Raw genomic sequence first — 144,179 nt, forward strand, 5'->3', positions numbered from 1 at the left:
CTCTTCTCTCCTTCCACGATAATTATTTGGTATGAGGTGTACATCATATTGCATGCACTTAGTTGATGTCTTCCTTAGCACCCATGGATGGGAGTCCAATGAATTGCTCTTACATGCTGTACGTACCTTTAGATTTATGGGATAGGGGTTGGTGTTGCTAAACATCAAGTCCAGAGCAAAGCTAGAGACTGTCCAGGGCCATATTCTACTGCTGCTGCTGGGTACATCATGGCTGAGATAAAGTGTCCTGCCTTGAAGTGAATCAGTGCAGAGTATGCCTCAGGTTTCCTTTTGAATAATAAATGACTCATCCAAAACATTTAGATCTGTGAGCTGATCTCCACCCACGGTTTAAACTGATGCATGAAACCATAAGTAAAATCAGAACATCAGACATGCATGTTTGTATTTTATGGGCTCTGTGTATGCTTGGTGACCAAATCTCCAGCACATATTGTAGGTTCAACCTTTAGCCTTGCTGGCATAAATGTTTCTGCCTTCAACACTGGAAGTCTGATAATGAAAAGCTCGCAGAAAAAATTAGACAACTGTGAACTGGGTAAGTAGAGTTTTTGCCTGTGAGTATTTGAGATAAGGAATGCAATAATAAAATTTGTCTGAATGTACTAAGTACACTGCTGCAGTTTGTGCCTAATCATATATTTAGCAACATTTGCAAACAAGATCAGCAATTACACAGCTAAATGAAAGCAGTGCGTGTGTCTGGCTATGCCATAGGGGTTATACTTAAAAGAAACACAAGCTAAGATTTTTAGATTCAACTGAAGTGCAGTAAGAAAGAGAATGCAAGAAAGGACTATTCTTATCAAAATACCACCAAAACAGTGAGACCATCCACCTTGTTGATTGATAAATTATTTGTACGAATTTCATAGTAACCACACAGATTTTCTGGTAAAGAAACTTTAATCTTGGCAGGTGCACAGTAGTCTTATTGTCCTGGAAGCTGAAATGTTCAAAGCAAAATTCATAGCTGAAGCAAACACTTCTTGTTTTTTAGAATCCAGAAGATGATCCCCTAATGCAGTAGTCATCAGCCCCAAAAGACAAATATAGCAGACTGGCAAGTGTAGATTACTGTATGAATACATTGGAAATTACACAACAGTTGTTTAAAAAAAAAAAATAAAAAAAAAAAAAAAAGAAACGTGGAAGTTTCTTCCTCCTGTAAGCCCCTCTAGGTCAGCTTTATGAGAGCACAGGCAGCTCTGCTTTGAATATATACAGATATGCTTGTACTGAAAACTTTCATTAAACTTAAATTGATAAAGATTGGCTCCAATGGGAACGATATTTGGTTTTTCAAGGCACAAAACCTGTTTCAAATAAACATTCAGACTGTATTTTCCCTCCTTGTTGAACTTCTCTTCTAGTAGAATGTTCATTTGTGTTATCAAAAAGAAAACCAAAACCCAGAGCATTTTTTCTAATCCCACATCAGAGAACGACCAAAGGCTGATTGACATTCTTAGCAGAATGGCAGCCTTTCAGCTCCAGACTCTGCAGACATTCCCTAACTCCTCAGAGCCCCTGCCCTAGAGGCGCTTGGCTGTCTTATTTATTTGATTGTGGTCAGATAGGAAGACTGAACTTTGATAGACAGCTGTTCTGCTAGATACTAACAGATTTGATCTGGCTTGTTTGCCTGTAGTTTTTTATCATCTTTATTATGTATTCAATCTTTTATTTTTTTATTTTATTTTATTTAAAAATATTGCTTCTATCATAAATGATTGTTAAGTGCTTGGAAAATGCTGTTACCCATGAGATGGGAAAGGGCATTTCAATTTTCCAATGAATTTTAGAAGTTAAAAGGTGAAAATTTGGAATTCATTTGAGGGATACACAACTTTCAGTGATGTCAGTAAGCAGAACTTGATACCAGATATAAAGAAAATATTTGATTCTTAAAAATTTTTACCACCATGTGAAGACCTGAGCTCCCACTGTTGTGTTTATTTGGGGTTTTTTTGTGGTTTTTTTTTTTTTAGCACAGGATTCGGTCTGAGGTCAGTGACATTGAGGATGTTTATTTCAATCTGAAGATGGCTTCTACCATTATGTGCTGTTCTTAGCACCTTGTTGTGAGACCAGAACCTTGTGTGAGCCTTGGTGGTGCTTGCATGGAAAGGTGGAGAAAGGTGGATGTTTCTTCCTTGTACTCCATTTCTAAAAAAAGATGGCTTAGTGGAAGCCAGTGGAGACTCTAGTAGAGAACTAAGGTGAGCAATGGCATGTTCAGTTTCTCTGTATCAGGAATAAACTTTGTGGATTTTACAGTAAGGGAATTTTTCTGTGGATAGCATGATATTTTCAATATAGTAACGAAGATCTAATTCTGCAGATTCAGTAAGTTAAGTTTTTGTCCAGCTCACTGGGACCTTGATTTGAAAAGCACAGTGAACTGTAATGTGGCTGTGCGACGACACGGCTGCATCAGAGGAAATCCTGTGGGGACCGAGGTAAGGGGTGACCCTTGTTTTTTGTCTGTGCTGCTTCATCAGCACAGAGGTTTCTCAGCTCATAACAGCTTTTTTTTTTTTTTTTTTTAATAACTTATTAATAATCGGCACCAGTAAGGGCATGTGCATAATCTGAAGTGACATTACGATCAAGTACCATTATTTTCAAAATGTGCGTCTAATTCTCCTCTTAGGCTTGAATAAATCAATCGTAACCTTTCTGCAAAGTTGAGAGAGCTACAGGTGTGACAGCATAAGAAGGGCAGAGAACAGTGCTTATGCCAGTTTGATACTTTATCCTCTGCAGACCTACTCTTGATGTCTTTGCGTGCCAGCTGTTGAACTTGCTAACCAAGGCAAAATGTCCTTACTAAATCCTGTTTCATTTTTCACTGTCATTACCAACACAAGAAGAGCACGAAGGTTTTTGTGTTTCCTTGCTGACTATCAGCAACACTACAGTTCCTTTTCCTTGTGTTCCTAAAGATGCAGAAGTAGAGTGTATATTAAAGGATAATACTAGGAAAGAAATTATACTAGAATTCACCCTCTCAAGATTAGTGCTATAGATCTGACCTTCCTTTCCTACATTTGCCATCCTCCTAGTCAAATGATAAAACCTCAGCCAGAGTAAATGAAGAGTAAAATGAAGGAAGGAGATCAGATTTCACTCTCTTCCTCCTCTTTGCAGCTCTTTTACAGTCTTTTTCCTGCCCACCTGACTTTCGGGGGGCAGAGTAGCAAAAGTCCATTTATTTCTGCATGAGCGAGGAATATTATTTACACTGTCTCAAGGGAGTTCTTCAAGTCACTGCATAAGCCATAGCGTGCACAGATGAATCCTGAATTGCCCATCACTCTCAAATACTATGAGGATGATCTATAAAAGTGCAGATAAATCAAAGGATCGAAATTCCCCAGGCTCCATACTCTGTGGGCCAGTCCTTGTAGTACAACAAAATTCCTGTGTCAAATATATCCGTCTCTGAGGTACAGTTGAAACTTTAAAGCATTAACATTCTAGTAGAATACAGGTATGAGGAGACAGACATGAGTACAGACGGATAACCCTCTGGAATAAGATGACTTTTTTTTTCTGAAATAAAATGCTGCAGAGATAATATATGGAGGAGGGGAAGCTCAGGTCATTTCTTCAGAAAATATTTTTCTTCTTTTGTGTGCTGAAATGTATTTATTTACACAAAAAAATCATCCTTTAATAGGACTCAGAAAAGCCTCTTGGCACACTGAGACCAATCTCTTTTTTATTAATTTTACACCAAAAGGTCAAAACTATATCTATTAAGTATATTTATACAGGAAAGTGCTAGACACACTCGGTTACATAATGAGATTGACATCCGTGTCTTGTAAGATAATGATCTGTGTAGCTCTGGTGTAGCTCTGATCAAGTTAATAGAATTGACTTTGGACCCTTTTGTTTTCTCCCAGCTCTTAATCCAAAATGAATTGGGTTAATCTTTCAAGAAAACTATCTTAATTTTGGATATTTTATTCAAGATTGTTGTGTCTGAGTTTCCTTTTGTCTAGCAATAGGAATTGCTTAGGCTTGTGCTTTGCTAAAACCTAGCTGTAAAATCTGCGTGGTTTTTAGGAGGGTTTTTTTGTTTGTTTGTCTGTTTGTTTTTTTTTTTTTTTTGTAGAAGACAGTTTTCTGTGGCTTGAAAATATTCCAGGCAAGAAAAAAAGGGTAACTGGAAGAAAGCAGAGGTCTTTCTTCAGGTCTGAAATGAAACAATAAAATAATCTAAAGGAAGGGTTGCACCTGAAGGTTTCCTTGTACTATCTAACCTTGCTATTGGTCATGATAGAAGATAACACTTCTATCTACAACCATGTGTAGACTCACAAGTATCCAAACTGTTATCTGACAGACAAGAAAAAACTCCTTTATTCTGAAGTCCACCAGAACTGATACACCACAACCCAGTTTTACGAATGGTACCAACCCTTGTTTAAACTTTTTGCAATGAGTAGGCATTCAAATGGTTTGTAACTTCACCACACCTATGTCACCTGAGTTGATATGTGACTTTTTAGGGCCACTGAATTATTGCATTTTCACTATTTATCACAATTACAGAAACACCTCTGCTTAACAAACTCTATCATCTGCTAGAAATTCAGTTCTTAATTGGCTTCAAAATGTTGTCTTTATGTACAGGGAAAAAAAAAAAAAAAAGAAAAGCAAAAAACACAATAGTGTTTCATTTATTAAATATGCAATTTCCTTTTTGGCTGAAGCTTTTTCAGTTTCCATACTAAGGCTGAAGAACTAACCTGAATTAAACAAGAATGTGTTAGAGCTTCCATCTCACCTAAATTTGTCTATATAAGAGTAGCAAGTTTAATATTATCTTATTTAGTCAGTAACCTAAGCTTTCTCTGAGGACAAAGGAGGCAATATAGCATCTTCACAGGGTGATACATCTCATGCTAAGGTAAGATAGGGTGAATCATCGTGTGGAGGTGCTGATTTCTCTCCACTGGATGAACATAAAGGGAGTCTCCCTGTTTGCTTAAGATGAGGCAAAAAAATGTTTTAGAAGGCAAAAGTTAAATGTTATGAACACCAATCCAAGATAAAGAGCTTAACAATTAAGGGTAAGATACTTAAACATCCCAAGATTTAAAGGTTGTAACAGACATACTTTCTTGGGGATTTGTGCCTCTAAATCCCCATTCCCTTTGAAAGCCACGCCCCGCACACATTCAGCTGGACATCCAAATCCATATGTACAGATGTTGAAGTTCAGTTCTGAGAATTTAAGAGCTCACTTTCAGTGGGAGTTAAGGATGTAACCCTTGTATGACCTCCTTAGATTTCGCTTTCTTGCTATTTTGAATGCTTCACAGAAAGAAACGCACTCAACCAAGTGCCAGATTTTGGGAAATTTGGCCTCCTGGGCCACAGAACTGCAGCCGGGACATGGGACTTGGTTTAATGAGGTCCTCTGTTAATCTTGTGTAGATGCAACTGTGCTGTGGATTTACTCAGAGATGAAGGTGCCTGGAAGATGCCTGAGAAATTTTGTACTATGAAGACTTCTGTATCGGTTTCAGTTGACAAAGGACACAAACAATGTAGAGCATCTGAGAGTTCACATCTAAGTCATTGACTTGCAAGCAAAAGGAAAAACGCTAAAAGGCTGTTTTCATAAAACAAAGGAAGCGCGCTAAATGTTTTCTGCATGTAATTGAAAAATTGTCTCAGCAATAAAAGATACAGAACAGGGAGCAATGGCATGTAAATAACCAATCAACTTGAGACCTGGTATATCTTTGTCCAACAATAATACCTGGACTGTTAAATCTCTGTCACAGGTGCTTTATGTTCCTTTACAGCACTGCAGTGTGTTTTGCGTTCTGTATCTTCCACTGAAAATACATCTTTTCCTTCTGGTAAAATGATGATGTTTACTGGATTTCATACTAGTATGGAAAAAAGAAATAAAACAGTAATAATATCACATAAGTGGGAAGGATTGCACAGTACCAGGCCATTCATCTGGATTTGTAAATATAAATTATAAATACTCTAGTATGAAATGAGATATATAACCAGAACTGCAATGTTTTTTGTAATAATAAATACTAGATAGATAGATAGACAGATAGATAGATAGGTAGGTAGGTAGGTAGATAGATAGATAGATAGATAGATAGATACATACATACATACATACATAAAGGCCTGATCCTTATCACTGCTAAGATACACAGATCAGATGCTAGGAGACACACTGGGATACCTGAGTTTCTATTCATTTCTGCTTTAGCCTGCAAATAATTGAATATTCACGACACAAAGTGTTATTACCTGCATGTAAGGCTAACTCCAGCTGGCCAAATTCAGCTCATATTAGCTGATGGCATGATTTTTGAACATTACTAACAATATTCAGTGTTGTTCATAAATTTATAAATGGATTTTGAAGTTATTAATCTCTTCAGAGAAGACCTGTGGTCAAATTTCCTGAAGAGGAAAATGTTATGTTATCCCAGGTAACATGATGATGAAGGTCTAGCATAAAAACAGTGTTCTGGGCTTCCATTATTGCCAGTGGAGGGAAGGATACATTAACAGTGTGATACAGGTCATTCCAGAAGTAATCCCATTTTATGAGACTTCTAGCTCTTTAGAATCATTTCCAAGATTAATAGATAACACTGTTAATTTATGCAGTTTACTCAGGAACCTAAGACTAGACAAAAGGATATTGGACTCGAAGTACAGCAAATATGCAGAACACTTTTGCATATTGGGGTGTTTGGGATGGGTACTGGAAGGACGCAGTTCAATCCTCTTCCCACCGAAATCAGAAAATGGCACTCACCATCTCCTAGTATAATGGTTAATAGAGATATACTTTATCCCATTAAAGGACAAATACAGAGGACTAATACAATTTTAGAACTCTTGAATTCCTTTTAAACTTTTATTTTTAAACCAAGAGCATGCTATTTTAAAATTACAGCTTGTCTGGAAACAGAAACACTGAGTTTTATCAATGAAAATTTTGAAACCTTCTTTCGAACAATTGGAAAAACTTTTTTTAAAATAAACAAGGTTTTCTTCTGTGAAAAAGTCTATTTTTCTCATATGAACTCTTTATATGTACAAAGAAAAAATGTCAGAAAATTCACAAGCAATATTTCTCTGTCCCTTTCCAAGTTTTGCCTTGCATTTGCAATCAATGATCTGAAATCTAAAATGACTGTTATTTTTCCTTCAAATGATTCTTTTGTTTAACTGTAACCTGCTATGCATACACCTCTAAATCTCTTCTTCAGATCCCTGATCTTATCCTACATTGCTTCGTTTCTTTCTCTTACCTTATGCCTCTAAACTTATCTTTAAAGCCCACTCTCTATCATCTGTTCTAAAAACTAACCTCTGTAACTGTTTGCACACTTGTTTTCCAGATGCTGCTGCCAACGAATTATTCCCCGGTGATTTAAGCTTGAATTTCACCCATTACTGTTTGGCTCATAGGACACATTCCTTGAACTCAGAAGACTTTTAACTTCACTTTGTTTTCCTCCTCTCAGGAAATTCAAAGCAAAATAGTAATTTTCACCCCAAAGTAACCAACACATCATAGGAAAGGTTGAAATACAACAAGCAGTTTCTAAATAAACAATTAAATTCAACAACCCACTGTGCCATTTGGTCATACTATCTAAAAGGTTGCAATGCTTAATAAAACAAAAATCTCCCCAAAAAGTTCAAGCTTGCTATAAAAGCAGCACCACGTTAATTATACTGGATTTGATATTAAAATAAAGCATTCTTAATGTGTTCCATTAGCTGAAAAGGTGAGTTTTTTACACATCCCAGTTTTCTACTGATATCCCTTATTTCCACCATAAGAAAGGTGACTGGTGAAACTCTAGACTAAATCTCATTTATTCCTGCCTGAGTAATTAAATCAGTACAAAATTGTGAGCATATCAGAGCTCACGAAACTTCTACCTGTCGAAAACAGAATGCTGTTAAAGCTTTTTCCAGCTACTGCCCAGTCCGTTAAGATCCTAGTTCCCAAAAGTTCATGACTGCGTTGGAGGTGGCTTAAATTTGGTTGAATCACAGTTGGCTTCTCCATTGTTTGCCCCTGTTCTCCAGGGCAGCACTTGGTTGTTTGGGGTTTTTTTGATCAACAGTATCTTATTGACTACTACTGTTCATTAGATGAAGTAAACTTAGGACAGAAATAAAGTGCAGTGCACAAATAGTTAATATTATTTCAGGGATCTATGTGTAAAAAATCAATTTTAGTTATTCACAACCTTTTTTCTTCTTTCCTCACTCAATTACCTTATTGACCAGTAAATTCATGCACTTATTTCTAAAGTAAAAAAGACACATATTCTCCCTGTCAGTTTCATAAACGAAACAAAAAATGGCCTTATTTAATCTTGATGTTGGTGGAATTCTACTGAGGGAAAATTTGGCTCAAATATTTCTGCAGAAAGTCACTAAATGAAAATAGATTTTACTTTTGCTTAGTAAAATTCAATTCACCTCTTTTTATTTTTTATATATATGTATTTACACATAATATCAGCATATGCAGATGTCCGGTAATAACTGTAAAAAATCAACTAAATTATTATTTCATAAGTGCCAAATTATTATTATTAATAATAATACTTAACATAGATACAAAATTTTATCTCCTCATTTCTTATGAGAAGCAGGGATGAAACTCAGCAGGCAGACAGAATCCCTGCTGCAGAGAACTCCCTGTCCTCTCTCCGCCCAACTGAATGTGGTGATTTGAAGGATGAGGGGCAATGGCAAAAAATGCCTACCTGCACAAGGGGCTTAGCAGGCGTGTCTACCCAGTGACTACCCCACCTTCCCAGGTGCCCTTGCATGACAGGTATGATCTTCTGCAAGAAGAATGAAATAATAACAAAGAGGACAACTTGCCCAGCTTAGAGATGTCCCTGAGGCTAAGATGCAGTACGTCTCCCATTGTAAGATCTAATAACAAGAAAGAAAGACAGGTCCTTGTTGTAGGGGACTCAATTCTGAAGGGAGTGGAAGGCCCAATGTGCAGGCCAGACCCCTTATGTAGGGAAGTCTGCTGCCTACTTGGGGCCCAGGTTAAGGATGTGAAGATGAAGCCTCCTTCACTGGAACATCCCTCAGTTTACTGTCCTCTTTTGATTTTCCAGGTAGGCAGTGATGAGGTTGTGAGAAGAAGCTCTAGGGCAACAAAGAAAGGGCCTTGGGACACCTGATCAAGGGATCCGGAGCGCGGGTCATGTTCTCCTCTATTCCTCCAGTTGTGGGGAACGATGAGGTACTAAAAAGGAAGAACCAGCAGACGAATGCCTGGCTCCGAGACCGGTACCACCGTCAGGACTTTGGGTTCTTTGATCATGGACTGACCTTCAGGACACCAGGCCTGCTGTCAGCAGGTAGGAGAAACTTTTCTCATAGGGGGAAGAGGGTTCTGGGACACAAGTTGGTAGGGCTCATTGGGAGAGCTTTAAACTAGATTCAAAGGGGGATAGGGATGTATCTGGACCTGACACAGAGGTGCCTGGGGATAGTAGCTTAGTACTAGTGCTAGTGGGGCAAAGTACTAGTATTTCTGAGTACCAAAAGACCTACCACCCCTCGAGAGTGAATTCCGTATGCTTAGCTCCCTTCCTGAAATGATTATACACCAATGCACGCAGCATGGGGAACAAGCAGGAAGGGCTGGAGGTCTGTGTGCAGTCACAGGGCCATGATCTCACTGGGATTACTGAGACACAGTGGGACAGCTCACATGATTGGAATGCTGTCACCGACCCCTACGTACTCTCCAGGAAAGATAGGCCACCTAGGTGAGGTGGGGGAGTTGCTTTTTATGTGAGAAAGCACCTGGAGTGTATTGAGCTCTGCCTAGGGGGGGATGAGGAGCGAGCTGAGAGCTTATGGGTAAAAATTAGGGGACAGGCTAAGATGAGAGACATTGTGGTGGCGTTTACTATAGGCCGCCTGATCACGATGAGGAAGCAGATGAAGCAGCAGACAGTTGGAAGCAGCCTCACAATCACAGGTCCTGGTCCTCATGGGTGACTTCAACCACCTTGATATTTGCTGGAAAAAGAACACAGCCAATCAACCACAGTCCAAGAGGTTCCTGAAAAACATTGGTGATAACTTCTTGACTTAGATGGTGGAGGAACCAAGAGGAGATGTGTGCTGCTGGACCTCATAGTAACAAACAAAGAAGGACTAGTCGGGGATGTGAAGGCTGGGGGCAGCCTTGGCTGTAGTGACCACGAGATGGTGGAGTTCAGGATTCTGCACGGAAGAAGCAGGGCAATCAGTGGGATTGCAACCCTGGGCTTCAAGAGATCTCACTTCAGCAACTTCAGAGACCTACTTGGAGGGATCCCATGGACTCGGATTCTAGAAGGTAGGGGGGCCAAGAGAGCTGGTTGCTATTCAAGCACCATTTCCTCCAAGCCCAAAACCAATGCATCCCTATGAGGAAGAAATCGTGCAAAGGAGGCAGAAGACCTGCTTGGATGAGTAAGGAGCTCCTGAAAACACACAAAAGGAAGAAGGAAGTTTACAACATGTGGAAAAAGGGACTGGTCACTTAGGAGGAATACAGGAATATTGTCAGAGTATACAGGGATGCAATGAAGAAGGCTAAGGTCCATTTGGAATTTAGCCTGGCTAGGGACATCAAAGACAATGAGAAGGGATTCTTCAAATACATCAGTAGCAAAAGGAAGACCAGGGAAAATGTGGGCCCCTTGCTGAACAAGGCAAGTGCCCTGGTGACCGAGGATACGGAGAAGGCAGTTACCGAATGCTGCCTTCACCTCAGTCTTTACTGTTAAGGCTGGTGCTCAGGAATGCATACCTTGGGAGTAGGAGAGGAAGTCTGGAGGAAGTAAGAGAGCTCCTTGGCAGGCAAACTAGACACCCACAAATCCATGGGCCCCGATGGGATGCACCCACAAGTGCTGAGTGAGCTGGCAGATAGTGCTAAGCCGCTCTCCATCGTCTTTGACAGGTCATGGAGGACAGGAGAGGTGTCTGAGGACTGAAGGAAAGCGAATGTCACTCCTGTCTTTAAAAAGGGCAAGAAGAAGGATCAGGGGAGCTACAGACCAGTCAGTCTTACCTCCATGCCTGGAAAGGTGATGGAACAGCTCATTCTGGATGTTATCTCCAAGTATATGGAGGAAAAGAAATAGGAAGGAAAGAAGATTTTCAGGAGTAGTCAGCATGGATTCACCAAGGGGAAATCATGCCTGACCAACCTGATAGCCTTCTATGATGGCATGACTGGCTGGGTGGATGAGGGGAAAGTAGTGGATGTTGTCTACTTCGACTTTAGCAAAGCTTTTGACACTGTCTCCCACCACATCCTCATAGATAAGCTTCAGAAGTGAGGCAGATCAACGACTGGCTGAAGGACAGAGCTCAGAGACTTGTGATCAGTGGTGCTGAGTCTAGTTGGAGGCCTGTGACTAGTCGTGTTCTCCAGTGGTTAGTACTGGGTCCAGTCTTTTTCAATATTATCATCAGTGACCTGGATGAAGGGACAGAGTGCACCCTCAGCCAGTTTGCTGATAACACTAAACTGGGAGGAGTGGCTGACAGGCCAGACAGCTGTGCTGCCATTCAGTGAGACCTGGACAGGCTGGAGAGCTGGACAGAGAGGAACCTGATGAGGATCAATAAGGGCAAGTGTAGCGTCCTGCACTTGGGGAGGAATAAGTCAATGCACCAGTACAGGCTGGGGGTCAATCTGCTGGAGAGCAGCTCTGCAGAGAAGGACATGGGAGTCCTGCTGAACAGAAAGTTGGCCATGAGCCAGCAATGGGCGCTTGTGGCCAAGAAGGCCACTGGCATACTAGGGTGCATCAAGAAGAGTGTGTCCAGCTGGTCAAGGGAGGTTCTCCTCCCCTGATACTCTGCCCTCGAAAGGCCACATCTGGAGTGCTGGGTCTAGTTCTGGGCCCCCCATTTCCAGAGGGACAGGGAACTACTGGAGAGAGTACAGCGGAGGGCTATGAAGATGGTGTGGGCACTGGAACACCTCTCTTTTGAGGAAAGGTTGAGAGACCTGAGCCTCTTTAGCCTGGAGAAGAGAAGACTGAGAGGGGACCTTATCAAAGCTTATAAATATCTAAAGGGTAGGTGTCAAGAGGATGGGGCCAGGCTCTTCTCAGTGCTGCCCAGTGACAGGACAAGGGGCAATGGGTACAAACTGGAGCACAGGAAATTCTGCCTGAAAGTGAGGAAAAACTTCTTTACATTAAGGATGAAGGAGCACTGGAACAGGATGGAGTCTCCTTCTCTGAAAACATTAAAAACCTGCCTGGACACCATCCTGTAAACTGCTGTAGGTGAACCTGCTTTAGATGATGTCCAGAGTACTAGATGATCTCCAGAGTAGTCTCTTCCAACCCCTGCCTTTCTCTGATTCTGTGATTCTGTGGGATGGGGAAAGTCTACCTTTAACTAATGTACTTGAAAATTAAATAAATAGGTAAAGCAAACATTTTGAAAAGTTGATCCTAGCAAATAAAGTGGGTAGGTTTCATAACTGCTAAACAATGTTACCTGATACTGAATTCCACTGCAGAGAGCAGATTAACAGCTGTTGTCAGAAAATGTTGGTGTAATGGAATTATTTATGGTGTCATCTGTTTAATTCTTGTGGGAAATGTTCACACAGTCTGTCAATGAAGTGCATGAATACAGCTAAAGCATGGTTTATTTACTATTCCAGATTATTTCATTTTATGTGTGGTGAAACAGACAAATTTGAAAATGTTAACCTTAGCTGCCTTCTCTGAGTTTAGCTAGTCAATATTAGAGCTGATTTAAAACACGTTTCTCCCTTGTTCTACTTCCAACCAGACTTCTTTGGTATTGCTGTCTGGTTTGTCCAGAAGTTCACATTTAATAAATACAATAAAATATTTTTGTTACAAAGAATGCTACCTTGTAAAGATTGATGGAGATTAATTCTAGCCCGCTAATTCTCATCTGAAGCTTTAATAAAACGTTTTGGATAAAACTGTGTATCTGTGTGTGTTCTTACTTCCCATTTCTCTGCGCTTCTGCCATTGTCTTTCTTGGCTGGGGCTAGAAGCAGAACTGCAGAAATGCCACCAGAAAGGCTGTGCTACTGGGGAATAGATGAGGCATGTTGTTTCAGATTTAATTAGAAAAGTTTTGTACAGATTTGCTCTGTAGGCCACATTTCAACATTAAAGTTGAGGGCAGCTGATGCCATCTGCTCCATTTAATGCAAATTCAATGCAGCCCTTCGGCTCTTGGCAACTTACCAATACGGTCCTCAAAGTATTTGGGCAGAGTATGACCACCCCTGCTGTACTGAGTGCCCCTGCTTTCTCTCCCCCCTTTACTATATCATCCCTTTCGAAAAGCAAAACCCCTTTCAGCTTATGGGGGTCACCCCTTTCTGCTTGTGCCTCAATGCCTAAGCAGTGGTGGATTTTTTGTACTCCTGTGGCTGGTCTTGTATGATTCAAAGAAAAAAAGCTAGTTTCTATCAATCAAACAACAACACTCATCGTTAGTCTTCTGGGACACATGCTGCAAACCCTTAGGACCAGCTTTTCGAAGGAGGAGAATATTGTTTCTGATGTGAAGTTGATGGATGTTTCGTGTACTGTGTGTGACAATGACACAAGAATTTCCAAGAGCAGAGGATCCTCCCAAACCTGTCTTAGCTGCTTTATGTGATCCAAGCTTTAAAGAACATCTATGCCTCACTTCTTAATGGGTGCCAATACTGAAAAATACAAAAAGATGCCCAGGAGAAAAATTTGTTGTTAGAAAATAATTATTTGTCATGTTAGCTGTCCAATTCGGAAGGGAACTGCCAGAGAGTAGGGGTCTGGCTTTCTTGTGTCTCAGTAAAGCACTACATACAACTATAGAAGAGTGGAAATTCACAATGAAGTAAAAAAGGATAATTAATCACTATTATCCTTTTTTATTTTTAAGCTCTAGCTAACTTTACGAAATGTCATAAAAATTTTTTTGAGAATAGAGGTTTCTAACATTCTTTTTAACAAATCAACCTATATTGAAAGAAAGTCAAGCAAACAAAATCATACTTAACACAAAACTATTTTTATCAATGTGTTTAACCTTATAGTTTCCTTAGTAGGTGAAACTGATTATTCTTATATTATAGAGGGGGACAGGAGACAAAGGGAATTCAGCTGATTTTCCTAAGATCATCTGGAAAATCTATTACACACAAAGGAAACATATCTATGTGTCCCACTGCTGAGCTAACACCAAACCTACTGACTAATGTGTGTTGGTCATGGAAATACACTATAAACAAAAAAGATATTTGATGTGCCATAGTTGTAATACTTCTCAAGGGTAATTGCACACTTGATACTTAAGAAAGGAGGAAACAAATGTATTAAAAAAAGGAAATGGAAGGAGGAAGAGGGGGCGGGAGAGAGAGAACAGAGTGCAGTGAGTCTGCTACCTGTGATGCTTCTTGCAACCTGCTCTTGTGTCTTGAGATCTGTATTCCTTTGTATTGGTAGAAATTCAATATGCACTCCAGCAGGGGCAAAACTGTAGCAGCTACAGCTGCTAAAGTTGAGTAAAAAAGATGACAAAGCCAAAATCTTTCTTTTGGGAAAAGTTAAATAAGGAATAAAAATCACAAGAGCCAAATTTATCTATCTTTCTATTTGTTTATTTATTTAGTTGGTTACTTGCTTGTTTGCTGGGGGTGAAGGGGAGGCTGGACATTTGGAAAACCTGCATCATCAGGAGAACAGAAATCTACTGGGCTGGGTTATCCAGAGAGGTTTCTTACTCTCCGTCCTTGAAGGTTTTCATCATTCACCTAGAAAATGCCATGTACGACCTCAACTAGTGATGGCAAAAATCCCACAACGAGCAGAAGGTTCAATGAGGGACCTCCAGAGGTATCTCTCAGCTTACATTTCTATAGTTTTATAATTCTTGAATAGCTTCTTCTTGGGACCCCATTCTCTCTTGGAAACTCCAGATATTATGTTGGAATCTCTGGGGTCAGAAAAATATTAAATTTATCAACTTCAAAGGGTTTCATGCAACTAAAGTAGAATTTTCCAGTTTAGCTACCTCTGAGAATGTCACTTAAGGTTATATTTATATTCCATGAACATTAATAGACACTTTTGAAGCACAATTTAGAGGCTTTTGAGACATAATTTAGATTGCCACTTTAAGATAAGATGAGTCATGTGATAGAAGAATGTCTTTCTCTTCTTTGACCAGAGAGAAATCATAAGATGGTAAAGATAAAGATCTCTACTCTAGTGCTACCCACATTTGAGTAGAAGAACGAGAGTCTTCCTGCAACCAACATCTTTTTTATAGTCATATGGATGTTTCCTTTTGGCAGAACAAATGGATTCGTTTCTATGTTTTGAGTAGTTTATTTCTAATGCACATTAAAAATCTATTTTAATTGAATGCCACATTTAAATTTTAGTAGATATTCAGTATTTCATAAATATATTGCTTCAATATTATCAATATGTCATTATTGCAATTAAAACCGTAAATATTATTACTCCTTTTAGTTCACATGGACAAAAAATTAAGAGTACTTCAACTATTCTCAGCTCATGTTTTTCCCTCCTGTGAAACTCATGAGAGTGCCTGACTTTTTTTTTTGTAACACTAAACTGATTTTACTTTTGGACTTGGTCGTTGCTAGAGATTGATAATGTATTTGTGTTTGACTTGGTTTCATAAAATGAATCTTGCTATTGGAAAGATCCTTAATACCATTCATTTTTAAATTCAGATCCAGTTAATAACAAGGCTTAGGGCTTGCTTTCCCATTTAGCAAACTGTAAATATGTGTGTTTATGTTTATATGTAAACATACGCTGTCTTTCAAACTTGTTTGAAAAGCGGTAGGATGCCTAGAACAATGACTTGCCAAGAATGTATCAATTTCATTATTTATCCATTTAACATCATTGGAATAGGTAGAAAAACTTTATATCTAAATGAAATTTTTAACTCTCCTGGCTGCCTGTGAGTCTACTGTTAGAATATTGCGTATTTCTCAGAATATACTTGAGAGGTAGAGATGCATTTCTTTCCTTATTTTACAGGAAGGCAGAGACAGAGAGGAGACCCAGAAATTTATTTCGCTACCTGTCTCCATCTGGCTGAAGAGAGAATTAGAGCCAGATATCAGGACATGTTCTTAAATGACTTATCTCACCACTCCAGACCGACAAAATGCTGAAATATTAATAAATTACACAGTGAATGGATTAAGAACAGAAGAACTTAACAGTAGCAACCATCAATAAGTAAACACTGGTGAATGCACATAGGTAGACTCTCCATAGGTTCATATTTTCACAAACATGACCTTAAACAGATGACTTTGAAGAGCATGTATGAAGGTTCAGCTGAACAGCTGTAGCAAAGAGAAAGAAACTCTCAGCTTAAGCCAGAGATGATAGAGATTTCTCTGACCTGGTAAGCTATCCAAGAAGTAGATTTCTAAAATCAAGACAGGACAGAAAGGGTCAAGTTGAAGAACAGTTGTTCTACCAACCTTCAAATTGAAGACTGTAAAATAAAGATTTGGAGATATCACAGATTTTCATAATTACTGTGTAAATATGAGAGAAAATGAGGCACGCAAGATTACCTGAATCACACAAAATTTGTACCTAATTAAACAGTGAGTGCTTTAGTATAAGAAGATATAAAGTTTATGAATATAGATCAAACATTAAAAAAAGGGATGTTTCCAGTAAAACAGTGGCAGTGGTTACAACAGACAGACATAACATCAGCTCTTTTCACAGGGTTTTGGATGCACGAAAAGGAGAAAGGGTAGGAAGAAGAAGATGATTTCTCTGTATACGTATTAGTCTTAGGTAATATATTGGTACTATTCTTGATTACACTGAGCTTTGGATGAGGGCCTAATTCAAAATGCTGCTCTTTGGAAAGATTGCTGAAGAAACAAGCATCATTAGGGATGATACACTAGGTAAGGGAGATGGGGAATTTAGTTGATTGTTTCAGCTGTGTGGTTACCTAGAAATATAGTACGTTATGGGGTTGCTCTTTCTGCTTTGATATATTGTGTTTGTCAGTAGTGCCTGCCACACTCAGATAGGCACCTCTTCTTGTTTTGCAAATGTAACTGTCTCAATAAAGGTAATTAAATAAAGCCCCTGAGGTCCCATGTACCACAGTTTCCTTTCTTTCTTTCTGTTCTAGCCCAGGAAGTAGCAGGGGTATACTATCTGCTCACCACCTCTCAGTTTCTATTTGGGAGGTCTGTTGCTGTGTCCATGCAATGCACTACACTCTGGTCCCAACGGTCAAATCCAAAACTCTCCAAGATAGTGGTCATCTTATGGACTCATTATTTTGCCTAGCACATGGGGCAAGTGAAAGGCCTTTGCTTTGGGCAGCTCTCTGGAAGGCATTTGAACTATCATTGCACCATTTTCCAATAATTAAATCATTCTCATTTCTGAAGGCTGAACACAACCTCGGAACTGCATATCAGGAGCCACAGTATGTTTGAAACTAAACAAATCAAAGCCTGTAACAAAAGGAGAAAAAATTTGTTTCTGGAAAGACTTTTCTAAAACAACCTTTCCCAATTTCCTACCCCTGAAACACCAAACAAGGCAATCAAAGATATAGCATGCACATCACTGTCTTCTGTGTGCTAATTGCTTGTTTCAGCACAAAAATGTTAAGAGACTGTACTGAAAATCTAAAAAAAAAAAAAAAAAAAATTAAAAAAATGATGCCCTGACTGAATGTAAGTCACCTGGGATGATCAGTATGGTAAATTTTTAATAAGAAGATGAAGCATTGAGTGATTTACTGCTAATCCCGTTGCGTGAGCTGGAGGAGGCTAAAGAACAAAGGTTTACGGTCCCTTTGGAGATTTGTTTCATCTGCACATCAGACTACAATTAATGGCCATTTAACTGTTGTTCTCCTGCTGGACATTGGTGGATTGATTCAGTAAATAAAAGTGACAGAGCAGTGTCCCATGGCAGTATAATAGAAACTGGCTGCACCTGTTATTTGCGAATCATTGCTTGCCAGGGCATTGACCTTTTCTAGTCTAGCTAAAACTAATAGGAGAAATTATGGGACTGATTACTTACATTTCATTATAAGAACTTCTATGACAGAATCTCAGTTTCTTGAAATTCACTGCAAACCACCGTACCATGTCAGTATTACCAACTTTTCCTAACTAGTCATTATCTGGTCGTAATGACCATTTGGTTAGTTAACACTCATCAAAACTAAAAGTGGTGATTACCTGCTCTAAGGCTTATTGGGAGGAAAAGACTACTGTGTAATGAACAGTATGTAACATCAAAGTCTTCTCTCGTTTTCCCTTTCCTGGGAATAATAGAAGAAAGGAGAATTGTGCTGAGAGAAGGGAAAAAATACCCCAAATTAAAACTCAAAAAACTAATGTAGTTCCTCCAAGCATCTGTGCTCTGCATCCCAATCCAGTTAGAAAACAGCTGTCATCAGATAACTGAGCATTTACAAATATTTAATGACAGATTTGTCCTCTATTTCAGGTGCCAGAGATATGAAGGGAGGGGTGGGAATAGAGAGGGGAGGGAAAGGCGAGGCAGAGTGATTTAATTTTTTTATCCCTGCTGCTGTTACTGAAGTTAGTAGAGAAAGGAGATGGCGCTCTGAGTCTTACAGTTGGCCTAATACTCACATTTGCTCTGTTTCTCCTTTGGGGCTGCAGCTGCTGTCTTGAAACAAGCTGGATACAGGGATGGATCCGAAGTTGGTCAGGAGTCCGAAGGAGCAGCATGTGTCAGTAGGGAATTTAACAGGGTTTGCACAGCATGTGCAAAACAGGAATCAGGACTACAGGAACTGAATAGAATTGTTTTCACAGCAGAATTTGCCAGCAGTGGCTGGGGATGTTTTCAGAGTGCATCTTGAAGTTTATTCAATAATATCTTGATGAAAACAAAAGGAGAAACCAGTAGGCTTTCTTTCCTTATTCAAATTTAAATGTGTAAAAGGAAGGAATAGTAATGAGGGAAAATCTCTTTGCAAAGGTTGTCCGTAAAAGTGCAAAACATACCTACCCATGGAAAGTGTGTAGGGAATTAAAGGGCTGTGGGTGGACTGAACCTAACCCCAAAAACACTGGTATGGTATTATTTTATAGTTCATTTCTGTCTTTGTGTTCACTCCACACAGTTGAAATATTGCATCTATCTTCAGAGCATCTTCTTCACCCCAACATATCCCTGAGGAGAAGAGGAAAAAAGACACGACTCACTTACATGGTAGGGTATCCAAAGGAAGTACAGGCACTGCATGAGCTGCCGCCCTATGTAGCTAAGCTGCAGAAGCGAGGCAAAGACAGAAAAGCACGCTTATTAAAGCTTCATTGATTAAGGCTAATGAAATTGTGACATCCTTCATGCCAGCATTTGGCTGACTACACTCACAGTGTTCTTTAAAACCAGGAAAACACAGTGTGCAGGTAGGCTGATACAGGACACCAGCAGAAATGGGCACAGAATTGGGCTGAGGTGGGAAGCACAGCATGTATTCTCAGCCCTTCTGAGCCTCCTGGCAGGAAACAGTGAGAGAACTGAATAAAAATGTCGCTGGACTCACTGCACAGCTCAGGCCCTCTGTAGAAAGCCAGACACGTAAGCATGTGGCTAACAATCCTAAAATTAACGTGCCGTCTTCAAATGGACTTTGAACAGTTTGATTCCATTCTGCCAGCATTTGCTTCTCTGAAAACAGAGGGGAAACAAAGGGCAGAAGAGGGAGAAAATAAGGATGAAAGTAAAGGACTAATAAAAGCCAAATGTAGCAGAGTGTGTCAGACATCTTGAGAGGTCTCCGAGAGTCTGCCAGCAAGTGCCAGAGCATGTCAAAGAGTCTAAGGTGTCAGTGGTGCTGGAAATCGTCACAGTGATGACTTGCAGATTCAGAAGTGACCTGGGTAATGCAAAAACAGTTCCTGAGGAATGTGAGCTAGGTGGGACTACCAGAAAAAAAATATATCAGGTTGCTACCCTTGTATCTTTGAAAATTACATCAGTTTTTGGAAAGCTTGGCCACCTTAACTTTGTTTCTGACTGGTCTACTGTTGTTTGGATGTGGAGCAGAAGATGCAGTTCTCATCTTGTCTCCTTCTAGCATCAGTTGTGCTGCCATGAACCAAATGCTACTGTGCATGTAACCCTGGAAAGCAGAAAAGTCTGAGAATCATGAAACAGTAACTCACTACACTCCTCAAGCAAGAAAAGGGCCCCTTAGTGCAACATGGCAATGTACACAGAGACATCATAAGGGAGAATCTGAGTAAAGAAGGAGATGGCTGGTGAAAAGAGAAAGCACAGAAAGAGGAAAAGACTTAACCAAAGTCATGCAGCAGGACAGTAGCGATGCCAGGAATAATTCACAGGTCTTGATTTACTTCAAGATGTATCCACTAAATTAATGTTTCCTGGAAAGGCTTCTCCGCTGTGAATTGGAGCAGATCCTCATGTGAACAGACCATCAAATTCTGCCCAGTGTCTGAACCTATGGAAAAAGCTGGGGTTTGATATGTTGAAATTATGCTGGAGGTACAGCAATTAACAATGACATTTTGACTACTGATCCAGACATTTCTTGCTAAGTTTTTTTTGTTTTCCACCTTCTGTGTTTCTCTGTAATTGCACATCTGCTCAAATACAGGACACTTGTGTTCCACAGCAGATTATTCAAAACCACCTCCAAAACATAGGAAAATTGTTCTGCATTTTGTGTTCATCAGCTGTTCCTATTACTACTTCAAAAAAACTTTTATTCCTCATGTTAGACACAGTGGCCCTTGGGTGAGTCAAGGCTAGCGATCTTTAATTAAATTAATCAAAGCCAGGGACAAAAACTGTGGGGAATATTGGGAAAGCCTTTATGTTAATTAATCAGACAGAGACAAGTAGTTTAGTCACAAAACTTAGTTGTTGTGCTTTCTTAAAAGATGAGCTGATATGAATAGAAATATTTTCAGTTGTTTTTAAAGGGCAGTGAAAAAAGGTGTCATTCAGCCCTTCAGCTATTATGACGTCATAGATGATTTGTCCTAGTAGAGGCAAAATACTTTTCATTTTAGCCCTAGCCTCTCTGCTCATTGTTCCTCAACTCCAATTTCCTGTTCTTGTTCTTTTTTCTTCTTCTGTGTTTTAAGTACAAATTTACTACTCATGAAAACAAGTAACTAATTACCCTGTGATGAAACCACGCAAGGTGGTAAAAATTACATCTTCATCTTTTGCTCCTGTGAAATGACAGAAATTGCACGTTTCTGTCATTGTAAATAATCTGCTAATGTGCCCCAGGACCCAAAATCAGTTAAGGGCAAACTATAATGGACAGCTCTACAACAGAGACATTGGCGGTCTTTCTTGACCGTGCAAAGGCAATAAGGCCAATGAAACTATCATACTTGCATACAAAAAGCATCAGATGGGATGTCAGCCAGCCTTTTGTGGAACCAATGAAGGGAATTGACAGGATTTGCTGGTAGCTCCTTTTGGATGGGTCTTTGCATTGTCTCTCAACAATCTTTCTTGTTGCTGTTCTTGCACCAATCACTGTTTTACTTCATAACTAGAGACATGGTCTAGGAAGCCATTTTTTCCAACTCAGTATTTTAGACAAATGTCCACAAGAATCTTAGGTGGAAGTCTGATTTTATTTTTCACACGACTATGTCCAGGTCTTGGACATCCCAGAAGAATGCAATAGCTCCGGCAACACAGTTTAACACCAAGACACGGAAAGATGTTCCCCGAATTTTCACAGGGCTCCTATTTTCTTTACATTAATTTTCTACTGTAATCTTTTCAGTCCTGTCTCCTCTGTCTGATGTTTTATATTTTGCATATGCCTCTTTCTTGCCCTTGATTGCTTTTTGCCCGTTCATATTCATTCAAATTAGCCTTTTTTACTTCCAGCATATTTATTGCTAGTTGGCATGAATAACCCTTGGGTATAAATTAATTTATATTTGAATACTTTCAATTTCCACTCTAATTCATATGTTTCAGTTAAGCCGCTGATGTCAAAAAGCCTCTCTAGGGAAGAGTGGATAGCTCAGGGGATAGGTAATAAGCTCCCTTGTCTTTTCCCTGTAGAGCACTGGTTCAACTTGGCCTACAGAGAGTTGGTAATAGCTGACAGTCCTTATTCTTCACTGTTTTTATAGACTGTTGAGTTACACAGGCTCCAGTGCCTTCATATCCTCATTAAAACTGGACAAAGAATGAAAATGTTTTTCCTTTACATGTATTTGGTCAAACATAATTTTAAACAAGATTTCATTCAGATTATACTTACATACTTCCTCCTAGTAGTTCCCAGAATATATCAATTTTGGGATATTTTTTATATAAATATATATAAAATATTAAAAATACAGATCATTTTATATATATAAAACATTTTTGTTTATGTGTATTTACTTAAGAACTAGGAGGAGCTTTTGTATATGAATCAGAGCATATTGGTGAGAGGCAAACAAGCACAACTGCAGAGGAACCAGCCTATCTGTTGTTTTTATTTTTAGTTTGTCACTAAACCAGCTAGAAATTTCAGCTGAGGTCAGGATCCTTTCATGCAAGGTGGGGTACATGTGCATGGTAAGAGGGAAGATAGGTCCCAAAAGAGCACAGTGTCTGCATAATGAGTGGGAACAAAATGTCTCCCAACAGCACTGCCTACACATGTGATTGCTTCAGAGGAATATGACAGGTAAGAACTGGATGCAAAGGATGATAAAGAAATATCTATCTCTTTCTGTCAAGTGAGGAAGGAACAGAACTCTTTTTACAGGCCAAATCTATGTGTCTAGGCAAATACACTGATCTTTCCTGTGCAAATAGACATTTTAAAATGTTCTAAAATCCCTACACCAATTTATCTTGTCCTCCCTTTCCCCACAGATGCAAAGCCTCTGTGATTTGTTCAGTTTTCCCTGCTATTTATAACACTGGGGTCAACCAATTAGGCAACAAGCAGGGGAAGGAAAAAATATTAAAAAAAAAAAAGGTGGCAGAGGTGACCAATCATATGGCATAGGCAGTGAATCAGGATTAGTGGACATTCATAGCCAGCAGCTTGCAAGAAATCTATAGGCGCAAAGTTGTTCACACAAACTGCTCAATGAGCAAGTGCAAAGACACTAATCCATAAAGGTCACATTCTACTCTTACAGATTCCTCAAGCAGAAAAATAAAGGGGGGGGTGGGGGGTGGGGGGTGGTGGTGTTAAATTAGTTGCATAAATTATTTGCAATGAATATTCTGAGAAGCTCTAGTTGTGTTTGTTTGTCACTTCCTACCCTAATGTCAATTACTCAGGGCCAGATGTTAGCACATGACAACACTCCCTCCAGGTCCTGTGGCAGAAAGTAATGAGTGAAGGTGGCAGATCTATGCTAAAAGAGTCTATAATAAACTAAGGTCCAGGTTTTCACATGGATTTAAGTATCTAAATCCCTTTGGAGACCTCAGCTGTGGAATTCTGTACACAATTCAGTGAATGCATCAAGGCGCTCTGGCAGTTACTTTTTTTTCTCTGGTTTTGCTTCTGGCCGTCTGTCTGTTTGACAGAGAAAGACAGGGTTGAAAAGGCCCTGAAAATATGAAATAAAATGAAAAAAAAAAAAAAATGCCGGTCTGCACTGATGACAGGAATAGAATGGGTTCAGTGCCATCAAAAATACCTAAAACTGCCCATAGTTTTTGAAAATACTTTATTTTCTTATGATTTGCTGTAAAAAAAAAAAAAAAAAAAAAAAAAAGTTAAATCCGTCTTGCTTCTTTGTAGTTTCTGTAAAAAGAAATATTGAAGTAACTTTTCCTATTGTGTTTGGGCTTTTCCTGTCATTTCTCATGTATTGATTTTACCTTAGAATTGTAGAGTTTCTCATACTGGTTGACTGAACCATATCACAAACAGAGGCTACATGATCTTGGCTTCAGCTTATACTATATTATGTGAAACATATTACTATAAGGCATCATGAAGGAGACAGTCCGGTAAGGAAGCATGCTTTATATGGAGGATTGAGGGCATTTGGCACTCAAATTCCGGTTCCCATAAGGCACCACAGTACTGTAACCAGATGCAGTTTACTATTGAACTGACTCCAAATGAAACATTCACATTTAATTTAACACAGCAAAATTAAATATTTTGATCTAGGAATCTGGAAGCATTTTGTTTTGACTGAAAATGTCAAAATAAAAAATTCCAGCATTTCTGAGTACTTTTTTTTTTTCTTCTCCAAAACTTTTCTTATAGAGAAAAAGACATTTTGACATTTTTGTCTGAGTTCAAGATAATGACATAGAAACATAGCAGTGGAGGGGATCTAAAGAGGTCATCTAGTCTATTGTCTTGCCTAAGGAAGATCAGGTATTCTAATGTCATTCCCAACCAAAGTGTATCCAGTATATTCTCCAAATATTCCACAGACAGAGATTTTCCAACCATTTACCACGGTCCTGGTATTTCACCATCCTGACAATTATCTTTTCCTACTGATGAACCTAAATTGCTGCAGTTTCACTTCTACCACCTGTCATGCTGTTCCTTTATTTTTACAAAAGTTGTCTGTTTATTTAATGAAGATTATCAAGGTGAGTTTCAGTTTGTAGATTAAGATACACAAGCTCCTGTGTCTTCTTCTCGGCTATGTATGTAAGATCCATGATAATCATAAATGTTCAATTCAGTTTGTTTAAATATAGATTCTTTTACCACTCAGGGTAGTGTAAAGTGTCTGCGGTGTCCACATGGGACAGGCAGGTATGGCACTGAGCCTTTGGGAGACTTCCTCTCCGTGAAGGAGCAGATAGAAGCAAAGATATGTACAATAGGGCTTTACAAGTGGCACTAGGTATTTGTCATTAGGCAACTGAGCTGGGTTTTGGAGACTGGTAAAATACAATCACTATAGTCTAAAATAACCTAAAGTGCAAGTGAGCTGTCTATATACTTTTCTTTCATGAAAACATCCACATGTATATGTCTACATACAGGTGATTTCATCTGCAATTTGACTCTGATCTTTAATGACCATTACCTTCACCACTATTCTGTCTTCTTTTCTTTAAGCTAAAAATCACTGATTCCTTCAATAGTTGTGGTATTATTTTCTAAATTTCAGTTATTCTCATTGTACTCCTCTGTCTCTTTATAATTAATTGTATAATTAGTTCTTTTTCAGAAGAGCTTTTTGCCTGAATCCTCTTCATTCTTATAATGACTTCCTACACAAAATCATAGAATCATTAAGGTTAGAAAAGACCTCTAAGATCGTCAAGTCCAACCATTGACCTAGTAGAACCATGCCCACAACACCGTGTCTACAAGTGCCACATCAACATATGTTATGAACACCTCCAGGGATGGTGACTCCACCACTACACTGGGCAGCCTGTTCCAATGTTTGACAACTCTTTCAGTAAAGAAATTTTTCCTAATGTCCAGTCTAAACTTCCCCTGGCACAACTTGAGGCCATTTCCTCTCATCCTATCACTTGTTACCTGGGAGAACAGACTGACCCCACCTCACTACAGCCATCTTTCAGGCAGTTGCAGAAAGTGATAAGGTCTCCCCTCATCCTCCTTTTCTCCAGGCTGAACACCCTCAGTTCCCTCAGCCGCTCCTCACCAAACCTGTTCTCCAGACCCCTCACCAGCTTCGTTGCCCTTCTCTGGACACACTCCAGCACCTCAATGTCCTTCTTGCAACGAGAGGTCCAAAGCTGCACACAGGATTCGAGGGGTGGCCTCACCAGTGCCGAGTACAGGGCCACAATCACCTCCCTACTCCTGCTGGCCACACTATGGCTGATACAGGCCAGGATGGCCTTCTTGGCCACCTGGGCACACTGCTGGCTCATGTCCAGCCGGCTGTCGTCCAGCACCCCCAGGGCCTTTCCCACCGGGCAGCTCTCCAGCTGCTCCTCCCCAGCCTGTAGCGCTGCTGGGGGTTGTGGTGACTCAAGGGCAGGACCCGGCACTCAGCCTTGTTGAACCTCATAGCATTGGCCTCAGCCCATCAATCCAGCCTGTCCAGGTCCCTCTGCAGAGTCTTCCTAACCTCCAACAGATCAACACTTCCACCCAGTTTGTTGGAATTGGTACATAATCCTCTCCACTAATTTTCAGAGTTGTTGGAATCTGTCTTAAAGTCAGTCTTTGCTTTTTGCCTTTTCTTGCTCTTTCTTCTTTCTTAAGGATTATGCATGTTTCCATTTCATGACTGCTTTATCATAAGTTCACTACTTATTTCACATTCCCAGATAGCTCATTTGGTTAGAAGAATTTCCAGAAGACCTTTTTTCTTGTCTTTTTCTTCCATTTCTTAAAAAAAAAAAAAAAACAACAACCTAATCAATGCACTTTTAAAAGTCGCATTACACCATGAGGTGTCTCCAGCATGTGTTTCCAACAGAATATGATGCCAAAATAAGTGTTTTGGAAGAGAAAATTATTCCTCTTTCATATTTATTACAAAATATGTTTTGATATATAAACCAAAGATGGTAGTAAGAATGAAGTACACTTCAGTCCTTATTCAGCAACTTAAGCTTACATATTTTGCAGTCCAATTGGCTTCAGCTAGATTATTCATCTTCTTAAATCACATGATTGAGAACCTCATTGAGTTAAGTGCTTGATGAACATTTCAATATGCATGCACATCACGGCTTGCTACAGGATCAAGTCAGATACATACAACTTTGCATCATAAATTCTGTTGTTTCATCAGACTAGTTCTCACTCTCTTGCAAAGCAGACTATGTTGCTGCTGTTGTTAGAATAGTCTTTGATATGTTCTAACTGTGAGGTTCCACTTTCAGTGGCTTGCAAAAGAACAGTCAACTCAATATATATAGCGCTAATATTCTTCTGAGTCAGAAATGTTGGGAAAGTGAATTAAATTTCTTATTTTGACATTATGCAATTCCCATTCATTCTTTAAAATGTATAAATCACCCCCATCCATTCTTTCCTCTAGTCCTTTCTAGAATCCAAAACAAGGGCAAAAAACTGCATCACTGAATACTACCTAAAATCGTTTATATAAAATTACACTATTTAGGGCCAGAAATCTGGCAACACATGCAACCAGACGATCCTCCTCCCTCCAAGATTTTCTGATTCTAACTCTCAAAATAAGGACACTGACAAGTATTTTTAACACATTGCTACTGATACTGCATAAATCCAGAAGCATTTATATGCTAATCAAATCAAAATAGACGTGATTAGTGAGTGGAGAGTGTCAAGATGGCTGTCCTTTTGCCATCAACCCATGATAACAGCACTGACGCTGCATTAAACCGCTGAATATTGTATAAGCCAAGAAAGGTTATAGGACATGACAGACTTAGATAATAGTAAACCCTGAGAAATCATGCCTTGCCTATTACATATTTATTATACATTACAAATTGTAAATATTTAAAAAAATAAAAAAACCTAAAGATACAGTGTGGGTAAATTCTTAATGCTTAATGAAATTATTCATGATATACAAAAAGCAGCCTAACTCAACAAATAAGATGAAGGTTAATGCATGCGGATGAATATAAAAGAGAACCCAGCCCTGACGACTAATATGCGGTGTCCTTCCCCTGGTTGATCCCAGAATGAAATTAATGCCACCTCATTTTCATTGTTAAGAACTATCCCTAGAGCTGAGGTGCAGAAGACCAGATAGGATGCAAACTCCAGACACTTTCCTTCCTGCTATTTCTCAGAAGCTTTCACAGCTGAGTAGTTTTGAAGATGTATAGTTAGATACATACATTAAAAAAAAGTACATTCTGTATTCATCCTCCCCCCAATCTACATATTTAATTCATAGCTCTTCAGCAGTTTGCTTTATTCATTTTCTAACTCAAAAGACCATTCACAGGTTGAAGAGGCCTGTGATATGTAATGATAGCTGAAAACAGTAGGAAATTCAAGAAAAGGTAAACAAAAGGAGCAGGCATAATAAGCCCATAGGGGATTTCTTTCTCTTTCAAGGATTTCTCATGTTCTTATTTATAATGATCATAGATCACAATGCATCATGTCTACAATTTCACTTCCCCTTCATTTGTAGCTGCAACAGTCTGGTGACTGTAGACTGAAAATGAATCAGAAGCCATTTGTGGTTTTTAGAGATTCTCCAGCACTTTTGTCGGTCTATAGATGTCATCCTGTGTCCTGTCCAGAGAGTAAATGACATATTTACCTTCTATCCTTTCCTAAATGATTTCAGCAGTTTGCCTAGGCATTTTACACATTCCCATTCCCTGAGTTAAGTTATGGGGTAGCGCTGCTAAGCAGTGTTAAACAAGCTGTGCCTCAAAACTCAGGAGAAAAGACCACCCACATACTGCAGAAGAGGAAAAGGGAATATTTCAACTTCCTCCTCAGTATCATAGACTTGAAAGAATAGGCACTGCACTTGGAACTACAGCTCTCCACTGTTAATCTCCCCCACTTCATGACTACCTACAGCAACTCTTAACTCTGTTCACAATTCTCTGTGTTCGGCCATCCAACCAGTTTTTAACCCAGTGTAGAGTGCACCCAGGTCATGGCCCAGGCAGGTGCAAACTAAGCTGGGTTAAAAAACTATCTGGAAGGCTGAGCACAGAGAGTGGTGGTGAATGGAGGTAAAGACAGCTGGTGGCCGGTCACAAGCAGTGTCCTGCAGGGCTCAGTGTTGGGGCCAGTCTTGTTTAATATCTTTATTGATGACCTGGATGAGGGGATGGAGTGCACCCCCAGTAAGTCTGCAGACGACACTAAATTGGGTGGGAGTGTTGGGCTCCTCGAGGGTAGGAAGGCTCTGCAGAGGGATCTGGACAGGCTGGATTGATGGGCTGAGGCCAATGCTATGAGGGTCAATAAGGCCAAATCAGTCACCACAACCCCAGCAGCACTACAGGTTGGGGAGGAGTGGCTGGAGAGCTGCCTGGCAGAAAAGGACCTGGGGGTGTTGGTCGACAGCCGGCTGGACATGAGCCAGCAGTGTGCCCAGGTGGCCAAGAAGGCCAACAGCATCCTGGCCTATGTCAGCCATGGTATGGCCAGCAGGAGCAGGGAGGTGATCCTGCCCCTGTACTGGGCACTGCTGAGGCCGCCCCTCGAATGGTGGCTGCAATTTTGGGCCCCTCACTGCAAGAAGGACATCGAGGTGCTGGAGCGTGTCCAGAGAAGGGCAACGAAGCTGGTGAAGGGTCTGGAGAACAGGTCTGGTGAGGAGCGGCTGAGCGAACTGGGGTTGTTCAGCCTGGAGAAGAGGAGGCTGAGGGGAGACCTTATCGCTCTCTGCAACTACCTGAAAGGAGGTTGTAGTGAGGCTGGTGTTGGTCTGTTCTCCCAGGTAACTAGTGATAGGACAAGAGGAAATGGCCTCAAGTTGTGCCAGGGGAAGTTTAGACTGGACGCGAGAAAAAATTCCTTCACTGAAAGGGTTGTCAAACATTGGAACAGGCTGTCCAGTGTAGTGGTGGAGTCATCATCCCTGGAGATGTTCAAAAAACTTGTTGATGTGGCACTTACAGACGTGGTGTAGTGGCCATAGTTTTATTAGGTCAATGGTTGGACTTGATGATCTTAAGAGATCTACTCCAACCTAATGATTCTATGTTTGTAGAACTTTCTTCCTCATTAAAGCTTCACAAATTTGTTTAGTTCTGCCTCATCACACCACTGTTTCCCATATCCCATTATTTGCAACTAGAATCCTGGACTATAAAAAGAGAGGTTTGTTCTATGAGCTCCTCTATCTCTTGATACCTGCTGTTTGGAGTCGACAATGTTGCTCATTTACGGTGTGGTCTGTAGGAAAGCATTCCTCCCACTGTGGTTTCACAGCCCCAGCTGCCATGAACTGGTTGTCCAGGGCTTCACATCTGAACTTCTATGCTATAGGGCCAATATTGGTCCCATCCCACTTCTAATGCTTAACTGAGGAAACTTCAGAAGGCTTTTTACCTTGAGGTCCATTCTCAAGTCACTCAGTGATGAAGATGTCCTTAGAATTGCTGCTTCTGTCTCTCCCTTCACCAACTTTAAAAGAAGGCAAAAGACACTGGTCCTTAGCTGAGCTACCTCGGTCCAGTCCCTAAAGTTACTTAAGGTGTAAGAAGATGAGTCAGAGCACTTTGAGCATCAGCTGCTGAAAGCGCATTGCTGGCCACCTCTGCCTTGTACAAGGGTTGTGGAAAGATGAAGCCATGGAGCCTGATTTGTGACCTACATTTTCTTCACATGTGTAAGAAGGGTGTAGAAGGGCATGTGTGAACCTTCACAGTGTTTTCACGTGATTCTGGCTGTCTATTCTGCAATATAAATAAAAGGATTGTACTTGCTTTTGTTTCCTGAAATCTTCCTCAATAGCCTTCTAATAAAGACAAATGGCTGATTTACTAGTGTATCTGGAAAATCAAGAAATCTAAGATCTGGCATATCCACGAGGGATTGAATGCTGGAAGTGAGGATAACTCACAGGGGATGTTTTTCCCCTGGTAATACTTGTGAATATTTGACTTGTAGCCTCTGCTGATTCCACCTAACCAAATCAAAGGGAGAGACCTAACTCGGCTAATTGTGTCCTAAACACAAGAGACCATAGAGTAAATCAGGACAAGAACAGCAAAGAGACAACAAAATTAAGATGATTCTTTTTCTTTCTTTCTTTTTTGTTGCAATACCCACTGTCTACAAATCTCTGGTGCAATAAAATTCTTCTCATCCTTCCTTGAAGGAGTCTTCCACTTCCCCAGGCATATCATATGTCACCAGGACAGAAAACCACTATAGTATCTGTATGCTCCAAGCAATACACTGGGACTTCTCTCAGCTCAGACTTGTAATAAAAACCCCCACAGAAACCCCTTGATGCCTAGCTGCCCTTTGGTTCTGTGGGTAATATCCTGGTAACTTCTGTATAGACGAGAAATTCCACAGGAGATTTAGAAGCTGAAAATGCATCACCATTGATCAGAAGGGGAAAAAAAAAAAGTCCTATTTATTATATCTGTTCCCTCCTCTCAAATCAGAAACTTAGTCTTATTTAATTAAGTTGTAAAGGTTTCCCTTGTAAATAATCACTTTATCATAATTTCCTGAAACTATCTAATGGGAGTTGGATGTAAATCAGAGCATTTATCATACTTCCTACTGTCGGTATCATCACATCTTGAACCTCTGGATCTTTCTGAGTAATTGATACATCCTTACATTCCCTCCCTCCCTGCCTCTCCTTCTCTTCTTCCCCCCTTCCTCCCCACTGCCTCTGGTTGGGCAAAGCAGTGCTGACACCGTGAAGAACAGTCTCAGCAGTGGAATGTCATTAAAATTATAAAATACTGATGGAAGTAAAGAACAGAAATAAATAATGAGTAATTTAGGGACTAAAAACAGTGACATAAGGTGTAGAATAATGGAATATGAAAAAAAATATGATGATGCCTTGTTGACAGATTGTTGTCATTCAACTCTCAGGGGCTTTGTCACAACCTTCCAGTAGGAATGCAGTCTTGAACATCTGGCCGGTAACTGGTGCAGAACCTCCGGGCCGTGCAGGGAGGGAGCAGGAGGCCCAGGGAGGAAGGCAGGGAGCCCCGCTCTGCCTCCAGCCACCACCATCATGTACTTACTTTCTGTGATTCCTTTGGAGCAGCACGGCTGTTGGGACAGGCTAACCCTCTCAGCAAAATCTTGAATTACATTAAACCAGCCTTAAAATTTGCTGCCAGTGTTTTAGCATTCAGAGGTGGTTTTGTCTTCTTTTCACCATGGCACTTGAAGATTCATGTAAACCTCAAAGGGAGTAACGGGGACTTGGATGCACATGTCTGCAGGAGGGTCAGACCTCACCACTTTGTGCTTAAGCCAGCCTGTCACTGTGCAAATTAAAATACGGTTCCTTCCTGGCCTTCCTGCAGCCCTTCATAGGGACAGCGAAGTGCATCTGGAGTGGGACGCTAAACTGAACACAGCAGAAAAAAAACCCTGTCAGGCTGAGCCTATTTTCATTTGCAAAAAAGAAGTTGCAGTGAATCAGTACTACAACCCTAGGTAAAAGAGGTGAGATGATCCTTTGAGTTAATATTTCAGAAGTGAGAAATTACTGAGCTAGCCAAACCCTGAAATTTTGTGGTTCGAAAACTGCAGTGGCTTTCATTTCATTTTGTTTTTTTTTTTCCTTGTGCAACTTCAAAGTGAATTTTCTTAGATGGAAAATGAGGCTTTCCGGAACTTTTACTATATAAACCACAGGACAAAAGGCACCATCTTAGAATAGCAAACAGTTTAGAAGTTTGGAAAACACCACTATAGAAAACCAGGCATCACAGACAGAGGAATAAGGATATTCCTGTTGAGGACTGTCTAAGTCATTAGGTTATAGAAAAGTCTAGAGGGATTTCTGGTTTCACACAAATACTCCAGGGTCAATTTGGTATGAAATGTTTTCAAAATTCTCTCTGGCTAGAAATTTCATCTTGGATTCAAGGCATTCTTCATATAAAATTTAATTAAAACTTTAATTTGCGTTCCCGCAGGTGTGTGTGTAGTGTGTGTATATGTGTGTGTTCACACAAATATTTTTTCCATAAAAAGGTTTATATTTTCAGAAGAAAGTTTGCAGTAAGTTTGGGAGTTACAGTACTTATATGGATTACTAGCATAACTCTCTTTCTCAAAAGAGTGTTATTGTTGTTGTTTTTTTTTCCCTTAGGCAAAATAATTCCATTTCTAATCTAATCTAAACAAAAATAAACTTGTGTTCGTTTCTAGGTCTCAATACACTTTTCAAGGGAGGTTAATATCTTTGTAGAAAAAGGCCATGAAGCAGAGAGGGAGAGTCTGATATACCACACTTCTTGAAACTTTTACCATTATAATAACCTTTATAGCCGGAAAATTTACATCCGTACTAAATGGGAATGATGATTTAACTGTGCTGTTACAGTCAAGGTGCAAAAAAGTACATGTCTGAAGCACTGAACTTTTCTGAAGAGAGTTGAGTGCAGCTCTCAGGCCTCCTGCATGACTGTCTACTGGGGTCAGTGTTTCAGCTCTCATTCCCTGGGAGAGGAGGTTGCCCTGTCTTCATAAACTGGGACATGTAAAATTGCAGTGGTTGTTTTCAATCAAAAGATATTGAGATGGGCACCGGAATTGCTAGGTGAATTTTATGGTTTTTGTTAAAGGAAAGGAGTATGAGATTAGACTATAATTGTTCCTTCCAGCCTTGCAAACCCATAAATATTTCTATTGAATTAATAATGGTGATGGGCTGATTTCTGCTGATCTTACCTCTGCTGGTTTTACATTCTTAACTGAATAATGTGAGCAGATCTGGGCTCAATAGCTTAACATTATGACAGTAATCACTAAACTATATAAATGTCTGTCGTGGGTTTTAAAATTGTTGCATCAGGTAATTATTAGTTGCCTTGATCTTAACAGCTATGGGAAAATGTTTAATTGCATTACATTACATTTTATTTATTTAAACAGTGCTTTTGTTTGATCTAAAGCACCAGGGAAGGATGGGAGAACATCATAAATTAATACTATCTGACAGGCCAGAAGTGTGGTCTGATCTATTGTGTAGCACATCCATCTAAAGGGAACCAAAAAAAGTGGTTAGAAATATGACACAATCCAGCATTACAGGTAGAAAATGTTGTGAGACTTATTATTAAATCTATTAGATGATAGATTGCTTTGGAAGCAACCATATGAAACGATGGATAGGTGGATTAATTTATCTACTCATCCACCAGTCTTTGACAGTTGACAGTATCTAAGTCCTAGATTCATAGTGGATATGAGGCGATACTTTGCTGAGAGTGCAATTGCTGTTAGTTATCTTTTTTTTCTTGGAAGCAGGATTTTCAGTTACAATTGAAGTACCTAAATCTCACCTTCAGTAAGGTTCAGACAATCAAGTCCCTTTGGAAATCTGAGCCAAAGTATCTAGCCTGGTAATTTGCTGAACAACAGAAGTTTTTGGTTTTCTTTTTTCCTGGACTTCTTCAAAGATTAGCTTTTTGGTTTAAGGAAAATCATAAGTAATAATGTCAGCAGGGACTCAACTAGCAGTCAGAAGACTTGATCTTCCTGGATATCTAGCAATCTTTTGTGTAAAACTAATCAAGCAACTTTCATAGTGTATACTAACATTTCTTCTCTTACCTTTTATGTCTCCTGCTGAGTTTAGGATAATTGAGTTTTTATACACAGGTATTTAATAGCATGGGATACTGACTGTGATCAGAAGACTTGTTTATGACTAATTTAGCCACAAACTAAACTTCAAGAAAAGTTCAAGAGGTTGTGGACATAAAGACCTAGACATAATACACATTTACGTATATTCAGTGCTTCCAAAGACTGAAATCTACAATCAGATGGCCTTTATGACTCTATCTTCCCTGATGACCATTATAGTCAGTGTGATGTTGTCCCTGATATTCACTCCTTTCATCTTTAAAAATTATGTCTAACTAGGGCTTATGAAAACTTCATTAAAAAATAATTACAACTGTCTTCTCAGAATTTCTCTAAGCAGTAGCTATTGTTCTTATTTTAGGAATTTTTTTTTGACTAGGCTGATCACACAGGGAAAAAATCTTTTTCAAACCCCCTTTTGTGTTTTAATTTTACTTTTGTAAATCTCACTTAGTTCCTCACTTTGGTACCTCAGTTGTTCTTTTTAATTAGAAAGAATAAATCCACGTGTTAAAGTTTGCCTTGACAACGCAGAAAAAGTGTAAGAAAAAGGACAGGTACTATACCCCAGTTCTCAGGCAATACCCAATTCTCAGTTGTTCTGACGATCCATTTCAGACCCAGAAATCTTATTTTCACTTTCCCCTAATACAACTCACTCAATTCTGCATTGATTTATTATGCTTCTGTGCTGTAAATCTTACTATCTGTGTGTGCATGTTTCTTTTATAAATACAACGGTGCCAGAAGTTTGTCCTCATCATAGTTAGACACTATGTGAGCTTAGTGGATAAAGATAGGATGAAAATTAAGCAGATTGACAGAAAGAAATAGAACTCAAACATGCTAAATGTAAGAATAGAGGTCTAAATTAAAATGTACTTGCACCTATTTTAAAGGTGTTGCCATCCATTTTCTTTTTTTTTTTTTTTTTTCCCAAAATCTTTGGGAACTTGAGTAAAGAGATGTCAAAGACTCATTCTTTTCTTTATTTATGTCTCAGATTATTTTGGAATTGATGTGGATTAACTAAATGTTCACATTTCACCTGATCTACAACACATTTGAGATTTGCTTGTTGTGATGGGACTGCCTGAATTCACAAAGTAGTAGAGTGACAAAGAGGGACTAACTCAAACCGTACGTAAACTAGACTTGTAAACATATTTTGTACATTTACAAATTCCTCTCTGGCTTTATTTCAGGACAGATGCAACTGTAAACGTTACGCAAAGAAACTGAATCTTTACCAAGATACTTCTATAAGTAAAACCTTTTCAAATAAAGCCTATGTTATTTCTCTTGCCTATTCCTGGATTATTTTCACAGTGTGTACTAAAGAGCAGTATCCAAAAACTAAAGGCTGATTTTCCTTGTTGCTTGCACAGAGGAAATCAGAATATCCTGGGAACTTAGAAGACACTCTGCCTTAGACTAATTCTGAGGACCAGTATCTGAGCTGCTTTCTCCCAGCCTAGTGTCTCATTTTCCTTTGCACTTTCAGAACAAGTCCCACAGCTCTTTCTTGCACATTTGTTCTGAAACATTATCTGTTCTTGATTATTTAGAGATTAAGAGATGGCTTTTGAGTCAGGTGACTTAGAGACCAGTTCAGGCACAGCTTGCCTTCTGAGGCTGCTCCTGGGAAGAAGCAGCGCTGTGCTACTTGAAAAGTTACCAAGTTTAACAAATACCTGGATGTGGAAAGAAGTTTTCTGGCTTGACTTGTTAAGGCTGATCTCACCAAGGAACACCACTCAGTCTCTACCTGCAAGATGTGCTAGGACTCTTGTGCAATTGTCATCTTCTCCTTAAATCCTGCACGGATCATTCCTGGAGTAAACTTTGCCTCCATTCTTCCAAGGTCCAAGACAGTGCTTTATAGTCCTTGACCATATGATGGTTCTGATAGGCAGTTTGTAAGGAAGGTACATTTCACTTGCCCTAAATGAGGTTTCAAACTATCTGGGTTAGCTTTCCAACCGTGTTTCAGAAACCTTCTCTCACCTTGTATCAACCATGAAGCTTCCTGTTTCCTACTTCTGAAAAATGGCTTCTAACACCTCTCAACCTCAAAAGTGTTTTGTCCACATAAGCATTAGAAATTGCACAATGTTAGGTCAAACAAACCATAGAAACACCAAAATCAAATTTAACTTTGAGGTGTTTCAAAGGAAAGCATCCTAAAATCACAAGGTCTTACTATTACAGCTCTTGTTTCTTCCTCTGATACATTCAGTATTGGTCTCTGTCACAAGCAATTGGTACAACACAGGAGTGGATGGACCATTGGTCAGTATTGTTAAGCCAGATCTTAATCGTTTAATGTTCTGGTACAGATTTTTGCAACAGCATTGATGCTTAATCTAATTTTTGGAAGGAGAAGATGTCAGGCTGCCTTTTCCATTAGCTCACACAGTCTATTTAGTTTTCCTAGGTTGTTTGGAAGCTTGATGGGGTTTAATTGAAAATGTCAGAAGGGAACATTTTAATTTGACTGCATTTGATATTGTGGCTGATGCATTCAGCAATTCATTGTAATTCAAAGCACTCTTCACATTCCACAACTGGCATTGCTATTATTTTAAAAGGTGAGATCTTTCATTGTTAATCAACATGGGGTACTTAGAGTAGTTTATACTGTGTGTTAATTTTCTTTTTTTTATATTTATGTGCTAAACCTTTACAAGGGCAACAACAAATGAATATTTTATGGACTTATAAATACCCCCCCTCAAACTTCAAGTTCCAAAAGATCACAAAATAACTCAGTTCTCTGTACTGGCTTTTTTTTTTTTTTTTTTTTTTTTTTTTTTTTTTTTTTTTCATCCAGAAAGAGAGCAAATAAAAAAAGAGTATATACTAGGGATAGCAAATATTACTTTTTATTAGAACATTCACATAGGATATGAGAACATAAGGGTCAAGTCCCAGTTTCCAGTTCTTATTTAACCAGTTGTATAAAGACGTCTCATGAAAGTCTGAAAGAATTGCAATACAGACTCCATAATTCCTGTAAGTTTAGAGACTGGTCCTGAAATACAGGTTCCTGAACTCAGTATGATTTTCAAAAATGTTTCCCACCTTCAGATGAACACCAGGGGCCCCAGTTGTCAGACATAACAGAGCACAATGAGCCTGCCTAAAAGCTTATACTTGTCTGTCTTAGAGGACTTGATCCAGGAGACGTAACCAAAAATACATATTTGGACAAGTCTGGGGCAAGATTTTTCTCCAATTCAAGTTTTTCCATACTTTAAATTATAGTTTATTGCTCCCAGACTAGAGGCCTGGAGCTATGACAACTCTATTCCTCATAGTGATGGCTGGGGACTATTCTCCAGCCCCTCCTATGGTATAGCAATCAGCTTCTTTTTACATTCATCCGCAAAGATACAACACAGAATCAAGTTTGGGTCATTTTCTTTCCCTGGGAAGACTTCTGCCCTAGACAATTTTGGCTACCCTTATGATTTCAGGAAACACTTCTGTTTCGAGAATCCTGAAGAGGATTGTATATAAATTGCCACAATTAGTAGCTTGGGATTTTCATATATAGATGATTTTTTGCCTATATATTTGTGGGCATCTTGAACCATGTAAGATTTTTACTAGAAAAAATATATCATGATAAGATATTACGCAAATAAGAACTTCACTGAATGCTGAGACATTTCAGAACCTCAGCTCTTTGTTGCTTCAGCTCTGTTTTAATAGTGAGCTGAAGTGTACATTAATGTAAAGTCACTCTTGTTTAGAAACATTAGAACACATTGGCATTAACTAGCAAGCCTGAAGTGAAAAATACAAAAAGCAAAAAACGAAAAAGAAAAAAACCCACAATTATTGATCTTTTGAAAAGTTTGATCTATTTTCTTATCTCATACCAGTGTTTAGTTTAGTGTTGAAATACGAAGTCTGCATAATCAAGTTGTGATTGCTCTGTCATTTAGTTTCCTTGAACAACAACTAGCTATCTACATGAAACATTAAAAACATAATGAAAAAGGAGATATTCCAAAGAGTCTTGTTCAGTAGCTGGGATCATGGTAAAGCTTCCTCTGTCTTCCATGGAAAATAAGGCCTATTTCCCTAGTATTTCAGTCACTGAAGCTTTGTGCTTCTTCTTTCTCTACACTAATGCGCTGTTGGGTGCCATTTCATCCATTCTAATGTGTTTTTGACCAGTGTTAGTTGTTCATAATCTTGAAGTCAAAACAAGATTTGTAAAACTTGGCCAGTAAGCACAATTGACAAAGAATGGGAACTCCCTTCTCAGTCCCTACCAGACACACACATCTTTTATAGACATTGTCAAAACCCCTTTTTTTTCCCCTCATGATCCAAGTCCAAATATCCCATATATTTCAAAGCAGCTATGCCAGCAAAGAACAAAGGTCCGAAAACATCAGTTATATTACATTCATCTTGGTAGCTTTATCAGTAAAGACAACTGTACAAGATTTGTGTCTATATCCGCAGTGTGATTCCCCTAAACTTTGCAGAAGGCAGGGTCAAGATAAAGGAAATGAAGGTTATTTCAATAACATTTTAAAAGGGGGAAAAAAAGAGGATTATTCCAATTTATTCAAGAAATTGATTTTTTCAAAATAAGTACTTTTCCACATTTTCAGTGCATTTAAAGGAAAATCCAGACTGAGGGAAAATACTGTGTTCAATCCAGCACAGAATATAAAAGTTTATTTTATCCTTACTGTAACTTATGGAAGTGATAGCAGGGGAGTTTTAATGAAATAATTGGAGATTTTTACAGGCAGCTTTATGAATAACATGTTTAAAATCTTTATTTTTCTTTTTAAAAATCAAAAAGCTTGCAAAATCTACAGAAATACATAAAATGTTTCTGTCGGCCTAACTCTATTAATCATCAAAACTAAGCAAAAATAAACCATGTAACCAGATAAAATCTATACAATTCTTGCTGTAAATTAAATACATTTTTTTATTAAATTTTGCAATATAAATTGATTTTCATTGATGGATATGTGTTACGATGTGAAAATATCAAGTTAATTTGTATACAGTCTTTCCACTGTGACACAACCTTTCTAGCAAATGTTTTACATAGATATACTCTAGTGTTCCTAAGAATAAAATATAGATATTAAAATGATCACCAAAAAAATTTAAGAAGGCAAAAAAATAAGATATAACCTTGCAAAAACTGGTTTTTGGTTGTTTTTTTTTTTTTTCATACAAGTCAACTAATGCTTGAAGAATCTTTCTAAAAGAGAGGTAAGTCCAATTTAGAATAATTGTTATACAGAAAATCTGATTTTTGAGGTTGTTTCTTTTTACATTAACATATGGGGGGAGAAGTTAAAACACTCTCTCGTTCCTCTATGATCCCTGCCGCACACACACCTGAATCAGCAAGTCCAAGATAATATAAGCATCTCAGAAACGTGAAAGTTTTCATTGTAGCTTTGTTTGAGATCACCCTATATCTCTGTAGGTTGTTCTGTCTGAGGGGAGTTACAGGCTGAATTTATCACTATCCCTTTTCTCTTCTAAAGTCTCGTGATTCAACCAAAGTCTGCAGCAACTAAATCACAACTTTCCCTCGTCAGTACACAGCTCAGGCTACCATAGGTTACTGTTGATCTGACCCAAAACCTCATGTTTCATTTAGATCAGGGCTCCCCACTTCCTTGAACATCAATAGAGATTCACTGCAGCAGTTTGCTCAGGAGGTGGGCAGCAGATCAATCAGCCTTATATGGTATATTTAGGTGGAAAAATAATGCAAGGGATAAAGGGAAATATTCTGTTGTTTGGAAACTACCACTTGAACAATTCTCCTTTACATTTTCAATTTAACAAATAGAAAAAAGAATCATAATGAAATTTTCCTTGATGGGGTAAAAAAAATCTCTCACTGTTCAAAGACTGAATTCTTCTATGCCCCTGAGGAACTGGCATTTTCATCCACACTGTAAATGGTCTGAAGACCACTTCATCCACTTGATATCATGACTAAGACAATAACCATCACGGCAGTTTCACATTCATGGACAGGATCATAGAATGATAAATTAGTTTGGGTTGAAAGGGACCTCAAAGATCAATTAGTTCCAACTCCCAAAGCTCCATCCAAACCAGTATTGGGAGGGGACATCCACAACTTCCTTAGGCTACCTCTTCCAATGTCTCACCACCCTCAGAGAGAAGAACTTCTTCCTTGTACCTAGTCTAAACCTGCCCTCTCCCAGCTTCCAACCATTACCCCTCGTCCTATCACTGCAGGCCCATGTAAAAAGCCCTCCCCAGCCTCCTTGTAGGTCCCCTTCGGGGACTGGAAGGCCGCTATAAGGTCTCCCCGCAGCCTTCTCTTTTCCAGGCTGAACAAGCCCAACTCTCTCAGCCTGTCCTCGTAGGAAAGGTGCTCCAACCCTCTGACCATCTTGGTAGCCCTCCTCTGGACTCGCTCCAACAGCTCTGTGTCTGTCTTGTGTTGGGGGCTCCAGAGATGGATGCAGTGTTCCAGGTGGGGTCTCACGAGGGCAGAGTAGAGGGGAAGAATCACCTCCCTCAACCTTCTGGCCACACTGCTTTTCATGCAGCCCAGGATGTGGTTGGCTTTCTGGGCTGCAAGTGAACACTATTGGCTCATATTCATCTTATTATCCACCAGCACCCCCAAGTCCTTCTCCCCAGCGCTGCTCTCAATCCACTCATCCCCCAGCCTGTATCTGAGCTTGGGATTGCCTTGACCCAGGTGCACAACCTTGAACTTGGCCTTGTTGAACTTCCGGAGGTTCACACGGGCCCACCTCTCCAGCCTGTCAAGGTCCCTCTGGATGGCCTCCCTTCCCTCCAGCATGTCAACCTCACCACACAGCTTGGATGTTTAGTACCAGACAAGGAACCCATCAGAAAAGCTATTTGTCCCCGGTTACATCACCAAGAAGCTCAGAGCAGAAATCTGGCTCCGTGTGCATATGAGAATAATATCACTAACAGGATATTACAAAGTATTCCTCATTCATGGTCGAATTCATTTTCTGCTATGAAATATTTTGAGGTCCTTGGAGTAATTGTGTCTTCCACTCTTCATTGTTACTGGGAAGGTGCATATTTGTGCATGTGTGTTGCAGGGTGAGGGAGATGCCAGCAGAGAACATAATCAGAGGAACGCAGGGATTCACCAAAGTTTGAAGTGATTAGACAGACCCTGGTTTTAACATTTTCATCCTCTCCTGTATATCTTTCAGAGATTGGTTCCAGTATCAGAGACAGCAGCAATGCATTTATCTCAATCCCCAGTGCTATATAGCATTGCCAACATTATCTCTACATCCTTTGATAATTCGTCATCTACTGTCCCTGGGAAATCTGATCCCCGATTTTAGGCAGACCTCTGTTCCCTTCACTTGTAAATACAAGCCTCAGCCTAACAAGAAATCTCCTGCTTTGCAGTTCATGTGTCTCTAATTCATGGCTAGCATTATGAAGATTATAATGATTTTTCTTTTATCTCTGCTCAGCTAATACACTAGTGATTGCAGAGAAAACAGAATATTTTAGTTGAGATCCTCTGTGTTGTTTGACACTCTGTGGTTGCTTCTATTTTTCACTCAGCTTCAGATTCTTGGGGAGAACTAAACCCAGTACAGGCTTTGATCTTTTTGACTGGTTTCCTCAGTGGATGAAGCAGCCTTATAGAAAGGGCACAAGCCCTTTTTAGATGATAACATGCTGTACATTTTCTATCTCATTCAGCACCAGGGTGTTTGCAAAAAGCTCACCATCAGTATTCCAGCCTGTTTTTATGTGGGTCTCTATTATCTACAAAAAACACTTCCTGATCTTCTTTCTCAGAAGGTCCATATTAATTTGCTATGATCATTTCATTTTCTACGCTTTCTTTCACCTCGTATTAGTTTCTGCTGAGGCAGGCAAACTGCATATGCTATTTTCCTCTGCAAGCAAAAGAGGTCGTTTTTGTCCCTTACTGTGACACATGTTCCTTTCTCTTTTTTTCCTTTTCTTTTTCGTTGTGCTTTTAAAATGTATGCTTTAGTATTTTAATAGTCTTATCTGATTCTTTAATTTAACAAAGTCCTGGCTATTCCATGCAGATTGCCTGGCATTAAAAAAGACTTTCCAATCCTCCTGATACTGCAGGGTTTTTTTTTCCCCATTACTTTCCTTTGGTTTAGGCAATATTTATGAGGAAAATATGTATTAGAAGGAGTATTTCTTCTCTCTTAGATCCATTCTTCCTCTTATGACACCATGGTTTTTCATATCCTTTTTCTGCTTAAGGCGTTTTTTCTGGTGCCGCCCTCCCCAAAAATGTAATTGAAAAATTCATTGAGAAATTCAGGTTGCAGTAGCTCAAATAAACAAAAATTAAACAGGTAATTGTTCTGCTTTCACTGCATGGCAAATCAGTAGATGTATCTTAAGATGATGTAACTTTTTTATCTGGGCATTTCATTGGATGAACAGCATATTCAGATATGACTTTTCTCTATATTATAGTTTACATATTTTTTATCAAGACTATATTTATGTCAATGATTTTTTTTTCTCAAGATAATCAGAAATAAGAAGAAACTAAAGCCATGCTTGTAGTCTAAAAGGTGGATAGAGCTGTAGTATTGATGAAGTTTCTCTACTAGTTGATTTCACTAGCGACTGACGAAAGAAAATTGAAATCTTCTTGAGCACTTAGTTATCCTCTCTAGACATGTATGTATATTCGCCGTTCTATTAAAAATATCCTGGTTTAACCCCAAATAGCACAAAGATCTTCCAAAAATAGGTGTAAAGAGAAAATATGAGGGAATTTTTTTTTTTTTCACAATCTATTAAAATATAATAATCAAAATTGCATTATCTGTGGAGGGTAATCTTGCATTAACATTTGTTCAAATAATTTCTGAAATAGAAAACGCTAATATCTTCAAACACCTCAAAGGAAAACAGTTCAGTAAGTCCACAACTTTTTCTTTTCCACCACTAAAATCAATGAATCCAGCCCTTTCCTGTGAAAGGTTTTAGTTTCGATGAATCACCTTTTTCTGATGAAAATGTGTTTTGTTGAAAAATTCTCACCCTGCTCTGTTTACTGTAGTGGCTTAGTTCTGGATGAATGCTTCTAGCAATCAGGATGGCAGAGGAGAATATAATCTGCAGGGCTATTGACTACTTGTTGAAGGCCAAAGAGAAGTTAACAATAAAACCTGCTGCAATGTACATTTAAGCTAGTTCAAGCAGAGAGAGGCTTATCACAGGTCTCAAGTGGATGGAGACTTCTATTTAGCTCACCTGGTAAATCTGCTGCATACACTTTTTTGAAAGTGCTGCATGCATCTAGGGCCTGAAAGATCCATCCTATTTCACACAAGTTGCTTAGTCTCATCATCCATATAAGCCCATGGGAACTGAGGGTGTTGCAGCCACTGCTCCAGATGTGCAGGTACCCTTCGACAGTCCAGCCCACCTCACCTTGGATTCGGCTGAGTGAATTCTTTGTTTTAAGATTTGATAGTAGATGCAAGAACCAAAATCTAGCTGTGCATTACAGGCTTGTAAAAGTTTTGTGCACTTAATTTCTTTCTTTCATTGTAGCCACCTGGTAACATAAGATTTAATAAATAAATAATTAATTACATTTTTAAAAGCTAAGAAGTTAAAAGCTAAACATAACTGCTATGATGGAGGCAAAACCAGTAGAAATCATTCAGGTGTTTGAACTGAATCTTTAACATGGCAGAAGAAGCAAATTTTACATTTCTTTAAAAACATAACAAAACAAAACAACCCAGAGAAACAAAAGAAACCCTAAAGTGCTACAAGTAGATTGTCTGGCCTATAACCAGTCATTGTAGTAACAGATTCAGGCTGTGCGAAACTTCCATTAATTGCTCACTTAGCACTGTCCCTTAACCCCACCTATGAAAGGCTATTTTAGGAGAATGAACACAGTTTGTCATAAAAAGAAAGAAGGAGGAAAAAAGAAAGAAGAAAGTCAGTTGTAGTTATTATTTATCATTACAGTTCCTAATCCACTAAGCATCTCTTCTACTAAGCTCATTTTAGGACAATTTTTTTTTTTCTGGAAACACCTCAAAGAAACATAAAGAGAAAAGCTGGAAACGGGAAACAGAACAATTACATGATTTAACCAAAATTACTAGAATAGCCAAAAATAGAAACGAGGACTTCATGGCATCCCATTTTAACTAGTGAGGCAGGCAATCGTATTAATCAGAGTCGCTGTGGATGTCCATTGTAAAGAAAGTACATTTATACGTAAGAGCACTTTCTTGTTTGTTTCAGCGTTCCCGTCTGAGGAAAGTTCTGTTGAGGATTATCTGCCCACTATTCATTATATTTTTAGCTGCCTATCATTTACTTCTGAAAGAAACCAGAACTAAAGTCTGGCTCCTGTACAGTGCATTGTCAGCATCCAAGGTGGCAACGGGGCTTCCTGGTTTAGGAGGAGAACACAAAGTCACTTTCGGACATGTAAATGAAATAATTTAGAGCAATAATGAAGAGAAATGTCCGTGCAATTACTTGCAGTGGCCACAATAAGCCTCAGAGGCAGGGAGGATTTGTAGGTGTCAGACCCACAATAATGGGTTACTACTTAACCTTAGTTTGAGTACTAACACTTCAGCTGCTTCTACAGATGTTATTGGTATAAGCATTCTCTCTTATCTTGCTTTTTTCCTGTGGCATGAGCTGCCTTTCATTTAGCTCCTGACCATCTTGCCGTCACTGACAATGAAGTATCAGAATCTCCCTTCATTTCTGTTGTGAAAGACTTTCTTACCTGTAAGTAAACATTGCCTCCAAGTCAGAAACAGCTCATTAGATGCATATTTAAAAAGTAATTTCATGATCTTTGTCTAACAAATAAACCTTCTAGTAGCTACCCAGTGTACAGATCATCTCAAACTCCCACAGTGACATTTTTGAAGGAACACAGAGTTTGGATGACTGTTGGTGACAGAGGTATCACATGCAGCAGGTTGAACAATCAGACACTCGGGGCCATCTCACCAACATTTCTTTTTACAGTGTTTCTACTGCTCTTCAATATTGAATACATAAAAATGGATGGAGTGATCGAATCACTAGAGTCATTCAGTAAGTAGTAAATAACTATCAGGACTAGGAACTTGGAGGTTTTGGTGAAATATTTTTATTTCATTTGGGACCTGAATTTGAAGGCATGATAACAGAGTTACAAAAGAGGTAACCAAAAGAATAATTTAAGAAACAAGTGTACAGAAGGCACTTACTACTTAGCTTAACATTTAAAGTATTCAATTATATGCACTGATATTGCCAACCTGAAAAGTTAAGAGAACTCTGAAAAAAAATCTTGAAAATTCAGTGTCTGAAATGAATTGTACTTCCATCCTTAAATACCTTCTTGTTTGTGCAACTGTATATTATTTTATTCTTTTTAATTAGTGTTGTGGGGTTTTTGTTTGCCACATCAATACACGAGACACATACTCTGGTCTCAAACCATAAAAGCTGTTCATTGAATGATTGAAATTGGAAATCTAAATACCATTCAGCATTTCATGTTTAATCTTTTTTAAAAATAGCATAAGAAAAAGAGATCTTCATGTACCCACGTAACACAGGAATCTGGAACATTTAATGCCCCTACTACTTTCTTTCTCACAGGAGTCTCAGAGTGAGTTTCTCAGTCCCTTTTGGATCTGCTAAGTACTGCTATAATGTAAACAATAGTAAACAGATTTATTTTTCTTCTCCTGTCAAGTCAATCTAATTTGGAGTCTTCCATCACACTTATCACTGGGACACCTGACAAGTTGTCCCATTGCTCTTGAAATTCTTGACAAAGAATGCTAATTTAACCCAGTAGAAAAATATCCTGACTCCTATTAACGTCAATGAAAGGTGGGGCTGCTTACACCAAAACTGAATTAGGTCTAATGTGCCCAGAAGTCATACACTTTATTTCAAAATTGGGATTTTTCACACTTGATAAAAGGCAGAAACTACTAGAAATACATTTCCCTTCTATTTAACAGCTTGAAGATCTTTGTAAGCATGGAAAAAGGGTGGACATGGATTTTCTTGAGTAGAAGAAATTCAGATTTGTATTTTAATGGCCTTGAAGTTCCATTTTAATTACGGAAAAATAATTTGAGGGAGATTGGTAATAGGCAAAACTTTGAGACCTTTTGTTCTTTAGTGCAGTGAAGGAAACCTCATTAGACAGGATTTTCTTAGTTAGCAGGGCTTCGGGGTTAATGAGCTGTGAGTGATAATATATAGTAGTAATCCCTCATGGCTGTAACAAGTTGTATTTTATAAACTCCTTAATCTCAGTAGTGAAAGAGAGGTGGGGTATGGGAAAAAAGAAGAAACTAATTTGCAAGGCTCAGGGAAATTCCAGAGATTTTGCTCCCTGTCTGGAAAATATTTGGGAAAAAAATATATATATCACATAGGCAAAGGAAAGGAACATTATCTTTATAGTTACCTAAATTGTAACATTCCGTGATTCCCCAGAATGACAGGTCTGAGCATTTCCTAAACTCCCTTTCTTGGCAGAGAAGAGTTATTTACATGTGGAAAAGAGAAATCGAAGAGAATATATTTAGTGAAGAGTCAATGGAAATTAGTCATCTTAAAGGTAATTTTGAGAATCAAAGTCAGAGACATTAAAAGCAGAATCTGCCTTTATTAAAAAAAAAAAAAAAAAAGAAAAAAAAAAGGAAAAAAAAAAGAAAAATAAAAGAGCATAGGTGTTCTGTTGTTGCTGAAAAGTCATCTCCTAGGAGCCTCGTACTTGGAGATGGAGCCCTACACCCTGTGAGCACATATTAACATAAAAACATTCAGTTGGGGCTTGGAAGGATGGTTATACTCTTGAACTACTTGAAAGCAGCATACAAGAGGTACCTTAAACCAGCAAGAAACTGAAATGCGCTTTCCATATCTTCCTTGAAGGTCGTTACTTCTGTTGATGATGTCAATGAATTTTCCTGTACTGGGTTAGCTCTCTTTTCTTAGAACACTCTTCTATCTGAAAGTATTACAGATATTTTCCAGAAGAAGTCTGAAAATACTTCCAGAAGAAGTCAAAAACCAGATCTCTTGTTACCAGTTATTGTATTTTGTGAATCAATCTATCAGCTTTCTTCAGTCAACAGACCAGGACCCCAGTTAAATTAAGGAAATTACAATCACACTCAAGATCTGGTCACCAACAGAAAGCTTGGGAACAGTATAGTAAACATTTCTGGGGCTTGAGACATCAGAATATACTTCATTCTGCCTGTAGAAGCTTTCTGTTGTTCAAGAAATAATTTTAGATCAATTGGAACGTAAAATCATTTAATGAAAAATATAAAAAACAATTTACCTTTTTCCCCAGAGATTATTTACTTTTTAAACTAAGGTAATATTATGTACAAATGTTTATATTTTTATTTAGCTGCTTATTAGTAAGACCCCTCTGGAAGACTTTATAATTATCAACAACGATACCTGAGACCCTTCAGAAATCTTTTCAACCTAGGATAATATGTAACACATGAGTTATCTCAGGTGCTGCTGTTTAACATTTGCAGAGATAATTGTGTGATCATTTTAGCCTTCCAGTGAAACATTGCAAACATTAATCTTTGCAATGCCCATGTGAATTTGATAATAAGTATTAATCTTCAACTGGTGTAAGTCACTGTTATGCCATTGACTAGGACTGGTTGAATTTTTTTCCCTTCGAAACTGCTTTACAACAGAAAATAAGCGGTTTTGGTATTTACATGTTAAAGGAATCTGCTTTCTGGGGAAAAAATTGTTTTGAAGACAACTTAATTCAAGGAATATATCAAATTATGTTTTGTTATGTTATGTTAAATAATGTAATGCTAATATACAATTAAAAATCTGTATTTTACTTCTGATAATTCACTATGACTTCTAGAGGAATTGCTTATCAGATGTTGTATCTTTCCTCAAGGGACAAGTTCTTCAGTGGTACTTCATCTTTCAGGTTCAAAGATGAAAAAGTAATAGATATTTCAGCCCTGAGTCAAGGTATTTTTATTCTTAAAAAAAAAAAAAAAAAAAAAGAAGAAAAACTTTACAGAATGTTTCTAATTAAGGACCTGGCCAAAGTTATCTAAAGGTCTCTTGCAATTGTCTGCCTGGTTGGCCACTCATTTGCAACAGGTCTCTTGCTTTTCTTTCAGCACTGTTTGAGGATTTTACCAAGGCTATAGAGATGACACTTTTCTTGGAAGTGGTTTAACTCTTTTATTGGTATGGGAACAAGGAATCAGGTGAGTTTTGTCTTATCCTGATATTTAATTTGAAAGTGTTTCACTCTGTTTAGGAGATGGAAAGGAGATAACTTTTGCTTAGTCTAGTTTTGAAGAAAACAGACCATTTCCCCTAAAGTAAAGTGCAAATAACAAAGCAGTAACAGTGAATAGAATGTTTGGTATATATAGACATAAAATTAATTTTCTTGTAATTTAAAATAACAGCCTAGAAGGTGAAAAGTTTTTATGATTTGAAATGGTATAAGATTTTAAGGCTTTAATTTGTATATTGCAAATCATTTTACAAGAGGATGCAGTAGCATTGCCATGTTAACCACAAATTAAGCAACTTCTTTAAATTCTCCTTGTCTAATAGATGAGGACAAAGCTCTTGTTGGTTCTGGTAAGACAACAAGCCTCTGGATTAAGGCCGTGGCAAGAAAGATTACTCTTACAGTGCCCTATTCAAGTAAACAATGTAAGCAAGAGGTTCTGTATAGATTGGAGCATATGCTTTAAGTTTAAGACATGCTGAAATGTTGTCCTGAACATGGACATTTCCCTAAAGTAAGGCTGTGGGCTAGCTGCCCAGAGGACGATGCAATACAAAGAGTGATAGGGAAGTCATGTAAAGGAAGAGTATAAGGAAGAATATGTTGGGGAATGCAAAACAGACAGGGCCAGAGAGGTACCATTGTTTGGAACAAAAGATTGAAACACCTTGGAACAAAACTCTTGAAATAAATTTGGAAATAAAGTGTAATATTACCACAGAGTCATATTGTCAGTAACAAGAGCGTTGGAGGGAAAAAGAAAAAAAAAAAAAGGAAAGAGAGAAAATAACTGACTGGTAATATTTTAAAGGGTAACCAATGCTCACTAGCAGCTGCAGTAAGACATTAAGTAATAGAGCACAGTAATGTTAACAGCTCTCTTGGTAAGAGTGGTAAATGAAATAAACCTCAGCATTCGGTGTATCATTAATCTATAGTGAATAATGGCACTGGTAGTGTAAGGAGATTAAAAAGGGCATTGTAAACATTTGTGGCTGTATAATATACAAATTAAAAATGTGTGAACGCTTGCAGCTGCATAATCTACAAATTAAAAAGTGTAATAGCACAGCATTAATTACTGGCTGATCAATTCGCCCATAATTGCTGGCATGTAGATGAACAATTACAGGTCCGAAATGTTATTTGAGAAAGAGACATTGACCTTGGAACCGTAAGAAATGATAATATGTTATAAGGTAATACAGGCTTGTGTCAAAATCCTCTATCAGTATTTGCTGTTGCAGGCTAGTTTGCTTGGCAACCCTAATCATACTTTTCCCCTATATGTTATTGTGCCTGAAGTAGATTATTTTATGTTTGAATTACAGAAATAACCGACTGCAGAGTATTTCCTATAATCACTATATATAGATGCCTTTATGCACTTGACAAATTTGATGTCCTTCGACAGTGGGGTTACAACATTGGTGGATAAGTGAAGAGCAGCTGCTGTCATCTACCTGGACTTGTGCAAAGCATTTGACGCTGTCCCGCACAACATACTTTAAATTTGAGCTACATGGTTTTAACAGATGGACCACTTGGTGGACAAAGAATTGGTTGAATAGCCGCACTCAAAGAGTTGCGGTCAACAGCTTGATGTCCAAGTGGAGTGCAAGTGGCGTTTCTCAGGAGTTGATGTAGGAACCAGGGCCGTTTATCATCTTTGTCAGCAGCATGGACAGTGGGATTGAGTCCGTCTCAGCAAGTTTGGCAATGACACCAAACTGTGCAGTGCAATGGACATGCTGGAGGGAAGGGAGGCCATCCAGAGGAACCTTGACAGGCTGGAGAGATGGGCCCATGCAAATCTCGTGGAGTTCAACAAGGCCAAGTGCAAGGTCCTGCACCTGGGTCAGGGCAATCCCAAGCACAGATACAGGCTGGGGGATGAGTGGATTGAGAGCAGTGCTGGGGAGAAGGACTTGGGGGTGCTGGTGGATGAAAAACTGAACATGAGCCAGCAATGTACGCTCACAGCCCAGACCAGCCATATCCTGGGCTGCATGAAAAGCAGTGTGGCCAGAAGGTTGAGGGAGGTGATTCTCCCCCTCTACTCTGCTCTCGTGAGACCCGACCTGCAGTGCTCCGTCCAGCTCTGGGGCCCCCAGCGTAAGGAAGACATGGACCTGCTTGAGGAGGGCCATGAAGATGCTCAGGGGGCTGGAGCACCTCCCCTGTGTGTACAGGCTGAGAGAGTTGGGTTTGTTCAGCCTGGAGAAGAGAAGGCTCCAGGGAGACCTTAGAGCAGCCTACTAGTACTTAAAGGGAGCCTGCAGGAAAGGTGGGGAGGGACCTTTTATCAGGGAGTGCAATGATAGGACAAGGGGTAACGGTTTCAAACAGGAAGAGGGGAGATTTAGATTAGATATTAGGAAAAGGTTCTTTACTGTGAGAGTGGTGAGACACTGGAATAGGTTGCCCAGTGAGGTTGTGAATGCTGCCTTCTTGGAAGTGTTCAAGGCCAGGATGGATAGGATTTGGAGAAACGTGGTGTAGTGGAAGATGTCCCTGCCCATGGCAGAGATGTTGGAATTAGATGGTCTCTTCCAACCTAAACCATTCTATGAAATTGGTACATGTGTAAGTAGGACCACAGATTATTGCAGGAGGGTTGTTTATATCGTAGCCATGTGGCAAGGCTGCTGAGCATTTCCCCGTTACCTCAGCCCACTTCTATTTGATAATGTGTTTGCCAAATGTCATTGGTCTAGTTTGTTGGGTTCAGATTTCTTTGCTGTTATATTTCTTTGAAAATGTCAGCCAGATCCCTTCAAATATTTCTGAGAGTGAACCTATAAAAACTTCAAGAGGGCAGAAACCTTGGGACTAAAGGCAGGAGAGAGTTTTGTGTAACAGAATTGTGGGTGGGAGACTGGAGGTATATCTAACCTAAGACCAAGGATCAAAGATGGGAAGCAATGAAAGACTTGTCTTGAAAAGGAAGAGAAGGAGATAATTAAATCTTTTAATCTGTAGGCACAAGTTACATCATCCTTAATTACATACTGCTTTTCTACTAGAGGCAAAAACTGCAGCAGTTTGTAGACGGATATGATTGCATAATTAAGAGCAGACAAATCTGATATTTCCTTGCTTGTGTTGCAACAGTAATAACTTTTCTAACATAATGCATAAATTTTATATACAACATTTAGGCCTTGATTCTGCACATTGTGTCCACTTGCTAATTACTTAAAGAAATCCACTCATTTTTGTGTAACATCTGTACACTTAAAATCGGTCCTACATATGTGCAGGAGGTTGTGCTGGTCCTCATCTCAGTCCAGAGACATCCATAGTTCTATTCACTTGCCCACAATATAAACTTACTTTAACACCCTGTATATGGTCTTGTTTGGTTATATGATTCACTTCCTATCTACATACTTTCAGTATTGTTTTTTTCTGTTATGTCATCATGTAATATTTCAGTCTGTGAAACAAAAGAACACCAATTAGTTATTGGCAATAACAGAGGACATTTGGAAAGCAATTTCTCTCAAAAGAAAGTTTAGTACCAGGTTCAGTAAAATCCCCTGACTAAGAAAAAGTCCTCTAGCAACTGAAATCATATGACCCCAATGCTCTGCTCTCTGGACTGGCTCTCCAAAGAATACAAAATCAAATTCAAGGTCTTAGTCCTGATAGTCACAGCTCTCCATGGGATCTGCACAGGTTATCTGAGAAATTACTTCCTCCTGTTCAGCGCTGACTGTCCATAAAAGAAAACAGTAACTCCGACCCTAGGAGTGAGAACTGAAAGTGCTGAGGGTATCTGTGCACAGAGTCCCAAAACACATCAACGAGGCCAAGAAACGCAACTTCTCCAGAAAAAGTGTGAAGGAAGAAAAACAAAAAAACCCTCAGACTCACTTACTTGATTGAGTTTTGTTCTTTCGCAGGGATAATTTTTAAAGTAACTGAGACACTGGAGCAAGGCAGTAACTTCTAGAGTTTCACATTTTGTATACACTTTTCACCAATATTTTGCATGCCCTTAAATAAAACTATTTCCTGTTAACAGATCACCCCTACAACACCTGTTTCACAAAAAATTTAAAACCTGAAATTCACAGGAGATGGGCATTCAATGGAAAAGCTATCTCATCTTCATCAGAGGGCAAGAATTTTTTAGGTTTTCTCTGCTGCAAGCCATGATGTGTTGATGGCTGGCTCATCTCATTTGTTTGCACATATTCTCTGTGTGCTGCTGCTGATCTGGACAGTGATGCCATGACCCCTAGGGAAGCACTTGTAGAAATTCTGCTCCTGGGCCATCAGGGATGGTGTGTTATCCAAGCTCAAGCTTTCTGGGATCTGGTGGTCAGGGCAATCTCCTCTTTGTGGTGACTTTGGAAGCGTTAGCAATGGACAAGCATACTCGGGCCATGTGCTGTGGGCATCATCCATAGCAAGGTGCTCGAGCACATGTGGACTCAGAGTGAACTCCAGCTGGGACATTTATATCTGCCGACTTTATCCCTATACCGTTACAATTGTAATATATGTACTTTCTATCCCTTTTCTTAGGTGTTATGCACACTCTCAACACTTTTCAGCAGCCCTTATGCTGATGGATTTGTCTGGGGTGGATAACAAGTTACCAGCACCCGAACCCTTCCTTCCCAAAGAAGAATATGAGGCTGATGGTTTAATCTTCCTCAATCTTGGATCTCGTTAGGGTCAATTTTATGTATTTCCTATATATTTTTACATCTTGCGTTGTCCTGCAATTCAATCTTACATCCAAAGTTGTTCTATATTTTGCATTCTATGTATATGAGATAATATTTATTTTCTTTGTTCTTTTTGAGAGCTGACTTAGTAGTGTGTCCTAGGTGGGAAAATTACGTTTTATAAGAAAAAAAAAAAAAAAGGCAAAAAAAAGTCATACATTTTATTGATAACTTTTTTTATTTTTTAAATTTCAGCCTTTTTCTGATAAAACAATGAAGAATTTTTTTTTTTTCCTAACAAAAAATAATTTTTGGAAAGGAATGTAGATTTAGTTACTGAACAATAACTAAAAAAATGCCTAAAAAGTTTTGATAAAAATAGGTATTATACAAAATTTTTTTTTAGTGAGATTTTGTTTTTGTTGTTTCTGTTAGAAGTCAGATTTTTTTTTATACATATAGTTTCATTGTCTTGTTCTTTATTGTTTTTACAGAAATAATTTTATGATGGCAGTTTTACTAACCCAGCCTAGACCAAACCTGAATTTGCAGGTTGAAACACAGACTAATAAGTAACCTTTACGAATATCACAAATCCTAAAAGTCCAAGGAGACAAAACATGAAACAAAAAATAAGCTCTTCAATCACTGATGTTATCTAGGTACCCCTCATCCTCAAGACAGTCTGAACTTCAGCCGCTAAGCACTTGCCCATCAGTTTTAGTTTGTGAGAGAGGAAACACTGTTTCCGGGAATTGTTGGTTCACATTGTGTCTGATGGGGAAGAAGAAATTTGAAGAGAAGAGAGTCCATTGGTCAAAATCATTAAGAAAGTCCTTATGGAGCAGGGCAGCTAGAAGATATTGCTTGTTATCTGGTAACCAGCTGATTTTACATCTCCCTTTACATGTAAGTAGACTAAACCTCTGTTTAAAAAGAGGAAAGAATGATGGAAAAAGAGGCCATTTGGCTTCTCAACATAAGGCAAGACTTTTCTTTCCCAGCCCTTGTACATCCTGCTATGAGAATGAAGAGAAAACAAAACAACCAAGACCCGATGCAGCCTGGACTTATCCTATGCGATCATTGTGACAGGCGGTTTATACAGTTGTAAGGAATGTTTCCTTCTGAAATTTAACAATTGTTTCCATGACACTGATGTCTATTGAACTGTGTTTATATTTATTACATTGTGGAATGGTTATCCTGTTTCATAGATTGGTAGCTCTTAGATGGATTGAAATTTTATATAAATTCTCTTCTTTCACAGGCTGGGGATGAAGGGAAGGAGAAAGAGGGAATAAGCAGTGTTATTGAGGTGGTTTATAACCTTCAGGGAAACGTATAAAAAATGATTTAGACTCCAATATTGGTCACAAAATATATGTGCAGACTTTAAAATAAAAACACAAATAAACAGAGTTTACAAAATAGAAATCATCAGTTCTTTCTTTACTGATCTTTCTTTCCAGTTAATCCTTTGAAATAAGTGATAACAGACGTGGTCCTAAAGCCCTGAGAAAACTGTTCTCTTGATTACTTAGGCTCAGCAGGGCTGTGACATTGTCCTTTACCTGTGACATCTTGGAGGGGGAGGTGTTGGGGGAAGTTGTGAAGTCAGGAGGACTTCAGAGCTGCAGAGAGAGGGTAGCATTACACCATGCTTCATTGACTGCTCCAGAGGGGTACAACAGCAGGATGTGTCCAATGAAGAAGTCACCAGAAGGGATATCGCAATTACACCTCTGTGAGTGGTGGACTGGATGGCCAGGACAAGTGTTTACTTCCTCAAAAGCTGAAGTGATTATTTCTACAGGAGAGTTTTTGAAAGTAAAATGACCGTTTGGCCATGATGCCTACCTCTGTGAACTTACTAGTGTGAACTGCAGGAGAGGATGTTTGGCGTAGAAATGGCACTGAGGCCTAGCAGGTCAGTCTTTGGCTGTTTAGCAGCTACAGATATGTAAATGTAGACCAGGCATCCAAGCTTTCAATAGCGTGCTGCTGTAAGACATCACTTCACAAAGGATACCAACCTTGCATCTTATTCCTAACGTAATACACCACATATCACATTGTTTCTTTATTTTCTTTGCATCTGAATTGAACCTTGGGGGTGATATCAATCTTTAAGTTATTGGCATCCAGAGGCAGAGCTGAATTTTCAAAATATTTGTAACACCTGACTCCCATTGCTAAAACAAAATTTTTTAAAAATATGGCCCTCAGACTGTATAAGCTCATATCAACAATTTTTTCCCCCCTCTCCCCTGTGAAGCGTGGCTTAGAAGTCACAGCAGGCACATTAGAAAAAAGAAATACAGTAAAATGAATAAAATATACTCTCATTCACAATTTCCTAGAGGCTCCTTGGTTGTTAATTGAAACTTTTGTCTACTTTATTGAACAATAAAAGTGACAGAAACTACTCTCAGGTGTCCTTCAGTATTAAAAAGAGGATAAAGGGTTCCTAGCAAAGGTGACAGAAATTAATGTGGTGAGCCCAGCTATCAAACATTTTGATATGTGAATTGCCTGATATTTCTATAATGCCTTCTTATGATTGGAAATGTTATCGCTTCTATTGAATCAATAGAAAATGTTAAAGCTCCGTGGAACCCCAATTACAAAATAAAGCTAGAAGGTTAACATCTGGGACCAGCAGAGATAGAAACAATTTCTATTGTCATACCTTTCTGACAAGTAAATGTCAGAAACATAACACCTTCCGCCAGGCTCAGTACAGAGCACATGTAAAAGAGTGATTGCAAGGCAGTCTCAAGTCAAATCACCTGTCATCTCAGCTTTGACATGGAATTACTTTTGTTTTATGCATCTATTAACCTTGAACTATCAGCATTTGTTTTAATGTTCTGGTCTGAAGTGACCTAAATGTACTTCTTTAATGCACTTACTGCTGCAGCTAAAAAGGGGAAAGAACAGGGGGAAAAAAGTCCCACAAACCTGTTAAGAGGGGGTGAATGAAGTTGGTTATAGTTTCTGTGACATACCTGTGAGTGCAGCAGCCCATTTCCCAGCTCTCATCTGGGGGTGGAAATCTCAGGGACTCATCTGGGAGAAAAGGTGGAACAACCGAGGGGTGTCAGTAACATCTCAAACAGCACTTCTGGCCTACAGTGTGATGCTGTGCATCTCACTTCTTTTTCTCATGCTAAGGCTTCAGGGGAGGAAGAATGATACTAGAGATTGTGAAATCCTCCAGCTGTTGCAAAACAACAGGAGTTCTCAGTGCTCCCAGGTGTGATGATGGCTGCAACATCACGTCGTTATGAAAAACATTATGTCTGAAAACCTGCATGTCTGATGTCAGGTAAGAATATAGAGATGGTAGTGGTGTTCTCCAACCAGTACAGACCGCAGGAGTAAAATCTTAGCTAGATATTAGGATATGAAGCTTTTAAAGTTATGCTAGAAGAGCTTTTTGGAGAGATTGTCCCCAGTTTCCACTGGGATAGAACAAATTTAAAAGAATTGAAATTACCAATGCCAAACATTCCTGAGCAAAGAAGAGAATGCCTTTTCATCTGTAAGTTTTACACTGTGTTTTCCAGCTTATTTTCCCTGCAGTGCAGAAGAAGGAGGGTGTGTTGAACCACCAGCTGAAGAAATGATGACCAGGTTTCTCAGGTGGTTTGAACTATTTATTTCTTAAGGAAATACACCATTTTGATCCAAGCTTCGGAATGTAACTGCCTACAAAAATCCCTGAAGTTGGAAGATGCAGCCTTTTGATCCTGAACATTAGCTGTACATATTGCACGTTCTAGGCGTGTTTAGGTTATTCTCAGAGACCCTACCACCACAGCGTTTGGGAACCTTATAGACTTTAATATGGTAACCCTTAAACCTTTCTGAAGGGCAATTATTCTTAGAGGTCTGGTTCTTCAGTGACATTAATAGAAGTAAGATATTACCACTAGACAGTGAGGATTTGGTAACTAGATATAACTTGGAAATCTGACCTAGACAGAAAGGGCCAAATCTTTGTACATGTTAAATATAAGGAGAAGACTGTAAGGGAGCTTTCTAACGTGTCAGACTAGTGTCTAATGTTGATTTTAAATAGCCAACCCTCTGGTGTCCAATCAGAAAACTGGATTAAATTTAATTAAAATATGTTATTTTTATTTGTATTTAAGTTACTACTTTCATCCCCATCTAGGAAGATTTTTACTGCTATCAAACACCACAGCATAAGACAATTTTCCATGACAAATCATTACAAATCATTTTGGGGAATCTGCAGTGTCTCTCGTATGTGTGACTTTCTGGGGTTAAAACTGTGCTTGGCATAACCTCTTCCCTTTCTTGTCTTTATCTCCTCTAAAGGAAAAAAAAAAGTGGTTTGGACACCAATCTCCTAATTAGTAGGGGATGAATGTGGGTCTGAGACATAATTTAGATTCACAATTATCTAATAACATATTAGGTGAAGAATGTTGCTAGCTTATTTTCAGTATTTCAGGTTTATCATAATGATTTCCATAAATTTGTACAAATATTTAAGGATTCATAGACAACATTTGGTCAACAAAAAGCATGGAAATAATGTAAACCTGCTACAGCTTGACACCCTCATATTTTTGTAATTAGTTAGCTCTTAAGACTTCAGAACTCAGTCCTGCTCCAGTGGACAATTTTTATGTTGATTGATTTGTCTTCTGAAAAGATAATCAGGGAGCATTCCTGTATTTAATGTACACGTCTTCTGGAGAACCCCATCACTGTGGCATGCATGGAGTGGAAAACTCGCTTATTCTGGGATAATACATCCTCTAATACCCACCATACCTATAAATCCAGCATATTGATGCATCTCTCTCCACTCCCATTGAGCTATTCTGGCATATACACAGTGAAAAAGAATGAAGAATCAGACCATTAATATAGTCGCAGTTGTAATCGCATTTTTTATTCATCTAGTGCTCCAAAATGTGAAGTTAACAGCTTGTTATGTGGGTGTACATTAATAAGCACAATGGGGGTTCATAATAGAGCTTCGAGGTCCTAATGCAGTAAGAATTAATGAATTAACAATTACCATTAATTAAAAATACAACAGAATATTACACAGCAATGACTAACAAAATAAAAGTCTCAGCAATCTCTCTGTCACACCTTACTTGTAGTTATTTCCAGGGCTTTTGTATAGTCTAAGGGAATAAAGTTTGTTTTAGGAAGAAGGAAGAGATGAGGTGTGGAAAAGCATTCCCTTCAGAAGAGAAAAAATTATTGAAATGGGACAGAAGTAGAAGCAAATATAGGAAGACAAAGTCACTGTGAAAACTCCAACAGGGAAAAAGCCCAGATGGCCTATGGATATGATAAAATTAAGTCTTAAATTGATGGTGATACTAAACTTGGGACTTGATTATCCTGACAGATGTGCATGCGACTCCCATTGACTTCAATAGGAGGTGTGCATGTGTAGCTGATGGGGAAAGCAGACCTTAGAACCACTGAACTGTGCTCAGAGAAGGAGAATGAACATGAGAAATTAAAATCTCTAGGTAAAAACGATGACTTCAACTTTATGCGGCATCCCATGGCTGAAAAATGTCAGTAAGTAAAATGTTTTCACTAAGAAAAAGAAACCTTTTTTAAAGTTAAAGCAGAGGAAGTCTTACCTGATGAAAAGCTATAGAAACCCCATGGAGAATCAGTTCCCTTCTCCACCTTTCCCCTCTCCTCCTCCCACAAAGTGTTGCCAATGCCCAGGTAAGTTTGATTCAGTTACACTGGTGTAAGCATAGAGTAACTCTATAAACAATAGGGGTTTCACACCAGTTTGCACCAGCTTTATTGAGATGCAGATCCAGCTTGAAGGGTGCAAAGAAATATGAGATAATAACCTAAAATGACTAAAAAGGGTCTTGTCTGAAAACATGAACAATAATTCTGTGATTGAAAGGATGTGAACATTATAGCAACTTTAAGGGCTATTAAGCCAGTTCCTATGTGAATCTGTAGTGTGAATTGTATAAGCATTTGGAATGTGTTGATGATAAAGGGATTCATAAAAGTTGTTATGCTGATTTTATGTTGATGGATGTTAGAATATAAGGTGAATTATTAACCACAGGAAAGTGAGACTAATGTTTAAGTGCTGTGATATATGTGTAATTGAAAGCAATTTCTTCTATAGAACAAGGAGATTGTGGGTATAAGTGAAACAAACTTTGAATAAAATACAGGTGAAGTGGAATCTGTTGGGTGTTCAGAGCCAGGAGACAAAGGGAAAATAAACTTGCCTGAAAAACAAATATTACTACTAGAAATAAATAATTTGCATTTATATAGAAACTTCTATTCAGAAAAAGCCCAAAGCAAGTTACCCACTTGGTAAAGCATTTATAAATAATGCTGTATACATAGAAATGCATATACAATACACTATTCTAGGCATCATATGCCTTTCTTGCATAAATGTTTGCAGTCATATAGCACTCAAATAAGAACAATACAAAGATTATTTACATCTTAAGAGGGGAAAACTGAAGAAGTCAGGGGTTAATCAACTTTGACTTGATTCTGATGAAGTCAAGAGCGCGACTTAGCTAAAAAGAGTCCAGCAAGTAGAGTCTGATACGGGCTGCTTCTTTGAAACCAGTGGGAATACTGGTATTCACTCTTGTGCCTAAAGGACCTAGAATTTGGCACTAAACAAGATGCCTGAGGTAGCACAGTGTGTCACAGTAATCACCAGAAGAAGACCAAGGGTTTTACTTTTCAGTCTTCTGCGTGTCTACAGAAGATCATGCACGTGATTTTCTGTACCCTCACAGTAATGATTCTGACTGGTAATGCACGGGACTCATACCTTAAGGAAAGCCAGGTTACTGGCATGCAGTCCATTGAGGATATACTAATGGGAATGCCACAGATATTGGGGCTGCATCTTGTACATGTTATTGGTTGACGGAAAACCAACTGAGGCTGTTGTAGCTATGGACAGAAGGAGTATTTCAGTCAGCTGATGAGCAGCAATAGATTTTTAGTCCTTCTGAATAAATGATGGTGTTGCAGCAATATTTTAATCAGTAAGAATTTGAAATGACTGGCATAATCATGTCTCATGAGCACTGTAACCATCATGAATTAATGTGGGTAAATACTTTGCATAGCATCATGTGTTCTGTACACAAATGCATAAGGCTAGTTTAAATTGCAAATCTCTCATGAAATCTAAACAGAGCCTAAACAAGAAGTGAATGGTGTTACAGTGATTTAGCTAAGGCTCTGACCTGAAACCTGCACATACAATGTTAATATTAATGTAATTTTACTGAAGATGAAATATCCTTGAATTATTATACTCATTGTATGTCACCATTTAGCGTGGGTAATTTTACTAAAATTTAAGGTTCAAATGATGTGCTTACACTTAATCCTAGCATAGAAAACTGGTTTCTGCTAGAACACGTATTAAGAAAATGCAGGGAAAAATAGTCCAAATAAACCATTAATTTGATGTAATAGAGTAGAGGAAAAAACCTTGAAAGGTAAGTCGTTAAAAAAAATAAATCTTATTTAAGTGATTCAGTAATAAAGTGAGTGACCTCTTCATTCTACTTAGAAAAGACTCTTAATGTTGGTGCATGGTTTTAACAGTTATTTGAAATAAAATTATCCAAGAAGCATGAAAACATTTATAATAGACTAAAGTGGTGGTTTAGCGGAAGGACCAGTCAGATAGTAAGCATTTCACCTCTGTTGTTCTAGGTCCTGTTCACAATCAGTCAGTACAGGCTGCAAATCTGTCTGCTGGAATTCTTCTAGAAGCTAAGCTTTCATTTTTAATGTTTGTCCAAAACAAGAATTTTGTATTTTTTTCAGCTCTTGTGAATAAAAGATTAACATTTATTTTTTAACTTTTTTTTCTAATTTCTTTCGCTTCTCTTTCTCCAGATGAAATCAGGAAAAAAAAAAAAAAAAAAAAAAAAAGAGAAACACAAAAGGTGCCCCAGAGCCATTGATGTTTGGATTAGAGCCTCTGGGATTTTTGTACTTCACTGAGCTATGTTAACAGTTTCTGCCTTTTTTACATACACTGAATTTTTTTCCCATTAATTATTTTGACAATGAAATAAAGGTGAAATACACTGTGCATTGCTGTGTACTGTTTAGACACAGGTGAGTGGGGTAAACTTGTTATACAGTGGCACTAGTCAGTGTTCAAACTCCAGTCTCTCCCATAGTATTCACCTATTATAGGAATATATGTCAGTTAAACTATGTAGATTGATCTTCTTGTCAGAGCTACCTCTGGGTTTAGAAGGTGTTGAGTGGGGTGTAGAAACACCCCAGATCAAACTATCCATGGCTCCGTAGAAAACCAGCCTGCTAAAGCATAAATCATTCCAGGTTTAAGTTGGACATTAGGAAAAAAAATTTAGCGAAAGAGTAGTCAAACATCAGAACAGGCTGTCCGGGGGAGTGGTGGAGTCACCATTCCTGGAGGTGTTCAAAAAAAGTGTAGATGTGGCACTTGTAGATATAGCTTAGAGGGCAAGGTGGTTTTAGGTCAACAGTTCAACTTCATGATCTTACAGGTCTATTTCAATCTAATGATTCCATGATTCTATGACCTGCAAAACTAGTGAATCCCGGTTTCCCATGAATGTTCTTCTTACAACCTGCTGACTTTGGCACAGAGGAATATTCAGTCTCCAATGAAAACATCTTTCCCTAATTCACACTTTCTTTGTGGATTCTCTGGTATTTAGTAAGGCTCACATACTACAGCTTTACCTTTGCTAAGGCACTTTTCAGAGGTCTGTCTTTTTGTATAGCTGCCTACTTTCATGAAACTTGTAGGGAATTAATTACCTTCTGAACAGTCCTTTTTTGCATTTGGCTTAATTTTCTCAAAGGTCTAAAAGCCAACAGGGAAGAAGCATATCCACATGCATTTTTTTAAAAATCAAAATATTGAATTAAAAAAAAAAATGAGATCAATGGAATTCTTGATTATCTGGATTTTCACTGATAATTGAAGTGGTTCCACATTTTTTGAAGCCGTGTGTTTTGCTTTGTTTTGTTTTGGCCAGCTATGGGTAATGATCACATTTCAGAGATGAGGAAACAAAGCATCAAGTCTTCAGAGTTTCCACAGCGTCACCCAGGAAGGACATATAAAGCAGCCCATTCTTGTGCCTTCAGCACAAGAATACTATTGATTGAATACTACAGAGAATATTATCATGAGAAATGAATGGTGTCTCTTGCAACCTCACTACCTTTTGTTCCTTCCAACAGACCAGGTCTTCTGCCTGTTCAACAGATTCCTACTGTGGTGAGCTCATCTAATTTTCCAACATAATTACTCCTGCTTATGACAGTTGCATTTTGCCATTTGAAAGGAAATTAGTAATTCTGTGAAAGCTGAGCATTGCGTTCCTGAAAGTTGAGTGTTTTGTTGTTCAGTCATCCAAGTATTCTCTTAATTGTTTTGTTTTTTTTTTATTCTACAGGGGCAAATATTATCAACCATTGTGGAAGTTTGATTTTTCTCTTTCTCTCTCAAATAGAAATTGACTTTTCTGTTTTCTCTCCCTCCTTGTATGAGCACTTATCATGCTGGGCTTAAATGACTGGAGCAGTTGTGTCTGAAGGCTATTAGATACAATGGGGAGAACTAGGGTCCCACACAGTTTCTAATGCTGATGCCTGGAATCCTGAGTTGGAATTCACCTGTACAAAAGATACCATAAACCATCAGTTAAAATCCAAGAAGGGTCAATATAATGAGTACAGAAATAGATGTTTTAATCCCATTTGCCATTCTACAAACAGCACCCCCAGAAAACAAAACAAAACAAAACAAAACAGAAAACAAAACAAAAAACAACCCACACCTACAAACCAAGAACCATCACCAAAAACATATTTGCAGGCCTTGGGTGAAATGAGAGATGCCTCAAGAAATGGTGTGGAAAATAGAAACGTTCTCTATTTATAGACAGCTCAAGGCAAGTTAGTTTTGGGAGACTTTGACATGAGTCCTTTTTCTTCTCTGCTATACAAAATGACAGACTGCAGGTTTCTCTTTCTGCTTTCATACATTTCTCATTCTTTTTTTTTTTTTGTTTGTTTGTTTGGGTTTTTTTTAGATGAATGCTTCTTTGCATACAGCTAAATGTAGGATTTGAGTCCATATTTTGAAAATAGAACTATTCCATCAAGGTTGAGTAAATATATGTGGGACATGGGACATAAAGGAAGCTTATGGCAATTAGGTACCCATTTCCTATTCTCTTATCTGTTACAAACATAAGTCTGCTGAGTGGAAGCTATGATGACACTTATAAAATTCCTGGAATCCCTTTAAAGGAAGCCTCAAACCTACTGCTGCTTACACAAAGAGAAATGATATTAGCAAGGAGTCATTAAGTGTACTGAAATATTCTGAGATTTATTATATTTATTTTCTTACAGGAAGGTCCTGTCAAGTCAAGCACTTATTCCCCTCTTCGTTGCTTCTTTGGTATTCTGTCTTATTTTTCTTCTACACTATGAAAATATTTACTTGACATAACGAGAAAAAGACATTCAATATTTTATTTTTTTTCTTTTTAGCTTAAAAATTAGTTATATTTTTGAACTTATTATTTTCACACTGTAAATTGAAATCATTGTGTTTTAAAAACCAGTCAGGTTTGACCTACCTGAAAACAAAGATATTTTCATCAGAGTATTTATTTCATCCACAACACCTACCCAAGCTATTTTGGTTGTACTAAATGGTATTATATTTTATATTGCTATATTTTTCCTTATTTTATTTTCTACATAGGAATACTACTTGTTGCCCCTCTTGCTATGTTATTAATTACAAGCACAGGCAGGAGGGTTGGAGATGAAAAATCCTTCTAGACACCAGTATTTTAAATGATGAATGGAGCTATCTAGACAACAGCTGCCCCAGAAGTCACAGCCAGGAAAGAGAAAGGTGGAGGCAAATAGCGGAGATGAGGCAAAGAGGAGTTAAATCTCATTCCTTGTCTCTGAATCTGTGCCAACCACGATTTCAGCACTGTCAAACAATATGTGCTGAGAAAGTCTCAGATAAATTATTTTACAAATATGATTGACATTTGGCCCTGAACTATCCCACTTAACTTTAAGATACCTCAGCAACATGGAAGCCCTTAAAATCACTCAACTGTAGTGTTTCAAAGTGAACCTAGTAAGTGTAGTCACAAGTTTTGGATCATCTGAAATTAGGAGTAGTTAAAATCTCCATATGAAAAACATAATAATAACAATAATAAATACACAAATTAAAACCTGAACAGAGGACCAACCCTGAAGGCCAATCCTGGTTAATTCAGCATGAAAGTTTTACTCTTCAGTGTATTTACATTTGTAAATAAAAAATCAGTTTTGAACTAAAAAATAGCACTCCTGCTGTGGATATCAATAGTTTCTTAATGAAATTCCTCAAAACTGGAAAATTCATTGAAGCTTTCACTTTCCTAGTAAAGATACTGGCTTAGATGGATCCATATTTTCCAAAGAAAAAATTCTCACCGGCTCTAGGTCTTGCTTTAGGTCCAGACACCAAAAAGGGACTGACTTGTGGCGAAGTGGCCAGCTCTGACATGTCTTTCCCATTCTCTAGTTTCTGTGCAGTGAGCCAGGTATTTCAGAGGACAAAGAAAATGCTCTACCGGGGAAGCCTCAATGAATAGGAGTGGATCCAATGTGCTCTGCAACACTGCAAATACACTGACAGCTAGAAAACACAACAAGAATTTAAGAAAAAGCCCGTTGCCTGCTAATATAGAGACCACCTCTGCATGACTAGAGACATGGGGATGGAGAGCATTTCTTGTACAATTCATTAGCATGAGCTCTCGTGTCTAAAACCAAACTCCACAAGACTGGACTAGACACTTCATGGGCCTTCCAGTTATTGAAAAGAAATCAAGATGACCAATAATCATTACTCTGGTCTGTTTTGGAGACCTATCTTAGAGAGGAATGAATAACCTCCCTCTATAAAAACAGAGGGGAGGTATGGCAGTTTACTCAGACATCTCCCAAAGGGGATTAATTTCTGCATTTGACCAACTGAATAAATCTTTGGATTTCACAAAGTATTGACTTAAAGTTCATTGACTATAGTGGGAGCTTATACTCCCTTCACTTCAGCTGTAGCTACCTCTTTATGAAAATCTGTGAGCTGAATGCTAGAAAGCATTTCTAGATGCTGAAATTCAGGTAGGTACACATCTCCACTCCTCCCAAAGTCTTTAAAAATGTACTAAGTAAAGCTTTTTCTATCATGTTGCTGTTCTGTTGTCTCCAAACAAAAACAAACAAACAAACAAAACCCAAAAACAAATTGTTGATCTTAATGTAGTTTTCATCAGACAAGACTTCCCAAAGCTCCCTTTGAGCTGACATTCAGTGGTAATTTAATCTCAGGAGAAAAACTGTCAGGAGAAAAGCCAAGAACAGAATAGGCCATGTTTATGACTTAAGGGTTGACTTGGAGGCCATGGTTGGTGAACTGTCAGAGACGAGACTTTGCTATTAAACTGTTTCTGTTCTCTGCACACTATTGTTTTCAAAGCTGTGAAGACTGCAGCTTTCATAAGCACCAAACTTACTCACAAACATACAAAAGAAACTTAAGAAAAAGTTACAGTCACCAAAAGCACTATCATAAGAGATTAGAAGTGATCTTTTGTGGCCTCCAGGTTGTACTTTTGCCTACATTCAGTGACCAGGCTTCATCTTGAATTACAACACCACAACTCAGTTTGCACTTAGAGTTTACTTTCACTTATGCAACCACATTAGTGCATTTTTCAGGGTAGACTATACGTCTATGTTTTGCTTATGGGTAGTAAGCAGAGTCCATCATACATCACAAAAATCATATTTCTTTACATTAGTATTTTCACCACTGAAACTCCATGCAAACAGCACACTCACCTGGCCTCATGAGAAAACTACAAGGCATCAAATAAGTGTGTGTGGAGGTGAAAATGTGAAACCTACCTTTTTTGTGACCTTGCATTAGAGAAAGCCTTGCTTAAGATGTGTATAATAAGGTATATAAAATACTGATAATAAACCTGACTGAAATGGGAAAAGTCCTGGAAGAAAGAGTTAAAGGCAGGTAGTTTATACTGTGGTTGCTTCTGTGTAAGTGTTTAGGAAAGAGGAAGGATGTGGGCTGTTCAGTGATCAGTGAAACCAAGCAGTCTGTTCCAGGTCTCACTAACCTGCATGGCTTATCTTCATAGCCTCTTGCCCTCTACTCTTGGAAAACTTCTCACGGGAACAGTTCATCACCTTTGGGCTTCTGTGTGAAAGCCAAGAATGTGTCTGAAGAAAGCTAAAAACGGAGTCCTGATCTCATTTCATCTAACGGTGGAGCAAGACCACATTTTCTGTCCCATATGGAAAAGAATACCAGTGGTAGAGACTATTCCCTGTCCTCACAGCAACTTTAGCCATACAACCCTGCTTGGTGATGCCCAGAGGAACTATGCTAGCAAATGCTAGCACAAAATCTCAGAAGCCTATGGCATACTGATTAACAAAGCTTCTGCCACTTTCAGCTAAAGGGAATTATGCAGAAAAATATCCTTATAATACCTTGAAAATGAGTGATGTCCATTTGCCATTGTGGTTAGCAGCACATTTACTGCAGCACAGCCAAAATGTCCTCTCACAGCAGGACATGTTATTCTGCATTTTTCACTGCTGTGAAGTGTAGGGACTTGCTTCAGTTCTCAGATGTCCCAGGACATCTCTTGTGGACAGCATAACTGTCTCTGATGACAAATGTGTTTGAGAAACAGGTCTTTGATTAACAGTGGTTATTACTGTTTCAGATTAGCAAATCTGGCTTCAAAAAGTGATTTCTTACTTCCAGATTATGATAAAGAGGTTTATCTGTAGAGCATTACCCACTATAAATAGACATCCTTCTGTATCATAGACAACGATGATATGTGGTGTGGCATACCAGAGCTGAAATTCCTTGCATACCAACCATAAGCAGCATTTATCATTCACCTATAATATTTGTGGTGTTAGAGCTATGTGTATTTACCTTGTTGCAACAGACAAATGTATGTGCATGAAGATCTAGAAATAAATTAGCAGTGTCTGGTTACTGGGGCACAAATTTCAACTGTTAGAAATATCCCTACATATGAAAAGGGGTAGAGGAAAGAAAAACCTAGAAATAAACCTGTGCTTCTCTCTGTGTGAGCAGCTTGGGAAAAGCCTGAGCCAGTTTTCCCTTGGGGAGCAGGAAAAATCGGCATAGTTTGTTTGTCCTGTGGAGCAAGTCCACCATAATGGGAGATTTTAACATACCCAACAGCTCCCCCATTTCCCACTGCACCCTCTGAGTGATGTTCCTCCCTTTGCTGACACAGCCCTGTAGTCCCTTTCCCTGGTCAGCAGCAGCAATAAGTGATGTGGCCGGAGCACATTGACCCCATTGAGATCAGAGTATTTTGGGGGGATGGGGTTATTCCTAAGTTCACCCTAGGAGGCACAGACTCTGACTGCTGCTCAGATCTGTTCTGTATGCCATTGCACAGTGCCCCTGGCAGCTCCTGTCTGCAATGATTTGTTTGACTTCCCATACACCAATATTATGTGTTTATTTTGTGGTAATAGTGTGTCTATATTCAGGCATCAGGCCACCCAGAGCTCTGGAGGCTGCCTCGGCAGTGTCCGTCTGATATAGGCTGGCCTCGTCCGAGGTGCACTGGTGATTGTTGCATTGGTGGGAAAGCAAGAGACGTCGAGCTAGCTAATAAGTCTCACTTTTTACAGCATCCGATATCTTGTATCAGTGTTGTTTGAAAGGATATCGCTTTGCGAGACTGATCCAAGGCTGGCATGAAGAATATGCACTCAAATCTCTTTTAGAAAGATTTATAATATTAACCTCAGGCTATTTTTAAGTCACCGTCGATCTTTATAGAAGCAGTGCTGAGATTCATTTGTTTTCCAACTGGCAGAAAGTCTCTCTTACCTTTTGTAAGCTGGTATCGAACAATTTGGCTTTGGGTCAAACTGGTTTAATGAACTGTCTAGGGTTCAAACTTCATGATGCCATTTGCAGATGTTCGATAGTCAGTTTGTTTTAGCAAAAGGAGTTCATTAATATTTGCAGCTAAAAAGCCTTCATAACATTGATGCGCAACTGTCTGCTGTAAATCTTTTAAGTAGCTTAAATCTTCTTTATGTAGAAGCATAAGGTCTGATTCACTCCTTGCTTGCACTACTAGTTTCAAGTGAAATTCCTCCTGTTTTAGTTGTGGGTTTTTGTTTAGGTTTTTGGTTAGTTGGTTGTTTTTTTTTTCCTGGCAGGTCTGAGGCCTACAGATTAAAATCCTTTTTTCTAAACTTTGTTCAAGTGTTTTATGGGCTGTAATGCGCATAAACCCATCTTAATTTTCTATAGATGCAAATGATTCAGCTGCAAGTTTTTTAAGTCCTTACAAACTTAATAGAGACTTACATATTTAAAAAACATTGCAGAGGTTATTTTAATTCTTCTATAGAAAAGTTATCACACTGATAGATTTCTCAGGAGTTATTTTTTCATGACTGATTATAATTACATTTCTTTGTGACATCCATTGGTTTTCTTCAGACTGGACCACCTACACAGGCTTAGGAATAACTTTTCTATCATGGTCATCTTAGGCCATACAAACATATCAAAAGTCATTTTAACAATGAAAAGAAAATATTGCCCTCCTTGTTAATAGCAGGTAAGAAACAAACCAGAAGGGCTTCAACAGTAGCAAGAGAAAATATAGACTAAAAATAGCAGTGGGGGTTAATATTTAAACAGTAAGGGTAAATAAGCAGTTGGATGGATTGACCAGGAGAGTCACAGATGCTCAAGCACTAAAGGTTCTTCTGAACAACTGAGTCAAAAACCTATCAGGAATGGTTTAGATATAGCTGATCCAGCCTTGGGACAGCCTTGTAAAATGGTGTAGTGACTTCTCACGATCTCTTTTCGTCCCAGGCAACTATGAGTGTATAGCTTGAGTGAACTTGTGGAAAAGTCAATAAAATTTAATAAAGAGGAAACAAATCGAGTTCTACTGACAATTTGTCCCTGATTCTCTTTTTAGGGGAAAAAACCCGACAAACAAAAAACAGCACACATTTCTACTCTAAGACCTTTTTCAGTGCAAAAACCTAGCATAAGAGCCTTTACAATTTAAGAGAACAAGGCTTTTCTCTAAGTCTGCCATATCTATTTCTACAGTCTAGACTTTTTTATTGACTTTTTTTTTTCTGACAATGGAAAAAACTTTTGAAGAAATTACCACTCTCTTCCAAAGCTTTTTTTCTTTTTGTATAATGAGTGCGTTCTTTAGTTGTACAGCTAATTAGTGAGTAAATAAGATCCAAGAGAATGAGTGACCAGGATGGCAACGGCTTTTTAAGACATGATCTATGAAAATAAAACCCTTCTAAAGAATGTAAATTTCCAATGTTTGCTTAGATCTAAAAAGAGCTTCACCTTGTTTATTCGAGAAAATGACTTTTTTCTCCATAGTGTCTCTTGGAAATGTGATGTGTTTAGGTAGTGATTTCTATGACCTTAAAATAGCCTTTACTGTCTTGGAACCGCAGGCTACTCAGCACATCTTGACTACTGGCTTGCTCTTTAGACGCTCCAATGATACCACATATGCCCATTCAGCTACTTCTTGCTGAGTTTCTCTTCTTTCCTTTCTTCTTCCCTCTTTTTTTTCCTTTTTTTTTTTTTTTTTTTTTTTGGCTGACTGCAAACACTATATAGTTTAGCTTCCCTACCAAGACTTTGAAATGACTAATTCCTGCAACATATTTCAACACATCCTTAACTGCTAATTGAAGTCTGTGCACAAGGCGGTGAATGGTACGCACCGATGGGAACCTCTCTTGCAATAATGTGCCGAATCTGCTCTTTATCTCATTCATTGCCGATGTCTCGTCTGTTGCAAGTCCAATCAATTTTTGTAGCTTTAAAAGATATGTCCTCTGTTAACTTTCTATATGCCAAAAAAACGACGATGGAAAATTAAGCATTACCTTTGCAGCAGTGAAACTTGATTGCTTCCAGAAGACTCAGGGAAAAAATGTTGTTGACATTTTTTTACTTCCAGTCTCTGCATGGCAATAAGGTATGATGGCTGATTTATCAAAGAGAGTGTTCTCATCAAGCAGGAGAGCGAGAGAGAAAGTTCACGTCGCACAAAATGAGCTGCTAATTTCTTTTCCATTTCACTGACAATATGGTATTGGAGCAGCTGTGATTAGAACAATGGATGTTCCCAAACTGTGCTCCATTTAACTCCTGCAACTCTGCAAGGTCACACAGTGGGAGAAGGAATTAAAGGTCTTTTTTTTTTTTTTTTTTTTTTCTGTCTATTCTCTTTTACTTTCTCTTGGGGTTTTTTTGGGGTGTTTTGTTTGTTTGTTTGTTTGTTTGTTTTTTTCTTTTTCTTGAAGAAAAAGAAGGGGAAGACAGTGTTAATGGAGACTGGGAACTGGTAGAGTTGTCTCCAAACAACTTTTGGATGGCTCAATCAGGAAAACTTGAAGCTGCCCATGTATAAATCTTTATTAAATGAACTAAAGAATCTGGAAACTACACTGAAGCCTGCTGAAGGCAATGAATGTTGTGTTGTTTCTATATATGTGCTTACCTACCGATTTTACCAAAACTTGTATCAGGCCCCCAGTCTAACATTTGGCAATTAAAGAAGAATTACTTAGTTCTGCGGATACATTTATAGGATTTGGGACACTGCAGTTCAGTTTCTTCTTTTCCCGCATATTCTGAAATGTCTTTGCTATTGCCTCAGTTTCTCAGCTTTCAGCAGGGTTACAACATTTCCCTTCTTCAGATTATGTGGAATTTAAAATAACAAAGAATCTGTGGTATTTAGAGAATTAATTGGGCTACATAAGTATTTGTGATAAAGCTCTTTATAGAGCCATTCTTCTGCTACAGCTAACCCAACAGACAGGTCATAAATATTCTGCCTCTTGATTTTGCTCCCTTCACTGCAGCCTGCTATCATTTCACTTTCAGGACTTGATACTTTCCCTTCAATGCTGACTTTATGTCACTATTGTCTTGGGTAGAAATACACATCTTTTACTCTGGTGGAGTAAAAGAAGGAATGATTTTCTCATCCTGTCTGTGCTTAGTACTTTAGAGGGTTTTTTGCTATTACAGTTGCATTAATCCATGCAAGACGAAAAATGTATTCCAAATGATTTATCATGCACTGTCTATATCTGCACATAAACTGCATTCCAAAAAAACACTTCTTAGCAATTAGCAATGGACAGTGGAGCTTCTACAATCATTATGTTGTACTACAATCTAGACAGCACGAATGTCAGACTCCTTCAGGATATGTATTTAATTTTCATCAATTTTGACGGATTCCTCAACTGCTTTCTGATCTGCATCATGTAAGCTTGGATCTCAATTAACATTGGTTTGGGGCAGTTTGGTTCTAGGGCTGCAGAGATATTGATCTATCATTCTCCAGGTCTCTCACTGTATGAGTAGTGTTTGCAATTCTGAAAAGTAGCTGCCAAGTCAATGTCATCATACAACATTTTTAAAGCCTAGCACAAGCCTCAGTGCCATTTAAAAATAAGCAGAGAAAGGATTGTTTCATTAAAAGTAATTAAAAGGGACTGCTGGTGTTTTTATCTGTATATCAGTCCCTAAGATGACTGTCACTTGTGCAGATATACAAATGACAATTATTAATGGGCAGGTAAGTTATGTTTAAGCTGAGGAGTATTTCATCAATAAGACTTTTTTTCTCCTTCTTTTTTTTTTTTTTTTCTTTTTTCAGTTTTGAGAAAGAATTACTTTATTTTCTGAATTGTATAGGACTCTTCAGCTGGCACAGAATTGTTTTGTACTATTTCCTGAACAGTCCATAAACCTTTAGCAAAGTAGCAAAGATTATACCTTTGGAAAAACAGGAGTTGACATGGTTGTTCACGTTGGTCTGTTAAACAAGTCCTACACGTTTATTAATCAAGTCCCTAGGCTGGGACTAGATGTACATAGAATTTTTCTGGAATGCATTTAATTCACAAGTGACAGGTCCTTTTTCATATACGTTACTTCGTCCTTTACTAACTTTTATTATAATTTTTATTCTTGGTCATCTCTAGGTGCAAAGATTTGACAGGTAGAGTCTGAGGAACAGAGTTCCTCCTAAAGAGCAAGTTACTGCAGAGGAAAACACTACTGCTTCCCAAATATGATCACATCGATTCTGTGTGCTCCTGATGTGGAAGAAAGGAGTTCTTTCCCCTTTCCACTCTTCTGTATTCTTGCCTAAAGGCAGATTCAATTTATTTCCATATGATCACAATTAATACATATCTGTTCTTTTCTCAAACCAAGAGAGTTCTGCAACCTTCTGACTATATGTGTGGATCTTATTCAGTAAGTGTCATGGAACAACAGAACCCTTCTTTTCTGTCTTGATGCAGATATTCAGGTCTCCAACAAAGACTAATAAAAATTGTTGCGTACCATTTATCTGTGAAATTATTAAGAGTAGCAAAACTTGAAAAAGTAGTTTTCTTAGTTCTCGGTTTTCTCTCAGATTTACCTGCAACTCTTCTAGGGAGAAAATATCACTTATTAAAACTGAATAGGGAGCATTGACACTGGAGTATGACTGCCATCCCCTGGCCTTTGGCAAGCGTTGAGATGCACTTTGTATTTTCCTCTGGATGTGTTTTTGTTATCTGTTAAGTATTTTAACACCACTTTTTGGGTCAAGCAACAGAGAGGCACTTCGTTTTATCTAAATTCCTAGGGTTAGCCAGTACGGCACAATTTCCCACACAAGTTGGAGCCCACGACTTCTGCACTGATTTTTAGAATTTGTAATCTGAAGTAAATCCCAAAGCTTCCAGTGTTAGAAACTTCCTTGTTTAAAATAAAAGAAACATTGGATGTGTAAAGTGAAAGGCTGTCAATAATCTCAAACTTCTGCAGGATCATTTGGTCCCAGCATACCCAGCTTGAGCTTCTAAGTCACTCATTGAGGTCGTTTTTAAAAACAACCTACTTTTCTGTAGCCTCGTTTTGTTGTTAACTTTTGCAATGGCCCTGAGTAGACCACGTCATTTAAACGGGGGAAAAAAAATGATGAAAGGCTAGAACTGTAAAAGGAACAAATCAAGGGCAAAGCCAGAATTCGGATTTTAATGAAGCAAGCAACATTTTACAAAGGCAAACTTACCCCGAGTCCTTCACAAACCTGCTTCAAACATGCATTTAATGCCCTCTTTAATATGATTACTTTTATATTGAAGTTAAACAGTCAGGGCTCTGTTGTGCTGTCACACAGTATGTTACTCAGTTTTCATATTCTTTATAAGCCCTGGGTAAGCTGCATGGCTCTGCCATGCATGTCCCTAAGCAAACATATAATTTAGGAGCTGTCTGGTTGTGTGAGTGTTTCTTGGTTGTTTATTTTCGTATATGCATGTACTCCATATTTATTCTTTTCCGGGCTTAGGAACAAGCAGTTTTGAAAAAGACCGCTTCCTCATAAACACTATTTTAATAACAAATGCTTTAATGTAGAAGAAATGATCCTTGCTGTATTTGAATCTTCACTATGTCAAGAGGAATTTGAGGTACTTTGGCAGGACAGAGGCTCTGGAGTTTCCCCCGTACAGATAAATGGTTCTTTTGGTGTTAAGTATCCCATCATAGATCCATCATTAGAGTCAAAAGACAATTGTTCAGCGCCCATCAAAAGGGTGTTTAGGAAATGACATAATAGAAATCTCCTCCTCTCTCTCCCTCCACGCATTTTCAGTTTTTCTAGAGTTATTTACATGAGTGTATATGAAAGTGGGTGTACATGAAAAACAGAAAAACAGAGAGAGGGAGGAAGAAAGACTATGTACACGAGAATTCAGAGAGAAAGCATGCATTAGGTGTCAAAGACTTTCTAAGAGAAAGAAATCTGCTTCCAAAATTGGCAACATTTGTGGCTTGAGTAAGGTGTAAGGAGAAAGGGGAAGATTTTTCACCTGATCCTGGGTCTAGAGGACTAAGTGTGCATACAGTGTATGTGTTAGGATAAGGAGTACCGAGCAGTATTTGAGTGCGTGCTGGAGATTTTCACCAAGCACGCTTGTCCACTGAGATGAAAAAGAGGCTCAGCCTTCCAGATACAGCAGTTCCACATTTTCAGCAAGACCGAAAAGGGTTCTGAATCATTGGATTTGTCTTTCCCTCCAGAACAGAAATCATTTCCTTCCAGTCATGAGGGAGACCAATTTATTGTTATATATGAGCCACGAGCTATGTCACAGAGAAGTAAAAAAATTTCCTCAAAGCAGCAAAACAAGTTAGTAGCAAAAAAACCAGACTACCAGAACCATTTTTCATAGCCCCCTTACCAATGTCATCTCAATTTTGTGTTAAAACTAGTGCTTTAAGCCCTATAGGACTCAGCTTTCTTACATATCAATTCATTGCTACTGACTTCACCAGTTCTAAGCCTAAGGAAATCTACAGTCCAGATAGAAAGTGCTTCTTCCAAACTGCTCCCATCAACTGTATCCCTCAGAAAAACCTTCTATCAGCCAACTTAGTGCTGAGTCTTAAGGTTGCTGAAGATGCTGCTCATTTTAATTTCAGATCTTCAGTCTGAACAGGATATTCAAGGTTATGAAACTTCATTGCATAAGCAGAACTCAGAAATTACACAGTGTTGCTCCTTTATGACATTTATTTAGAGATTCTCAAGAACATTACACTTTTTTCTGTATCAGTTCACAGATGAAAACTGACTGTTGTGGTCCTGCTGGGGAACTAAATCCCTATGCCTCAGTTTTACTGGAAATTGTTAAATATTTTATAGGACTTCCTATTGTCTCATGAATGTGTTTTAGGATACCTGGAATGCTTGATTTTGTCACCCAATCCATGTATAATTTTTAGTCTTTACAAAAAGGGTTTTGGCTAGTTGAGGTTGTTGAGAGATTTATGAATAAAAATTACATTTGCAGTGGATAATATAATTTCTACAAAACTGAAATCTACCTGTAAATGCCATGATTTTTAGTCTCACCAGAATATTGTCAGGTTCTTTCCACATCTCACTGCACAGCCTGCCTGAAGGTTGTTCAGTAATAGGTGGTTTGATTTCACATATAGATTCATATATACCATTTATAGATGACACTTGTCTTTTGGCCAAAACCCAGTATTTAGGGATCGGTTTCTACATGATACTAAGAAAATCTTCTCAGTGTCAATATCCACAATTTTTCCCTTATCTCTCCTAGGTATCTCTTCACCACCAGACTTGCCACAATAAACTTGGGGTTAAATTCAGTCAAATTTAAATTTTAAGATGGAATTTGAGCCTAATTTTAACAGTGTTGAGTGGGGAGGGTTAGGGAATAATTCACCCTATTAAAAATAACCACCAAAATCAACTGGGTTAACTTTGCTTCTGAAGAAGCTCATCTTTGTGTTCTGTATAAGAACAGTATAGATCATTAGTTTTGACTAGAAAACGACTTTCAGACGGCTAAACTTAAGTGAGATAAAAAGCAATCTTAGTAGCAATCCGCATGAAAACTTGAAGACCTCAGTCTGCCCCTCTTCAAGTTTTTCCAAAACCCTAAATAAGAAAGAAAATTTCAGAACATACCTTAAGCTCCCTTCCTCCCAACAGCAGTGGCCCAGATGACAGGAATCAAAGCTAGCAGTATTGTAAGGGTAGGTGAAACAGGGGAGAGCTACCCCAGAATAATGCTGGCCATTAACAGAGCATATTAACAGCTACACCACAGTATCAAAATGAGCAGGTTGGGGCACCCGAGGATATCACAGAACTCAGAAGACCACATTTCTGCAGTGAAATATTTGCAGCACCTTACTAACTGGTCTGAGACAGGGCTAGCTCTATATAATCCAGGCTCAAAAGTGTTCCCTTCCCCATCAAGCCTTACACACTGTATTAGCTGCATTATTAGAGTTTTTGCTACCCTGTGATATTTGTGGTATACATCACAGTTGGAGGCAGAACAGGATTTTGAAGGGACTGTTGATTTCCTCTGCTATACAAAAACAACAAAGGAAAAGAATCCTAACCAAACAAAAAGAGTTCACATATGCAGATCACTTCTCAAGTCTGTCTATGGCAACATGCATAGATATGAAAATACATATTCTATATATTTATATCTATATATCTGCACCTTTGTATATATAGAGATAGACATTCACGTGCTTTTCTTTTCTTGATAACTTTTTCATTTTATTTGGAACTCTTGGCAGCAGGTGACTGAAAATGGTTTTGTGTCTAAAAGCCAAAGAAAAGTTTAAATGACCTTAGAGGGCTAAGTTGTGTACTTGTAAGACCTCTCGTATGATCTCTAGAATTGTTGTTGACAGATAGAGCCTGATTGACTGAAAATCAATGTGATCAGATGTTTTTATGGATTATAGTGGCCTCAGCTAATTACACAAGATTGTCTTTCTAGATCCAAGAGGTTTCAAAGCAAACTCCAGGCAGATGCATGCAGGATTAATCTGCAGACTTGACAGTTTTTCCTAATTATCTTTTATAACAGCAGAAACTGGATCATCTCTGAAGTACTAGAACAAATAAGTCCTGTATTACTATCCCATACGCACAGCCTCCTTTATTGTCTATATATTTGCCTTCAAGCATTTGTTTTAGTGGTTATAAACACATCTGCATTTTACTTGGACTTTCTAGTTTTCTTAAAGTCAGAATCTGCCTCCCTCGGTCTTTTCTTACTGTGGGAACTAATGCCTGATCAAACTGTGGGATTTGTTCTTATCATTTATGTTTGTATCGCTCTCAGACAAAAAAAAAAAAAAAAAAAAAAAAAAAGAAAGGGAAGGACCTGAAAACACACTTCTAGTAGACTCTAAAAATGGGGAGATGAGGCTGTTTTATTTCATTTAAATGACATTATTAATCTAAAAACATCTTCTCATTTAAACAAATCAGATATGTAAAATATGAAATAATTTCTTTTCAGATTAAATGATATTTCCTGTTGCCCCTCAGGGTTTGTTTTTCAATATTATTATTTCTGGGTTTTTTTTGACTGTAACAAACTTTCCCTGTGGTTTGCAGAGCAGCTCTGCTTGTGACTATATCTAGGTCTACAAGAGGCATACTGTATCAGCACTAACTTTTTACCATGGTCCTACTTTGGACAAAGAAGAATCTAATCTTTGCAAAGTTATTCATGACAATTCAGAAAAGAATTTTGGCTGCATTATCATTATTTGCATGTTTAGGGCATTTTCCTGTGATATAAGAGCTCAAGGCATAAGTCCCTGCTTTGAAGCTCTTTTTCCCTCACCCTGAGAACACTTTTCTTGGAAGGCATTACCTTAAAATCAGTGTTTCCACAAAAGGATTTTAATTTCCATAATCCCATCTTCCCTTGGAAGGAAGCCTTGATGGAAAAACACCAGATACTCCTTGGGAAAATTCCCTGTCAGCTTTACCAATTTTGGCTTTACCTTCGTTTCTCCAGCTCAAGAACAGGGATGTGGATAAGATCTTCATTTGAAAGACGCCATTCTGAGAGTAAAGAAACCCAAGAGGCTTTGAATCAAGTGGGTTTATGAGGCTGAATTAATTAATACTTCTAAAGTTCTTTGAAATCCTGAGTCAGAGGAGATATTGAGATGCAAATTTCTGGAGCTGTAAGATTTCTCTCCTTCCAGTCAGTGTAAAAGAACATGCTGAAACACTCATTGCTTTGGTCACCATGGTGTGGTAACTCATAATGTGCACAACAACTTCATTGGAAAATTGTCCCAGACTCCAGAAAAAAATATGTCTTTACACTAAACTCCTTACTTTTTCCGAAAAGCTACATTTTTATTTTTTTCAGTTGTGTCACATTCGTTCTTTCTGGACCCTTTTGGAAAATACTACAAGCTCACTTCCCCAGTTGATGTTTAGTGAATTATTTTACTATCCCTGCAAGATTTTTCCACCTTCTCTGCAACAAGGAAGAGAGAGTGATAAAGAAGTGTAATAGATGCATCATAACTGAATGAAAATGATGACTCAATTTCAGAATAGTCAGTATGGCTAGACTACATTGTAAATGTAGGCCATCATGACTAAACAGCTATTTTTTAATTGACTGGGCACTTGCCCACTGTAAATGGCCTTCCTGTTACCTTTAGAAAGGGAGAAATCAATTAATTCCCATTCCTTCCTTTAATGGACCAAATATAGCATATTTTTTTTTCCACGAACATGGTGGCTGTGCACACATTGCCTGTCACACCTTGTGACAGTGTGTCAATGTTGGTGTCACGTGACTTGGTGCGTTTTAGCATCAGATACTGCAAGGGACTATGGTATGACCAGGGTGCTCAAAATTCACCTTGATGGAGAATGACCTGGGCACAGAGCACATCAGCAGACAGATGAACACACTAAGAACAGTCTGTGGGGTTGTCTGTAAGTCAGGCTCCAGCTCTTATCTTGTCTAATAGAGGAGACGCAGCTTTTGAAGGTGCAGCACATTCAGCCCTTAGGAACAGCATGACAGGTGGAAGATAATGTTTATTTGAAAGAGTGATGCTTCTTTGGAGGTTGGTGCAAGTGTTTGGAAAGACACCAAGAAAAAAGGTGGTTTGGTGTTGTGCTTCCTTCTGATTGGCAGCACAAATAACACACACAGCATGGTCAGTGAGATGGATCAAAATCAGATCCCTGATGGATCCCTGAACCTCCTGCCAGAACAAGAACTGTCTCTGTCACAGGGGATCAGGGTCAAACCAGGAACTGTCATGTGTTAGACACTGCAAAGGAGGGACACAGTCCTTCCACAGGTTGCACCATCACCAGATCACACTTTCCTTGTCATGCCTGTCTTCCATCTTGGATCTTCAGTGACTTATTCACATTCACCTTTGACTTCTGATGACACTACTTACAATTCATGTCTTCCCCCCTTGCTTCCTCCCTGACCATGTATGGAGGGTGGGGTAGGAGTGGGTTGTGTGCAGGTATAAACTGGAGTACCTGCCAGTACTTTAAAGGAATTTAGAGCAGCTACAGACCAGGTCCTCTATACTTTATCCCTGATTTATCATTTTTACAACATTTCACTGTGAGAGTTTATGGCAATTTATGTCATTACACAAATTATACAAATTGCCATTAACTGATGTAATGTACTATAAAGAATTGGAAGCATGAAGAAAAAAATTATTTGAATTTTTCTTCTGCATGTTTGCATTGCTTTATAGCTTAATTTATCAATTCAGTTAATTGAAATTTATATCATTAGAAGAAAATGCACTGAGGTGCTTTCTTTCCTCTTCTTTTTGTCTGGTTTTTAAATTATCGTTTCTTCTTTTTTTTTTTTTTTTTTACTTCCATCGGGCCATAATTGCTGAACCTTTTCTCTGTCAAAGGAGATAAGGTGAAAATGACAACCATCATTTCTATCTCTTTCCCCAGAGACTGAACATATCACCTCTGTGTTAAATTTACCTCCACACATCTTTGCTTTAGGCTTGTGAGTTAATCCCAAACAGTCCCTTTAATTCTGAAATCATAACATATTTTTGGAAGAGGGATAAGCAGCCTATTTTAGTGGCTTAATCTCCACCTGATTTTAGAGACCTTTCATTCTCCAAACACAAATTATCATCTGTCACTGAACGGTTCATGCCAAATCTACCCCTCCAGTTATTAATAGTAAAATTACAGGACTACATTAATTCTTCATCACAGAGGAATCCTGATCGTTACTCAGGTTCTTTTTGTGATGTATGCTGCAAAATTACAGACTAAAAGTCTGTCCTTCCCACAAGAGTTGCAAAATTGTATGAGAGAAGAGGCAATTTACACCCATCTATAGACAATGGCTGAATAAAGAAAGACAACAATGTTGATACAAAAGACGGGGTCACAGCATACTCCCTGTGACTTTCCCATTATTTTCGTTTGGAAGGTTGCAGGAAAGGTAAATTGGAGACATGCGAAGGAATTTGGTTTTCCTCTTTCATATGTGACCTGATCTCATGCTGAATGAGTGTGTGAGCCTGAGTGAAGAAAAGGAAAAAATAAAAATACCAGCATCACAATCGAACTTAGGAAGTTCGACATGGCCTCAAGACTAGTCTGAAGTTATCCCAGTACTGACAGACTTACTTGCTCTTTTTTTAGTTAAAGAGAAGCTAGAACTGGGACATATAGCTTGAGATCCAGAAGGCTATCAAGACTTTGAAATTTTTGCAAAATCTCCTTATATACGGAGTTGTGCAGTATGTAGAAGTGACAGCCTAATTCATAGATAGGGCATGAACATTTTCCCTATGCCTGATTGCAATGGATTTAGCCATATAGAGCATTCATGCATTTGTTCGAGATGTATTGCCTCTTTAAATCACTTTGGACTGTTTGTTTCAAAGGCTGCCTTTCATGGTCATTAAGTACAAAATATCAATGTACAAAGGCCAAAAGGTCCTTTCCACCTTTGCACAAACAAAAATACCTCAGCATTGGCTGAATACTGTAAGCTTATCTTCTAATTATGAGATTGACCAAGGTTGTTTCTCAGTGCAGTGTTGTTTTCTCTCCTGTTGATCTCATGCTTGTGCTACAGTTTCCCTAGGGCAGATCTTCCCTAGGATCTTCTTTAAAATTGTCCGCATCGCTGGGCTAATGAGCAGGATTCTTGGCTACCTCTCCGTGGTCCTACGTGCCATTCTGCATATGTCTTATCCTTGGCAGGAGGAAGAGAACTGAACATGGATCTCCTCTGTTTCAGATGAGTACTCTGACCAAAACAATGCGAGAAGAAACTGCCTCTCCATATTTCTAGATAAAGTAACTGTGGTTGCAGTGCTTGGGCGGTGAACTTAGTGTTGTTGATACTTTTGACTTATGGAATAATCATCCTTGAGGACTGAAACACTTTTAGGTGAAAGAGCAACCAGTTGTTGAATCCCAAACGTCCAGAAATAGAGAAAGGCCCAGGGATTCAGTTTAGCCGTGACTCTGGTGCATTTGTAGGATAAGTACAAAACAAACATATATTTTTTAGTTGTTAAAAGTTATGAGCTTGTAGATAACTACACTGCAATTTATTTCAACTAATTTTAGCTGTCCAGAAGTTGCTATCCACTTTACAAAGTTATGTGTACAGACTCTTAAATTCACTGGGGAGCTACAGATAATTATTTATACATTTTAGATTATTATCTTTTCCTGGCTTATGTTCTTCATTTTTAGATATGTAAAATTATGGAAACGTATTACATTCTAAATGCACATATGCAAAAGTAAGGTTTTAAGTATTAGCTGGTAAAATCATGTTCCAAAATTACGCCTACTGAGAAACTGAAGTGTTGATTTGGTTTGCTTCTTATCCTCTAATATTTCATGTCCAGTTCTTAATAAAATCACTGAGAGCCAGGAATCCAAATACAATTTCCTAGGTTTTCAGGACTTTTATTTTTTTATTATACACCCCTCAAAAAACTCAGATAACTTAGTGATTGTTATTCTAGGGTCCATACAAACCAATAACCGGCTATTGCTCTACAGAAATGAGTGAATTAGCTGTAGAGTACTTGGCCCCAAACACCTGAGGAACTGAAAAATATTTGGGGAGGAAAATGGAAAGAAAAATATGATATTAACTGACATTCAAAATCAGTAAAGTATAAACATATGTTTTCTTCTATCCTGCTTGTTTTATTAAATTTCGATTTCTGTTCAGCTGACTACAAAGAGCAGTCTAAGTACAGTGTAAACTTCATCAAAACAGTAAAAGTTATGGAGCAGTGAACAAAAAGGCAAAAGTTAGGGCAAATGTTTAACTGCAAATGCAAAATCTTTTCCTCAAAGGATAAGTAAATTTGATGCAACTGCTTTTTTCACTGATTTTACTTCACTGCACTTAAATGTGCACCTAAAATTCATCCATTGAAAATTTAGCCCATATGCACCACAATCAAAAAAATCTCTAGGGAAACGTGATGACTTTCTAGGGAGCAGCAAAAAAAGGGGAAAAACAGCTACTCCTTCTTCCAAATAAAAAAGACAAACTTCAGCGAAAAAATAAGGAGGAAAACCAAATAGCTCATAACAAATGTCTTATCAAAAATAAAACAGTCCTGTAAAATGAGGTAAACACTGTTATGTCATTAGAGCAGACATCAGCAAAATATTTTGAATACACTGCACACTCATAAAGATAATATAATTTTCCATTAAAAGTTTTTATTTCCCCATTGTTTTTGAACAAGCTTACTAGCTATATTTTCAATTTCTACAGGGTTAACTTTCACAGCAGAGGGAAATGATGTCATCCATACAGCCAGTCACTGTGACAAGTTATCATGAACTCAGACTAGAAAGTGGACAAGTAGTCATTTATGTTATCTATGGGAGGAGGGCAAGTAATGTGGAAATAATTAAATTAAAATTGGGATTTCCCATTAGCAAATTTTTTCCTGATAGTAGATTAAGCAGAAACAATCTGTACTTTATTTTTTAACCCTAAAATGACCTATCTTTGAGGACTTGCCTGTAAAATAAACCAAGAATGTATGAGGAAAAGAATGCAGAACATCCCTTGGATAAAAGGAGACGATGAAGAATACAAATTAGAACAAAGCAGGAGATGCAATGGGGAAAATACAACTCTCTTTTATTATTTCTATATTAATCTTTTTCTGTTTTGGAGACTTCCTTGAGGGACTAAGGAGGCCTGGGAGCAACTAGCTGAGTTTTCCCAGTAACTTGCAGCAGTTGGAACCGAACCTATGTTTTCAGGTCCAGCAGCTGCTCTTCTCTTTCCAAATTAACACAGCTGTTTGGGAGGTTGTAATAAGTCAAATGAAGGGGGTAAAATAGAATGTATGGACAGAGGAGGAGAATGAAAACACATGCAGTAAATTCTGTCTTTAAACCTTTATTGAAAGTTGGAAGACATTAGCCTGGAGGAGAAAGGCAGGGAGGCATATCGGCTCTCCTGGCACCAATGAGTATATTTTCCTTGATATATAAGACCCAATACATGCAGCCCTTGGATTCTTCGCTGATATTGCCAAACAATGTTTTTGTTAGTAGCAATCTTGTAAGTAGTGAAGACAATAGAACTAAGGCATTTCAGGACATCTTATGGAGTCCCATGATAATGCAGCTTCAGCATTGCTATTCTTATTGACTAGCCATGAATTTGAAGCTGGTGCCCTGGAGGTGAAAAGCACATGTGCTCAGTATAAATTTCTTGAATGTGACTGGTAAAACAGCATATGTCATAACAGTATGATGCTGAGTTCTAGATCTGAGCAAAAGAGTTCATTACAAATTTGAGAAAGTGCTTGCATTCATGTGGGCTGCCACACAACAGACAAAGCTGAAGCATCTTCATGAATGAGCGCGTCCCATGGGCTTGTCGCCCCCAGCCTACTATCTCCAGAACTGAGTGTGGGATAGGTAACCTGCTGAAATAAAACCATTTGAGAACCAGGAAAACAGAGAAGTGGATTTCATAATGCCAGTGCACCAATTCAGCCAGTCTGGCTACCATCCTTTCATCCTGACACCTGTGTCTAGTAGCCCATAAGCAAATGAAAGGTCCAAGGCACAAGAGTATCTCAGTAATCTATTCACTATCAATTAATCAATCATTTAATACTTAAAAGTACTTGCAAATTTTTTTTCAGTTTTCTTTGTTAGATACTTACTGAAGTCTTTCCCCACTTTTTTTTTTTTTTTTTTTTTTTTTTAATTTGTTTAGTTACTGCTTCTAAAGTTGTTCATACAGGTGAAGGACTAGATATCCAGGCCAGGCCTAAGCATTCTTGGGGTTGGCCAAAGGCAGCTTCTGTTAATCTCCCATTCACCTTTATGCACAAAAGCACAGTTAGGGGTATGTTTTTGGGTTTTTTACTCTTTGTAAGTCTGATGGAACTTTTGAAACAGTGATTTAAAAGACCAGCTTTCTCTCTCTTTCTTCTTTGTTTGTATATATACTGATATCAATCTTTCTATTTGTGGCAGAAAAATATTGGACAATTCTGACATGTCTGGGTTTCATCTCTGTCAGCAATACTCTGACGGTAGCCTTTTCAGCTTCACTTCACTTGAGGTTAACCCATCCTTCAAATTAAATACTCTGAGCCTAATTTAGCTCTATGGGGGATTCAGAATGATTCACTTGACACCATCATCATCTTTCTACCCTCAAACTAGAAAATGAAACCTGAAAGAAAGTCAAGTCTTAATAATATTGTTCACTGTCACTTATTCTGAGTGAATCCCTTTCTTCCTAAAGGTTCTGGATGATGGGTATTTGCAGCTCTATCAGAAAGGCAGTGATTCTGAGCATTTTTGGAACAAAGGAATGGTTCTGATTCAGGGCCCTACCCAACATGTCAGCATCACAAAGAGATGTTCTTGAAGCAGGCTGAGTCCTCAGTCAGCTCAGCTTCCACCGTCTGCCTCTTACATCCTGTGACACGGCTGCAAAAGTGAGGGTATCAATGGCCCCAGCCAGAGTAAGACCAGATTGCCCTCCACCCCTGCTTTCAAACAGTGTCTGAAGAAGTCTCAGTTCACTTCTCATTTAATTCATAACTTAATTATTGGATGCTGTAAAGTGGCAAACACTATTACTTTTCTTCCTCTTTTCATCCATCTCTCTTTTCAAATAGAAAGTGCTGGAGAAGTGAAGACTATACCTTGCCATACAGAGGTCCTGTGCAAGGCATTGAGTTTGGTGAACATGATTTGGTGAACAGTGTCTAACTGGGATAAAAACAGCAGTAGAACAGTTTTTCAAACGGGCAGGCTCAGTTTAGGTCAATGAGAATATTCAACTTAGGGAGTGCTGCTCTCAGTAGCATGTGGTTGACCAAACAGGCTCTAAATGAGCAATTAAAGCAGAAGTTGGGTATGTACAACTAGTTTTCCCTACAGTTCCACATCTGCAATATCACACACCTCATTTCCTGGGTGCTTACATGAAGTAAACCTGTGAACTAGGAGAGTTTAGACCTAAGGGCCATCTCTAGGCTTGTATGAAGCAAGTGTCCTGTAAAAAATATGTACATAGAGCAAAAAAAAAAGACATATATATGTGATATTATTTGCAATGGGATAATAATAGGGAACATCAAGGTAAGTTTGGGATATGGAGAGACATCAGCTCAGGTTTTCTGAGGCTTGCCACACAACCTTACCATTGTCTTAACACATTTAATTATTAACATCTCTGTGGTGATGAATCAAAAGTGCTGCATTTGACTGGCACAGGATGGTAAGTGCTTTGAAAGTCATTATCCTAAACACAAAAAGATTTTGAATAATCCTTCAAAATGTCAAGGAACACATCACATCAGCAATTGTTAAATATTTCTTCTGAGGAAGAAGTTAATTTAAAGCACTTTTGGTGTTTAATGCCACTCACTACAGCAGCTGAAAATTAACCCTCTGCATTTCCCTCCCCCAGATCTTAGTAGCCTCAGTATAATGTTCTAGGGTGGTAGGTCATTTTCAATGCATCTTATTAAAAAGAAATCAAGGGCAGCTTTAGGAAGCTTGAAGGATGAAAAGCTCTATGAAACTTCTAAATCGATCCATGGGAAGTAAGGAACTGGGGATATCTTCTTGTCAAATCTATCTATAAAATGGGCCCATTAAAATTCTCCTTTTATTGCAGAAGATTTTCCTCCCTGCTGAGTGAATCTCACTGAGGAAATATCAAGCTCCTGGGCAGGATATTGCCTCCTTATTGTGGGAGGGATAAAAATTTGTTTGGCAAATTTTGTAGTAATTCAGCCCCTTGCTAGATCAGTGGGAATGTGGAGAATGTGTGACGAGAGTCTAATAAACCTGTAGACGTATGTATCTGTTGTTGTTTAAAGAAGAAACCGTATGAATTTTTACGATCCACACCAACATGGCTGGGAAGATGTGAGTTGACTGTAAGACCAAAAAAATTTTTTAAAAACCACCTGTATAGCCATGATTTACAAAATTTACTTCCTTCCTTCAATGTGTTAGCTGATATTCATTCCGCGTTAAAATTGATGGAAATTTTGCAGTCTTGGGAATGAGATTAGTCCTCAGGACAAGATGCAGGGGGATACTTGTCTGGGCATTGCTGAGGGTTTGCCTTATCTAGGGAAATGATCACTTTTGTAAACATGATGCCAAATGTTCAATCAGAAATGTGAATCTCTGGGATTTCCAGAGATATAAAAGTAATCATTAGCATAAGTACTTCTTGTCTATGTTTTTATACATCATTTGTTTCAAAATACCTTTTTATTTTTCCTTCTAGTTATCTAATTTCTTCACACCAAGACTTACCAATCCCCAAAATGTTTGAAGACACTGTCAACAGCAGAAGTTCAACATTGTTGTGATGCCTGAAACTTCTCCTCACTCTAAGTGGTTACAGACATAAGAAAAGAAAAAAAAAAATAGGCAGGAAAATGTTCTCCATTTTCAAGAAAATGTTCTGTCCACAAATCTTGAGAGCGAGCCACTTGCTGAAGCCAGATATAATTAACAAAGAGTGAAGTTCCGTAAACATAATGAGATCCATTTTGACTTAAATGCCAGAACAATATTCAGAAATCTTAAATCTCTTTGCGTGACTAAAATCTGATTAGAAGTCTTCGCTTTCTAGTGAAATTACTAGTTCATCCTCAGTCTTGTTGAGTTCTTAGAGTGGCCAGAAGCTGTTGACTGGAGCAAATCACCTCTGATAGCCACCAAAGAAAAACCCGAACAAAGAAACAAGAAAGCTCAGTTAGGCTGTCTGGTCCTGTAGGCATGCAGAGGCAGTTTTAAGACGTTTTATTTATGAGAAATAGAAGTGCTTGACAAGTGCCTTTGAAGTCTCTGAGCAACTTGGTATCTGAGAGAAATCATCCACCAGTCAGCAAAACTGGGTGAGTCTCAGGTAGATCCTCTTGTTAAGAGCCCTCCCTGTTATGAGTCAGGACATGCAAAATAAATCTGGATCTGCTTAGTGCTATTCTCTGCTCTCAGCATATCAAAGTTAATGAGCTGAGTGTAAGACTTTCACACCCTCTATCCCAGTCAGGCTGCAGGACTTGCATTGGCTGTATTTTCAGGATGACACCAATATGCCTGTCTCGCCTTGGGACATGACAGGCCAGTCGTGGCTGCTCTGTGGCCTGGTAGCAGCCTGAGTAAGGGATGGACAACATCATGATGTGTCAGAAAGGGAAAGTACCAAAAGTCTGTGTGAGGCCAGCCTGTGACATGGTGAAGCATGCCAACCTGATGTGTTAAGATCTCAGAGTCTAAAGGGCTGTGAATGACCCTTGGACCAGACTCACAGCTGTAGACGTCCAAGACTGTCCCATCATAAGCATAGGTAGAATGCATCTCTGGGTCTCCATACTGGGTTTTCTGTAAAGGATAAGCAATATTTTTCCTGTTCCAACGACTCTCGGTTTAGATGAAGGAAACCCTGAAACCAGACAGAATAGAAGTAAGTCTCTGAGAAAGAACAGTGTGCACCTTCAGTGATAAACTGTGCTGAATTCTGCTTCACAAAATTATGTTGGGTGTAGAAGCTAGGAAATGCAGAGAAAAAGACAAAGATGACTGTTATTACTAGAAAAAATAAATTTCATTCAGCTATTAGTAGGCTTTTACCCCACCTGACAGGACATAAGAAGGGAAGCATATCTCAAGTTAGGAAAGTATTTCATAAAAAATCTTTTACGATTTTATAAAAATGTCGATGTAAAATATATATAAAATGTTAAAATATGCAGTGCAAAGCACCAAAGATTTATATTTGTGGGAGTTCCACCAGTGTCCTCATTATCAATTTATTTAGCTTTTAAGTTGTTTTCAGAGATACAAAAATGTTGCTTACACATGTTTAGAAGCCTGCAATGACCATTTAATTGAATTAGGTCACAGAATAAGCAAGTGAACAATTAAAAAAACCACAAACATTAATCTAAGGAATCCTAATTCTAGGCCTAATATTCTTAAATTCATCATACTATAGTATCAGAGAATAAACAAGCTGACACTCTACAGAAAACAAAAGAGTGAAACAACATATAAAATTTATTCATTTTGAGAGATCTTTGCAATGGCAAGGCATTCAGTTGTTGCACATGCAGTTTAGTGACACCCTTTATAATCAGCAAAAGAAAAAGGGAATTAAAAAAATTTGTATTGTTACATTGAATAGTGAAATCCTGCTCAGTTAGGGAAAATAGCAAAGATTCAACTAAATATTCTTGTGGACAAAATAAATGTTTTCCAATTAAGCTGCCAGTGATAAATCTAACCCATACAGAAGAACATACTGAATTTAATTTTCAGATTCTGCAGACTATATGTCATTTTTTGCCCTCCTAGGCACTACGAACTGAACAAGGTGCTCAGACAATTGAGTAGCAGAATTTAAGAAACCTGATCTAGCTGTAATTGTGTGGCTAAAATATTTCCTAGTAGATTCCTTTATCCTATTTGTTACTTTTATTTAGTTATGATGAAAGACTCCAAAAAAGTCTTCTAATGTTAGATGTATGGCACATGCAACAGTAATATTAAATGCCTGAGTAACATTCGTCATGATAATGTGTGTTCTTTCTGCTTAGGAAAAGCATATACGAGTTATACGCAGTTAGTTTTGTATTTGTTCAGTCTTTGGCCTTTCTGACAAGGATAATGGTGAGTGCCAGGGATTATGGACACAGGGAATTGAATTTGGTTATTCTGAGTGAAGCTATCAGTATATTTCATAGATTTGTCCATTTAGAGGTCGGAAGAGGTCAATACAGCTATGTAAATGAAAACTGTATATGACACAAGCCATAGATCTCAACTTTTCTCTGTTGCCTTCAATGACTTCATAGCGTGTTCACGAAGTCACCAAGGAGTCAAACTAGAAGATTGCACTATCTAACTGAGCCATATTTGAATCAGTACAACACCTATTCATTAAGTAAATCTGAAGCAGTCTAAAGGAAACACTGCTACCAGCAAAGCAGAAATAGTTTGCCATGATCTGGTTGTCCCTCCCATCCAGGCATCTCATGCAACTACTTCAGCATTGGTGCAGTCATAGTGGTGCAAAGCAGGCGAATGTGAGAGAAGTGCATATGTGGTACGGTGCTGCTTTGCCAGGAAAAACCTAATCTCACCTGTCATTCACACGGAGGCTGTAATACCCGTGGAAATGCATTGTAGACTTTGCTGCCTTTTATTCTGGAACCATTTAGTGCATTTACATTTTCTGTGAAACTCAATCAACTTTCCAGCTTTTCTTTTTGAACCTTTTCTTTTTCCCATTAGTCTGTTAATAATTGTTGCTTTCCTGGCATCCTTGTTCTGTTGGGTTATTATGCATTCCTCAGCATTGTGAAAAATGAAAAATGGAAAAAAATCACATGCTTTTCAGCTGACTTAACACTGCGTAAAATGCTGAAATTATTAATTGAACATCTTGATTATAAATTAGGTGGAAATAATGTTGAAGAAGCAGCCCCTAGTCATATAGGTTTATTATTAGGGCTATGCACTGAATGATTTGAATTCTGTTCTAGTAGTGGTAAATATAGTTATTACGGAAGAATGTGAGCTCATGGATTTTGGCTGAATGTCAGCGGAATCAAGCAGGATATTTCATCCATAATTTAAAATTACATGTCCTAAAACAATGTCTGTGTTATCTCCTGCTTCCACCCTTGCAAGAATAACGTGGTTATGATCTTACATAAGATAAGGAAATTATTTCAGCTACTGCAGAATAACTAATTGCCAATAATACTGTTGTCAGCTGTCCCTGTGTGCAGCAGCACCCTATTGTGCTCAGCACAGCAGACTCACAACACGGAGTTTTCAGTGCATTTGTATGATGACTGGAGAATTGCAGCTGCTGTGGAAGATTTTATCATTAATGCTGGTGATGCTAGATGACCTTATATAGTTTGTTTGGATGCCAGATTCATTAAGTGGAAAGATATTATCCAGACTTCATGGGTGCAGTTTTTACTCCCCTAGTGTATTTAGCAGGGCCAAGGTTTCATCATGAGAGTCACTCAGTCGGATACCACACAGTTTAGTGTTACCTCATAAGTCATAATTTCTTATCTTCCTGATTTACCTTAGTGTTGCAGATTGTATATATGTTGGACTATTATTTGTGCTTTAGTATATACAACACTGACCTTGGTAGAGTCCCAGGCTCGTCAAGCCATTTAGGCACTAACATAATAGATACATTAAAGAACAGCTACAATTGTTGTTGTCTATCCAGACAGGTTTGGAGCTCAAGATCTGCTGTTTGACAAATGTGCCACCTCACCACTGCTGCAGCATTGCAAGGGAACCCTATTCATCTTAACAAATAACAGAAAAGCAAAGGCAGATCTGATTTGAGGGAACTGAAAGGTCCATCTATGTTTGTTTGGGGGCTCTAGAGGGTTAGGGGAAAGGTTTGCCTCAGAGGTTAGAGCTTTGCTCTGTCCTGGATTGAAGTAAGCTCTTAAATCTGAACGGCTTTTCCTTAAGGCTGGAGAAATCTGACGAGACCTTCATTATTTCAAATTTCAGAATACCCTATTTCTCACTATTTTCTCTCTCTCTTTTTAACTCTAAGCTGTTTCTCCTCCTCAGATAACAAAAAGACACGGTGGCTGGTGGCAATCCTGGGCTGCAGCCTGGTGACCTGTTTTAATTTCCCGGTTATTCTGGTTCATCTGAGCTTTCCAGACTCAGTCCTGTAAGTTGCTTGCTGAGTGCAAGTCACTAGGAAATGAGGTCTTCTTATACTGGTAAACGATACTCTGTACCTCTCAGGATTACTCCTTGTATCCTAGATTCTCCTTCTGACCACAGTGACATGTGGGAAGCCTGAGGAAAGTAGGACTATACCATATTCTTCTGTACAGAAACAGCGTATGGGGACAATAGCCAAGAACATGTATACATGAAAGCAAACAACTTCTACAGTTCCCTCTCCTTTAAGCCCTTCTCTTTATCTGTATGAAGCCAGTAATATCATAACTGCCTAGAGGTCTACACCCAGGTAAGGGAATAAAGGAATATTGTTTCAAGTTGCCTGAAAAAAATTCACAAAAAAATACCAAGCAAAAGATATGCCTGCACAAGGAGCTTTCCTTAGTTGCTGTGTGAAATAGTTTACACAGCTGTGGAAACTGTGTGATTGAGAAGCCTGAGTTTGATGAGCAACGTGGCAAGTCAGAAAGCCCTAACAGATTTCTGCAGTAATTCATAGAATTGTAGAAGGGTTTGGTTTGGAAGGGTCCTATGTAATACTATAACACAAAACTTTTATGATATAATGTGCAATGCTGCTGACAGAAAAAGGACCAAAAGAACATCAGTCCAGATTTGTTATGGAAATCTCACTCACATTGTCTAAGTGGGGATGTCTGGAGTTGTACATTTAAGTGATTCTCTTAGGGAGCACTGGCCCTTGTGTCCCACAATGTCAATCAGATGCTTAGAAATTCGGATGCTGGCTATGGGTTATTACTGAACAAACAATGAAAAGCACCAGATTACTTTGTTCTGAGGCACGGTTCTGTGAACTTTAGGTAGAATCAGGAAATAAATTCACTTGACAGACAAGGGTGGCTTGCCTTGCTGCTGCTTTACATCATGGGTGGTCAACGTAATGCCATCAAGTTACATGTGGCTTGAACCCTGCTCAAGCGTGGCTCATTTTCTTGAGCTACAACATCAGACATTAGAGGTGGCTGTGAGGTTTACCTGTGCATCCTGAAGTTCTGGTTTGCCAGAAAGATCTGCAAGGAGGTCTGCTGAAGCCAGAAACAGCAGCCAACCAGCCTCATCCTGTTTGGAAATGTGGGACACAAGGCAAGCTGTTGTCCTCGCTATTTACATTCTTGGAGCTTCTTACCTTGGCTATCACAGGGATGTCATATCTGTTCTCATGGTACAGGCATTTAACATCCACTTCATGGTTTGGTTATGTTATCCCAAAATATTGTAATATTCTCCATTAGATTGAGAAGCCTGCAGAATGTGCTCAGTGTTAGCTTCTCTCTGTATGTGTGTGGCGTGTGCTTTTTCTAAATGTACAGTCAAATACACTAGCTTTCCCCTATTGATCAAATTTTCTTCTGGATTTCAAGCTTCTCAGGTGCTTTGTTTATGGCTATTTCTTCTGTTCTGTGTTAGATCAATTGACAGACTTGGGATAGGAAAGAATTCTTCTAGAGTAAAAGTTACTGTTCAGTTATTTTCATTTCGTTTGTTTTGTTTTACTAGTTAGTGTGAGGAGTTGTCTATTTTTAGGGAACAAAAGACAATAGTAAGCTTGTAGATAAAGACACATGTCTTATTAACCCTCAAAATGGATGCAGCTGGAAAGTGAGAAACACTTCAAATATTCATTAAGAAATAATAGCTTTTAGCACAGAGTTGCCCAGATGTCAGCACAGTTGTATGAACCTAATGAATACTTTTTCTTTGGTAATATCCAAAACCTAGTATCGAGGTGTTGAGGAATGAGGTTTGTGCCACAAAAGGAAAAACACAGCAGGACTGGTGTGGAGTTAATAATCAATTAATAGCTGATGTGTTTGTAGATCTCCTTTTCTTCCTGCTTCTATAAATTTATACCATGGTTTTTTTACCCTGGTTTTGGAGTAGGAAAACACCAACAAAACTTTCCCCTGAATTTACATCTGTATCTGGTCTTACAACATATTGCTAAGGACGAACTGCTGACCTGTGGATTTCTAAGTACTAAACATCTTCTGGTGGAATGCAAGAAGATTTTTTAACCTATTACTCGGCTTTTTGAATGTAGGTCCTCTGCTGTAATATGAGAAACGTTCAAAAATATTTTAAAAGTTAGATTTGTACTAAAGGATATCATGCCTTATCCATCTGGTTCTTTAATCAGTCTGTATTAACTCTAAACACTCCAGAGGAAGATGACCCAAGTGCAGGACCTGCCACTTGGCCTTTTTGAATCTCGTACAATTGGCCTTGGCCCATCAATCCAGCCTGTCCAGATCCCTCTGGACTTAGTGAGACATAGACTACATTCACATTATCCTGTTTAATGCCAAGGGACCACTCTTCCATATGAAAACTTGTCTTCATTTCACCTTCTGTATCTTATATTTTTTAGCAGACAGTCCTACACTTAATGTTATAAAAATCCAAAGTGGAAGTAGAAAAATGTCTTCCTTTCTGAGATTCCTTTTGATGCCAGTTAAAGCTATGTATGTTCACCATCAAATTACAAGCAAAGAAGGAATCTGGGATCTGAGAGAAGCCGAACTTTACATTATGAAATAGAACCAAGGGATCTTTGACACTAGGATGATGTAGTTTTAATGAGATGATTCTGATTAAACACTGCATACAAGAGTGTTGAGGAAACTCAAAAAGCCACAGCTGGGACTTCAGCTGATGTGGTGTCTGAACCAGTAAGTTAGATAAGCTTTTAAACAAAGAAAAAGGATCTAGATTAAATGCTATAGCAAACAAAAAACAAACACTAAGTATGGTATTCACTTGTCTAAATTTTCTTTATCTAAATGTGAGGCACACTGTTTAAGTTGAGCATCAAGGCACTTTCTATAGTTAGCAGAGAAAGGATATCACTTCAGATGAACAACAAAATTCATGAACAACAAATCATCAACAAAAAGATATCTGAGATGGGGGCATGATCAATAACCCTCCTCCAGGGACTGTTTTTCTCCATTAACTGTGAAGAAAGTCTGGAATCACAGCTTAAATTTGATGCCTTGCTTTTAGACAGATAAAATTAAGTGAGACGAGTCCTACCTTAAATATCTACCACCCCATCGCTTTCATTCATGGTTAGATTCATTGTTAATGGTTGATTTCACTTTCAGCTCCTATACACTGGCAAACTGCTCTTGCTCTCTGCTTTTCTATATTTCAGGGGAATATTTATACTGAGTAAATAAAACATTGCCCAAATTACAGTCAAATCATTTCTCTGCATATTTTTGAAAAGTTTACATAAAACTTGCATAGTAAACTTTATCTTTCAATTGCTGCCTGAATGTTAATGGAAAAAAAAAGGGGGGGAGGGGGGGTGACACTTTTCCTTATAGCCTGTTTAAAAAATGTAAATTTGCTAAACATCTTTATTTCTTATTCAGACATATAAACCAGAGTTTGCAAGGATTCACTTTTCAGAGATTATTTCTGTACTGAAAAAAACTGTCTGATTCCTGTAAACAACAGCCCAGAGTAAATCAACATACAGTTTGGATTTTTGATTTATAGCAATGAACTGTTTTGTGTAAATCAACCAACGATCCTCAAAGAAAGGTGCCTCGAGGCTTTAAGGCAACTGAGACTCTGCTCAGAAACTGACTTCAAGTGCAGCAACCTGGTTGAAATATCATCTCCTTGGTTTGAGCAAGCTTTTCAGTTTTAATTGAAAGTAGGAGCACTGAGCTAGAATATAAAAAGCTCCTCAGTTCTCTGCCAAAGTCCCATGACACCACACATCAACTTCTTTTTTTTATTATTTATCAATGAGTTAATTTACAGTTTTTCAGGGGAAACGTATAGCTGGAGCTACTCCACAGTGTTCTGATGCAAAATAACCCCTTGTATCTACTTTTGTCAGTAGCTGAACTCATGCTGCATAGTTCTTAACTGAGGTTCAGCTTCAGCATGTTGTTATGGTGCAAGTGGACACAAGTGAGAGTGGAGAGGATTACAGAGTAATTGTAAATGGGAATATATGTATATATGTAAAAATATATTTTTTTAATTCTTTTTTTATTTTAGCTTCAGGTGAAAGTTTGGTAAATCCTGCTTTTTCTGGAATCGACATGTATTTTTGTTGTTTTTCTTATTTTCTGAAGACTTCATGCTGGGCAAATTATATCCACAGCAGTAAAGCATCAATGAGAGGCAGAGAGCCAAACAATTTAATCAAGGAACTAATTCAGAGCAGAGATATAACCTGGTGCATATTCCATCCCACCAGGCTGAAGGTCATTACATCTCAATTTGGGTGAACAAAAGTAGGAACTGCTCTGTGAGAACGGACATCTCACCGACTAACTTCCCGTTAAGTATACAAGATGGATGCTAGCAAAAGTCATGGGACTTTTGCTAGCATCCATCTTACATATTTAATGAGAAGTTAGTCGGTGAGGTGTCCGTTTCCCTGAGCAAGTACAGACAGAAAAATAAAGGTCAAAAATACTAATCAGAAAACCACTGGTTATCTCTGCTTTTGGTAGACCAGATTTTTTTGCCCTGCTTTTGCAAACACCAACTGGTAATGTGCAGCCATGTTTCCCTTTCGGGACCTTAAATACAGACCTGCAGAATGTCCTTGGATGTAGTTTATCTCAAAGCACCAGTCCCTCAAAGTCTTTTTAGTATGTCTTTCTGGGAAGCATGGAAATGTCTTTCTGACTGACTATGAATGGTTCAAGTCAATACAGCTAATAGCATTACTCTCATATATATGGTTCATGTGACCAAGACTTGAGCTGCAGCACTGAAATCCTCAGATGTTTTGTGCGGGCAATCCTGTGTAAGCAGTAAGATGCATGGTTCCTTAGAAAAGGAAAAAATAAAATCTATTAATAACAATTATTGAAAAAAAGAAAAAAATTGAGAAATTTATCCCTTCGAAAGCATTTATCAGTCACCTTATCAAAGAATTATCAGAACCACAGATTTCAGTGGTTTCTTTCCATATGCCAATAATTGCAGTGGGTTCTGAAATTTGTTACAGTAAAGTGAAAGGAAAAGAAACAGGCTTCCTCCTGAAGCTTTTCCAAAGAGTAAATGCATTTATTTATCAAACCGCAGTATCAGATATACCTGCTCCCAGTGGACTCACTTAGTACCAGGAATTATTGCTGAACAGAAAGCTTATTTAATCTATTATGGGTCAGAATTTTTATCAAGCTGCTTAATTAGAGTTCTCTCTCTTTCTCTTTTTAAAAACAGCTTAATGAGGAGTTTCATCACTCCTGCCAAGATGAGTCAGGTGTTTCAAGCAGATGAGTGTGATGTAAGTAAATATGCAACATGATATATCTTCATTGTATCTTCAAGGCAGAAGTGGGGTCAAAAGCTTTAATAGTTCAATAATATTTCAAGCAACTGTTTAAAACTTTTAGTAAGGGTATAATATCACACACAGTCTTTTTTTAGCTATAGCCTCCTAAAAGTTAAATTAGATGTTTAATGAAAAATTAGTCATCTAGGCTCCCTATAAAACTTTTGGATGGCTTTATATGAAATAAATCCCATTTTGCAGTCTCTTTCACCAGGGAACTACTGCCACATAGCATTTTAATTGAAATTATTTGGTATCAAATGGGAGAGGGAAATGGGAATAGCATTTCAGTTGTTCCAAACAATGACCTCATTTGTTATATGGAAAATATTACTTTATGAAAATACATGAAGAAATAATAGGAATATGGTACAGGTAAACAAGTCAGCAAGTTTTAAAAAATTATTCTCCTAATTTAAAAAACAACAATAATCCCAAGACAGCTATCTGTCACGAAGAGTTTCCACCTAAATGATGGAAGTCTGAAAAATAATAACTGAAGAGGAACTAGTTTAATGGAAAGTGTCAAATGACTGTGACTATTACTTGCAGCACAGTTTCTACCTCTGATACGGCTTGGAGTTGCTGAAGCTTTTGTGGCTCTGTATGAAGTGACACTGGCCCAAGCCGGGCCAGTGTCATGACCAGCACTTTGTGTTGAATAGTAAAAATGCAACTTTGCAGAGCAGGTCTGGTTTCAAGACTGTGGCAAGCTGTCACTAGGATCTCACCCTTGTACTGCAACAATCTAGCTCAGGTGAGGTTGCTGGAAATTTTCCCTCCTATGAACTCCAGGATTTCTATATGTTTTCTGTAAAGCATTTTGCTTGAAACCCCAGAAGATGTAAATCCATAGAGGTCTATTGATTTTGGTGGTGCTACTCCATTGTATGCTCATCAAGAAACTAGTCCCCAGGAGATTTTATCAGCTACAAACACAGGATTCATGGGAAAGGCTCATGCTTTCAATGAAATCAGTATGAATTTTATTATTGATTTCAACACCACCAGCCTTTTAATCACAGGTGTTTTGTAAGGTCACTCAAAAACAGAGTATCTCATTACCTTAACAGAAATAGTAGGATGAAAAAACATGCTAGAATGAACAGACTTTGCAAGATCATTCACTAAACTATCCCAATTAAAACATCAAATATTATAACAGAATAAGGACCAATTACAAGTTTAATATTTGTAAACAAAATAAAACTGGCTAAATATTTATCTGGAAATTACTATCAAGATAATGGTAGTAGAATTTTCTGAAGAAATAACTGAGAAATCTGGGAAAAAAAAAAAAAAAAAAAAAAAAAAGGCTGTATCATTCATATTTGATTTTATAGACTACCTGTAAAAGGACAAGATACTTTTTGGGAAAGCAAAATAAGTCTCAAATTTACATCACTATTTTGTTGTTTTTCTGCAGAGCACTGAGATGAAAGGCAGCTAAGAAAGGAAAAGGAAACCATGTAGGTGAAAAACCTGAAGTCTCTTACAGGCAATCAGATTCTCTTTATAAAGCTTTCTTTCTGCAGCTGGAAAAATATTGAGCTAAACCCCTAACCTTATTGAAACAGAGTCAAGAGATTATGAATAGCAATCTCTATGGAATCAACAAGCATACACGGGATTTCTGTTTGAACAATGATCTAATCTGTACCTTTATTATGAACTATCAGTAAAATCATGACTGTGCTGAAGTCACTGATAAAATAATATGATTTTGCTCCACCTTAACTATATTTCTCTTTCAAAATGTACATGATCATTCTGGATTTCTGAAGCTGATAGAATTTGGCTTATATTCTGTAAATGATACTAGCCTGAATTAGTAGAAATAAGATGTACCTCTCATTTATTTTTACTGATTCCGTAATAAAGGACCAGAAGAAAACAGAATGCATCTTATTTGGGAGATAATTGTGAAGATTTCCTCAGGCAGAGCAGTACTTTATTTCATGAAGAATGCCACTGAATTCTCTGTGAATCAACATAATATAATAAGTCTTTTTTTTTTTTTTTTGGTCTTTATGCCATTTGTTTTCTATATTTATATTATCAAAAAGTTCTTGCAGAAGTCTAAAATCTTAAGATCTATACAAAGAACTTATATAATTGGGGTGAACAACCAAACAGATCCCAAGACATCCCATTCTGAGGGATATAAAAATATTACAAGCTTCCAATAGACGACAAAAATAATTTTAAAATCTCTGAGATAGATCTAGCTGTCTATCTCTCTATTAATCCATTATTCTCCCACAAAGACAAAATTTCTCACAGTCTAGGCAGAATTTATTTGGTTTGCCAATTCATTACTCTGGTATGTTTTGAAATGTCAAACAGGTATTTACTTCCCAGTTATGTGTATGACTGTAAATGCTTTAGAGCATATGAATATATGCTTTAAAGTTCAGGATGCATTTATACCCACTGATTAGATGAAGTCTTACCAGAAGCTGTGTTTTTTCACAGAGATGACAATTTCATGATATACTCAAATTATAAGACATTTTGAACTCTTTTTGAGATGAACAGGTCTATAAAAATGTAAGACAATCTCAGACTACTGGTCAACCGTGACAAGGTGCATAAAGTCACCATCCTTATGACAACTGTCTGTAAAAATAACACAGGTCATATCAATGTCTTCAGTAGCTAGTGACTTTGTTTACTCCATTTCAGGTGCCAGGGTGGATCCAGTCCAGCGCAGGAAGAATGAACTGGCATAGACGGAATGACAGACATTAGGCATAAGTACTTTTTATATCAAGCCTTTGGCAAGTTACTTGTTGGAAAAATCTGTTATCATGAACACAATCCAAAATCTGCAAGTTGTGCTACTAAGGCATATGATAACTTCTACTATCCAGGGATATGCTAATACATACCATCCTGGGATATGCCAAACCATTGCCAGGATAATGGCTCATTCCAGATGCCAGTCAAGGTCCTTTTTGACAGCCTTAGGGCATTTCAGTATAAAAGCAGTTTTCACTGGGTTGTTCAGAGCAGAGGATCTTTTTTTTCGTTATTCCCTCCACCCCCCCCCCCCACCCCCCCACCCCCCACCCCATCATAAACTGTAAATAAACTTTGAATTAAAAGAGGATGGAACATTGTACAATTCCCCTCATTCACTATAACCTATAATTATGCATTTACTGTTCTGGTTTTGGGGTTTTTTATCTCCCCACATGTTTCATCTGACACAAAACCACCATTTTTCCCATTATTTGTAGGCCAAGAAGAGGGACAAAAATAACAAACACACACAGATATAACGGAAAAAGTGAGAAGAAAAGGTAGAAATAGGGCTTACACTAAAGTAAGAGATATATTACAGATTGAAACAGGAGATTTAATATCATTAACTACCAAACACGATCAATTTTTCAGTGACATCTTAAAGTTGGTGGGATGCTGTATTCACAAAGCATCAGCCAGTTCTCAACTATTAGATTATGTGCCAGATAAATTACTTAATGTATGCCTAAAGCTATGGGGAGTTTAATTTCTAATGGTAAAACATCATACTGGTAACACTAACAACTATAGTTGTGGATTTTTTTTTTTCATTTATTTATTTACTTATTTTAAAATTAGATTTATGGAAACAGTTAAAAAAAATGCACAAGGCCTAAATGTCAATGGGAATGAAAAGGAAGGGCGAAGGAACTGCATGCTTTTCATGGAAAACTGATTACAAAATATTCTGCCTTTACTTTTGCGTAGGATTCACTCATGGCTGTGAGAGCCACAGATGAGAGGAGAAATGTGGTCCTACTGAACAGCACGACTGATTAAAGTTCATTCAAGTTCAGAGAAATTTATGGAAAAAAAGGTAACCATGAAACCTGAAGCTACTGAAAGCGGTTTAACCAGTACATTAACTAGTAATTACACTTAATTAAATGTAATTAATATCACTTAATATTCATCAGATAATATTAAGTATTAGAGTAATATTAATGTTACTTCTTATTAATTAAGATGAATTATTAACAATGGGAATAGCCTACAAGAATGCTAAGGTGATTTTTTTCATTATTATAAGATTTTGCAGCAAACCTACGCATTTCCCTAAACCACAAAATAGGTCTGGGCTGCTCTGAGCTGCTTATATGACTCCCCTCTTAACAACTTATCCGGTACATGAATATCGTATCAGAAGTTCCATTGCATACTCAGGTAACTAGCTACAAATAAGGTAGTTTACTTTGTGAACATATTAGCTTGCATTCTGAAAGCATGTGGTCTATCCAAACTGAGAAGTCACCTTCTTTTTCAAGTCTAATTAAACTGATTGCAGCGACGGGCTAATGAGTCTGGGATTAGGTTACGGCTTCTGAGTAATGTACTCCATAAAAAATCAATTTACCTCACGATCAGCAGTGCCTTTTATATATACCTTTCATATACATTTCTCAAGAAACACAGCTTTGAATGTCTACGTAATGCAAACAAGGACCTTAGGCAATGAATGGCTGAATGACCTTCACTAGGAGGTATAGGAAGAAGAAAGGACTAGAACACCTTCCCAAAGTTTGACGCTAGCACCTCACTCCTTGGTCATTTTTCTTCTTCCCAATTTGTTTGGATTGGCACAAAACTCTGTAGGAGAAAGTCTATTGCCCACGTGGTATAAGGTTTCAGACTAGATGGCCTTTTTGTCCTTGACAGGCAGGAATGTCAAGGGAGCTACGAAAATACAGTACAGGCTTAATACCCGAGCTTGTGTGTATAGCTTTTACACCCATACTCTCACTAGAAGGTGAAAAAGTAATATTAAAAAATCAAGTGATCTTACAAAGAAGATCAGTTCCTCAGATCAGTTCTATTGACCTTGTTCTTGCTTTTTGTCAGTTCCCCACGTTACACAGTGAATTCTTACATATATCTCTGGGAAATAGAAATCTTCACAAAGATACAGCGTGAAGGAGAAACACTTAATGGGCCACATTACAGCAAACTCTATCGATCTGCTTTCTTTTACTTGTAGGCATGATTGAGGGCTCAAGTAATTGAATTTTCTTCTTGTAGTCTGACATTTTATTTTCCAAAAAAATTTTTCTTTTTTTCCGCTTTGTTCTTGAGACATGCTAAACAAGCAGACCTGAGGCTGGAGCAGGGGGAGCCTAGGCAAGGAGAACAATTTAAGCAAAGCGAGTTGAATTCCTACCATTTTCCTTACTGCTAATTCGGATTGTCATTGGCACCAAAATCCTTCTGCTTCTTTCTATGGTGTTGGTAAATGGAGAAAGCAGTGATTCCTTTAACTTGGGATTTAATCCTAATCATTCTCACCCAGTCTCCATAATGTTTAAATGGCCAAATCTGCACTTAAGCTAAGCCTTACTGTAGTAAATGTAGACATCCAGAAGAAATTAGAAAAAGACAATTTTCTGTGACCATCCAGGAGTCACTTATCATCCTGTTGCAAAGACCTTAGGCTAGAAATCTTAGACAGTTTAATGAAGTCATTTTGGAAAATCATAATATCTCAGAGTGTCTTACTCTCCTTGTAGTCCATTGTCAAAGGACATGATTGAAGGTCCAGAGATAGGTCAGTTATTACCTTATCAAAAATCCCTTTTATCACTGCTGAGGATTTATAACCAACCAAGAGACATGCAGCTGTCAGGATGTGGCTGGGAACACATGCAATGCAGGGCTGGGCAGAATACAAATGATTATATAATATTGATCAGGTGATTTTTATAAGATCAACCGGGTGATCTGTCTTTGCACTTGGCTATTCAAGGAGTGTATCTACAGCCTTTGATGACCCTACCAAGACTTTCTTGGTTTGCCTCTCTATCTTGTTCTATCCCTCCTCCAAAGCAGGTTTTAGGGCCCGAGAGACAACATTCATGGCCAATATGAGTCTTGCAAAATATTATTCACATATAAAAGAGTCTACAAAATCAGTCCCCAAAGAATGAATAATTGAAATAACTGGGAATAATTAAGATATCTTATTTTGTCATTCTCTCTGCCTAGCTTTTTATTTCTGTCTTTTCTATTTCTATTTCCTTCCCTTTTCTTCCTGCTTTTTTTTCCTCCTATTATGAAATAGACAATATTTATCAGTGAATAACACAGAAAGGCTAGAGATAAAATAAGAATGCCCTTCTAAGTCATCATGGAAATTACTTATAAAGTTCTCAGACAAAGTCGGTTTGATTGATGGGTGTTTTGGTTTGTTATGTTTTGTTTTTGGAGTTTCGTATGCTCCAACACAAGCCTCTGGTCTTATGATGCCCCTAGGTCCCTTGGTGAAGTATGTTTGAAATAATCTAGGAGAAAATCTTTGTGAAACTTTTGCTGCAGTGATATTGATAAAGTGATCATACACAGTGGTAGTAAGGGGGTGTGTATTATTGTTTGGATTACATTCTTGCATTCTCATCAAAACTGATTCTCTAGTACAAAAGGGATTTCCATTAAACTCATAGCATTGCTGTTGTTACCCTGGGTTAATGACTTACTGATAGCGGAACCAGAGGGCTGGGGCAGACATTTTCAAGGAGAAATGTGGATCCTTGCAACAGACTGAAGGAAAATTATCTGCTTGCAGGACTCCTTTCTTTCACTTTTTGTTTCAGGCAATTATTCATTAACATGAATAATTTGCTTGGTGGAACAAATAAAAGAGTACTTTTTTGGTCAAACATCAATTAGTTTAAAAAGATATTGTCTCTTTCTGAGGAACTTATTCAGGATCAGATGTAGTTTTTGATTGACTTGCCTCTGTGATTTTGAAAGAAAAAATGTATATACAGTCACTTTTGTGTCCAATTTATAAATTTCGCCATTAGGCAAAGAAGGAAGAAAAGTATAATTTAACTTCTCTAGTATATCCCAACACTCAAATTGTGCAGAGGAACCTTAACACAGAAACCAATTTGTTTGGCCAACAATTCTATATTACTCTACCTCTCACTGAGCACAACAAAAAGCTACACTATTTCATAGAGTATTACAAATGAACTGTTTTATATACAGGCTCTACTGTATCGGGAAATATATTTATAGACCCCATTTCTTCTGTGACTTGCAGCCTACTTAGCTCTTTTGAGCTTAACAGGACAAATTCTGTATTTCCTTCAAATGCCTTGAAATCAAAGTAATTTTGTTTTCATGATGCAATAACTCTACTATGTTGTCTCACTTAGACTTAAACAATTTCTAAGAACTCTTTTTCATCCTTTCTTATTATTGAACTGACCTCACAATAATAACAGAACAGTTTCCCGCAAGATATCTCTGCTGTTCTCTTTCTCAGGCATCCTGACAGTATTTCGTTCTTCTGCTTCCCCCCTTTCAAATCTGCAGGTACTCTATCAAAGCCCATTCAAATGTATCTTTGATTTTACTCTAAATTCCTTCCAGAAAGTTAGCACAAAACCAAACACAGCTAAACTTCCTGCAGAAATAGCTGTAGAAAGTGACATTTCAGGAAAAGATTTTCTTTTCAGCAGAAAGGCGCATATCTTTGATAGCATATCTCTGACACCTATTGATCTTTATTATTTTCTTCTTTTTTTCCAGATTTTAATACTGTATTTATTATCTTGTATGTGAAAAATTGTGTAAAAGGAAAAGAAAAATATAAAATTTTGATTTTACAACATTCCTTATCCAGGAAATCACAAAACCAAAAGAGTTTAAAGTTAAACTCACACATAAGTGTTTTCATGAGTTAGCATTGTGCTAGGGTAACAATATGGATTTAATTTTTAACATTTCTAGAGGTAAATGGCACAGAGGGGGATGCTACAGGATATTAGATATATTTAAATCAGAAACTGTTTCCTTTTCATTTTGGTGGAAAGGCTTATGACAATATTGAAAATGAAATTGTATCCTCTTTATTTATTTAATCCAAAAGCTAATAAAGGAACTAATTTCCTAAAATAATAAGACTCAGAGTAGATAAAGTCTTTTAGTCAGCCAACACATCTCTCTCAAGTGGAGAATGGGCATGTTTTAGGGATGGTCCTGATAAGAAGCTTTGTTAGTATGGTGAGCCTTCTCTATCAGTCTCGAGGTTTATAAGCCTCAGTTTGCAAGTTAAGAGCACGTGTATGCGCAAGGGCAATAGCATGACATTGATTTCTTTCAGAGCTCCTCTTCAAAATCAATGGAAAACTGTGTTTAAAAATTGAAGGTATGTTATGGCACTAGAATGCAATTTCTTACGAGCTGATCCAAAAGGCCCTTAGGTTAAGTTTCATCATCTAGAGTTTAGACATCCAGCCAAACTAGCTATTTTGACTCCTCTTTGTGATAATGTAGAGGAAAAGGTACCTTTTTTTTTTAATTTTTTTTTTTTATTTTTTTTTTTTAAACCTGAAATGTGATTTCTCCTTTGTATCCAGACTGAGTACTGAGGGGAACACTCAGGTAACCATTTCCTCTGGTCATATGTAAATTCTTCAGTCTGTAAGCTGTTCTCTCTTCTCAGCTTCTCAGCAAGTACTTGAATCCTTACAAATTCCGAAATTTTTCCTGTTTGCAACAGCATCTTACTGAAATATTTTTGCATCCTAAGACCAATGCCAACATAACCCACAAGCACAAACATAGTGTACAGTGAATCAAAATCTGTCCTAAGAATTGCCTCCCAGTAAAGCCAAGGAAAATTCCCATTTTCTGTTACCATCTAGTATACAAGATAAATTCAGACGTAGAACCATTTTGAAGCATTTTTAAATATTTTCTAGTGCTTCCTTGTCGTATATGAAAGTGCATTGAGAAATAAGCAGTCAAGTCACACAGTTGTCCTTTGTATTTGACCCATGTCCAATACTAAACAAATGGCTCCCAACTTCTCAGCCTTTTTCTCTGGAAATCCCAGTAGATTTACTTGCTTTTTTTACTTCATCCACCAATAAAAATCCAGCATGTACAGAATGCCTTTCACCAGCATGCGCTTGCTATGCTGAAGAAAAAAATAATAAACCTTTACTTAGACCAGCAGGCTAAAGATTGATATTCACAGATTTATTTTGTCTAATTTTACACACACATTTTATGTTGAGTCAAGAAATTGACCGGCATAAATAAGAAGGTAAAAAGACAAACTAGTTGTACCAATGTAATTGGCCAGGATTGATAGTAAAATGTATAACAATTTTAGTCAAGAAGAACATCTGAAAGCATGTTTAGAAATGTCAATTGCAACTACAGAAATACTATAATCAAGTGTTACACTATTATTGCTCAAATAATGCCTAAAATTTCCAACAGGATTTCAGCCCCAGTACATTAGCTTCAGTAGATACACATAGTAGAAGGCAGTCTCTTCCCTTAAAAGCTTATAATCTAAGTAGACAAGCAAACAAAGCCTGGGAGGAAGGAAGAGAAGCACAAAGAGATTAAGGGCGAAACCCTACTCCTAGTGAAAGAAATGGAAGTTTTGCTACAGCCTCAAACAATGCTAGGATTTCAATCTAAATAGTTCTCTATCCTGTGTCTGAGCTTGGAAGTGGACCTTGACCTCTACAAGACCCTTTTCTTGGATTTAACAGAAATCTGTTCCACAAAGCAATATAATTTTGTACGTAAGTTAGTACGACTTTTTGACTTCTGAACTAAGTATACAGGGTAATTTCCTTTTCTTGATATGGTACAAAAATTAAAATAAAATAAATAATAATAATTCAAAAAAGACAACATGACACAGAAGCTAGATTACAAGTTTCAGAAATATATCGAATTATCTTCATCCCATACATATTTACTAAGTCTTAGACTCCTAAGTGCCTATATCATTTGAATGTGAAGGAACTTGGGCATTTTTTAAACAGTACATCAGCACAATGAAAGAAAACCGCAGAATTGCTGTATTTGACCATCAGTCCCTCTCTCTTTCCTTATTGCCCTTCTTCTGCTATGAGGAAAAAAAATTAGGAGTGACTTAGCACTTCATCAAAAACTAAAAAGAAATCCTTTTCTTTCACTCCTTCAGCCCTCCATGTGTGAAGAGGGCAGAATTCAGCAGTGTCTCTTTAAACTGCCTTTGATTCCTGCATATAACTCTTCTCCTGGGTTTTAGTGCCATATTGTAATGTTAAAGTGTAAAACTCTGCATCTGCTGAGGCATTTGGCTGGAAAAGCAAGTATGTCAACGGCTGTCCCTAGCTGCCATCACACATATGGATTTTCTGTGTTCAGCTCTGCCATCTGGTAGTTAGACCTAAATTCACTCCTCATTGAATAAGGACCATCTACCATATCATACTTCATTGTATATGCTATCCCTTTTCATAGCCTAGTTTTATGTAATTTTATATGGTGTTTGTGTGTCCCATATGTGTGAAAATGTTGAAAGTGTTCAGAAATATTGAGAAAACACTTTCTTTCTGGATGTACTCCAGCCAAACATGCACACATATGTGTATGTGTGTACATGCACACACACATACACACACACAAATAGAGCTACCTTTTCCAGGGGAAGAGCAACAAGAAATTCTACTTGAAAATATGATGCTGTAAATGTAATTTCTAGTGCTGTTGGTTAGAACTCGGAAATGAACATAACAATTTATAAACAGAAAATACTGTCACTTGAGAAAGACCACCTAACAGTGTAATGAGGCTATGGGTTAATAACCCTTCCAGTCTCTTTTCCCTTCTTGTGACACCTTCAGTAGTAGCTTAATCTGATGAAATTTTTTTCCCTCGTTACTATTTTTGTCACACTAATAAAGCACTGGGATTTTATGGCTTCCTAACAGAGCAGGTGCAGCTGTGTTGGTTTAACTTTTTCAGTCTTTAAATGCCTTAGCTGTCTTTCCTCCTCTTTTCCAGCCTCTGCCTATGTCTTCCACTTGCATTAGTTTTTAGGATGAATTGCAGGTTCAGTGAAAAATGTTTCGAGGTCCCTTCCAACCCCTAACATTTTGTGATTCTGTGAAACTCTTGGAGTCCACAACATCTGAAGAGAGATAGAGCTCTCTACTGCTTTCAAGAGCAAGGGCTAGAGCAAGGCTCCCTTGCTCCAAGAAATAAAAAGGGGATGAGAAGAACCCAGAACTCTGCTCGTATCAAGACTCATGTATTGCTAAAATTACTATTATATTTTTTTCATTGTGATGTTTTAGAAATTGTGCTGGTTACTAGTGACAACTTCCATTTAAATATATTCTAATTTTTAGTCATCTGTGGAGTCTGGATTCCCCTTGTGCCAGCAAGGTAGAGAGGTGGTTGGTGGTAGGCTCTGGTCAGGATGGATAAAAAGGCATGTAACAATATCTGTTCATGTTGCAAAAGTCTTCAAATCTGAGCAAGCTATGTTTGTTTAAAACAAATTTTCCATTGGCTTTAACATTTTTGAGGGAGGGAGTTAGTCTGGGATAGTTACTATAACTTAGAAAATAAATTAAAAGTTGGAGTTAGCTCCTCAGTGCAACACATTTGCCATGCTTTCCAGTTTCAGTGAATGTAAGCTAGGGTGGGTACAAACCATGGCCATGGATTTGGAAAACTTTTGGATATATATCATGGTGTCATGTGACATAACTATATTCTCACTGCCCGCCCCCCCCTTCACCCCAGTCATTTCTTCTAGACCTGAGCTTTCATTCTGACCTTGGTTCAATTTCAACTCTTCTAACTTCAGGCACTTAATTTTGGCCTAATAGAGAAACATAGAGAGTGAGTAAATTCCCTAACCATGGGTGTCTAGGTCATTTTTGGTGGCTGCAATATACCTAAGACGTGGACAACATTCTGGCACATGTGCAGTGAAGCTCCTTCTGAAGCGCCAGGAAAGATAACCTGTGAAATGTAGAAGGATGCTAAATGCCTCTGTTCAGGCACCTGAATCTCACTCCTCTTGTTGCCTGCAAAAACTGATTCAGCCTTTCTAAGATCTGAGACACAACAGCATATTCTATTGTTCTGTGACGACTGGCCTTCAAAAACAGCACAAAAATAACAATACTAGGCAAAATTAATCGTTGTAGCTTCTGAGCAAAATGTAAATGGGACTTTTAACCATAATATGTTGCAGAAACTTTCTAATGCTATTCTCAACATGTTAAGTTACCCAAGATACTAACACACAATTGGCCAAAATGCCTCAGGACTTGTGGGAGGCTCATGCTTCTCTGGAACGGCAACTGAAAACCAGCTAGAATCTTAGAGCATCTCAAATGGCACTAAACACTGAACAATCGAATCTCATCCTATGAAAACAGTGGTGGAAATAGGTGCCTGCAGAAGGCAACTCATCTGACTTGTCTGATGCTTATTTCAGGAAGAGAGAAATCATACTCTGAAAGTACTTTATCATTTCCAAAGACATCAAGTGGATGGCCCATCTTAAAGTTAAGCCTCTGGAATTTGGTGAGATGAATCCCATCTCCCAGCCTCCAAGGTTAACCTTGAACAACTGTGAAATACGGGAACAGAAAAATAAAAAACCCAAACAAACGAAGACCTGACCAGATGTCAAGAAAATATGTCTCAGCTGTGAGCTCTAATGAACTAAGTACAGATGTCCCAAAAGAAATGATGGAAGTAATTGAGCTTTAAAAAAAAAATTAAAAATTTAATTCATTAAGGCCTTTGAAGTTATAATGCAAGAGAAAATAACGTGTTGGCATGAACGAGACAGAAAAATGGCTTTATATATCTTTTTACTCTAGCATATTTTCCTTCATATTATAGGGTTTTTTTTCCTTTCTTTTTTGCTCTGCCCCCAGGCACTTTGATCTCTTACATCACATACATGGCTCTTCCTTGCTTCCCTTATTTGCATTTATTTATCTTCTGGTGACTGCATCACTGCAAAATGAAACAAAATTATTGAACCTTGAAACAGTTCTAGATTGCAAAGATGACACCATAGTAAATTCACATTTGAAATAAAACCTAATCAAATATTATGAGAGGATATGTATCAAATCAACCTCCCAAGATTGTTTGCATTATAAACTGAATTTTTTAAGGTTATGTTTGCATTATAAACGTCCAGCCAAGTTCTCCTTCCATGAAACATACCAAAGTCAACTGAATTACGTTAAGAATTAGCTGGAGCCTATTTATCTGTTACAGGGTAGTTTAATTTATCTATTAGCTTTGCCTTCGTACTGTTAGAGATTGCAAAAGACTGTAGATAAGATATGTTTGTAGTATTAGATGAAATTAAATATTGAGACTTTACCTAATTTCTTATTTAAATATGAATAAACAAATGAAATAAATCTGAGAATGATATGTAGAAATTTTGGAGGCATTTTTGCTTTTGTGTTTTATTTCCCACCAAATGCAATCAATTTATGTATTGCCAAGCAGAATATAAGCTCAAAATGTGCATCTAAACTTACACATAATTAAGACCTGAGGTGACAAGATAATCTAAAAATCTAAAAATTGAATTCTATACTTCTCACACTCAGTAACTGTTTCAGCAAAAGACAGTGAAACTTTAACTTTGTCCCTCAGCTTCTACTTCTTACCAGCTTCCTTTTTGTGGACCAACTGAACTCTGTATTACTGACTTCAGCTCATCACAGCATTGTGCTTCAGGATCTGTGGACGCCACTGAAAAGCAAACTGGCTTAAGTTACCAAAAACAAGAGCATTAATTTATCTAGTTCTTACATGTGCCTTGTCTCTGCATCTTTAGGTCCCATTTACAAAATGGAGGGAGCAGAAATAGTTCTGCCTCACACAGAAGTTCTGATACTGAAATTTGATTCAGGCCTTAAGCTACTGAGGGTCTTGCAAAAACAAACAAACAAAGAAACAAGCAAACAAAATCAAACAGTAGAACTCTTCCACTTACAGCTTTCTTCTATTTCTTTAGAGAGTATTTGAGATGATAGGCTATATACTACATCATGGAGAGGGGTTATCATGGCTATTGTCTCTCCCAGTGCTCTTACACAAAAATCAGATAAGAAAAATTACTTGGAAGACCTCTGGTATCGTGTGTATATGGGTATAAAGAGGGAAAACATTCAAAAAGATTAGCAAATTTTTGCAACCATGACACCAACAGCTCAAGCAGCGGACACAGAAAGAATAGCCTTACAAGCTTGCGTTCTAATCTTTTATCAGTTGGATACCATTATGATTTCCAATAAAACTGTCAATCTTCCTGAGAAAGCTATGAATAACCTGATTTGACCTCATAGCTGACCCTGGTTTGAGCAGGAGGTTGGATTATATGGTCTCCTGAAGTCCTTTCCAATCTGAATTACCCTGTGACCTTACCATCCTACGATATGACTAAGTGCACACCAAAATCCTAATATGGTCAGCACCTGTAAGACAGGCGCATGTACCTGCAGTTGTAATACACCTGTATGTACCGCAGAGACCCAAAGGAAAGGAACTCCTTGCATGGTTAAGAATAGAGAGGTAGAAGTGCTGTCCTTGGGGTCCCCACATAGCATTACAGGATGGGGCTGGAATCAGCCCATAGCAGGTCCTAAAGAAACCTTATCATCAACTTCTGAATATATTGCTTTGACTGACCGTGATTTGGATTGTCTTGCAGCCATTGTCACAAATTTGCAGTTGCCTAGTGAGGTGTACCCATAGGTACTGCAGTTGAACTGCATGGGAGCTTCCAGTACCCATAGATGTTCTCTGTCCTCTGCCTCCCTCAAAACCTTGAATGACATGGACAAGTCATATCTGCTTTACCTGTTTTATGAGCTGAGAATTCTAAGGATAAGAGTTGTCAAAAATATAGCAATATCATCAGAGACAGAATATCCTTCGAGTCTGCCATAGAAAATCTCCTCTGACTATGACATTCAGTCAGTTAAAAACATCTCAGCAGAAAAGCCAAACTTCTCTCCCATGAGGATCGGGGCTGCGTCTCAGACAAGCACAGGAGAGGGGAGTAGAGTGAAGAACTGAGGTGGAAAGCAGGTCTGAGGGCTTTAGAACAACAGTTTGTTGTTCCCATGTTTTCTGAAACAGTTTGCCCCCTTCTCTATCTAGGACCCTGCACACATCCAAATTCCTCCACAAATGCTGCTAAGCTTTATGAACTTGCAGGCGCAGTGGCAGGAAACATTTCCTGACTGTTTCATACCCCCAACAGTGTGCTGCCCAGACAGCCGTCTGCTTTGTCGACACTTACACACTGAGTTCTGGCTCACAGATAAAGTACTTGCAAGTATTCAGCATGCTAGTAAATAATACCCTGTCTGCACTGGGCAGTCACTTCTCTTGTTTAATTAGAGCACAGGCAAGCCCGCATCCAGCATATTTTGCATTGCTTGGGCCAATGCTACGTATAACCTAAAAGACACAGTTTGAACATACGCACGCACACAAATAATTCCCAGCTGTCTTGACGTATTATATGTTTATAAACAGTAAAGGTAAATAGTAGGCTGTAGTAGGTTTCAGCATTCAGGCTTTTAAAATGCTACTTTAGCGATTTAAGCACTTCTCATAGACAGACAGTCCTAAAAACTCACAAGGTGAAGATTTAAGTAGTCAGCGCCTCTCTAAGCAAACGCAGGATGCCAAGGACTCACTTCAGAGGAGAAAAGGGCATTGTTGAGAGTGAATCACTTGTGAATCATCGTTGTGAACTTTTCCAGGAATGCCAGTTCGGTCATTGCAATGTGAACTTCAGAGCACAGATTTTATATGCATAGGACTGTCATAAATAAATCATGGGAAAATGTAATGAGAAAATATGTAGCACGATGTAAAGCAAACGTCTATACAGAACATAAACAGAACTTAATAATTCAATTCAGTGAAGGTCTGTGTAAGGAAAAGCCAGTGATCTGTACTATGGCACTTGAAGAATCATGTGAGTTTGTTGCAAGTTAATATACTATTCAAATTCAAATGCATATGTCTTTGATTAACAGCACTTCAGGTTCCAAATAAACAAACAAATACAGTTCATTATCTGCTTGTTCCTAGGATGTGGGATGCCATGAGATCAAGAGTAGGTGTAGATATTCAGTCCATCTCAAGGTCTTACCTAAATAAACATGATGAACATGGGTTGACGTGTTCCTGGATTTGAAGGCTGCTGAGATTCTTAAGGCTGCAGCACTGAAGCAGCGCTGGGGACAGTGGGTTATATTTCCAGTATAAACACTGAGTTCTTTAACCAAGTCTTAAAGACCAAATTTTCTGAACTGCTTATCTACAGCAGATTTTCAGAAGGAACTGAGCCTGCAGCCCGCACAAAGCTGAATTCCTGTGAAAATACGCTGTTGTCATATCCACCATGCTTTTTTTTGTTGTTTTTGTTTGTTTTTTTTCTCTTTTAATAAAACCCTGTTAAGAGCATCCTGATTCAACATTTATGGGAAAGTAGAGTAAATTCCTACTTTCTTTATTTATTTCTAGACAATTTAGACTAAACTTTTGTTCAGGGAGTACTACATGACTGATTGTTTGACTTAGGTACTCAAGCAATATATTTGGCTACAGTGAACAGTGCATAGGGCAAGTTTGTCTGTTCTGAGAAACTTCCTGTTTAAAATCAGGACAAGTCAAAAAAGTCAACAGGCAAATAAAGTCATCTCTCACATAGGTTGTCGACAGTCAAAGACAAATTGGCATCTGATAATAATGTCTAACAAATTTGAATCACAAATGGTTCTGCTGATGATGAAAACCAAATGTACTGAGATCAGTATGGCAAAAACAATATTACTTCATTCTCTACCAATCTGTGTCCTTTGACATGAAAAGCTCTCTCCCTTCCTTTTCGTGGGTGAAAAAATACCAATGGCATTTCATAACTTATTCCTGGACCACACGCCAAAACAAACACAATATTAGGGATATAGGAAAAGCATTTTTTTGCTAGCATTATTGATACCATTAAATTGTTTTTTCCACTTCTGCAACTACATGATAACAAAGTGTTAACTTTGAAACACATTAAAGGCGAGATTATGTTGCCTGAGTAACAGCATCTACTAAGATGACCTATGAAGTCTGAGACATCAAATTGGGAATGACAAAATATGACATAAAATTTATATGAACTCTAAAGTCTTCCAGAGTGTTGTCTGGAGACTTAGCCACCAGTAATCTCTCCAGATATTGAAAATCGGACTAATATATGAGGAGGAGTTTGTAAGGTAAGCAATAGACATAAAAGATATCTCATGAGTTGTCAAGTTCTGATTTGGCTGTTCAGTCTTTATCTGAATTAAAAAAAAAATATTGTGACAAATAGCTCAGGGATGCTGTTTTGGTTTTATATTACATTCTAATTTACTACCTGTATTTTCACAAACACATACTTTGACTTTTCACTGTGTCATATCTCTAGCAGAAGACTCGTGTGCAGGGACAGAAGAAAAGGGGGGGAAAAAATCACTTCTAGGAGAGAACAGGGAAATAAGTTTGACCCTGAATAACCTGAACCTGTCTATTTGTCTGTCAGTTAATCAGTTTGTCTGTCTGTCTGTCTTTGCAAAGTGCCACTTATCTAAAAGAAGTCCAAATGTAGACCTAAATCAGCTGTAGATTTGTCTTCAAAGGCAGGCAGAAGTCTTTCAACTTTGGAGCTGAAAGTAACTCTTAATTGCAATTAAGTGCTGTAACAGTAGCAGATAGTTTTAGAAAGCGTTGGAACAGTATTTTGAAGTATTTTATGCCTCATATCTTGAAAGAAAATAAAAATCCTATTTAACTTCAGAGCCTACTAAGGATCTGAATGTGCTGTAGAAGTTCTGAGCTCTATACTGACCTTGGAAAAGTCATCTCATCCCTCCATGCCTTGGTTACACATCTAGAAAATGGGAAGTATAATATGTCTTACAGTTTTCTTACAATGTTGACCTTCTGGGCAGAAACAATGTCCTACTGAGTACGTATAACACCAACCACTGCCACAATCACTACTGGAGTTTCCATGAGCCAGTGTGGATTAATAACCATAAAATTAATCATAGAGATGCTGCTGATAATCCGATTATATTTGTTTTTATTTCTAAAGGGGATCCTTTCCTTTCCCTTTCTGATGTTTTAGAAAAATTTTGACTCCAGCAGTGGCTTTTTTCCTGCCTATTTTCAGTTTGTTGCTCTTAGAAGAAGAGGGATGATATCAGATTAAACAATGCATAGGCAAATGTTTTCTGTATCCCATTACAAGTTGACTATTTTCTCAAATGGATTTTAAGAACAATTTTCTTTCATGGTTTCTAAGTTTCTTCAAGTGTTATGGAACGCTCAGAGCTCTTCAAACTTGTTCTTATTCTGATTTACATTTTCATGCTCTTTAAAGGCTCAGAGCATTGTAGAAAGATTCAGTAACATACAAGTGACACAAGAACCCAATCAGGTCCATCGGTGCCATTGATTTCCTTTGACATTTGGAAGATTTTTTCAAAACTCTACAGAAAAGGGGAAGAATATACTGTACGCCTTTCCTAAGAAGAGATTAATGCAAATTAATTTAGGTACCAAACAGACTTTCCTAAATCACAGCTAATGACCTTGTGCTGTTTACACATCCCCTGGGAGAGAAAATCCATCTGAGATCTCTGGTGTGGTCTATGTTTTCCCATTCAGTACAGACAAAGCGTAAGGTTAAGTACTTTCTTAATGCAGACGCTGCCATTAAAAGCCTATAGTAAACTGGGATAAATCTTGCTTAACATGTTGAGACAAACACTGATGGAAAAATAGAGATTCAAAGTAGAAACTGCCCTGTGAGATTCAGACCTCCTCTCCTCTTCTCGCCTCTCCTCTCCAAATTAGGGTCAAAATATTTTACGTGAAGAACATTTCAGAACATCAGAGAACCTTAACAGTTACCCATAAATTATGTGAGAAGTTACATGTCTGGCATTTAGGACTGTCCTCTGCAATCAAAACCCATCAAATCAGCCTCATACATCAAACCACTGGCTTAAAAAATGAGATGTTTTCTGTTATTTCTGAACTTATATAAAAATAAAACTTGCAATAACACACTTAGTATTTTCAAACTGTTTCTCAAATGTACATAGGAATACCAAATTACATGAAATATGATAAGATTTGCCATATTAGGTTTTGAATTTCTGGGTCCATACATTGATTAAAACATTAGGAAAAATAGGAAACAATATATTGACTTTGCCGTGTTCTACTGTTAAAAACCAGGACATTACAAAGGGCAAGTCCAGTTTCAGGAAGTGCTTTGATATCTCCTCAGGCAGATATGCTTCTGGTCTTTTCTTATGGAGACACTAAAAGTTCAAAATCATCAGTGCACATATAATTCTTTTTTAATGTAACTGCAGAGGGAGAACTGAAGAGGATGAGTACAGGTACTAAATATGCCGTTTGTGTTATTCATACATTTCTGATTCCCATTCTATGATTATCTGCAGTCTTTCAAGTTTAATATAGTATGTGCCTATGCTTTTTCCCTTGGAATAATTTGTCAGATGACAGCTTTCCAACTCTTGTCCTCCTCCTTGGTACCCTGCCTCAGTAGCCAGCCAGTGATCAGCAGCTGCTAGCGAAACTCTGGACCACACAACCATCACGCTGCAGTGCAAACATACAGTTGGAGACTGCAGGCCAGAGCGCAAGAACAGCCAAGTGGCAAGGTGACAAATAATGTTGCCCCCACTGAAAAGGATAAATTAGCAGAGTCTTATTCTTCTGTTTCTGCCAGTTTCCAGGGGTGAAGCCAAGTGACAGCAAACTTGGCATGTATCTATCAACAGGAACACATCTGCAGCAGTGCCAAGTTTTAGAGCCATCATGCCCGCCATTTCCTAAATGTTAAGAGTGGTGAAGAAATAAAGGCCAGGACTTGAGTCATAGTCTATTAATGCACAAGCACAGGCAAGGACCTAAAACCTAGGAAAAATCTGTATTAAAATAAACATAACTTATAAAACCAACATATTGGGTGGGAAGAAATGTGATGAAATGCAACAAGAGCAAGTGTAGAGTCTTACATCTGGAAAAGAGCAACCCCACGGACCAGTCTAGGCTGAGGACTGAGCTGTTGGAGAGAAGCGTAGGGGAAAGGGACCTGGGGCTCCTGGTGGGCAGCAGGATGCTCATGAGCCAGCAATGTGCCCTCGTGGCCAAGAAGGCCAATGGCATCCTGGGGTGGATTAGAAGGGATGTGGTCAGTAGTTCAAGAGAGGTTCTCCTCCCCCTCTGCTCTGCCCTGGTGAGACCCCATCTGGAATAGTGTGTCCAGTTCCGGGCCCCTCAGTTCAGGAAAGACAGGGAATTGCTGGAAAGAGTCCAGCACAGAGCCACAGAGATGATGAAGGGGATGGAACCTCTCCCTTCTGAGGAAAGGCTGAGGGAGCTGGGTCTCTTTATCTTGGAGAAGAGGAGACTGAGGTGTGACCTCATCAATGTTTATAAATATGTAAAGGGTGAGTGTCAGGAGGATGGAGCCGGGCTCTTCTCGGTGATGGCCAATGACAGGACAAGGGGCAACGGGTGCAAGCTGGAGCACAGGAGGTTTCATATTAACATAAGGAAAAACTTTTTCACTGTGAGGGTGGCAGAGCGCTGGAACAGGCTGCCCAGAGAGGTTGCTGAGTCTCCTTCACTGGAGAAGTTTAGAACCTGCCTGGTCGTGTTCTTGTGTGACCTGCTCTAGGTGGTCCTGCTCTGGCAGGGGGGTTGGACTAGATGATCTTTTGAGGTCCTTTCCAATCCCTGACATTCTGTGATTCTGTGATTATGTGATATGTTTTTAGCATAAGGACACTGAGCTTCCTCAAGTAAAGTAGACAAAACTTATCTACCTAATTTTAGAACTAATTAAAGGAATTAAGAGACATTTGAAGACAACTCTGCAATTAGGACAGATAAACACAGTAGAAAGGTATCTCAAGCATCTGAACCATACTGCTCTCCTGTTCTTTGCTCATGTAACATTGGAGGGTTCTGCATCCAGTTACTTTTCTGTCAGAAAATAATATGCTAACATTCTGTGTTGATTACACACCCAGTTGTAGCAGGTAGTATGTTCCAGTTCTAGATGTATTTATTAACTTTGATCTTTAACTCTCGATAGTATTTGAGCAGTTAATTCCTCTGAGTCCACAAGACTTGCCCAAAGTTTCTTAGAGACCCTATGTCATATCCAATAAAGTGCTGAGTTGGTGCCTTTCTAGTTTTTCAGTTCCCCAAATATACGCTTCCAATATGCTCCTATTCTAAGTTGCCAGGGGTACTTTCAGTTATCACATTTGGTCAGAACACAGAACCAGCTTCCAACAGGACTTTGTATCACTTATCATTAGCAGTTCAGCCAGTTCTCAGTCCACCTCCCTGTCGACTTATCTAGCCCTTACGTGGTCAGTTTGTCTGTGAGGATGTCATGTTAAGACAATGCCAAAAGTCTTGCTGAAGTCAAGATAAATGATATCCACTGGACTTGTGTGTGTCCAGTTTTTTTATATGTTTCCTCATCTCATCCTCTTCCATGGATGGTAAGTCTTCCTTGCTTCAGACTTTTTCTCTGGTTTCAGGTGTCTGGGACTCCTGAAGGCAAATTTTAATAGGAAAAAATAAAGTGAAGAGGTCATTAAACACCTCAGCCTTTAATACATCCTTCTTCACTACTTTCCCTTCCTCAGCAGTGGGGCTACGTTTTGTCTAGTCTTCCCATTGCAACTGGTGTACCTGCAGTAGCCTTTATGGTTGTTGTTCATGGGCTTTACCAGATTCAATTCCAGAATCTGACTTTGGCTTTTCTAACCCTATCCATGCACATTTAGTGTCTCGGTATTTCTCTTGTGTGACTTCACCTTGCTTCCAACTCCTACACTTTTTACTTTTGAGGTTTGTCAGGAGCTCCTTGCTCATCCGCATGGGAATCCACATGATTCTCCTGCTACCTTTGCTTGATTTTGTGTTAGCTGGGTTGGAGCATTCTTAAGCTTGGAGGGGGTGATCTTTGAAAACCGGGTAGCTCTCCTGGGCCCCTCTTTTCTCTAGAGCCATATCCCATGCGATACTTCCAAGCATATCCCTAAAAAGACTGAAGTCTGCCATCCTGAAGTCAAGGGCTGTTATCTTACTGTTTGTTAGTTCCTCTCAGAGTGCTGAAAGCCATCATCTTATGGTCACTGCTGTTAACGTTGTCCCTGACCTTCACATCCCCTATAAACTTTTCCTTGACTTTTCCTTGTTTATATGCACAAGGTCCAGCAGACCATCTCCTGTCATCAGCTCCTTAGTTACCTGTGTTTGAAAGCTGTCATCAATGCCCTCAAGAAGCTTTGTAGATTGCTTTTGTCCTGTTGTGCTGTCCCTTTAGCAGGTATTGGGGTGGTTGAAATTTTGCATGAGGATCATGTCCTGCAAAGATGAAGATCCTTCTGCTTCTCTGAAGAAGGCTTCATATACTCCTTCCTGACCAGGCAGTCTGTAGCAGGCACCCACAACGTCACCTGTGTTGGTCTGCTTGTTAATCATAACTTAGACGCTCTCAGATGTTTGTTACCTGCTGTTAGACAACCGTCCCAGCGTTTCTACTGTTCTTTCACATCAAGGGCAACTTCCCCTCATCATCATCCCAGCCTGTTCTTCCTAAAGGGCCGGTGTCCACCCACAGCAGCACTCCAGGCGTGTGAGTTCTCCCATGACGTCTTTATGATTCTAATGAGACTGTAGACTTGCAACTGCATGTACCCCTCTAATTCCTCCCTCTTGTTCCCCACACTATGTGCTTTAGTGTACAGACATTTCAGAGGCACCCAGACACGTTGATTTCCCAAAAAGATATGAGGAACTTTCCCCATAATGTTGTCCTGCTGGCACTTCCTTATTTGTGTGCGTATGATTGAGGTACACCACAGACAGCCTTATTTTGTTCGTTAGGCGGTGTCCTGTCCAAATCATCCTGCACACTTTTCTTGCCAAGATAGCCCACCACTGCCTCACTCTGATTGTGGGTCATCATCCTTTCTTGTCATGTCTCCTTAACAAGTCCCTCATGTACATATCCCTTCAAGCTCCCTGAAAATCAGAGCGCATGCAGGAAAGTATCTAAGTGGTTATAGGAAATAAAAGAGCCAACTTGTTTAGCAATCATATTTGTTCAGAAGTTAGGTTAATTGGGTTAATATTCTCAGTGAAAGCAAGTGCTCTTCCTTGAAGATGTGACATCTTCTTATTTCTGTCAGCCACTACTCCCTCACTACACTCTCTATGGACTGGCATAGAAATTCAGCTGCCCTTCCATTTACCTGTTAAATGTCTGGCATTTTCCTCTGCTGAACTCCCTACCTGCTGTGTGCCTGGTGTTGTTTCCTGCTGTCTACTCCACCTGTCCACTTTACTCTTTTATTTCCTCCTTAAATGTTAACATGGCACAGATGGGCTCTTACTGCCTGTGACTTTCTAATGGAGTTGTTGAATGTTAATGATACTTTGGAATTTAAAAAGAAAAGGAGACGGACAGCCACTAAAATATCAAAGAAAATAAAGGTATGCATCCAATGTATCCATCTGTCTGTATGCAACACAATGAAATAGCTCATTAGAATGTTTATTATTGAAATATAGAAGCATTGAGAGTCCTAACGCAACACAAAGAGTTCCCTGTAGACAATGAAAAATATTGCAAATTACTACTTTTTCCTATCTGAGAGTGAAAATAAATCTGCCACACACACATATTTGTAGCATAAAAGCGAGGGTGAAAAGTAAAGATTCTTCAGTGGTAAAAGAAGTCCGTTCTTTTGCTTTGAAGTCCCTAACCCATCTTAGAAGGAAAACAATCAAGGCATTAACAATCAGATATTCCCACATTTTTGTGCCTTTGGAGGGCCCTGTCATTTTCATGTTATCATCCATTTGGAAAGAGCAGGTGCAGCTGCTGGCATGCTCACAGCTGCCTCATCTCTCTTGATGTGTCCCTGTTCTTACTTAATAAAAAACTTCTGTCTGGTTCAGCACCACCTCCTGTCTCTTTTTTTTCCCTCATCTGGAACTGCTGTATGCCAAAGGGGGCCAAGAGACATCCACCAGGATATTTTAGGCAGCTGGATGGCTGTAGTTTCTCTAGTTCACAGCCATAAGATCCCTGTGAGACAACACAGCTGCTACCCTGAATGAGGTGCCACTGGAAGGTCAGTTCTACCCTCCAACCTCAAACAATACAGGAAATTAAAGGACTGAAAAAAATTACTTGTCTCATTATACTGAAGTGGCTGAGGAGTCTTAACTCAACAGTTTTATACCAAGACATAATTGAATGTGTGAAAGCAGGCCATCATTCCAGATTTGTTCATAGTACCTTATGTTTATCTTCATTCTGTTGAACAGAATCCTGAGCACTTGGCATGGCAAATATACCTGCACCTTCATCTCACCTGATGTTTTGATGACCTAGATGCAACCTGAAACATGGCTGTATCTACCTTTGTGTTTGGGACTTAAAAAAGAAGAGAACAGAAGAATGCAGTATTGCCAATACAAAGCATTCAACAAGAATTAATTAAAAATCATGTTATTTGAAAATAAAATCTATAAATTCTAAGTGCTTTTATTTGCTAGCTCATGTTTGAGATGTGGCTGCTGGCCTTGTATTTCCTGCTTCTCTAACAGCTAAAAGCAATCCTTCCTTCCTTCCCCTCCTCTCCCCCCTCCCTCTCTTCCTCCATTCCTTCCTGCCTCCCTTCCCACTTCCCTTTCTCTCTGAAAATTAGGAATGAGGACTGCCTGGCAGCACGGTGATAATCTGCAGCTTTCAGAAATTCATCAGTGTCCTACATCGCTCTAGTATTTCTATAGATCTTTGGGTAGATTATTTCAGTCCTTTTTTGCTCATCTACAAAATGTGAACAGTGTACAGACAGTCTTTACAGAAGCATTGTGGAAACTCATAAATTCAATAAATAAAGGTAGTTCAACTGTAAAAACAGAGGACTGAAAATAATATCTGAAATTAACAGCTAAGCTCTCTTTAATATAGCCGTGTCATGCAGCCCTGCTTATAAATACACCATTTTACATCTTAAAACTATTTTTACCCACTCTATTTCTACCAAAAGGTTATTCTGTGACTTCAAAACTCAGAAAACTAGCATCTATGTTTTGATTTTAAGTTGAAATTGAATTTTATTAAATCCATTTTTATGTTATCTATTACGTTATTTTCTTTAAATTCCATTATCATATTTACCACCATTTATCATTGGATTTATACACTGAAATCGTACTCCTGTCTCAGCCTTCATACAGTTAAGTCAAATTCAGTTAGTGTAAAACTGCCTTTTTTTTTTTTTTAGTCAACCTATTTACTGTGATGTTTCTGATCTTTTCTTGAAAAAGGGTGACCAGCATGGGATGGCAACATCCAAATAAAACTATTCAAGCACATAGTACTTAAAATCTTTTGCCTGATAAATAGGAGCCTAAGATTATATTAATCGCTTTCACAGATGTATCATACTGATTGTTTAGATATATATTATGATCTGTTAATATATTCAGATTTCCCCTTTTTCTGTCATTTGTTATTTATAGCCTCACAGCTCATAGAAGAATTATCAATTCTAAACCCCAAGTATATTTTGTAGACCTAAATTTCACGGTACGTTTTGTTTAATTCTCAATATCGTTGACTTGGTTTCATCACATCCCTTCCTTCATGTTGGTGGTGCCTCAGTTTCTGCTTCATCAGGAAAGCTGAGGGACATTCATCCCATTTAACTTGAGTTATCCAAAAATCAAGCATCTATTCCTGGCCACTCTTCCTATCCAACATGGGTTTTAAATTATATTAAAGGACGTGTGTGCAGTATACACAACATGCAGTTTAAAACTTGAGAGTGAAGAAGACCAACATGAACATAAATAACTCTGCTCCTCAACTCTTCGTTGACTGTAAGGGGGAAGCCTAGGTAATTACACTAAATTTGTAGATGACTTCTGAATGTTCAAAGTGAGATGAACTAAACTATAACCTCCATTATCAAATTCATACTTCTGAAGTAAAAATCACAAATATAAATACTGTTAGCATTAGGCAACAGACTGGTCCTTGAGAAACAGATTAAAAATAAGTTCCTTTAAAACACAATTTCTCATTGCTTTCCTTTTTTGTGGTTACCTTTCCAGTGAAGACTGTATTTTTTTAAATATCTATTCAAATTCTTCAGTGTCATTTAGCTGAAAACTCAATTAGCTTTACCTGAAGAAATCTGTAATAAGCGTGTAATATATAAGAAGACAATGATTTTCAATTTGTTGTTTCTACAGACAACAGGCTTTTTATGTTTTATTAGTTCAATATTTAGCCCACTGACTTCTATGCCTAACCCCTCTAAACTTTTGTGCAATCCTAATCCTAACTGGATATTTTTACTGATTTCTATTTCACCACTCTTACAAAGGAGGTGCAAGACCTAGTCAGCATCTAGAATTATGGAAGTACACTTTCTATAGAGAGCTGCAAATCATCCTGGTTGCACTAATGGATTTGGTTCAAAACACACTGTTGCAAAAAGCAATTCCACTGAATAATTTATTCAAGTGCCTTGTAGATGAATTCATCTCACCTGACTTAAGGCACCTACCTGATGTGCCTGAGAAGTGACTGTTACTCCATACTCATGAAGAGAAAGATAGTCAACTCTTACAATAATTTGGACCATTTTAATTACTTACTTGAGTACTTACAGGACTTTTCTTGCATCATTAACTTAGGGATAGCTTAGAGTCAGCCACTATTAGATTTCCAAAGTTTTCTAACATGAATTGATGTTTGTAGAGAGAGGAAAATAATTTTTTTATACAACTAGTACTGCAATCAGGGTAATTTAAGGACAGATATGCTCTACCTATCTGGAGTATATCCTTCATGCTTCAAAATGTATATCTCATGCCCAAAATCATTAAGTATAGAGGTCTGGGACAAGATTTTCACAGGGGAAAGTCTGACTATATCTATGGAAGGGTTATTGTACCTTTCTCTGAAACATCTGGCACTGGCCAATATTAGCAACAGAAGACTGGACTAGATGGACTGCAGGTCTGATCTGGTGTGGCAGTTCCTATGTTCCTGTGTTCTTCCTCCACCTGGTGCAAGGGCAAAACTGTCAGGTATAATGAGGAAATCTTTATTCAGGTCCCAAGTTAAGACTGTAGAGTTGGCAATTAAAAAATCAACTTTTGAAAAACTCAGAGAATTTTGCCTCTTTTACTGAGAAAATATACATTATCTATATCAAGATCTTCCTAGTTCTTTCTTTCCCTATATGTAAATGAGTAATATTACTATAGATAGATGAAAAGGAAAATTTCCAAAGAACTTCTGAATAGTATCATTCTATACTGTTTTTATTCTTGTCATGAAGATATAGAGTAGACTTCATTGTTTATGTGCTGTATTAGTATAAGAAAAACACATTTTTGTCTCTAAAAGCTTACATACAGATTAACTTCCTCTAGTCTTAGATCCCTAACTGTATTTCCTAAATGAAGTACCTACTTGTCTTGGTAGCACTGTTAATTATGCAGAGAAACAAGGGCTTCCAGATGAGGGTTTAGGTTTGAACACCACCTACACACATCCACCTCAATGGTATATTTTTCTCTTCATTGACAACAAAGGTAGCCATGTACGACTAGAAACCAAAGTTAAGTCCCTTTTTTAAGTGAATGTTATTAAAAATTATGAATTCAGTTTCATGATCTAATGTAGATCATGTAGAATGGAAGACATAAAACCTTAAAACCAGTAGACAAAGTAATACAAAGAATCAACAAGAAAATATTGTCCATCATTTGGCAGTGATCACAGTACATCAGCAGCATAACTATTCTGCAATTTTTAGTTTTCAAGAAGTGCAGCATAGTTTTAAGAATACTGAGAAGGTTTTCCTCCTGACCCTTTAGGTTATACTTGTAATTAGTGGCAAAGTAATTTGGTGAAGAATGGCACCAAGGAAAATGTGACATGTTGTGTCTAGAAAAATTTCTGTTGCCTAATACAGGTATTTATTACTGTTTGAAATGTTCTAGAGTATCCGTTGATGTTCCAAAAGGTGCAATACTCCTTCAGTCCCTTTATCATATCCACCATTCCCATGGAGAGGTCTCAGAAATGCTGGCTCGTGACTTTGCCAACTCTGCCTGAGGTTCTTGTATTTTCAGTTTTCAGTTTTCATAATCTCTTATCATAGCTATGTCTGTGTAATTTTAGTGAACTGGTTACCAATTAAAGTCTAGATGAAGGTATTCTGACTTTATCGCTTAATGGAGTTGCCCAGTTGAGGAATGCAATCACCCTGGTTTCCCATTATATTCAGTGGAGAGAAAAAAGGCACCTGCAGATGCTGCGTCAGATCTAAAATAAGCTGAATTGTCTTTTAGAGGTGCTTATTTCTTCCTTCCATTGACAGGAGAAAGAACACAGCTGAATGGGAGCCTAAATTTAGTGCTCCCAGGAAGCAAATGGGAAATTAGGAAGGATAAATCTGGCTATAACAGTTGGATCGTAAGGTCAAGTGCTAAAACTCATCACCCTGCTGGAAACAGTGAAATGGAATTACACTTCTTTAGTACATTGTTCCCTCCTCTTCTCACCTTCCTGTGCATGAGTCTGTGGCTGATCACTTTTTCCTGCCTTACTTGGTTTCCTGTCTTAGCTATTTGCATCTCTAACAGATATTGTTGAAAAGAAGAAAATTTTAGTGGTGATAGTCCAACATATCTCATTTGATCCTAAATACCAAAGCTGGAGCGTAATACAAGCGGAGTGGTATGCAGAAAAAAACCCACCAAACTTTACCGATAGTAGTGAAATTGATTATTCACAGAAAAATCTAAACTTAGGTTTTGAAATAGACAACGAAACAATGAAAATACTCTGAATCAAACTCAGTTGAATACCAAATAATAACAGTATAGAGATATTGCCTTGGGTTCTGTTCAGACAGAAGGAAAAGGAAGCTCAAAATGACATATTGTTCAGTTAATTTCACTGTTTCAAAAGCAGACACAATACAGGGAATAGAAATGCAAGGTCATTAGCAAACAGAGGACTATAATTAGATTGTGGTTCTTGATCAAAACTGAGGTCTTTTTATTATCAATGCTGTTGTTTCTTTGATTCACAATGGCAATAAGACTCTGTTTTCTGTGTATCAAATGAAAAAAAGGTAAAGAGCTAATAAAATAAGAGGTAACATATGGAGTGTGGCACTGGCTGCATAAAGATTATAGATTTTATTATTTGTTGAAATAGAAATGTCAATGTAATCTCATGGGCTTATGCCATGGAAATTCCATTGGATTTTCCATGTTGCTGATACATTTATACAAGCTTTTTGGATTATAAATGTACAATACAGTATTAACCCATTGGATTGTCTGTCTGATATCTACTAGCTTGCAATATGCCAACATTGAAGAATGGTGTTTGTATACACACCTGAACTGTTGAGAGAAGAAAGCCGTCTCAATCAGTCATTCCTTTTATAATTTTTAGTATTTTATAAAAATACAAAGACTTCTCTGAGAGAAGGAGATAGTCCCTGACCGAATAAGATTGAAAATGCGGTCTTCCAGTTCTCAGTCCCATTATCAAAAGAGTCTCAGGTACACTGTAACTTCCAGTAAAACACTTTTTCTTTCTTTTTTTTTTTTTTGAGGGACAGTGCCTTTCATCTTACAGCTATTTACATATTTATTGATTAAATCATACTGCATACAAGATTTATGAAAGAAACTTCCCTGCACATGCACAGGAGTACAGATAGGGGCATAAGTTTCCAGGTTGCCTCTAGTGGGAAGAAATGTTGCAGATGTTGAAGAAGCACAGCATTCTCACACAGCAGTTCAATACTACAGAAAAAATCCCTTTAGTTTCCCATTCAGGAGTGGCACTCATCTCTCACAACTTTTATGGTCTTATTCAAATTAAGTCTGCATTCCCCTTGACAGTCAACAAAAAGAGTTAGAAACCACCATAAAGAGATTAAACTTATAAGGTTAGATCCCCATTTTAAACTGACAGAAGTTTCCCATAGACATCCCTTTCTCCTGTTATTGACTATAAAGAGACTCTTGACCTCTACTTCAGTTTTGGCAACTGATATTTAGATAGGCAATCCTAAAAACTAATGAATGAACTCCAAATTCAGGTTATGCTTTTAATGTAAAATATACTAATAAATAAATAAATAAATAAATAAACTCAACAACAACAACAACAAAAAAAAAATCAAAACAGAACAAACTAAAAGAAACAGGAAACAGGTTGTTCAGTAAAACCTCACTAAAATGTTCCATGTCACTAGTGGAATGGTGACTTTAGTGAGATAGACAGTAGACATGAGTCATGTTATTTATGCCAGGCTAAAATACATTGAAACATATTATTTTATTTTCATATTATAAGAACAGAATAGAATTGGAAAGAGAAGAGGTGAGATGAGGTGAGGTGAGGAGTAAAAGTAATCTAGTAAAAGAAAGTTCACAGTGAAGAAAGTTAAATGATTGGAGCCAAGTAAGTACGTCAAACTTTAAGGGAATGTGAGGAGAAGAAACGTAAGAAAAAGAATTTAATTGCTGAGATGGACTTCTATACTGCCTTGAAGATAGGACCTGAGAATGTCAATGGAAATAAAGAAGTTTTACCTAGTTTTTTAACAAAGTATTAATGAGATGGAGACAGCATAACCTGGGCTGCAAAGCAAGAGAACAAGTTTAGCCTCAACTTTTCATATGACTCATGAAAGTAGACAGGCAGGTCACAAAGAGAAGTAAGGTACCAGAGGGGAGGGAGTTCCTGTAGCAAATATCTGGGATGACTACACACATTGGTAAGAGGTTTGCAAAGCGAAAGGTGATTTTTAAGATGTTGTAAGCCACAGCAGAAACAGAAAAGGTAGGATGCAAGCATTTACGAATATTAAAATGAACTAAAGACATGTTACCGAATCATAAAATAACAGCATTAACGTTATTGGTTTCACTACCAAAGAAAATAATGTATCTCCCCTCCTCTCTCCTCCCCATCTGGATATTTTTTATGCAAAAAGATGAAAGACAAAAATTCTTACAACCCTGCTTCATAAGGAGCATGTCAATTTTCCCCAGGACCTGCCAAATAAAGACAGCTTTTAGTATACCAGGGCTTTTCTAGTCCACAAAATGCCTTATATGGTGACAATCACTCTGCCCACTCCCACCCCCCCAGATGCATTAATAACATCTGCCTTTTCAAATCAGTATCTAACCACCTCAACAGAGCCAAAATGTCTTCCAAGACTGCCAAACTTCAGTGCTTATCTAACAATTAAATTTTAGGCAACAAAAAGGTACCGTTTTAAAATAAATGCATAAGTAAACAGTTCAAGGGAAAACAGAAGAGGATTTTGAAGACATCCAGATAGAAATATCTTCCACCTGTGTTCAGGCATCTAAGTTAGTGCTTAATAATATACATTAACGAATGAGTTATACACCAGTGTTAGGTGAATGAGACATTTAAATTTTTTTAACTGGCTCATCTGAGGGGCAAGGACTACATTTCAACACCCTTGTGGACTTTGCAGTCAACTATGCTGTCTAAAAAGCATTACTAGCATTATTTAGGCAACTAAATTGCTGCTGTAGTTATTGATACTATTGGTTATGTCTGAAAATGCCATTTAGACAGATACCTCTGGAAATACAGAAGCAACTGCAGAGAGGCAAGGTGATCTTTCTAATTCCACAAAGTACTATAGTGTTACCATCAGAATACACAAAAGCCTTGAGCTCTAATCACTTAACACCGTTCCCTGACTTCGATCATTTGCACCTTAAAATTGGTAAGTTTTCTTTCATCCAATACTGTTGCAAAAGGTTTCACTCTAATTATATTTGAAACTTCTTTTTGTTTTTCCATTCCAAGTCAGTTTCTGACTCTGTGGCAGACTAGAACATTGGATGGAAAATTCAGCATTTGCAATTTAAATTCCAAGTGAAGTTTTAATGCTGAATACTTGCAGATACCATTTAAAGGCCTGCAGAGTTAAACAATGTAGATTGTTTCACATATGTGGCAAACCAACTTTACAGATATTATTCAGTTAAGATCTGCAGATAATATTAATATGGTGTTTACGCATAAAACTCAAAACAGGCAAATATTTTGTAAATTCAGCATTTAGTTATCTCTTATCCATTAACAAGAAGCAAAGCAAACATCTCCTCCTTATATTCGTGCCCCAAGCTAAGCAAAGGGAATGGAAAAGGATTTTAGAATTACAAATCGGACCTTTAAATTGTAGAAACTTGCTAATTTCATTTATGAAAAGCATTGCAGAACTTCTGCTTTTCTCCCAGTTGTTATTCAAATCACAGTCCCAAGCTACCAAAAAAAAAAAAAAAAAGGAAAAAAACCCAAAAAACAAGACAGACAGAAAAAAGAAAAAAAGCTGGGGGGGGAACCAATAGGGAAAGCGAAAAGAAATAATCCTGCCAGGAATTTAGTGAGTTTTTCTTTTCAGAGATCAGGCAGAAATACTGCATATTTAAATATGCAAATTGAAGCAAAACTTAGGTTGCTAAAAAAGAAGAAAATAAAAGGGGAGGATAAGAAGTTGAGAAAATGTAGAAAGAGTTATGAAGTAAATTCTCAAAAATAGATACGTGGAAAATATGTGAATTCACATATATAGTTTTGAAAGTAGAATATGCATTTCAGTGTGCAAATTGTGAATGTATGTTTTCAAATATTAAAGATTTATCTTTCTTATAAGACTTTGCAGTCTTTGAAGCAGTAAATACAAATTAAAAATAAAATTCTTTCTTGTGTAAGAATCCAGAACAAGGGTTTTGCACTTCCTAAATCCCACTAAAGCCCTCAAAATAGGATTTAAGAGGGAGTTACGTGGCTCATAGGCAATATGTAGCTGGGAGAATTTCACCCAAAGGGATAAAGCATATTAGCATTACTTCTGCAACTAGTTTCACTACAGCCTCTTGGACTAATTACCTAAGATGAGAGTCCTTGCTTCACATAGTCTTTTAGTCTGGCAAGACAGATCATTTAGAAATACTAAATATTAGAACAAGGCAAGAGATTGGATATGACATTATGGCTTTGCACAGTCAGATTTACAGGGAAAGCTGGACACAAAAACACTTCTTGCAAAATTTGGGACTGAGTTAACTAATCTTCTGAACATCTCTGAGAGACAAGCAAGTATTCCTCCTCCCCCTCCCCCGTTTATAGGCAGGAATATTGAAACAGAGAAGTCGTAAATTGTTCAATAACAAATACTGAGTGTGTCTAGACTATTGACTCAGTCTGAGTGAGGTTCTTCCCCACAGATGAATACTTCTGAATTAAAGGAAGAAATAAGAACAGTGCTCACAATCTGTTTTAACTTGGCATGATAAATCAATTGAAAACATTACTGCAAAGAAAGATGATAAGAAGTTTGAAGTTTTAACGGAACAACTCCCAAATTAATGGACTGGACTGGTACTTCAAAATAAAATAAACAAATTGCATTTTTTATTCCTAGTTTTTAGTGAAATTATTTTGAAACAGTAAAGGTGAATTTTCTATACACAAGACAGTGTTTTGCCTTATCATTCTTGTCTCTATTACAGAATGAACTAGCACCAAACCCATAGTAGTGAAACTGATCTAAGGGATCCTTCTAATAAAGCATCATGTCTCTATCCGAACATTGCTATCAGTCAGCATGTAAGGGTAAGCACATAAAGGACAAGGATTTTAATAGTCTAGATGTAATTGTCTGACACTAAGTATTCTGATTTTAAAATGTTGACCTGTAATTTTCTTTTTCTCCTTCACCTGCTGGAACCAGTGCTCTTTCCACGTTTGAACTTCAAGTCACCTACAAAAACAAAAGACTCAATCAACTATTACATAAATTGATTTTATAAACTGAAATACTTATCAAATGTGGAAAAGCTTTCTCATATAATGGTCCATGAATATTTAACAGAGGCCCTTAGCTGTTATGCATTTCTGGATATTTCCATATACTACTTCTCCAGCTATGTTGCTGGGGTATTGAAGAGAGAAAAGACCTAATTAAAAGTAATCTAAATTGGTTAAGAAATGCATGAGAAAATCTAAATAAATCCCAGGATTGCCTGTACTAGCTAGTGAATAAAAATAGTTATTTTTAATAGACACATAAAAGATTAATAGAAATGTCTCAAGTGGTTTTTGGGTTTGTTGGTCATGGAAGCTAGTGATGATGCAGTCTAACAGCTTCTTTCATAAGCTAACGCACATATAAAGTTCACTATACATACATAAATGTACATGATTGTATTAATGTGCATCATCTCACACAAAATCCTCCACTTTAAGAAAAAAATGTAGAAGAGAAAGCAAGTGAGCACTATTCATTTTCATCCAGTCAACAAACAGACATAGCAGAGCAGGAATTTGCAAAATAACTACAGCAACATGGTAGCTGAGTGTCAATAAGTACTTCCCAATGACAGATCACAGTCGATCAATGACGGATAGGTACATTATACACAACCTTGCCCATATCAAAGTTAGACACCTCTTCTAAACTACTTATCCAAGTCTGAGGTAAGTTCTCCTACAAAGAGTTAGAACTTAAGCGACTTCTAAACACTGAATTTTCTGGTGCCTGAAACTCAATGACCTGGATACCACCCAAAATGACTAAAAGCCAATGTTGATTAAATGTGTATTGTGAGCAGAAGTATTAGAATTGATGTAAGTATTCCATGAGAAAAAAAGCACACCAAAATTTATTAGTCATATAATTTATTAGTTGTTAATTACTTGGTTCTCTTTATTAACATATTACACCTCGGAGAATAACTCTGAGGTAGGTAAATTGAACTAGGCTTCCTTTGCTGATGTGTAATTTGCAACGCAAAGAATGTAAATAATGAGTGGAGATAGGAATGAAAGTTAGTGCTCTGACAATGATAATTTTATCCAAGTATTGCCTTTGGGGTTTAAATATGTGCAACAGAAATCACAGCAGGAAAGTAGAAGCTGGAGGATATATATCAGAAACACAAAGACACAAATGAGCTACAGGTCTAAAGAGAGCAAGATGTGGCCGTAAAGAAATAAGAAGTCTTCCCTATTTCTTTGAAAAAGGAAGGGGAAATGATCTGGCAAACAGTCTTTAGGAGTTTATCATTGGTATCTACAGGAACATGAGAGAAAGATGCACACTAGTAGCCTGGTAGAGGAATATTCCCACTTACATTACATGCCTGAATTAGATGGCAACCTTTTCTGATCAAAAGAAAGAGAAGTGATCTCTCCCAAAGAATGGTTCTGAGAGCTAGGGAAGTAGAGTCCAGTTTAATGTCATCTCTCTTTAGATGTTTCACTGTGGCACATGGCACGCTGTCCTTAAAAAAAGAGCATGGGATCTGTAGAGGCTACTGTAAAGACCAGAGGAAACTAAAATCTTTGTGTGACGATTTACTCAATCTGCCTGTTGGAGAACAGAAGAAAAGACATCTACAGGGTTAAGACAGAGCCCATGAGACCTTATCTACTGGATACAGGTACCTGGGCTCTGGTTCTCCGCTCACATCAACAAGCAGAAGTAAGAAATAACTGATCTCTTCTCCCTGATACGCAGCGATAGGATGCATGGGAACGTTTCCAAGCTACACCGGGGGAGGTTTAGACTGGACATTAGCAAATATTTCTTTTCCGAGAGGGTGGCCAAACACTGGAAAAGGCTTCCTAGAGACGTGGTCGATGCCCCAAGCCTGGCAGTGTTTAAGAAGCATTATGACAATGCCCTTAACAGCATGCTTTAACTTTTGGTCAGCCCTGAATTGGTCAGGCAGCTGGACTAGATGATCTCTGTAGGTCCCTTCTAACTCAAATAGTCTATTCTGTTCTATTCTATTCTACTCGATTCGATTCAATTCCATTCGATTCGATTCTATTATCTTGATTACTGTCACTAGACCTGCACCAATGTAAAAACAGATATAAGAGGAAACGCAGGTCCTGAGTATCACCATAAGAAAAAAAAAAAAACAAAACAGTTTTATAGAAGTATATACTTAATACTTACTCCTGTTAACCCCGGTGCCACTACAGTGTGGGTTACGCTGCCCCTAGTGTTATCCAGACACTGCCCTCAACATGAAAGAGTGCATTCATGGATTAAGATGACCATAGTAATACTGAAGAGTTTGGCAGAGATTTTATGTTTAACAGAAATATAGTTAAATAGACACATTATAATGATTCAAGACGGAACAAATCCAGGGTCATTTAATCCATGAAAAGTTTTCTACTGATTTCAGTGAGCATTGAATTGAGTGCTGTGACCTCAAATATTTGTCTTTCTTATGTGTCATGGCACAAAAGTTAGAAGCTTTATGCTGTGGTTTTTGAATTTTATACTGGAGGAACAGTAAATGAGAAAGGAGTAAATTAGATCATGTAGGTGCAAGCACGAAATGGCCGAAGTGGTGGGAGTTATTAATATTATTCCAGTTTTGCATTACTGTAAATAAAAGCATATATCTTTGTGTCAAGAAAGACTATTTTTCTTCAGATTTTTGCCTATAAATAAGACTAAATGGGGAAAAAATAATTGGTATTATAATAGCAAATAAATGAATAGCCAAATTCATTTCACAGATTCCCAGAAAAAATAAGACAAAAAAATACTGGTTTTCTGATGGCCAAATGCCTGTTATTTACTTAATGAGCTGAAATAAAGTATTTGTGGACCTCTTACTTGAATAGGTGAGGTATAGGCTAAGATCAGTCATTAAAAAATGGAATAAAGGTGGATAACAATCTCACAGAACCAATTTACCTGGCACTGAGTAATTCCTGACTGTTGAGAAAATCTCAAACTTAAATTACAAAAGTGGCATGTGATTGTGTGTTTCCTGGATAATATCAAGGATGATCAAACACAAAAAAAAGAATCTTCGCCCGCTATAATTAACATAAGGCAGAGTGATCAAGGCACAAACAAAGATACAGTATCCATAAGAAAGAACACAATACAACATGATGCACATGATACATCACTTTTAAACTTTTATAACATAGTCACTTAATAAATAGATGCGCATGGTGCTCTTTTGAAGAAAAGACATTTGTTCTTTGGGGGAAGTATGCAGACTAATTTGGGATTCAGATACTTTTCAAATTAACAGGATTTTATATCGCATTTGGCGTTGACAGAAAGAGTCCACTGAGTCCACTTATTTACTCCAGCACAATATAATTTAGTTTCATAGAAACTCTTGTGTACAACACAGCTATGGAATTTAAATAATGAGTAACAGTAGAAAGAGAAAGGAGAACACAGAGAGTCATATATAAGAAAAATATAATAAATTTTATTTTAAATATGAGAAGCAAAATGTTTTATATATAATATATAAAAGCTGATTAAAAAATCCAAGACCTGTCCATCTGCTTGTTAATGAATCATTTAGACATTAATCTAGCAAATTTCACGGTTTAAGTAGAGGAATAGTTCAGTGATGTCCAGAACACATTTCAGTCCTTCTTTGGATTGGGACCAGAGTCTGCAAAATCATTTTCTTAAGAAGTAGCTGAGCTCAGGACAAAAAGCTTCAGAAAAACTAGTTGGGAGACTGTGAAAAGAAATAGTGAAAAGACAAATGGAGCAGGAAGGAAAAAAAAAGCTAACAGAAACATTCAGGTCAGATGGAACACCAAGAGTTCAGATCTTAGACCTGGAGGAGTTATTTTAGACATGTTTTCTGGAAGATGGCAGATATCAGGACATAATTTGCACAGCTCCTGAAATACACCTGAGTCACATGACGCCTGAGAGTGGTGTCTGCACCTAGGACACAAGCAGGCTGCTAAAAGTCTTCAAGCCAATATCAGACATCTATACAGGTATAATTGTAATTTACCAGATATAAAAGGATCACAAAGAGTTCACTGACTTACAAAAGTAAGACTCCTTTACCACCAGTTCTAGACAGTCTATAATTTTACATATCCTCTAAAACATAACATATAGCTGTAGTAGGTCTGTCTGAGATGGAGCCCTTATTGTGCTGTGCTTTGTATTGGTAGTTAAAAAGGTGTTGATGACACACTACTGCTGAGCAGGGCTCACACAGCACCAAGGCTGCCTCTCCAACATTCCCTAGTAGGCTGGGGATGGGGAAAATCTTGGGAGGAGATATAGCCAGAACTGCTGACCCAAACCAACCAAAGGGATATTCCACACCATATGATGCCTGCTCAGTGATATAAGCTGGGGAAAAAGAGGAGGAAGGGAGGGCATTTTTTTTTACGTTTGTCATCCAGAACAACTGCTACATGTACCGAAACCCTGCTTCCCAGGAAGTGGCCAGACATCGCCTATCGATGGGAAGTAGAGTATAAAATCTTCTGGTTCCCTTCACTTCTGGGCGTGGCCTTTGCTTTTGTTTTATTAAACTGTCCTTATCTTGACCCACATGCCTGTTGGTATATTTTCTCTCCCCTGTCCAGCTGAGGTGGTGGGGAGTGATAAAGTGGCTTCAGTGAGTACCTGGCATCCAGCCAGGGCCAACCCACCACAATAGCTCAGTGTTAAAAAAAAATATTTAGTACCTGAAGAAAATACCTGCGAACGGATCATTGTTTAAACATTCTATTTTTTTGATTATTTCTCAAGAAGTCATGTGAAATACCTGCTGTGCCCCAAAAAAGATATGTCAGGCTGCTTGACAATGTTAAAACTTCAGAGAGGAGCTGCTTTGGAGGAGTGGAAAATATGCAAATTTAAAATATATATGATTAGACAGAACAAGAACTAAATTAGGTGCAAAGAACATGGAAATTCACCATGAAAAATGCAGGTGCAGGTGTTCAGGATGAAGATATAAAAATAAAGATTAATGGGAAACCAATTAAATAGGAACTGAGGTCTGCTCCTGGAAACACCTGATTCACAAAACACAAATGAAACCATAAGCAAAATACATAGTAAGGTATCCTTAGAAAATTAGTAAAGGTCTCTTGAAGTCAGTGCAAGTGTTGTGATGACTTCAGAAGCTTACTCACAAAACTTCTTAAAAGTTAGTGCATTAACATCAATCTGATGGAAATTCTTGGGAGTTTTTCCATAATCTTTCATGAGAATAAAGTCCAAATGGATGCCAAAAACTTCCGAAACATGAAACTAGAGATCTGAAAAGCAAAGAATTCTATCGAGTCATCTCATCTAACTGTTTTATATATTCTTTATTGCACTTGTACTCGATATATCTGCCTATCTGTTTCTCTATTTCATAGTCTGAAAAACAGGAAAATAAAACTGTAGAAAATATGCAAATAAAACCTTTTGTTCAGAAGGTATTCCTCCTTTTTCCTCCTTAACTTTTCTTTTGGAAGAAAAAGACGAGTCCTATGATCTTATGCAATGCTCATCTCCACGAAGAATTTTTACTATATTGTTTTCTGTAATTCATCTATCCTTGGTCTGAGAAGCTTCTATTTCCCTAAAGAAAAAGTTGCATAGCCTCATAAAACTCACTGTTTGGCAGATTCCCAGAACTGCTTTATCTCATTTTAATGACAATCAAAATTTAGAGGTAAAAGGGATAAAGTTTGACCAACAGTTATTTTTTTCTTTCATATTACAGTATGTTGACACAATGGGAATATGACATTTTCAGAGCTGAGAAAATATCATGGGAAAGTATTTAAGAAATTGTCATGACTTATTTTGATTAATTAACCAACAAATCAAAAAAAAAATAAAAGTTTGACAAAAGCAAGAAAACATTAAAAAAGAGTGTAATCACCCACTCCTGATTTTAACCAACTGCAAAAATAAATTACTGACATGGAGCAATTAATCATAGCAACATTACTGCAAGGACTATTTTCCGTCACTAAGTCCAGTCTTCTGCCATCAATGGCAACATATTAATTTCTTGATTCCCATGGAATTTTTTTCTTTGTTATTTTATGTCTTTTGCTGTTCTGTGTATAGAAACAGTCCTTATTTCTATATCTGCAAGTCACAACTTCCCCATGTACATTTTTGAAAGCATCCATGGGAAACCATTGGAAACATTTGATCTATGCAGCAAGGTGAATTATACTTTTGGAAATATGAGGTTGGTAAAGACCTTTTCATCTTTTTTTTGGCTGTTTTTTTGTGTGTTTGGTTTTCTAAACAGGAATGTCTGAGAATATATTCTCAAATGAAGCAGAGAACAGTCTTCTAAGACAGGATTAATTTTAATTCACATTTCCTGTAAACATTGAATTATCTAATGTTAGTTGGAGTCCTCTATAATAATGCAAAGACACAGTATGCAACGGAGACATGAGGCATTTCCAGATCACTGCACTAATACAGGCAGAAATATGTAGTTGGATTTGTTAACGCTTTGGCCTTACCTGCACAAAACAGAACAGCCAAGAAATGGGACCATTCCTTCTTTTTTGTACTTCCAGATAACTGTACACACAGCTGCCTCAGTGCACTGCCCAAATGGCTGATGTTCCCCTTTCTGGAAGAAGGTGCATAGTAGAAAGACCTTTCCCTCTGTGCAGTAGAGAGGGGTTTAAACTCAGTTTCCAGAATCAAAGGCTACTGGATTCTGGTATAATGCAGATCTCTGTTGAAATGATGTGATTTACACCAGTCTGTAGTTCATTTGTTTGGTATAATCAACAAGGTTCTTATGTTTACAAGGATACATGTTTACTATTTCTACTTTTTTTTCCCCCTTATTTTGTCTACTTTGCCGTCTTGTATCCATTTGTACACATGTGCTCACACGAATTCATACACACTTACTTATATATTTAGGTATTTAAGTATTCTTACGAGAAGTCTGGGTTTTATTAAAAGTAAATCCTAGGCCAATATTTTGTTGCTCTAAGCCTGAAAATGGCTCAAGAACAGCTTTTACCTCTCTCTGCCTGTGATGGTAGAATACATTCTCCTATATGTGGCTGTTTATTCACTTAAAGGTGTCTTTGAAATATTGTCTAATTCCTTGCTCTGTACCATGGTGTTCTTTGCTGCTTTATGGAACGAGTAACAGACTCGATACAATAAAAAGAATTAGAATTAAAATCAATTGGTTTTATTCTTCTTTGTCTTTATGGAAAATAATGACATAGAACATGCAATATTGTATCATTACCTCTTTAACAATTCTCATAAATTATGAACATATATTTCATTTATTCCTGCCTACCTAGTGCTCTTATTACACATTTGCTTGCTTCATTAATGCCATATTCTTCCTTCTTTTCCTCCTAGAAAAGAACTACTTATGCCACTAAAGAAGAAAGTTTGCTAGTCTATTGAACTTTAATAGGTGAGTAGTTGAGATCCAGACAAAAAATAAGAAAAATTCTTCCCTTAAAAAAAGTAAAGAGAAAGAAAAATATAGAAATTGCAAGTGGGTCAAAGAGTGAAGGGCAGAATATATATACACATGTGTGTGTTTATATTTGAAATTAAATTTAAAGAGAAGAGAAACAGCCTGAGAGAACAGCAGCAAGAGAAGTTAATACACATTCATCACTTGAATTGGAAAATCTGTAAGAGCAATTGGCTTCAGAGCCTAAAACACGCGTTATTGTTACAGATTTCTGGATGATGAACAAGTAAGCAATGTATTCACCTACTGCATTTATGATCTTTTAAGGGTATCTGGGGATCTTTCTCTTGATAACAAAGCCTGAGACTTTGGATTCTATAGAGGTTGCATTACAGTACAAAGGCAAAGGCACTACTGTAACAGCCTTTGAAAGGCTATGTTTGTTGCTTGTTCCAATTCTTAAAGATAAGTGAGCATCAGTTAATAAAATTTCATTGGTCATGCCCAGGCTGCCTTGTCCTTGTGTAAGATGTAGCCTTTCCTAGTGAGAAATTTGTGCAATATTTAAAGAATAGAGAACTGACCCTAAGCACACTGAGGCTTTGGAAATATTCCTGTTACTATGAGGGACTTTGCACAAAGCCTTAAGATGGCTAAGAGCTGTGTTTCACAAAGCAGGCAGTCTCTTCTGATGATAAATATTACACTAAAATAGAATAGATGAGAAAGACAAATTAAGACATAACATGAAGTATGCAGCCCTACGTATTTTGGGCTCTGTTTCAGCACTGCTAGAGTAGATATCCACTGAAAGTATTGCTATCTTATACACACCTTCCCTCATTCCAGACCACAAAGGCACTAAGCAGCTGGTCCAGAGTCCCAAGGAACTATTGGACAAGCAAGAAAACAGTTCTGTAACCTAAGGAAAACAATGAGGGAAGAAATCAAGCTTAGAAATTATGATTCTTCCCCTCTGCTCTGCTCTGGTGAGACACTACCTGCAGTACTGCATTCAGCTCTGGGGCCCCCAGCACAAGAAAGACATAGACCTGTTGGTGTGGGTCCAGAGGAGAGCCATGAAGATGATCAGGGGCTGGAGTACCTCCCTTATGAGGACAAGCTGAGAGAGTTAGGCTTGTCCAGCCTGGAGAAGAGAAGGCTCTGGGGAGAACTTAGAGCAACCTTGCAGCTTACAGGAAAGATGGAGAGGGACTCTTTATCAGGGAGTGTAGTGATAGGACAAGGGGTAATGGTTTCAAACTAAAAAAGGGTAGATTTAGATTAGATATTAGGAATAAATTCTTCATTGTGAGGGTGGTGAGACACTGGAAGAGATTGCCGAGAGAAGCTGTGGATACCCCTCCCTGGAAGTGTTCAAGGCCAGGTTGGATGTGGCTTGGAGCAATGTGGTGTAATGGATGGTATCCCTGCCCTTGGCAGGGAAGTCAGAACTAGATGATCTTTATGGTCTTTTCAAACCCAAACCATTCTATGATTCAACATGTAATCCAAGATGCAACTGTCATACAGGCAGGAAGCTCAAATCATTGCATTTCTAGATATTGAAATGGGTTGACCTCCAAGTAATCAAGGCAAGACTCACTTCAGTCCAGAGTTCTTTAAACAATGCATGAATGCAATACTTAAGCACATTCAAAAAATTTATTTTGAAACATAAGTGGACTTTAACTAGTTCCAATTAAGATGATTTTACTCCAGCTGCAGTCCTTAGGCTTCCAATAGATCTCACCAAAATGAAGTTGCGTCTCATTTTAAGTAAGCAAGTTGCATGTGGAGATGTATCACATCTCCAAGTGAGATGTAGGTGAGCAAGTACGTGGAGGCATATCATATATTCACTGTGACAGAGTTAGTACACAGGAAATCTCCTTGAAAAAGAAAGACATTGGAAAAAAAACCTGACACTGCTGACACAGAGGAGAGGAAGTCTTTTACAGAGTATGCATACTCTCAGGATGCATCTAACATCATCAGACAGCATTTCTCTATTGAGGAGCTAGGGAGTGCCATGTACAAAAAAAGAGACAATGCATACCTTAAGAAGCAGTCATTAGATGTATGGAGGGTGCACGCCCAATGACTTGCTCATGGCACCAATACTGCTGTGCCTGCAGCCCAGCTGTGCAGGACACGAGTAAGGATGTCTTCAATAAATCCGCAAGCTAAATATGTGCATCATGGTACACCTGACTTGAACTCAGTGATTGTTCATACTTGTAGGTAACTACCTAAGAGGATAATGATGAATGTTGCACAGGAACAAGTATTTAACTTTACCTGCCTTTTGTGTTGCCAACAGAAATTGCCAACATGGAAAACAAGTGAATGAGATTGAAAATGAAAGGGGTTCAAGACAGGATGCTGAACAGAAAAACTTGTTGCTGTAATCATTTAGAATAGAATGTATATTGGGATAACAATTTCTCTCTGAATCTTCTGAGTAAATGGAGTTTCTCTTTTGATATCCAGATTTTAAAATTATAAAAATTGCTGTTCATTTTTCTCTCCTGTAATGGACTCAGATACTATGTTCAGCTGCATTTAAAAAGAAAAAAAAAAACATGCAGAAAGATTAAATAGGAATTTAAAGTGATGGCTTACTTTCAGAACCAAGGAGTTGGTGATTGCTCCAGAAGTGATATGCATTAACTTCGTTCCTCCAGGAGGAAACATGCATATAAACATGCACCATCATGTATATTTAAGCTAGAATAGATGTAGAAACACAGCGGTACTGCTGGCTTCTTTACTGGAAAGCAGCAACAACTGGCAAACATTCTACATCAAATATTTTTAAGATTATTTTTTTAATATGAGCATTTTTAATACTTTTATAGAATCACAGAATAGTTTTGGTTGGAAGAGATCTCCAAGATCATCAAGTCCAACCTTTGCCCTAGCTCTACCAACACCACTAAACCACGTCCCTACGTACAACATCTGCCCGTCTCTTAAACACCTCCTGGGATGGTGACTGCACCACCTCCCTGGGCAGCCTGTTCTAATGCCTGACAACCGTTTCAGTAAAGAAATTCTTCCTAATATCCAACCTGACCCTCTCCTGGTGCAGCTTAAGGCCATTTCCCCTTGTTCTGTCGCTTGTTACTAGGGAGAACAGACTGACTCCCGCCTCACTACAATCTCCTTTCAGGTAGTTGTAGAGAGCGATAAGGTCTCCCCTCAGCCTTCTCTTCTCCAGGCTAAACAGCCCCAGATCCCTCAGCCGTTCCTCATATGAGACACGCTCCAAATCCTTCACTAGCTTGGTAGCCCACCTCTGTACCCTCTCCAGCACCTCAATGTCCTTCTTGCAGTGAGGGGCCCAAAACTGCACCCAGCATTCGAGGGGCGGCCTCACCAGTGCCCAGTACAGGGGCACGATCCCCTCCCTGCTCCTGCTGGCCACACCATGGCTGATACAGGCCAGGATGCTGTTGGCCTTCTTGGCCAGCTGGGCACACTGCCGGCTCATGTCCAGCCGGCTGTCGACCAGCACCCCCAGGGCCTTTTCTGCCGGGCAGCTCTCCAGCCACTCCTCCCCAACCTGTAGCACTGCTGGGGTTGTGGTGACCCAAGGGCAGGACCCGGCACTTGGCCTTGTTGAAACTCATGAAATCGGCCTTGGCCCAGTGATCCAGACTGTCTAGATCCCTCTGTAGAGCTTCCCTACCCTTGAGCAGATTGCAAAATCAAGATTTTGACAGATTTTTTCTGTTTTCTAAAATCAAAATAACATTCTTTTTCCCTATGTATATTTATTTCTCCTTTTTCTTTTCCTTGTTTCATGTTTAAAAAAGAAAATGAGGAGTCTAGGAAGGAAAACCATCATATGAGGCTTTTTTTCAATGAAAAATTTAAGATTTCTGTAAAATACCTAACACAAATGGAAATAATTTTATTTTGACTGAAAACTTTTACAGAACTTTTCAACCAGCTTGATTTATGTAGTTCATGGACTATCCTGCATAACAGCAGGAAATGATTGACATTTCAGTTCCTAAGTATTATCTCCCTGTAATGATGCATCTACACACTCACGCTAAAAAATAGTAATTCCAGAACTGGATATGGACGGCATTACTTGAGCCAGTTGTACTACAAACTGTCTAAAGATTGTTTTCTACTTTAGAAAGATACTGCACAGCCCAATGAACTTCACTATAAAGGAACATTTCTAAAATTTCTGATTTCTGAAACTCATCAAAACTTGTCCCTTCTCCTTTTAGATTTCATTATTTTAGACAGTGTTCTCCCCATCATGCTCATGCATATAGCAAAACAGTCCAATGGGAGATTATATTAATTAATCTTTACAGTTTACATGATGATACTGAATGGAAAAAATGAAACAAAATGCATATTTTACTAGTGTACTAAAAAAGAAAAATCTTTTCCCACAGCAAATAGCTGATTAACTCCTCCCCTTCTCTCAGATCTTCAAATACTGGTACAGCGATAACTTTTTGGTTTTAGATGGAAATAAGTTTATAAATATGAAAATACGCACGACAGAAAGATTTTTTTTTAAATACATTCCTCTAGAAAGCCTAAGCCACTTGATATCATGGATGTCAAAACTAGAGTTTCAATAAGAAAAGTCACAATAATGACAAACAATATAATGACTTTTTTATTATTGTTATTTGAAGAACTTGTCTGAACCATAAGCTTGCAGATATTTTTGAAAAAACAACACAATTTACCACAGGTAAACAAAACTGAAAAGTAAATACTTCATATCAATTTTTCCAAAAGGAAAACAGTTTTGACAGAATCTTCTTTTTTTCCATTGCTAAAAGCCCTGGAAAAATAGCTTTTCTGAAGAGCTCACTTACTGCATTTTCTTTGCTAATGAATTCATCACAGTTGTTGACAGAAATTAAAGTAGATTTAACCTTTCCTATTCTAGTTAAACCTTTTTGCTAAGAATTTCTGAAACTGGAGCCTAATGTATGGTTCCTTAACACTTATTGAGATGGCAGAACTATGTTTCTCTAGAGGACCAGCCCTTTTGAGCATCAGGCCTTTATTTAGAATCCTAAATTTTAGGTCTGTTTTGGACTTGTTACATTTTCCACTTGAAGGTTTGACTGGCTGCTGAAGTGTTAAGGTAGGGGAGAGTGTTGATGATCCTACCTGGTTTTAAAGAGAGAAGAAGGAGTTTATCCAGGATTGTCCACACCCATCATTCAGGGAACTCAAGTGAATTGATTTGCTTCATCACTGAAGGACAGGTAAGAAAAGTGGAGTACATTTTACTGACTGAAATCTCTCATATCTACATTGTAATCCATTAGCTAAGAAGCTCATGTGAGAGACCATTGCCAAGCCCAGATCTTGAACTAGAACCTGCTTAGTCCTTAGGAGGTTGCTGTACCTGGTATGGACATAACAGACCCTCTGCTGAAGCAGGGCCTGTTGCCAGCAGAGCCAGCAGGGTACTTGCTGAACTTGCCACAGCTGGAAGCCACTCTTTCTGCATACTGCACTCATGTTGTTCATTAAGTCCCTTTCTGTCCCTATATGAAACTGTATCAGCACACCTGTAACAGCACTAATTTCTGGAAGGAGCGGAAAGATTCTTTGCCTTGGAAATGTATTAAAAACAGAAGCAGGAGTGCAAAGAGCACAGCCACCCAGCACACAACAGTTTGACTTCAGAAAGTGGTACATGAGGGAGATTTGTCCTCCATCACTACAGTTTTATGGTCTTTTAACTGAGCATCAAACAGAAGATGCTGGGAAAGTATCAGACCAATATTATTCTATTAATATTCAGATCTGGTTCAAACAGCAAAAAAGAATGTCTCCCTTAACGTGAGATAAAAGGAAATGTTCTTGGAGGATCTGTGTTTCTAAACAAAGGCAAAGTGGATAGAAGTTTATTAATTTATTTTCCCAATTAAACAAAAATGTTTTCCCATGATAACAAATCTGGGAAGAAGCTGTACTACTTGGTAAACAAGCTTGTATGCAGTGTGCTATTTTTTGACAATATTTATACTCTGCTCTGAATACAAAGGGGTGCTTGCCCTTTGGAGGAGCAAGATAGATAAAGACAAATATACAGGCCAGACTTTTTGTTCAGATTCTAATTTTTCTAAACTCTAAACAAGACTGGCTGCAGTAATTTAGAGGAACGCCAACAGCTCTTATCACCATTTCTTTATTTTTCCTTACCTGAACATACCACAGTTAGGAAGTAATGCTCAGTCATCCCTGTGTCTATCTTTCAATACCCTTCTCTCTCTGCATGCTTGCATCAACCACTGAGCCCAGCCCAGGAAAGCATCCTCCTCATCATT

Source organism: Leptosomus discolor, chromosome Z (assembly GCF_034619465.1).
Source record: "Leptosomus discolor isolate bLepDis1 chromosome Z, bLepDis1.hap2, whole genome shotgun sequence".
NCBI lineage: Eukaryota > Metazoa > Chordata > Aves > Leptosomiformes > Leptosomidae > Leptosomus > Leptosomus discolor.